General features: G+C 42.8%; 4 protein-coding genes and 1 long non-coding RNA gene across 9 annotated transcripts; 2 read left to right on the top strand and 3 right to left on the bottom strand.

The window, feature by feature from the left end:
- Nucleotides 1-20,501: 20,501 nt before the first annotated feature.
- SLBP (stem-loop binding protein) lies at nucleotides 20,502-28,268 on the bottom strand. Its single transcript, XM_032685457.1, has 8 exons — nucleotides 27,998-28,268; nucleotides 27,589-27,720; nucleotides 25,010-25,114; nucleotides 24,419-24,478; nucleotides 24,035-24,166; nucleotides 23,315-23,464; nucleotides 22,227-22,308; nucleotides 20,502-21,476 (listed from the first exon to the last, which is right to left on the bottom strand). Exons 1-8 carry the CDS (start codon nucleotides 28,039-28,041, stop codon nucleotides 21,360-21,362), a joined length of 822 nt encoding a protein of 273 aa, XP_032541348.1. The 5' UTR covers nucleotides 28,042-28,268; the 3' UTR covers nucleotides 20,502-21,359.
- A 3,035-nt stretch (nucleotides 28,269-31,303) lies between these two features.
- On the bottom strand, nucleotides 31,304-43,403 carry LOC116785629 (histone RNA hairpin-binding protein-like). Its single transcript, XM_032685458.1, has 12 exons — nucleotides 43,121-43,403; nucleotides 41,398-41,514; nucleotides 39,496-39,600; nucleotides 39,013-39,132; nucleotides 37,807-37,956; nucleotides 37,041-37,178; nucleotides 36,248-36,364; nucleotides 35,237-35,344; nucleotides 34,706-34,819; nucleotides 34,278-34,391; nucleotides 33,334-33,526; nucleotides 31,304-32,624 (listed from the first exon to the last, which is right to left on the bottom strand). The coding sequence occupies exons 1-10, from the start codon at nucleotides 43,171-43,173 to the stop codon at nucleotides 34,286-34,288; spliced, it is 1,128 nt and encodes a 375-aa protein (XP_032541349.1). The 5' UTR covers nucleotides 43,174-43,403; the 3' UTR covers nucleotides 31,304-32,624; nucleotides 33,334-33,526; nucleotides 34,278-34,285.
- Nucleotides 43,404-43,830: 427 nt separating this feature from the next.
- Nucleotides 43,831-54,873, bottom strand: TMEM129 (transmembrane protein 129). The gene is made up of 4 exons (XM_032685456.1): nucleotides 54,446-54,873; nucleotides 52,944-53,418; nucleotides 50,508-50,667; nucleotides 43,831-47,851 (listed from the first exon to the last, which is right to left on the bottom strand). The coding sequence occupies exons 1-4, from the start codon at nucleotides 54,648-54,650 to the stop codon at nucleotides 47,603-47,605; spliced, it is 1,089 nt and encodes a 362-aa protein (XP_032541347.1). The 5' UTR covers nucleotides 54,651-54,873; the 3' UTR covers nucleotides 43,831-47,602.
- Nucleotides 54,874-56,523: 1,650 nt separating this feature from the next.
- Nucleotides 56,524-76,029, top strand: TACC3 (transforming acidic coiled-coil containing protein 3). 5 transcript variants are annotated; one of them, XM_032686494.1, is made up of 16 exons: nucleotides 56,524-56,624; nucleotides 60,425-60,605; nucleotides 60,745-60,890; nucleotides 63,167-64,246; nucleotides 65,340-65,439; nucleotides 65,880-66,072; nucleotides 66,959-67,011; nucleotides 67,876-68,009; nucleotides 68,599-68,710; nucleotides 69,416-69,547; nucleotides 71,470-71,546; nucleotides 71,637-71,680; nucleotides 72,693-72,853; nucleotides 74,175-74,281; nucleotides 74,477-74,597; nucleotides 75,859-76,029. In XM_032686494.1, exons 2-16 carry the CDS (start codon nucleotides 60,426-60,428, stop codon nucleotides 75,922-75,924), a joined length of 2,706 nt encoding a protein of 901 aa, XP_032542385.1. In that variant the 5' UTR covers nucleotides 56,524-56,624; nucleotide 60,425; the 3' UTR covers nucleotides 75,925-76,029. The 5 variants fall into 5 exon arrangements, with proteins under 5 accessions (XP_032542385.1, XP_032542387.1, XP_032542386.1 ...); XM_032686496.1 differs by having other exon boundaries at nucleotides 65,883-66,072; XM_032686495.1 differs by lacking the exon at nucleotides 56,524-56,624 and adding an exon at nucleotides 56,630-56,736.
- Nucleotides 76,030-93,028: 16,999 nt separating this feature from the next.
- On the top strand, nucleotides 93,029-96,243 carry LOC116785418. Its single transcript, XR_004356531.1, has 3 exons — nucleotides 93,029-93,114; nucleotides 94,222-94,263; nucleotides 96,144-96,243. It is a non-coding gene; the product is annotated as an uncharacterized LOC116785418 (long non-coding RNA).
- The last annotated feature ends 47,245 nt before the right edge of the window (nucleotides 96,244-143,488 follow it).

Below are 143,488 nucleotides of genomic sequence, written 5' to 3' on the forward strand. Positions count from 1 at the left end.
AGATGGTAAAACAAACCCAGTCCCAAACACCCTCCCCTTGCCCACGTTGCCAAACCACCTCCTTTTCTACCACCCTGCCAAGAACTCAATTCTTCCACAATACCTACAGGGAGGGAGGTGGCAGCAGATTAAAAAGCCAGGTTCCTCCCTCGCCGAGGTTTCCCAGCACGTATTGCCGGCCCGGGGAATACGGGGGAAGGGCAGAGGAAAGGCTGGCTCTGCCCTTAGTAGGGCCAAGCAAGTTTTCTGGCTGTATAAAATATATTAAGTCCCAATCTCGCTGGAGCCAGCGTTGAAAGATTTCAGCAAGGCCAACACTTGACCTTTCTCAGACAATAGCCCCGGCCCTAATTGGCAACTGCTCATTGTGCGGTTTCAGCTGTGCTGAACAGGCGGGTTTCATGCTCGTTCCCCCGTGGGCTCAGGTCTGGGGCTGCGGGCGGGAAGCGGCGAAGGTTTGGTGATTCCTGATTGTTCTATAATGCCACCTGCTGACTCGAGGGCGACGGTAGCCAGTGTATCAAAAGTCCTTTCACGGAGCCCTGCTTTTAACTTTAGTGCTATTTATATTAATGGGATCATTCAATGCATTTCACTCATGTCCTGATTTAGAGTCCGAGGACAGCCCCGAGTTACAAATCCTGAGTGAGCACCGCAAGATATATTGGACGCTAACTATACTGGCTTATTGTGCTTCTGTTGGGTTGTGACCACGAAATATAATGAGGAGGTGATTGAAAAGGTCTTGAAACTCAAAATATTAACATGTCTGTTTATAACACACTATGCTTGTTCATGACTGATGCAAGCAGCAAACATCTGTGTGCCAGCACTACAATGCATCTTCACCGAGTGACCAAGATGATAAAAGGGGGGAGACATAAGTGGCTACTTTACTTCCAAGGGAGGCCGGGATCTTACTCCTGCTACAAGCATCCATAGCAATTCATGCAAAGATACATAAAGAGGCTCCCATCCAGAAGAGGCTCCCTATCACCTACTTTGCAAAGCCTGGGAAAGTGCAAACACAGATCTGGAGTGAACGCCACACCACTAATTTAATCTTTTTACAAATTGAAAAATCACGGCCCTTTTATCTGACAAAATCTGCACTTCCTGAACTCATCCCATTATGCTAGTTGGTCCTTGTTCTTCATCACTTCCCTGTCTTGACCAAAATCCTGTTTTCACCTCCCGTCTCTGGCTGAACCCTTTTGTTGAGGTATCACCTCCCTTGCAGGGTGTATGTGCTCCCAGCACACCTCAGCTACTCCTGCTGCTCTGCCTGCGCTCTGCTGGTTCACTCACATCCTTTCAGCTTCTCTTTCCCTTAGCTTTTGTTCCTGGCACCGATCTTATTTATCAGCTCCATAAACAACTGTTCATCCAGGCCTCTCTCTACCAGCACCTGCAGCAAATCTTTGTGTCTCGCTTACGAGCTCCAGGTTGATGTTCAGGGTACATTTTTCAGAGAGCTCCTGACACGGGCAGCTTGACGCTCTCCAGCGCAGCAGAGTCAGGCACTGCAACGCCTTTGCACCACTCTGCTCCTTCTGGCACCTTAATGAGGTCTAATTTTTTGTGCTGGCCTCCCACACACTTAATAAAAGACGCACATTCAAGCAGGCTTTGTGCCCAGAACGCAATTAAGCATCCAACTGTCCGATCTGTGTGGCCAAATCCTCGGCGTTCCCGGGGGTTCTCAGGTGCAGGTTCACACTGGTTCATCAGGTTTCCATAGGGGGGAGGAAATGTAATTTAGCTCTTTCAGTCTTAGTCATTGAAAATAAAAGGGGAGTAAGTGAAGCTTGTCTTTGGCTATAGGAATGGCAAACAAACCAGGCATGATTCTTTATCTTAAAAGTGAAATTTGCAAGTGAACAAGGCATTATAATTGATGCAGATTTAAAGATATGAGGTGAGGCTATTCCGTGTTGCAGTTTGAATGACAAACCTTATCTCGCTTTTCCCATCCCCTCCCTTTTTCTTCCCTTGCACAGCAAAACGCTCAGCAATAATTTCTTCAGGCCCAGTCCTCAGAACTGCCGTTCCCTACAACTCCAGCAGTTTTTTTGAACAGCTGGAGATATTTAGCAACCCTGAAAAAATCCTCCCATCGAACCTCTCTTTCATCACAATCTGACACCAGAAATGTCACAGTACCTGTGATGAGAGGTTTCATTATGTGCTCTGGGTCAGTCTGTGCCACTAACAAAAATATTATGTGTGATAAAAACAAGCCAAAGCCACAGCACAGAAAATAACTTGTGCATCAGCCCACATGAACATGTGGAGTGACACAGTCTGCCTGACTGATATAAAGACATATATATATACATTTTTATATATATATACTTATATATATATATATATATATCCTGGAGATAGATCAGGTGTGTTTAATTCCAGAACTGAATCAAACTCAAGCTCTGGACTATTAACTGTGCACTCTGCTAAACTGGAAATGCCTTTCATCATAGAGCTGTGGCCTCTGCCCATCAGTACCTTCCCAGGAAATGTCCATGGCAGTATGGACAGTTCAGAGCCAGCTCTGGCTCCACCCATGGTCCTCCAGCACTATCTCAGCAAACTTTGCATCCTCAGGGATGTCTGCCTCCTCCTCATGCTGTACACCAGAGCTCACCAAAAATACACACCTGCAGTTTCATGCTATGAAAAACCATCTTGATGGGATACAGCACAGCCCTGACATTGATTTGGGCACTTTGAACCTCAGACTACGATGTCTTAGGGCCCAGAGGAAACCACAGCACCATAGACCTACTTATGTAGCCAGGCTGTGCCAGAAATCAACATCTGCTCCATTCTATTTAGCAACATAGATGTCATCAAGGAAAGGAACATTTTCACCTCCTAGGACTTACCATAATTGCCCCTCAAATAAGGTCTTATCCTGTAAATTCTGTTACAAGTTCAACCCTGGCTCTGAAACACTGAAAAACACAGTGGAAGATTTGATCTCTTCTGTTTCTTAAGGCAGTGAGAACATGGGGGTTAGAAGGCAACAAGAAATGACTGATAGCAGAGAAACAGTCCAGGATGAATGGAAAAGTAAAGAAAAATTATTTTATAATGGTGGTACTAAATGACAGAGAGCCATTAGCATACTAATGTGTTGTGTAATTACTCTGTGAGGGAGGTTCTTCATCCATCTAGAGATGGATCCATCTAGAGATGGATTGTAACATTTATCTCTCTCACAGCAGCTTCCTTTGCAGTTAGTTGGGCATTGTGTTGATTTTATCCCTCAGATGTAACTAGGTAAGGACAGATAAAGTGTGCAAAGGAGTAAAAGCTGCAAAAACACTCAGACTTCAATCAAACCCAGAGACCACGGGGAGCTTTAGGTCCTCCCATTTGATTTGCATTTTCCAGCTCTTCCAGAGGAAAATGAGATGTCATCTGAGTGATGGAAATGCTGTCCACTGGAATATTTGACTGCAGAGAGAGGTGGATGAGCCTTTCATGGATCAGCTCAGGTTTCAAAGAGGTGCACAAAGAGGGAAAGAATACATTGAAGAACAAGTGTAAGCTATGCACACCTTGGAATTCTGAGCTCCAGGATTGTTTTTTTTTTTTGCCTGAACTAGGAATTGTTGAAATTGCTCTGGAAATGTTCTGTTGTATATAATAAAAGCACTACCTCAGTAATTGAGTGGGTCAGCCTTACTAGGTTACATACTTTAAGAGCAAGAAGAACCCAGGTCATGTTGGGATAACAAGATTTAAAACAGGGTATCTAAGAAAGGTGTTTATTTTTGGTCAGTGCATTCAGTGAAGAACAGTTCCTGTTGCACAAAAGCAGGAGAAGGTGAGAGTAAAAGGCAGTCAGACAATGAGGAAAGCATGTTTCTCATTTTTTAAAAAGATAGCAGCCTCTGCAAGGATGCCCAGGAGCAGCACCCAGCACCACACTGCTTCTCCAGCTTGCACTTTTCTAAATGACTGTCACTTTCTTCCTTGCTGTTGGAAGCCCATTCTGTCTCATTTTTCTACTCTCTTAAATATTCCTGCTGCCCTGCCCTTTCATTTTACCCAGAAATATCAACAGGTCTTTTCTTCACTCCTCTACATCCTTAATGCTGTCAAATAAACCAAATAAACCAACTGCAGCATCCTCACTGTCGGAAGATATGAAACACCAGGCTTGGGAGTATGAAGTGTTACAGGGCAATCACACCACAGAAACAAAAAAAATAATTAACAGACTGTGAAGATTTAAGTAATTCCTAAGTAAAAACTTAAATTTTTAAACTGTTTTGAACACTTTTGTACAGCTGTTTAGTATTAATTGTTAATCTGAGTGATAACATAATACAAAGGTAAATTTGCTTTAGTGGGCAGATCTCTTCTGAGCGAATGAGGAGGTTGTAGGTTTAATGAAGAGTCAGTTTTTAATTACATTTTCTATTTTATTTGTTATATATTAATTATGTTTTCAGTGCTTGAAATGAGAGTGAAAGAGAATGTGAGAAAAACTTGTTCTGGGTATTTACTCTGAAGAACCAAGTCTGAAAACACACTTTGAAATTACAGTTGCAGAAATTCTGCCCAGTCTTTTTCCTGCTAAGATTATTGATGCAAATTGAAGCAATACTGACATTTTCATTCCAGTTTGGAAATAAAGGGTGAATAACGAGTCCTATTAGAGACCAAAATTAGCCACCTACTATTTGCAGGGAACACTAGGTGGGATAGTTTTCAGAGAAAAGGGAAAGCACCAGCACAGGACAGCCTGCTGGCTTCTCTGGTTTAGAGCAACCTCAAGCCTTTGTATGTTGTAATCTTCCCAACCCAACTCCAGATGTTAAGGCTGGCGGGCTGGAGGGAGGAAAGGAAGACATGGAGAATAAAAATGCACCAGATATCCAAGATTAGAAGTTCTGAAGTCTCAGGCATTCATAAAAGATGGGAGCTTACCAGCTCTTCCACATATGGGATAGAGATTTCAAAGTGGAAAATAGCTGCTGTTGTCCTGTGCTGCCTCTCAGGCCATGGAAGTCATGCCACTGGCCCACCAGAGCTAGAGATGGTGAAAGACCCTCAACAGAGAACCCCAGATGATGGAGTTAGAGGTGACAGAGGACAATGTCATCATCTCATCCATGACTATCATTCCTGACCACAAGACTACAGTTGACCTGTGATAATGTTACACCAACATCCTTCACCTGGGGCTGACGTTAACCACCACTGATATGTAAAACCCGTGTGTGACTGTCACATGCACTTTCTCTGTACAACAAGAGTTCCTTGAATCCCTCCATATGACTGATTAGATTTTAGGTTTTCCCAAACATCTCCATAGCAAACGTGAGCCTTTGTCCAGCTGCAGTCCCATATCCCAGCTCATTTCACAGGCAGCTCCAGCTGCTACTGTCTGCTACCCTGGGATGCTGAAATCTTGCACAACACACTGCCCTTTGATGTGGCATTGGCACAAGGAGGATGCTCCCCTCCAGCAATGCACAGTGAAACCATACAGTGAAATGCTGAGTCCAGGCAGGGTCAGGATGGATTCCACGGCTCCTGTGCTGCCTCCTCTTCACTTTTCCCTTCCTGTAGGAATTATTGCTCATCAGCACAGATTAACAGTTGCACAAGCAAACCCATGGAACAAATGAATTCAAGGCTAAGGGGCAGCCTTAGTCAGTGGAGCTGTGCCACTGACTTTACATGGGATTGGGATTTAGCCCTGCAGCCTTTCCCTGTGTTTCCTCTTTACACCCATTCATGTGCTGCACATGGGTAGCTCTCTGGCAGCTTCTCCGACTTTTGGGATGAGGCACTCGCAGGTACAAGCTCCAAAAGTTGCACCCATAACCTTCTGGCATTCTTCTCCACCCACTCCCTGGCCCTGGCTTTCTGCTGAGAGTTATTCCAGCCATTTTATGATTCCTTTTAAAAGGTAGGAGAATAAAGACAAAAATAGATCTCAATCCATTCATATGGGTTTCTGTTGGGCTGTGAATAATTTAGAGGTCCTCTAACCTCACCTCTTGTTTATCTCGTAGCCTCAGGCCTCATCTACATGAAAGAGTTGCACCCATTCAACTGGATGTTAATTTAAACCAATTCATTAAACTAATACAAACCCCAGAGCGAGCAGAGGGATGGATGCTCCTGCACCATATTAAAACCAGGCTTCTACCGGTTTGCTTTAATCTGGTGAGAAACTAAAACAAAGTAAGGAGTGCCCGTGGACAGGTTTGCTCTGGTTTTACTGAACGCATGGAACGGAGTGATGCAAATCACGGCAGGGAGCTCTCCCTCGGCAGAGCTCTGCTGCTCCCGCCCTGCAGAGACCGAGTCACCACTTGAAACCAACACCTTCCACTCCGACCCGGTGCCTCTGGTGCAAGACCTCCCCATCCTGCAGAAGAGAAGCAATCTGTCTCCACCCTAACGCTTTAGAGGGGATTCTTCGGATAAACCCCTTCAGCAGACAGGCTCCAGCAGATCCAGACGCACAGCTGGAAGTGCCGCTGCTCCGCAGCTGCCGGGGAGCAGGCGGGGTGGGGGGGACACACATCCCGGGCTGCTCAGGGCACTGCCAAGGACGGGGAGGGGGCAGAGGCAGCGGATTTTGCAGGTTGGCTGGAAAGCCAGCCCACAGCCCTTCCTGGATGTGTCGTGACCTTCCACACCACAGGAAGGGAAAAGGAGTAGAAGCTTCTTGTCCCTCCTCCAGCAAAATTCACCGGAGTGGTTTGGTCTGTGCCCTCGATCCTGGCCCCGAGCTCAGACTTTCAGCAGAGATCTGGAACCACCAAAAAACATGGCCATGAGCCTTCAACACACAACCAGGGCTGTAAATCTCTCTCTTGCCCTGGGCTGTGTTCTGGAGGTCTCACCCCTCCTACCAACCCAGGGGCTCTGCTGCAAGTCTTTATTTCATGTGTCTTTTATTTCATGTCCCTGCAGGTGGTAATAAAGCCATAACAGTGTTTTCATACCACAGTAACAGGGGCTATATAAGAAGCCAGGCACAGTGAAGGTCACCTGAAAAAACTGCCATGTCAGTGGGAGCCAAAAAAAAAAAGAAAAGAACTGCAAGGAACACCACACCAAAGTCACACAGAAAGTCGCTATTCAATGAAAACAAATCAAAAAGGAGAGAGGGGAGAAATGGGACCAAAGCACTTTTGCTTCACAGCTCTGCCCTCTTTTCAGGGAATGGAAAGGACTACATCACCTTTTGTCAATGTTGAATGAGGATTATGGAAAACATGAAGCCAGACTCCTCTCACGTGTGCCTAGTGGGAGGATGAGAGGTGATAGATCCAAGCTGCATCAATGAAATTCCAATGGATATTAAGCAAAATTACTTCATGATAAGTCATTAAACGGGAGCCCAGAGAGATGGTGGCATCTCCATCCGCAGAGATAATCAAAACTAAACCAGACAAAACCCTGAGCAACTGATCTAATGTTAAAGCTAGCTGTCTTCTGAGTGGGGTGGAGGTTTGATCTGATGGTTTTAAGTCCCTGTTAACCTAAATCATTCAGTTTTATTCAAGTAAAATAAGGCAGGAATTTCTTCTCTGAAGCCAGCTTCCCATGTTGGTGGTGATAATATCAGTTGGCTTTCCCCTGTGTTGGTAAACACTGGGAGCTGGGATGTAGGTGGCTGCTGGATGGTTCTGTCACTCCAAAGCCACACCAGTAGCCCTACACCATGGTACCTACACCTCTAGCAGTAGCCACAGCTCCTAAATTTCCATCACTGCGAGAGCTCAAGGTAGGAAGAGAAAGAGTCACTGTTAATATGGGCAAACCCCTTAGGCTGTGTGGGGGCAGCATAAATATAACAAGATTCCCATTATTTAAGAGGAAGAAGAGTAAGACAGAGGAATGGTTTTGCAAAAGGTATATGGATTTTACCAATACTTGACTATTTGTTGATTTGTTTTCATTTATATATATATATATATATATAAAAGTAGGAAAAACATTGTGTTGTTTACATGAATTTTTCATCATATTGGAGGAATCCTGGTGTTTTCCTGCAAGATCTGTTTCTATATCGCTATGGTTCCTTTCATCCAAGGATCTTTTATCAATTATCATACTGAAGTTTTCGTGGATTCAAAGACATGGAAAATGAATTTCCAGAGGGAGGGCATGCCAAGGGCCACAAAACACAAAAGCATGATGTCTAACTCAGGAAGCCTTTAAGCCAGGGATAGCTGGGAGCTGGGATAGTGTACCAGAGAAATCTCAGCATGTACTGCTGTCCTTGTCTTCTGTTCTAGCACCCAGCAGAAGGGACACTGGCTACATAATGTCTTCATATTCTTAACCAGCTCCTTGCACCTCTTGTCCAAGTGATGGTGGTGTTCCCTTGTTTTCACTGATCTGGTCTCCTTGGGGATAGATTCCTGGGCTTTGTCCACACTGCAGCACCTTCCCCTCACACAGACTGAGGGTACAGCCTTTCCTTTCTCCCCACCCTTCCTCACACAGACCCTTCCCTGCGTTCATTCAGATCCCTTTGAGATGCAAACTCCTCTTCTATTCCCGGTGTGCTTTTCTGCCTGCTTAGCCAGGTGATTCCACATGTGCCAGAGTTGGCCCAAGGGAGAGGAAGGGAAAGCACAGCTGGAAGCAGAAGGAAGAAGAGCAATGTTTTCCCTCACCATGACCTGCTGTTCACTTTGCTTTTGCCATAACAGAACTTCTGCCCTCGGGCACAGCTCCACCAGACCTTAAGACCTTTGGTGCATCTCCAGTGCTTTCCCTCAGCCTCCTGCTCCTCCTTTTTTGCATAGGCTCTGGCTCTTTTTGTGACCTTCACTGAACTAAATCAACTGGCTGATGCACCAGTTATTTGGCTTACAAAGGGGTCTGACAACTACAAGAGATGGTACAAAATAAGTAGCAGGACTATGTGGTTGTCTGGAGGTCTCTTCCAGCTTTAAATGATGTTGAGCATTACCTAGACCTTGTTTCAGCTGTTGAACTTGACTCACCTCTTCCACAAAATAGATGTGGCTATAAATTATAGCCAGATTAGAAGGATCAGTGGAGATCATAAGAATGCAAGAGAAACTAACAGATGTGGAACTCTGCTGGGTTGTGACTTATGTAAAGAGTTTTCAAGTGGCTCTGGCCTTCAGCACAACAGAGTCCTCAGTGGTTGTGCAACGTGGACAGAAGAGGAGTCTGCTCTGCTGCACTTCTTTGACAATACAAGATGACTGTGAAGGATGAGGAGAAAATGCCCAGAGATCTCACAGAGCTCCCCAAAAGTCCACTGATAATTGCTGTGAGGTGCCCCACAGACATCCTCACATTGCCCCTAGATGTTCATGGGAGATGCTAAAGTCAATCAAATTACGATTGTAGATGCAAGAATTCAAATCCCACCACCCAGGTGGGTGCTGGTGAAGCCCTCTGTTCAGAAACAATATTCAGCAAGGCCAGCAGAAAAGCAGCCCACCACAATTAACACATTTAGAATGAGGAATCAGAGGCAGAAAACCTGGTGTAACACAACTTGAGTCACTTCTCTGTCACAGGTGGTGTTCGTGGCCTTCCCAAACACCTAATCTGGGAGCCATCTGAAGTCAGTGGGAGGTTTCCATTTACAAGTTATCTGTAAAGCACTGAGATACAAGTATCTTTCAGTCCTTGAAATCTGTAGAACTTGCCACCTGGTCAAATTTGTACAGATGCTGAAGTTAATTTCTAGTATGAGGTCTAGGCATAGCTGAGGGGAGAGGGTGCTTAGAGAAGGAATTTTCATGATATTATTTTAAAAAGTATAAAAGTGATCCTCCTTTTTTCCAGGGAAACTTCATGGTTTTTCATACTCCACCGGTCTGAAGACCAGTTTTTATTTTCTGATAAAGTGCTGCAGAAAGTTGACCAGAGGCTTTAAGAAACTTTACTGAAACAGGTAGTGTAGTTGTCACTGGACTTGTCTTTTGTTTGGTTAAAGAGATTAGAACTTGGGCAGTGGTAAGCTTTGCATGGCAAAGAGACTCTTTTCTTCAGATTACTGCACACAAGAAACCTGTCTGTATTTCATGTCTGCTCCATAAAATATACCCACCCTGATACAAGAGATCAAATCCTTGGACACAGAAGATGAAATTTATTTCGTTTGTATTTAAGATACGGTGCCACTATTGCATCCCCGCAGCTGTAAAATAAAGAAAATAAGTGAGAATTTTCTTCCAGTCACATGCTGACAGAAGAAACCAGAACCTGTATCTCATCTTGTTTGGACAGCATGGGAAAGATGAGATGGGGCAGCCAGAGCAGCTGCAAATAACTATGTCTGTTTCAAATTCAGAACAAATCATCTTCTTGCTGTAATTCCTGACAAATAATTTTCTTGTCCAAAAAATTTTTAGGTTGATCCCACAGGACTGCTGGGATAATCGTCCTGACACTGCAGATAACAGGATTGTGATCATAAATCTTAAGATTCAAGCACATTCACCATGGTTGAGTGACCACCAGAATTTTGAGAGAATGAGAATATTTTTCCCCTGAAAAGATGACGGCACGAAGGGCACATATGCAGAAAGTGAAGCCTCGGCATTACAGAACAATGCATCATTTTTATTTTCAATTTGCCATGCACTCCTTATCATTTCACCCACATTCTGCCCACTAATCAAGGGAAGAGGCTTGGCTGGTGCAACTGGTTCTGGATAGATCTATTTGTGGCTGTTGCCATTGGAGCAAAACTGCCTTTTATATAGAAGAATCTGTCACAGAACATAAGTCACTTATTCTGTGGATAATTATTTTTATCTACAGAGTGAAAGAACCTTTACTCCAGACTGGTTTTGTGGGGGGCTATTCCAGTCATGCACATGTGAGTGATGAAGGGAAACACAGTTCTTCTCGTTATTTGGCCCTGGTTGGTACAATTCTGCCTTTTCCCCGTGGAAGAAGAGAAATCAGTTATTTAAGCAATAGTGATATTACAGAACTATGAAGCTATTTTTTGCCTTTTGAATCTAGTTTGTCTTCTGCAAGCTAAATGAGAAAAAACGCAAAATAGCACCGAGTTGTTTATCAATATAAAACACTCAGCTGATGAGAGGCCCTAATCCACAGCCAAACCCTGATAAAGGTCCAGCTGACTCGTATTTAAGCCACCACCTCACTCCAGGGGTTTTAAACGTGAATGCACCCAAATCCTTAACAATACCTACAATTTGAGCCAATTCCACAGTTAACCACAGCCCTGCATATCCATGGTGATAAAAAAAAAATGCTCACCTCCCAAAATGTGAGGGATTTGACATTAATAAAGGCGTGCTGCTCCCTGCTAGGCAATGTAGGAACGGAGCAGACATGCCATATTATATCACTTGCAAACCAACAGCATCACAGGGCAAGTGCATTAACTGAGATGTTGCTGTGCAAAGGGGAAGGGGCTGCATGTCTGGATTTACTTTATTCCCCAAGGACCTCTCCAGCAACCAGTATCTTCTTCTTAAATTGTTGCCCCATGTCGCACATAATTCTCTTTTACTAGAAATGCCTGATAAGTCTTTTAATTTCTTGTAATTTGCAAAGTGCTCTCCCCTCCTCTGCTCTGCACTCCCACATCGATGTTCTCCTCAGGCCACACAGGACACCCTATTTAAAAGAACACAAACAGAGCTAAAAACCAGGAGAGGTTGAAGCAAATGACTGCCCAAAACAAGGCTATAAGCTGTGTTGCAGTCTCAGCCAACAGGGTCTAACAAGTCCCTTTGCTTCCATTTCCCCTGGACTGCAGGCAACCTGGTAAAGCAAACAGACCTCTACAAACAAAGCACCTTTGCTGCACAGGATGCCCAAGCTTTTCTGGGAAAAGTTGGTTAAGCCAAGGAGTTAACAGCTTTATTCCAATTGCAACAACAGCGATCTGGAAAACAGCGAAAGCTTTTTACCTTCCCTCTTTGCAATTGCAAAGCTCACCAACAGGACCCTCATACCCTTGCTGGATGGTTTATATATTCCATGTGCGTGGGAGTGAGTGCTCAGGGATTTGGGAAGGGAGGGGGAAAGGGGGAAGAGTCCAAACAAAAAATTTAAATGTAATTCCTTTGATGGTGCAGCTGTGAGAGGGCAACCGAGATGATTTTGCTGTGATATTTCAGAAGCTGCATAGTTTTCCTGTCCTTCATTGAACAGAAATAGCGTTTCCATGGGCAGCCCCTCCTCAAGTCATCTCTCCTGCCCGCAGAGCAGACCTCTGTTCTAAATTCCCACACAACACCAACCAATGCTTTGTTTTCTAAATTCCCACACAACACCAACCGATATTATGTTTTGCCCCCTTCTTGTGACTCCCTCTGTCTCGCACCTTCTCTCCCAAACATGGCATACAAGAGGCATTTCAGTGCAAATGAAACAGTATAAATGAAACAGTACAAATGAGCCCTATTTTCTTTGCAAGAAAACCCCAAACGAGAATGTAAGTTGGCAACTGGCCTCCTGGTTCATTCCCAATTCCCTTCTGTGCTTGGACACTACATGATGCTGTGCGTGCACCACTGAATCCTGGTCTCCACAGCACCAGGAGCACAGAGCAGGTACCCCAGCTGAGGGTGATCCAGCAGCACCAGGAGTTGTGGCAGTGCAGCTGGATAATGCAGCCGTGCTGCTTCCGATCCACACAGCTCCTCCAAGTGCAGGTCACTGTCCACTTGAACATGTCTACAGCACAAAGCAGGTGTGTCCCCACCTGCTCTATCAAACAGGATAAAACACCTGCCCTGTTAGACAGGAGTGATGGTGCTAAGAGACTTTACAGGGGATGTTTTCAGAACAAAACCCACTGCAAGGCTGTGCTCTGCCTGTGCCCCAGAGTTCCCTTCTGTGAACCTGCAGCCCCCAGAGCTCACAAACCATCCAACCCTTTCCCTCTAATCCTGGTTAAATCAGGAGCCAAGGTGACAAAGTGCTGCTGGTGTCACTGGACTGCAGATAAAGGACCACAGGCAAGGCAAGGAGTCAGTCAGTACCTGCAGTGCTACATTGTTTTATTGCAGCAATGGGGGGAGGCACGGGAGGGTTTGCAGTTCTCAGCTTTAGCCTCCACATTCAATAACACACATGAATTCAGTCCCTCTTCCAGAATAAATACAACAGTTGAGCCTTTCCCTGGAGGGCTAAACCATTCAGAAAGGCAAAGAAAGGACGAGAGGGTGCAGAAGTATCTCCTCAACTGCACACCTCTGACAAGCAGTGGCGTGACAGGCCTGACGCGATTACAGAGCACAATTTAGACACCCTCCCTCCCAAACCATTCATCCTCATCCTCCCAGCCCAGCACCTGGCTCCCTGGCTAAGCTCCCCCACCACCTCTGTTATTTGCATCGTTACTGTCACGTCTGTGAAGACAAGAAACTTGTGTCACAGTCTGGGCTGCATCTCGGAGCATCCAGAAAGGGGGAGGGACAGGGTTACCTAGGAGCTCCAGGATTTTCTCCGATAGACTTCGTTCATTTTCTCTGAAGCTTCTGTGTTTTTCTTTTTTTTCCCCTTTCGCCCCACTTCTCTCAATGGTCTGGTGCCCTCAGAGAGTCCAGGAGCAGACACCAGCTGGCCCTAGCAAAGGCCACATCCCCCACTCCCTGTGTTGTTCTCCCCAGCTCGCCTATATGGATCCCTTAATTGCATGCATGTCTTTCAGGCTATTCTCCATGCATGAGCTGTCAGCAAAACCTTGCTGGAAACACTGGAATTTCACATTTTTCATGGAGATTTTCCATATCAAATGGGCAGTTTCACATTTTCCATGAAATTCCTAATGACTACAAAAAAACCCACATACAGCCCCAGTGTTTGGAAGGGACTTGCTCAGCTTGCCTTCGGGCACCATTTGCCTGTTAAATGCATGTGTGTGAATTTACTTAGCATATCATTTCAGGGATGGGATTGGAATATTTTTTTTTTTTTTTGTTGGGGATGACAGGAGAGAAGCATGCATTCATCCATTCATTCATAAACTCAACTTGTGGCACGGCACGCCGGGGAAGGGATCTCTCGCATCATTTTTAAAACAGAGAGAGTGCAAAGCCCTGTCAACTGACAATATCCATCCAAGCTGTCATTGCCAATCACTTGAATGGACTGCAGCAGAGAGTATTTTCCACAATGAGATACCAATGGGGGTGACCATTAGGTCAGGAATCTTATTTTCTCAGCTCACCAACCCCTGCAAATAAATTCTCACCAAAAGGAGAGAAAAGCCTCATTGATTTGACAAGCGATCAGACACTGCAGTTGTCATTTTCCCAGCAGTTGCTAGCATATTTTTTTGCCTGGTGTGCAAGATATGAATTTTCTGACTTAACCTATCGAGCTCTTAAAGGGATCATCCCCTTTTCATCTGCATCCTCACGAAAAGCACAACTCGCAGCAGCAAGGCTCTGAAAGCAAAATACTGTTCTCAGCCTTAATATGTTATTAGTTGATTTACAACAAAGTTCACACAGGGGCTTTACTTTGTTGTTAATAGTTGACCTTCAAGAATGGGTTTCCTCCCCCCTCTCCCATCAATACCCATTTTAATTTGTAAAACACTTTTGGTGGTGTTTTCCCCCCCCATGAATGCATCACAGCCAAATCAAGAGAGGCTATAAAGGCAAGAAAAACAATGTTTGTCAATGAAAGAAGTCACAATTTTCAGATCTTTGTCCTTCGGCACATGAGTTTTCATAACTTTTTAAAATACTGCACTAATGTCAAAAAAAACCCCAAAATAACTTAATCTTGAATTCCAGCAAAAGGCCTAAATTCTACCTGTGGCTCTGGTCAAACAAATTGGTGCTGGCAGATAAAGTATATCTTACTCTGTGCTACCCAAACCCACTTGACCTCTTAGAATTAGAGCTTGAAAATTCATGCCAGATTTGCTGAGGAGTTTTTTTGAGGGAATACCTTAACATCATCCAGAAGATTTTATTTACTGGTGTAAAAACATAGACTTGGTGACATTTTTACAGGAAGGTTCTTTGGGAATATTTTCTGACCACAAGAGCCTGATTCCCAACTAAGCACAAGTCAGAGCCTGCAGGGAGGTTCCTCAGAGCGACAGCTTTGCTTTTTCTCATTAAAAAACAGAACTTCAGTGTACAGAAATTTTTTACAGCATGAGAAGCTTATCCCTGCCCAGTTCTAGACACTTTCTGAAGAGCTCACCACCTGTTTGAATACAACTGCTTCAGCCAGCCCAGACTGTGATTTGCAAAACCCGCAGTTCCATCCATCCAGCCTTTTACTTCCCAACAATAAAATAAAACTGCATTGTGTCTCAGTCTATGGAATTATTATTATTATGAGAAACAGTGGGATCCACTCATAGTGGAAGCACTTCTGTCAACATCTCTGAAGATTTTTTAAAATATTATATATCTACATAAATATTTTCAACTCAATAATTGATGTATCTATATTTACTACTGGGAGGAGAACATGGCCAAGTCAGAATGTTTCTTTATAAGTATTCTAAAGAATGCTCAGAATTCCATTAAAAATAGATCAAGAATTGGGTGAAGCCTCATCTCTGTGCTTTACACTACGTGCCATACTTGGTCTAGCACCAAGATTGTTCCTGGCAGCTTAGTTTCTCCAGTAAGAATAAAGGGAAGTTTTATGATCAGAAAAATAGTAAGTGGTTATTTTGTAAATTTACAGGTTTCTAGACTTAGTATCAAATGCTTCTAAGCATCACCAGACCATTCTTTGTTAGTCAGTGCTACATATTTCTTATCTTTGGAGCACATTGTTACAGAAATTCTAGCTGCATATCGAGGCATTGAGTCTGCTTCCAGATAAGCCTGGCTGGCTTTTCTTTTTTTTTCATTCAAGATAAGTGCTCTAGTGCAGGGGACCAACAAAATGTAATTTTATTCTTTATATATCTATTAATTTGCTATGTCCTTGTGTACAACATTCCATGAGCAGCCTCTAGATGAGACTAGCTCTCTCTATATTCCTTTTTCTGACTTTCTTTCCCCTGTGCACCACACATGGTCACCTCACCAACACACTCCTTTTATTTGCTGCTAGTTCCCCGCTTTGATTTGCACTTCCAACACTCCAACTACAATGTGTAATTTTAATTCAGACAGCAATGTTACTAGAGCATTGAGGGTTTAGTAGGTGTAGGACACAAACACATTTTAACACATGTCAAATAATATGGATTCAGTGTTCAGGAATATTGTGAAACTAGTTAGCTGGGGATAAAATCCTGAAATTAATTCTCCCTTGGAAATCTCAAATCCTCAGGAAAAAAAATAGTTTTTTCTCAAACAATTTAAAAACACATTTTCAGATATTTCCACTGTAGAGCGCTAAGGATTTTAAATACAGGCAGGCCCATGCTATCCTGTCAGGAGGACTTTTTCTTCCCCTGAAGTCCATTTTTCCTCTCTCTGCTGTTAAGTTACTATTATCTTCCATTCCTTGTAATAATGGGCTTAAGATCAAGTGAAACTGGAAATGGAAAGAACAGTGAAAGATGACAGACTTGAAGGGGCTTTATTGGGACTATGGCTTGCTCCTGAGGTCAGAATCAGTAAGTATAATTAGATTCCTGGCATTTACAACAAATGTAAAGCAACTCAGAGCTCCCTTTTGTGTGCCTGTAATTAAACATGCACTTTTACTGCCCTCTGCAGTGCTCCAAAGTACCTTTGATTCCAGCACATGAAAGTGGAATGAAAGAGCAGGCACAAATCTTCATCTCTATATTGCACTCATATTTCTGAAAACAAAGTATTTCTCAGCAGAAATGGAACAGCCTCTTTCTAAAGAAACACAAAAGGGAACGTTGTTTTTGTTAACAATTAGAGCCATCCCTGTACCTCCCAGGAACTTTCTCAATAGAAACTTGGGTAAGACAGAAAGGCCCCAATACAGACAAGCTGGGCCCCACTTTAACCCACAAATATAAGCTCCAACTTTTCCACTCAAAATGAAATTATTTCTCGAGCGTTCGAATCAGAACCTGTTGGATAAATTAGTTTTCTCTTGTGCTTAAGCACAATCCAAGAGGTAAGAGACAAGCTCAAAGAATGAATAGGACTGGTAATCCAAAAATACAGCGGGGGCCAGAAGTGGCAGATGTTACATCTTGGTTCCTTGTGTGTTTTGTGTTACCCAGATGCCACAAAATTAAATGCAACACAAGTAGAATAAGTTCTGCTCAGCAATACCACTTTCTCTCCTAAATAAAGTATATGTACCTAACTGAACATCCTAACTGAACTGTTTTTGTTGAAAATATAATGGATTTTGACACTTTCAAAAGTAACTTCAAACCCTTATCTATATAATATTTTGGCAAAATTTTTCCTAATTGTCAGGAAGCACTCAAACTTAATTTTGAACAGCTAGTAAATAATCTTCCCACATTTTGAGAAACCATGTAGAAGAAAACAACACTGAAGAGTAAGAACGTCCAGTAAGGTCAAAGTTCTTTCAAATGGGCTCTTGTACCAGCCCACTTTTGAAAAACAAGTGCCTCATCCCCCAGTTCTCCTCATCGATCCATACTCAGGCATCTGCAGTTGCTCTACATGTGCTTTGCCTCCACACCAGGGCTTTTATTTACGTTAGAAACACAACAAAGCAGATAATCCTGAAAATAACTCCAGTAAATATGTGCACAAACAAAAGGTTGTTTGAATGGTATTTTGGACTTAAAAACAGATTCACGGAACAAAGATGGTTTTAGCTTGTTTTTCTTGGAGGCTTAAGGGGTTGTACTGGCAAATCTCTCCCAAAATCTGTCCTGCCCCCTCTAATTTTTGAATTGTCTGTCCACATACTGAACAGAAAGGTACATATGTTCCTTGAAGCTTTATGTGACAACAGCTAAGTCATGAAGGAAGACCCAATTAATGTCCAAGTGAAGGAAAAGTTGGGACAGCTCAGCTCTTCAGTGTTCTGCCTTGCCACCCTATCCACACACACATACCAGCAGCCCACCCCAAAACAGATGGAGCTTTAAATTATCCATAGCCATGACTGCTGTCAGTTAGCCAGGCTTGGCATGAGGATGCTGAAAGAGGATAAGGCTTGGTGTGAAGGGAGTAAGAGAAACATAAACCAGAAGGCACAGGTCTATAAAAAGCAGGGTTGACAGGTTCTGCTGCCCACGGAACAACCTGTTCAGTTTTATTTTTAAAGGAATTTAACCTAATAAGGCTAAAGTTTGACAGCAGCACTTGCCCATTCTCCATCTGAAGCAAACTCCATTGCATTCATCTATGCACAGCTGAACATATGGATGTCACTTTTCCATGAGATCTGTCACCAGACATTGCCCTAAGTGCATGGGGTTAGCCCACATTTAACCACTAGAGGGCTTTATTCTATCACAAAAAACCAACAGTTTTTCAATTCAGTGTTCAGTACCTTTGGAAAAACATCCATGATTGTTCTCTTCAAATGCCAGCCATAAAAACTAGGTTCTCTAAGTAGCTGAGGCAAAGGGGAATAATTTGTAGGATTAAATACACTACTATAGATGGCCAGCTCCTTCAGGAAACATTAACAAATCTGAGACTGTTTCATAAAGAGCTACTGGACATGGACTGGTTACATTTCCAGGCTGGAAAATGCTCACACATACCTAGTTCCTGGAGGAGTGTGTGTGCTGAATAGCATGGACCTGAAGAGCTGAACAATTTCCCCACATTATACCAATAGCAGAATCTTTTAGTCAGACTCCTATATTTCCTCCTCCAATACAGATTCCAAAGAACAATCACAAAATCCTAAGGACTGTCACAGAGAACTCAAATGACTCAAAAAGACCAGGGGTTTTTTTGTTTGTTTTAATAGTATTTGTTCATGTATTTACCTTCTCACAAAGAACCATAACAGCAGTCTCAGATATCATTCCTAGATGATTTCTGGAATTAATATTTTTGCTGAAGCTATGGATAAGGTTTAGTAATAAAAATTGATTTTCAGAGACATGGAATCTTTCAGATTAGTAGAGTAATAAATTTTTGTACAATAAGCTCTGAAATGTGTGTCTCCTCTAGTTATTTCAGTGGATAATTATTGGTTCAATACAGAATCATAGAATGGTTTGTGTTGGAAGGGATCTTTAAAGATCATTTTGTTCTAACCCTCCCTGCCATGCACAGGGACACCTTCTACTAGACCAGGTTGCTCAAAACCCCATCCAACATGTCCTTGGACACTTCCAGGGATGGGGCAGCCACAGCTTCTCTGGGCAACCTGTGCCAGGGCCTCACACTAAAAAATTAACTTCCAATACCCAGTCTAAACCCCTCCTCTTTCAGTTTAAAACCGTTTCCCTTTGTCAAAGGTCCCTCTCCAGCTCTCTTGTAGCCCCTTTAGGTACTGGAAGGTGCTGTAAGGTCTCTCTGGAGCCTTCTCCAGGCTGAACACCTCCAGCTCTCCCAGCCTGTCTCCATAGGAGAGATGCTCCGGCCTTCTGAGTATCTTCATGCTCTAAATGGTCCATGTCCTCCCTGTGCTGGGGTTCCCAGAGCAGGATGGGGACTGAGACTCCAGGTGGGGTCTCACAAGAGCAGAGGGGCAGAATTCACTCCCTTGCCCTGCTGGCCATGCTGATTTTGGTGCAGCCCAGGACACAGTTGGCTGTTCATCCCCCAGCCTGGATTTGTGCTTGAGAGATTGCCCTGACCCACGTGCTTTCTTATTTCAAACCCAGGTTTAAGTAGCCTTAACCTTATGAAGGCTCTAAACAATCTCCTGAATATTCCACTGATCCAACCTCTTTAGGCAGCTATAATGGGGTAGAAAAACTTATTTTTTAAAAAAACAATTCTACTGGCTGTTCTGATACTCAGGTATAGACTGACACACCACCAGCCCCTGCCTCCCCTTAAAAATCTCAAAGAGTTTTTTCCTCTACTGTGTCATTTAAGTCTCCACTTAAAGGATGAGTTACAATTTACTCCAAGGTTATTTAAGGTTTCCCTATCAAGTCAAGCTACCAGATTTTACAAGTGCCTAACATATTAGACAGCTGTAAGCAGTATTACTAGCTAAGATACTCACTTGAGTTGAAGAGTTCAAGTGTCTCCACTGAGCCTGAGTGTTGTAACATCAACACCCAGAAACTTCATTTTAGAGATAAACCCAAGTGAGGTGACTGTAAAACAGGTCCTGTTAGTAAACAAGACTGAAGTGTCCACCCAGCTCTTCCAGCAGTTTTTCCTAGAGAACAGAATTTGGTAACCAGCTAATGGACATCTACTAAACTAAACTGCTTCTAAGGAGCCTGTAGAAGTTCAACAACAGGCCCGTTGTAACTCAGACTCAAATTCACTCTGGTGCCCTGCACAGAAAATAAACAGTTTTTAAGGTGCAGCTCAAAGTCAGAGGATGGTGCTAACACAGGTATACCCCAGCCTAGCATCAATATCTCAGATGCACAGCTTCCAGTCTTCTCCTGCATTTTGTTATCCACAGAACATTGCCAGTAGGAAATGAAGCTGAAGAGTCATAAGTAAAAGTAAAGGCAATTCCATTTATTTTCCAGCAACATCCCATGCAAAAGCAATAGAAACATTAACTGCTCTCAGCAGAAAATCTGTACAGTTGTTATCATTTACAACAGTTTTACATTTAAAACCAGCAAATTAGAAGAACCAAGAACTTTCCCTAGACTGTATTAACAAATGACTGATGACTATTTACAAATTTCAAATTCAGGCTACTGCTTAAAAAAAAAAAAAAAAAAAGCCATTATTGCATAGGCTTTAGCATATTGACCTCCAATTTCTGGAGAGAATTTAATTTCCAATTGTTTCTGAAATGTTTTTGCAAATAAAGGGTTTTTTTTAGGGTAGGTAGTTAATCTTACAGTAAAGTAACTGCAGTAGATGAGTTTACTAGTTACTAATCAGCTACGTGGTTCAGCTGCCACATGCATTACTTCAAGTCAGACTTTTGTAGAAGATGTAACAGCAAAGGAATATACAAAAACATCCCCCTACTTCGCTCCTTATCTGCAGGTGGTGGGCAACTGAAATTATGGACACAGTGGGGGAGGTGGTGGTGGGGAAACTGGTGAGATCTTGCTGTACTATTCATAGCTACTTGAGGATAGCACTGCCTTTGGCTAGTTTTTCTACTGAAGAGTTTTATAAAAAAAATCTGATATACATAAATTAAAAGTTAACAAGAAGTCACACAACTTAATCGCAATTTTACATAAGTCTGGTCTGGAGAATATGTAGACCAACCACAACTTTAAAAAGAGTCTTCAACTTTGCTTAAGCTTTCTTACTGTTAACAGGTTATGAATCAAGCTAACCTCTTAAATTTAAAGGAAACTTTCTCTAAAACAGTTTACATAAGACTATTTAACTCACAGTATCAAATTCTTTCAGTGGTTCACTCAAACACACTTCCAAGTCAAATTCACCTTCTGCTTGATAGTCAACATGTCTGACTTTTGTGGGAGTGCCAGAACAGGTATCCTGGAAGACCAAGGCAGTTAATAATTAGCAGTTAAGTACAGATTTAGTTAGGCAACAACCCAATTAATTTCTGTAATTCATTTAGACCATCCTATAACAGAGGCTTACAAGCACTTTAAAGGCCACACAAAACCCCAAGGCTAGTCTTAAGATTACAGAGATTTAAATGCAGGCTTCTGCCCATTCAACCACAATTGAAGATTTCTTGCAGGTGTTTTAAGGATCTATATATGCAAACATGAAAACATACAGATTTAATATTCATCAGAAAAAAAAAATCCAGTAAGAAAAGCATTCTTAGATCTTTACTGAAGGTTACTGCTCAGCTGTACCAAGTGCCCTGTGGATATAAAAGAAGCCTAATTTTGTGTGCCAAGAAAATCACACCCTATTTTAACATTAGGTATTGCAATCTAAAGCATTATTTCCACTCTATGTTACAATTCACAGCTGATTTGCTTTCAACAGATACAATTTTCTTTTGTAGGCTACGAAAAATTAGATATTTGTAATTTGACATGATTTAAAATTCTAACTCGAGATCTCAACCCAAGACTACAGAGAGATATTGGCTATAGCTGGAAAATATCCAAATTTAAAGATTACTCAGCTTTATAAACAGTTCCTAAAACACAGCAGATGATGGAATTTGTCAGATATTCAGGCTACTTGGGATAAAGTTCTAAGTAAGGAAACAATTATTAACAAATTGTTAACAAATATATTTATGCAAATGACAGATATGCTTACATCATTATCTTGACAGCTTGTTTGAGATTCAGAATTACTTCCAACAGATTCTGTCTCCATCTCACCAAGGTCGACAGGACAGCTGTAAAATCATTTAAAAGAATACAACACAAAACAAATTCATTTTTTAATGTTCAGTTGCACTTTGTGGTGCAGTTCTGAAAACAGTGAGCAAGGGAGAGCAAAGAGACCCACAGAGATCAGAGGGACAGTGGTGGCAAACTGGGGAAAGCAGGTGGAACAGCAGGTCAGCTCCACACAGCCAAAATGAATTAAAGTCTTGAGAGTAAATACTGCAACTTGTCAAAGACAAAAATGCTTCAATACAAGTGATACCAAGTGTTATGGAAGAGGGAAGAACTTTTTTCCCCCAGACAAGGTTTTCATCAATCTGTTTTGCAAAGAAGGTTTAATATCCACTGTACACAGACCTGGATCCCAGCATCCAAAGACAAGACTAGTATTTCCACACCAAAGCTTTGCTTTTAGATCCCCTTGCTCCACACTGGTTTTAAAATCAGCACTGTTAGGGAAAACAGCACTTTATTAACACAGAACTGCTTCCTGAGGAATTAAATTAAATCTGTGTCCCCTTCATTCCTTTATTACCACAGTTTTTATTTTGGATGTTCCCTGATCAGCTGTATTGCTTTCTACAGAGGAAAATAAGCGGTTGCAGTACTCTGCATCTTTTAGAGCTTCTGCAGTTTGGACTGTGAACACTTGTAGACATGCTTTGAATTTAATGGTACCTTGAGATGATTTCACAAGTTCTTTTCTCCTCCTCTCTGCTCAAGAAATAACATTTTATACCACTGTTCTTGAACTAGCAAGTGAGAAGAATGTGAGGCACGTTCTTGTACACTGTGTTGGTCCAAGCTCAATATTCAGGGGATCTGCCCTTGGTGAGAACTCTCCAGCACTGCTCCTACCACAGATCAATCTGCAAACTGCTCTGAAAGAATCAGCTCACCTCGACAGTGTGGTGTTTTCTTTTGTAGAGCACTGCAGAATGAACTGTTTATTTTTTAGACATGAGACTTGGCCTATTAGTTTCTATAAAAGCATCTTGAACACTCTGTACATACATTTCTTGCAGATCACATCCTCCTTCAGTCGGTGGATCCCAGGAATGCAGTGCAACTTTCCACAGTTTAATCTGCTGGTCCCAGGACCTGCGGCTGTACTTCTTGAATTTATTGGGAGTTCTGGGATGAACTCCTGGTACACGATGGCACCTATTCAGATATTAGAAGTGAAAAGTTAGTGGTTTTCACACAAACATATCATAGTTTTAAATGTTAAGTCTTACAGCCTGTATTATTTGAGAAGAGACTACTGGGCAACTCCAGCACTCAAGAAAAGGTTTGCCCACTCCATATGAACTTTGTAGTTTCTCTGATTTCAAGTCAAATGAAAAACAAAAAAAAAAAGGGGTTATCAATCACAGGTGTGGAAACCTCATTCCAGACCCAAGAGTGACTGAAGCCCATTTTGTCTTGTAGTTAACTCATGAGACAAATCGACTGCAAAAAGCAGTTTCATTTCCTCTTGTTGACAAGCACAACTAAAAGAACTTTCATTTCCATTTCTGCAGCATGAGGTATTTCTCACAGACTGCCTAGTTAAAAGAAAACCACACCTCATTTGAGTGTTAGTGTGACTTAGTTAAAAAATGTCTTAAAACTTTTTTTTTTTAGATCCTTACTATTTGAATGTGTGTTGGATACCAAGTTTAGTATATTAACATGCTTACAGAGAACAGGTATGACTTATAGTTCAGTTTTCCAGGGAGTCAGGCAGCTTACCTAGGAACTTCTTTGACGTATCTATCATATGCAATTGTGTTTTTTCCATAATTTATCTGTTTCTGCCTTCTCATTAAAACCACTTCGTCTGTCTCAAGTTCTACTGTCGCAGTGGACTCCTTTGAATCAGAACTGAAGGGAAAAAACATAGATTTGGGACTGCTAAAGAACAAGCCACACTCAAACAAACCCACTTGTAAAAGGCTACAAACAAACACCTTAAAACTTTTCAAACCAATGCTCTGGATGTTACTAAATCACAGTGTAGGAGGAGACTTAAAAATGAACTATTTTAAACTGAGTGTTTCAAGAAACAACATGGTGCACGTGAAAATTCAGAGTTGTTTTCAAAATTTCCTCAGCTGAGCTAGAAATTTAACCTACCTTCCTGAGGAGGACTTCCTTTCTCTTGAAAATTCATTTATCAGGAGTTTTCTTCTGTATCTGTAAGAGTTGAAATCAGGATTAAGAATATATGTAACACAAAGAGAATATTAAGGCTCAGCCTCACAGTTGATTTTACTTTTCAGCAAAGCAGCAGCACCCCAGACACTGTAAACACCTTTCCACTATGGAATGGATGTTTCAGTTTTCCCTAATTAAAAAAAAAAAAGAAAAAAAAAAGGCAACTGAGGACTTTCTTTTTCTATGTATTTCCCCTTTTCTTACAGCAATGATATGAAAAAAAACAGCCATTAGTGAGACAGTACTTAGATGTATTTCAATCCAGGAGATTCAGGAAAAGCTTCTTCCAAAAGGGAGATGCTTAGTGATACACATCCACTCTCCAGTGAGCATCCTATGACATTCCTGCAGGACTTAAGCCAAAGCTGACCTAAAAGCAGCAGCCAAGAGGCTAAGGTGGGCCTGATTTTACTACAGTGGTGAAGATAAAAATACAAGTCAGCACAGATTCTACAAGACAACTACCATTTCTCCTCTTTTCCCCACTTGATCCTAAACATCCAGGGGTACCTTGCTATTTCTTTGTTGACACTGGTCCTCATTTCCTCTTCTTCCACTGCAGTTCCCCAGTCTGAGCACCGGGAAAGGGGTCCAGGGCCTTCTGGTGTTGTAAAACTAGAATGAAAAGGAAAAAAAATAGAACCCCTATGTTAAAATTTTGTTTTATTGTATTTCCCACCCCCAGTATCTCCTCCAATCACAGCTTGATCCCTATTTAATGTGTTTATTTAGAGTACTCACAGTGGCTGTGAAAATCTTGTGCTGTTCTATTAAAATGTCATCACTGTAAAATTAAGCATCAGTTCAGAGTTCCACATTGAGGTTGGGTGGTTTGTGTTGGGTATTTTTTCTTAAAAAGTTTATGTAGGTATCTACAGAAACATAGCACTGTAGCATGTAATGCAGCTCACCCTTTCAATAACTTTCAGCTGGTGTCCTTCAGAAAACAGTACATGAAATACCAGCTTTACTCACTCACTTATTTTCACTCCACTAAATGACTTAAGAATTATTTATTCTTTCATGACTGCAGACCCATTAGCTATGTAAGAGACAGAAGTTAGAACACAGAATTAAGATGCAAATCTAATCAATTAAAATTACACCATAGCACCAGGAGTTTCTCCATGTGAAAATATGCCTCATAGAGAAAGCAAAGGCACAAAAAAGAGTCATATTTTAACCAGCAAACTGAGATTTGCTGTGACTTTGCAAACTGGTTGAACAACTTTATTGCAGCCCATTAGCATCACAAGCAGGTTCAGAGTCTTGCAGGGGCACAAGCTCAGATCCCTTCCCAGCCATCTGCAGCTGCCTACATTTAGACTATTCAGTGTTTTCCAGTTTCTGTCCTCCTGATGACCAATTTTCCTTAAGTACAAACTGAAAACTGTGTCCTACAGAGCAGGATCTTGAAATGCTCTGGAGACTTACCAGGATTCTGGGCAAACATGTCCCCTGAAATCAGGGAATTAGATCCATCTGCACTAAAACCAGTTCCAACTTCCTCCCTGCTCCCAAATTGTCTTGCACGACTTCAACTTTTAGTTAAATTCAAACTAAAAATTCTTTTAAAATGAAACCCAGTTAACAACTCAGCAAAATTAAAAATTTGGAGCAAACAATGCAGCTCCCTCTGCAAATATCTGTTCAACCTATATGGATTCTTAGCATTTTCTGATATTGATTTCTAGTTTTGCAGAGAGCACAGGCCATGTTCAATTATTGCTAGAGAACAAACAGCACAAACCCAGCAGTCCCAACACCTGAGCTTCTTCCTCAACACTGATGTACCTTTTCATACTTGTTTGATTCTGCACCTGTGCTGCAATTACAGAGAATTAGGGACAACTGGCAGGGCTCTACGGCTTTTTCTTATCATTAATTTGCTCTGGTGCCAGATATACTGAGCTCAGCCAGCTTACTCAAGACTCTCATCCCCATTTCACACCTGGTGAGAGGTTCTGTTGCTGTGCTAGGACTGCAAATGGTGCTCAAACACGGCCAGAGGAGCAGAAAAACAAGGCTACAGCTGGCCCCACCTGAGTCTGATGTATGACCCAGCCTCCATCCTGCTCCTCTTTGCTATTTAGAATTTTAATTTGGCAACGTTGAATTGGCATAAATGAAAAAAACTAGTAAAAAAAAAAAATTATCACAGGAAGAGAACAATTTCAGTCAGAGCTGAATCCAAACTGAAATGAAAAAAGGATGCCTGCTCCATTTAATACTGGAAGACACACAGAAACATTGCTTAGTTAGGTTGAAGTTGATGAAACTATCTGTAGTTTCATTCTTGTAGTCCTATTCAAACATGCCATCTGAAATCAATTTAAGTTACTTTGCATATTGTAAGTTGAGCTGTTGACCAACACCAACATCTTCCCTGCTCACTATCAGGAAAGGAAAATGGGTAGTTACAGGGCACAGCCCATGTCATTTTAGATTTGAAACCTGAATTAAATCCACTGGGGCTGTGGCCACAACTCCCATCTGCTGATCAAAGTCACTGAAGGGACTTGTGGTATGAATATCTCGGACTGTAAATGTGATACTTCAACTAAAATGAAGTACAGCTGTGCTGGGCAATGGTAAAGAAGGCAGAAGAGCAGCAGTGTGAACACATTGGGAGACCTCAGAAGTGGATCAACCCCCACATGTGCTGACACAACTTCTCAGTGCAGTCTGTACTGCCTCCAAAAACATGAAGGCAGATGACTTCTAAAAACTGAATTTTTGTCATCTTTTTTAATTTTACCACAGCGATTTGTACAGTTTATATTTACAGATAAACAACTGTCCCGTACAACTATTACTTTGTGATAAATGGCAATAAGCAACCAGGAAACAGGGCAGAAAATTATCAAGAATACAAATCAAGAGATAAGAACTAAATATTCACTCTTCAGAAGTGACTCCAAGGTAGGAGCACTGCCCGAGATCCTTTTCCCTCCTTTAAGACCAGCTATTTATGGCTGATGAGCGACTGATAAACAGGCAGGGCTTGGAAAACTCAGTAGAACAGCCAGTTCCCAGCTCCCGGCGAACAAAAAGAGCCGGGAGCCGCTCCCGTGGCCAGCACTGCTCACCTGTCCTGCCGGCTCTCCGCAGGACGGGGCTCGTTTTCCTCAAAACCCGAGGATTCGGGCTCGTTCTGCCTCCGCCGCCTCCCATCGGCGCCGCGTTTCCGCGCCTGGGCCCAGCGCGGGGGGTGCTGCGGGCTGGAAAAAAACACACGGAAAGACACAAGGTGAGCACAAACCAGGCGGGTTTTAGCGCATTAAAACCTCCTTCAGACATCGCAGGTATTTATTTACTCGTTTCACTCCCACAAACCCAACGAGGCGGCTCCACTCGCCCCCTCCGAGTGGGCTCCCCCCCGCCCCACCACCACCATACACACCGCAGGGACGGAGGGGAGTGAGGGCCGGAGAGCTGCGGGGGAGGGGAACGAGAGCTGGGCCGCCACCACCCCCCGCCTCATCCCGGCGACACTACCTGCTCTTCGTGCTGCCGTGAGGGCTCCGCTGGCGGAAGGACATGGCGAGGGGTGTCCTCGGCGGGGAGGGCCGGGTGGTGAGGGGGGAGAGGAGCGGGCGCTGAGGGAGAGCCGGGCGGTGAGGGGGGAGCGGAGCGGGCGCTGAGGGAGAGCCGGGCGGTGACGGGGGAGCGGAGCGGGCGCTGCGGGGACACAAGGACAGAAGCAGCGCCGCCGCCTTCCCGCTCGGCCCCTTCACATCTCCCGCCGGCGCTGAGCGACACCGCCCGCCCCGCCCCTCCGCGGGACGCCTCCAAGGGGACAGGTAAGGGAGGGGGGGAAGGGGAAAGCGCAACTCCCCGCCCCGCGCCTTTACACACTGATGCGCACACCACACCCCCCCTCCGGTAGTGTGGTGGTTCCGCCCGGCTCCGCCCCCGGGGCGTGTTGGCGGGAGAATCGGTTTTTGGCGCGCGCCTGAAACAACAGCCAAAAAAAAAAAAAAAAAATAAAAAAATAAAAAACCCCCACAAAACCTCAGCCGAAACAAAAGGAAAAAAACCCACAGATCTCCGCGATTTAAATATGAAGGATGGCCGGTCACCGACACAGCTCTTCGGTACCTCTTCAGGGTATTTCAAGGGACGGTTCAAACCCTACGGCAGACGGTTACATTCATGTTGTTTAAAAAGACATGCCGTTAAACAGTATTTCATATCAATAGTGAAGGAAGTTGGGTAATGCCACGAGGTTGCTATGCCTTGGTAAGCAGAGCTTTCAGGTGTTTTTAACAGCACTTGCATGCACAGTGAGATCCTGTTCATCCTGAGAATCCGGCAAACACTAACATTTTGCAACAGTAATTTATAAACCAACCCAGAGAACTCCTGCAACAGAATACACACAGCTTTAAACAAAAATACCTTTGCAGCCCCTGTGCCCTGAAGGCTGGTGGGACACTTCAGAAAGATGCAGCACACTGAGTTTTCTTCTTCTGGCCTTACAATCCCAGGATCATTAAGGCTTGAAAAGACCTTTAAGATCATCAAGTCAATCCATTAACCCAGCACTGCCAAGGCCACCAGCAAACCATGTCCCCAAGTGCCATATCTGGTAAAACAGATGTCAGAAGTAGCAAACACAAATTGTCTGAGTCTTTTGTGTGTGTGTTGTTTTTTTTTTAGTATCAGTTTAAAACACCAACTACTGAAGTGCAGCAATGCTTTTGGAGAGACTTTCTGAGCACAGCGACAGGGTGGTGTTTGGTTTTCATTTTTTAAAAATAAAGATGCACTTCAGCCTAGCGATGCACAAAGGATGGTGAGAGGAGGATTTGCATCTCCAGTGTGGAAATGAAGCAGAGTTTCACAAACTACAAATTTCTCATGTAACTAGTCACAGAAATGGAAGAGGCCTGGTACTGTGTCTGGTGTTTCCAGCCATCACGTACACAGCTACGTGCCTAGTGCTCCTGACTGAAATCAGTACTGTTTTGAGAGCAGTAAGCAAGAACTGTGTTTACTTTCCACTCGTTTTTCCCCTGAAGGTTGTACACAGGTTCTGTACTTTTCTCCTCAGAGCATCTCTGCTGTAGGATGTGTCCAAAACGCCTGGCTCTGGGTGGTAACAGTCGGGCTGGCTCCCACTAAGATCTGAAAATAGTACCATAAAGGGATTTACCTCGAAAATTCCTTTCCTGTTGCCTGGCCTTACTGTAATTGTACAAGCTCACATCTTTCTGAGTGGCATCTGCATGGACACCCACACTGCTGCAGTAAAGTCTGCTCTGCCAGCACCTCTCCGTTCCCACACACCACTGTGGAAAACAGAACTGTGTTCCTGAACCAAGGACATGCTTGAAGTACAGCACAGGTTCCAAATATGTAAAAACAAACTCCACTCCCTTCAGCCTGGCTCTGAGATAAGCTGACTGGAACAGCATGTTTACCTGAACACATCCAAGCCAGACAGGACAGCTCCAGCCTGGAAGCCACACAGTGCTTTTAGCATAACACTACATACAAATTAAATTCAGTTTATCCAGCAGAACTATCTGCTGTGACACAGCTCAGGGACTGCAGCTGCCTTGCATCTTTCTGTCCTTGTCAGCAATAAAAATCCTTCAGAAAAGCAGTTTCACACCACAGTGGGAAATTCAGGGAGGAGATATCCTCAACTGTGATCTCAAAGAAGGAGTTTTACAAACAAAAGGTACACAAGAGCCATGGCATTTCAGAACTGCCAGTGAAGGAAGGTTTCCACAGACACAGATAATGTATCATCTGTAAGGAGATCCTCACAATGGAATCATGCCAACACAAAATACTTGCCACTTCCAGGAAGAAATTTAAACCCGGCTGGTGAAGTTTGGGGTGTATTTTGGCTTAATTACAAACTGAGCACAGATTTAGGCAAAGGAGATTTAATTAAGTTGGGTAAAATTAAAGGCAGGGTATCAAATACAAACTGGGGGTGGAGTGCCAGACTCCTGCTTCACATACCTCAATTGTAGACTCTAAAATAGCCTTGGGTAGGTAAACATGGACAAGCTGCATTCCAGTTTTGGCTGCTCTGTCTGGACTGATGAGGTTACTGTTAATAATTAGAACACGTGGTGATCCTACATCCAGTGGCAGCACTGCACGAAATGATTTTAGCAGACCTCAAACCTCACCTGCTCAGCATTCCTTCATTTGTCCAAGCATACAGAACCTGGATTAGTAGACAGATCTACCCAAAATTTCACTGCCACAGGCAGGTTAGTTACTCTATTTCTAGTCTAGGTATCTTCAACCAAGAAATATAAGATCTTTTAAGGACTGCTGAAGTACAATTCTTATGGATATGTGTCCATAAATTCACTGCAGGCCCTGTCCATCTTAGGCAAAAGCTTAAGGGCTCTTAATACTCATTATACTCTTAATACTTAAGCAGAGTTTAAGTATTTAATGACAGCCTATTACTCTCACCTGGCAGTTCTATCTTCTCCAGGAAGACACTTTTCTCGTGGCACAGCAGGTGCTGGGGCTTCAGCTGCTCCCTCCCACTAGGTTACAACACCCTAAACACAAGTTCATGATAAGATGCCAAAATACAAACTGAGGGGTTGAACACAACCTGAGTTATAAACTGCATTCAAGAGTCTGATTTAATATCTGAAGACTCCTCCTTCCCCCTTTTAGCAAGGGCTAATAACCAAAGACACCACTCAAAATAAACAGAACACCCTAAAACAAATGAAAAAGGACTACTGAACCCACATATTCCTTTTATAATCAAACTCTGAAAACATAACAGCAAAAGCCAACTAACAATGATTTTTAAAGTTAAAGTCTTTAATTCTTCTGCATAAAGGCAAAAAGCCAAAAATGTAACACATTCCCTTATTTACAATCATCATAAATCACATGGAAGCATGCACATTGGAACAACAAGGTTCTAAATATTACTCCTTAAAAAAAGTGCTGTACAGATGTGTCCCTTGCATACACACACTCCCTGTGTGTATGCATACACACGGAGCTCCGTGGTGTGTGACTGAGCCACCCTTGTGCTGGGACAAATGCCTGAGCACGCCTGGAAATAACATTTTGGAACTGGGAGAAGTTTCTGGGGAAGCAGCTTACTTTCAAATCAGCAGCACAATGGGATTTTAGCCCTTGGGTACTGCCAGCCCCACAGCAAGACTGCGGCAAAAAAGCAAAACCAAACTCCTGCAGAGAGAGAACTCCCAGCTCTAGCAGACATTGGTATCCCAGGACATGCAACACAAAATGCCACAAGGACTATAAAGTTCCTGTAACTGGCACATAAATTTTGTATAAACCACTGTAGCCACAGCTCTCACTTCAATCTTCTGAGCACAGTGCCAGAAGAGTAAAACAAAGGAGAACCTATCCCAACACCATCACATCCCTCAGACTGGACAAGAGCAGCTCCACATCTGCAAATACTGCTTCTCACCCCCAGTTCTTGCAGGAACAGCAGGCACTGAACTCATCCTCTTACACTCATTAACAGGAGACTGGCTCTTTGGGTCAGGCTGCAAAATACATAAAAGCATAATCTGGGTATTTAAGCTGTGCTACTGTTCTAACAGTCGCTCAGCCCCTTCAAGAAAAGGATCTGATTCTGATAAACTATCTCCTTTTCCTTTCTCTTCTCTCACTTGGCTTAGGCAAATGCTATCTTAATACATCTCAGAGAACAATAAACAGGCCAAATGGATGATCACCCACTCCAAAAGTTCTGAACAGCTTGTCTTTAACAACTGGAGAAAGGTTGAAATTATCTACATTCTTCTGAAGCAGTTCTTCAGGCTGGATGTACAATTCTGGTCCAGTAAAGCAAAGGGACTCCTTGGTTTTAGGGCTGACATTCCTCAGTTTGACTGAGTATTGAACCAATTCCCTGGTGTAACATTTAGGAGCAAGATCTCCATGTGGAATGGCAGGATCCAGCACCTGAAGTAGCCTTTGCAATGTGATGCACATGTCACCTGCGAATGCAGGTACAGCAGAAACGTTCTCACAAAAGCTTTAAGGAACATCCATTGTCACTGTAGCACAGGCTTCATGAAATCTGAAGTTTTACACTTGAGGCACAGCTTGTAGAAAACAATCTATCCTTATAAAGATCTGGAGAAACCTAAACAAAAAAAAACATGTAACAGCATTTTATAAATATCTCATATACTGCTAAAGTATTTGTGAAAGAGAAGAGGAAACACCTGAGCCTACCATTCCCAACCCATCGCAAAATTTTCATCTAAATGTCATTATTAATTCATAGAATACATTTTTCTCTTAATTCTAATTAATGAATTACTGCCATATCTTAGGTGTCCTGCTGACTAAGGTTTTCACCTAGAAAGGAACCAGATACATTCATATTTATGGACATTTAACTGCGCTCCAAAACAGCCACATTTATTTTTCCTGTTTAAGACAGAAATGTTATTCTAACAAAAAGGCAGGTGGTGTGGAATTCCACCATGTAACCCACTGTCTGGTTTTCAAGCAAGATTAACCTTCCACAGATAAAGTTCCTGCCATTTGAGAGTTAGAGCTCATCACACCTAAAAGCCATGGTTAAAGGCTGTGTCGCTCTAAATACTGACCTTTGCATCCCAGGAAACCAATGTGCTGCTCCATAAAGAAGCTTTTTAATTCACTTTGTACATTTTACATCTAACACAGATATTTTTTCAATTAGAGTGATTACAAACCCCCTGAAAATATACAGTCCTTAACTGAGCCTTATTCACAACGCAGACCACTGCAAAACAGCTGAATATCAACTATCTAGAAACCAGAAAGGCTCTGAAGTGTGATGTGGAGAGAAATGCTTCTTTTACCTGAATAATTTCATCTTGTGTTGATTGCACGTTTGCTGACTGTAAATCTCTTCCTCTTGCAGTGCAGATCCTACATGACAGCACCAGTTTTCCAAGACTTGATCTGCTGATCTCAGACTACATCCCTATTCTTCAAGTCTTTTTCTGTCACAGGAGAAATTCCTTCTTCAATACTTCTATATACAAAGAGAGACTAGATATTTTCAAATATTGAATTAGCACTTTGGTAAAGTGAATGCATATGAAATCTTACTCATGCTCAAAGAGTTTAAATTAAAAATCAATAAAATCAAAAGAAAAATGCTATCAGCTTTTTTTAAAAGCTCTGCCTGCCTTTTCCTCCTATTGCTAGAATGCAAAATCTGACTGTAAAACTGATTTTGTGCCATATTCTTAATGAGTTTTATTGTGCAAAATATTCAAAGATCACTGTTTAACATTTAAATCTTAGTCCACGTTTCCAAGCCTGCACCAAACATAGATCAAAGACGATCTAATTACACAAAAAATTCCCTGCTAATAAAACCTGTTTGACCCAAGATTACTACCCATCCTATTAATGTACCACAGGAATCTACAGTCCAAGAGGAAGTTTTCACTAAAATTTACTGCTGCAAAACTCAAAGTTGTGATTTCATTACAAAAATATTAAGAGATGCTACAGAAAAGGTGCTACAGTAATAATTAAAAAACCTGGCACTTTTCATTTGAGTGATAAAACACATTTTCTGCCTGACAGATAAATATTTCAATTTAGCAAGTATAAATCGTTAAATCTTTTCATTTAGGTGCTGCATTGAATACAAGAAGATGGGATAAAATACTATTATAATAAAGGAATAAAATAAGATCTGCTTGAACTGAACAGTTTGATGGTGTAGAATGATACTGTGGATGGGCTACTAAAACAGAACAGGTTAAATAAGCAGCCAGCACAAACTCACCTTGGTATTTAAATTTTTTTCCTCATTATTGTATCTTCAGCATTTGGACTTCCCCATCCTCTGTCAGGGTATTCTGACTGATGTCCTTCCAAGAAATTGCTACAAAGTTTAAGCCTACAAATAAAAAAAAACCAACCAAAGACCAAGTGGCTTTATTATGGTAACCTTTTAAATCTTTTTACATTAAATAGGGCTACAACTTATGTATTCTAATACAGACTGTAACACGAGAACATAAGGACAGAATTTTACCACACAACAAATATTGGCCAACACATCCCTAAGAAGAACAGTAAAAAAAAAAAAAAAAATTAAAAATCTATCTTTATAATAAAGGCTTGGATCAAAATACAGCATTATTCAACAAAGCTTCTAAATTAATCTGCAAAACAACCCCCAAACCCTGATTGATAAGCTGTGTTTTATACCTCTCCAGCCTGCAGTCTGTGTCTCTGCAAGTTTTGCTGTCAGGCAGAAAGAAGTTGGATTTCTTCTGTTTCGGATTGTTCCACCCTGAAGAACAACTGGCTGGAACTGGGTCACTGCATAAAAACAAATAACTATTGTTGATGTCAGCTACAAAACAATCTCTAAGGAGACAGAGAAGAAGCTTCCAGCTCCCAGGCTGAGGAAGTGAGAGGTGAGTAACAACCACAGGGACCAACTCTGCCAACTGCCACTGCTTTTCATAAGACAAAGAGCATGAAAGGGGCTCATCTTTTGGCATTACTTAATGGCAGACAAAGCTGAAAGCAACAGATGGAGAGTCAGACTGGAAAAAGCCAAGTAAACTCAAAGAACAAAAATAACAACCAAACATATCACAGGTTGGAGGAAATGTAAGGAAGGAAAAAAAGTAGCATTAACCAATGAAGGAAAAGATTAAGAAGAAAAGCAAAGGGCACCTTCACAACATAAGCAATAAACAGAAATAATGTCATAATCTTTGTGGTATTTACCTTGTTATTTCTATACCTTGCTGTACTGTCATTACTTCATCATCTTCACCAAAGGCTTCCCACTCTGAGCATTTTGAAAAAGCCTCCTGATGTCCTGAGTCAGTAAGGCTGGAAATAAAATGAAAAGGTCTGAATCCATGCACCTCTGTAACACAGCTCCTCTTAATTTTTCTGAAGGGGGAATACGTAGAGAGAAAAAGCCAACCTGTATAAACATTTTTACTAAGGTTAGTGTGGAAAGTCTAGTAAACCCCTGAAAAACTTAAAATGATTGGTCAAGTTTTCTGGTGGTTCTGACAAAACTTTGTACAGTTAAACCGTGCTCTCCTCTACACAGGCTATTATTTCTTAGTTGTAGGAAGACTTCTTATGCAGCAGATAAGAAAGGAGAAAAAAGGAAATATGATACCAATAGCTACAGAAGTAGCTTAAATCTTGAACAACTTAGAGTAAAGGTGTTGGCCTGAAAAACTCTACCCTTGTATTATTCATTTTTTAACATTAACCTCCCTCTGTCCCAGTCCCAGGCTGGGTGACCCAATTCCTTGTTGTTCCAACCAGCATTTTCTTCCACACCATCTTTCACAAGGAAAAGGCTTAATCAAAATACACAAAGCTTCTTTTCACATCCCTTAGGGGGTACATTTAATACACACAGTACAGAGAAAATGTAACTTAGTAATAATTAAACAGGCAGCAAGTTTCAGTAGTCCAAGAGAAATTAGGCGCAACACATTAGAGTTGCCTAAATCTAGTGTTGCCTAAACCTCCCCTCTGTGCTGTGACTTGTGACACTGAAATTTTCTTCATCTTTGCAATGGACCTCTGTAAATATTTGCTATCATACAACACAGTTATTTTGGCTTGATTTCCCTTCCTCATTAAATTGCACACACACTTACATAAAATTAAAGCTATTAACAAATGGAGGGATAAATACCAGTCATATTCCAAAAGTCAGTTCATATAATCAATGAATTTCCATATTTGGAAATGAGAGTCATTTCATACCTTTCCAGTGTGTGGTACATCTGCACATAAGGGGCTTTGCTCTCTGAAACCACAGAGGACTCAGAATTATTTCTTTTTCTGCGTTTCCATACTGGAGAAGAATCGGATGAACAGGGACTACAAAAATAAGACACAGATTTTACACACATAGCATTTTTCATCTGTGCTGAAATGCTTATCAGAGTTCTGCTAAATAATGGCACATGCTACACAGGACGACTCTTTCTGAGGTATGATTCTTGAGGCACACAGAGCAACACACAAAAAATGGCTCAAATTTTGGTAACCATGCCATTGTATTATGGAATGTGAACACAACTGCAGAAGCAGTCTGGAAGCAGAACCATTTTGAGCTTCACTCACATTCCCCCCCAGGACAAGATATCTTAGTAAACAGGGAAGTGCATATGGTGCTTCACTGTCAGTCTCCCTGCTGTTCTGCAAACAGGCATAATACTATTAAGGATGGTGATTCCTGCTTCTGAAAAAGTTCCCCTACTTTCAGCACATGCCAATGGTGGTCAAAGAAACCTCAGTACCCCACTGTATAAACAGAGAAGCTGAAAAAACACTGGCTTTTTCTCCTGTTAGTCATGTAATTCTGCAGTGCTGGTAATTTGTCCACATTCAGAGCTCTGTACCACTGATGGATTACATTCAACATCAAAAGTGTCAAACTCCACAGTTGCATTTTAACTGCTCTTCCACAGAAAACATTTCCTACAAAAACCTGACAGCATCAACATGCACTGAATTATTTCCCCAAGTTAACCACAAAGGTTTCATCTCATACCTCTCAGGTGTGTAGTCAGTCTGCCTGCATTCGTCTTCACATTCATTTCTCTTCTGCTTTTCGTCAAACACAAAGGAGGCAGAAACATCCTGATCTTTGCAGAACCATTCCTGGGAACTGCCTGAGGGCTCTGTACTACTAAAAACAGGAGGGGGAAAAAAAAGGTTTAAAAAACAGCCCATCTGGCTTACTGCTCCAGGCAGACAGCAGTTAAGCTGTGGTAACAATTAACAGTTCATCCCATATGACATCCAAATGGTGTAAAAACTGCAACTTCCACCACAGGTCAAATTACAACAGAGTAAAACTATTTACACAGTGTGTAGTAACAGAGCCAACAGAATTCCATTCACTCTTTTCCTCCCTAATTTACTATTCTAAATTTTGTAAAGTATGAGCTGGCATCAAAGATGGAAAGGTTATCAAAGTCAAGGAACAGTAATTAAATTTTTGCTTATGCCTATCTCTTTCTAGAAAAATAATATGACCTTGTGCTCACCAGTGTAAATACACAGGGGAAGGGAATGTACTACTGCAGACAGACCAAATGCCTCCCTCTCCAGAACACCTGATTAAAGGTCAACTCAGACTAAGTAATGGGAATTTCTTGAAGACTAACAGAATTCAAAAGGAAAACAAGGCATTCAAGGAGACTCCCACTTCTGAGCCTGATCTCCTCTCTTGCTCCCAGTCAGGAATGCTCTAAAGGACATACAGAGCCCTCCTTAATTTCTTAATGCCTGGCTTAATTCACCCATGTACACACACTGGCTGCAGATCCCAGGTCTCTTCAGCAGGAGGATCCCAGGCATGCAGTGCTATCTTCCACAGCCTGATCTGCTGGTCCCAGGATCTACGGCTGTACTTCTTAAATTTGTTGGGAGTTCTAGGATGAACTCCTGGTATTCGCTGATTCCTGTAAATACATAGTAGCATTTATTATTTCAGACCATTATTTTCATTCTTAAAAAAAAAAAAATTCTCAGTCCATCAGATCCTACTGGCATCAGTGGTCTAATAAATAAAACATTCCTATTTTTAAATATCTAACTGAAACGTGTCTATTCTAAAACATTGTCAAAAATAGATCACAAAAACAAGAACTAACAATAACACACTGAGTCAGATTTGAGGTTCATCCAGTCCAGTACTCTGACAGCTGCTAAAAGCAGATTCCTATTGCTCATGGACAAGTATGAAACTGAAGAAGCATAACTCATACCCCTTCATTAGCAGCCTAACCTCCAGCTACTTCTACTCAGTTTTCCTGAATTGGGTGCAGTTTCTTTGTATTCAGTGTTGTACTGAGTCTGGCTGCAATGGAGGTAACTTCCTTCACAGCAATCCCTGTAGTGCTGTGTTTTGGATTTATGTCTAAAACAGTGCCAATAACACACTAATTTCTGTCTGTTGCTGACCAGTGCTTGCACTTCAAGGCCTTCTCTTCTCCCCACTCAGCCCTGCCCCATCCCACAGCCATTAAGCTGAGGGAGAACACCAAGCTGAGACAGGAAGCCACTGAGACAGAACCGACATTGGGGAGACACTGTAACAATGCTGTCACAAAGCAACCCAAGACTCTTTGAAGAAAAAGACATTACTGAAGATGTGACCATGCTACTGTGCTACAGTCCTCATCCAAAGATGACATTTCCTGGTACCAATTAACTTCACACTAGCCTAGCAACACTCCCCAGAATCACAGGGAGCTGATTAATACAGAATTTATTTGAAGTATACTTGCTTCTAACAACAGCAATCCACAAAGGGAACATTTAGCTTTAAATGTTCCCTATCTACGTTTGCTCATATGCAGAAAATACCTGACTTCTCTTTAAAACATCAATTGGTTTAAGTTTCCTTCACTTGCTGTTCACAGAATTTAAAGAGAATTAAAGCTCTGTGCTGATCTACGCACACATCAGGAACAAAAAAGAATTTATTTAGAAATCTGCAACACAGGGTAACTTACTTTGGAACTTCTTTAATGTATCTGTCATATGCAAGGGTATTCTTTCCAAAATTGATCTGTTTTTGTCTTCTCCTCAGAACCACTTCATCTGTTTCCCTTTCAGCTGGATTAGCAGAATCACTTGAAAACAAAAATTACAATTAGGTTGAAAGGAACCTTAAGAGCTTTATAAGAAGTTATATAAACAAAAACTCTAGAACTTCCTCTATTTTACTCTGATAGGCAGTAAGCACAACCCTTACCTCACTAGTTTACAGAAGAGAAAGTTGTGCTAACCAAACCTGAATCTGAAATGATTACAGAAGTAGCTTTTGAGATAAAACTTCTCAGTGCTACTCCCTCCTTTAGGCTTCCTTCAGGCTCAATATGAAAGAGCCTGGCTGTGTTTCAAATCTTCTTTAATGCATGTAAAGTAGTCAGGGATCATCAGATGGCTATTGCTAAAACCAACACATCAATACTTGGTAATTGTTCGATACTTACTTCGTCATTTTTTTATTTGATGTCCTCGTTGTTTTGCCTTCTTCAATTCTACCTTCCCAGCTGGGGCAGCTAGAAAGAGACCTAGAATGTTCTGGTGCTGTAGAGCTAGAAAATAAAGGAAATTCAGTATGAATGTCTGCTTCTCGTAACATATTTAATGAACAGCAACTTCAACAGTGGACAAAACCAGCTCCACAACCCTAAAACCACGGGCATGTCCCTACTCTATTTCAGTTCAAAGTCACCTTCAGCAGTGACGTAAGATTATCAGTTTTACTTTGCAAGGAAAGAAAATGGTCTTGAAGTGAATTTCCTGTCACAACACCTCACAATTTCTTAAAATACTTTCAGCTCAGCTCTCTCTACTACTTGAAGACCTTCTGGACATATCAATTCCATCAGATTGCCCAAGTCACGGAATTATTTGAGGTTAAAATTAGTCTAGTTGCTGCTTTCTATTGTCAGCTAAGGTCTTTGTAAAGGACCAGGGAGATGCTTAAGAAATAGAAAAACATCCATCATGTGAGCAGAACTAGTATTTTGTCCGATGACATCATATCCCAATGTCATAATTTCAAAATGCAAACTTTGCTGTGCAAAGCCAAAAAAGCAGCCAGGAAGCTCTTACTTAAATCATCAATTGTATCACTGATGTTCTCCAAGAGAAGGAACACCTACCAACTTCCTCATTAACTTAAAAAATTACAGCATTATACAGTTTCCATTTATGTAAGTGTGGAAAATTTCTCCTTTCAGTCTGTCCTCTTTTGCCAACATTGATGCCTCAAGATTTAACATAAGTAATATAGAAGTAGATTGAGCTTACAGTCTTACTTTCCATAAACAGTTTCACATCAACAGATGAAACTACCATCCATGCTGACAGTGTCATTTTAACACAGGAAGTAAAGATTTCACACTAAAAAGGAACATATCTACTCAGCAAACACAAAACGCTGCTGGCACATCCACTCAGACCCACACTCAAAACATACTGTTAGTATTTTTCATGACAGCATCAAAGACATAGAAAACACTCCTGAATACAAGGGCTTTCCTAAGCTCTTCAAAAAATTCATTTATTAATAAAGCAATATTAAACATGCCATCAAAAATTACAATCACGTTCATACAATGTAATATTCAGAGATGTATGAATTATGTAAAAAAAAAAAACAAACCAATATTTTCATGTACCCTCAGTAAAATATTTCCTCTCTTCTAACTCACATTCTGCTTGGTTTTCTGCAAATATCCAAGCACTCACCACTTTTCACCTTGGTGTCAGACATTAATGTACCAGTTTCAAACACTTCCTCCACATTAAGACACCACTGCCTCTGCCTTAGGTCTTTAGTCTGGAATATCCAAAAGCAAAGCAAAATTCTTCCTAGAATTACCTGCGTATAAACTTTTATCTCATCTCAAATTGTTCTTAGTACTGGGCTACAAAAAAAGGAAAGAAAAGAAAAGGTGTTTCCTAAAAACTGCAATACAGCTGAACATACCAAGTGCACTGTCAAGTGAAGAGACAAAGATGGTTTGCCCACATTTACATGCATAAATGCACAGGCAAAGAATGAGAGGAACAGCATATGGCTTGAATGGGAATTTTATACTAATATTGAAGACTTCAGCAATAAAGAGCTTAGACTACTGCCTCAGTATATACCATTTCTTCATTTCATGTGGAATACTTGCTAATATTATGGCTTGTATTTCAATCAGACAAAATGGATGGTTGTCTCTTGGCAGGATGCAGGTATTATTTCCTAACTCTAAGCTACTGTATTATTAGAAAACATTTAATCTAATCATGGCCAAGCTTTTCTTGAGTCCTAAAGAAGAATGCAAGAAAGTGAAGATTTAAAGACACCTTTAAAGAATACATTTATTCCTTACCTCTCCAGCCAGTGGTCTGAATGCTCACATTGATATTCCTCAAACACCAAAGAATCTGAATCATTCCAGCTTCTACATTCCTGTTCTTGGTGCCAGCAGTGTGGATGTTGCACAGAACTAGAAAACAAGAATTTTCATCTGAAATCAAGTCACTGGTAGTCACTGAACATTGCCTATACAAAACAAACATGGACAATCTGATTTGGCAAACAGGTATGTGATTTGCAAGAACCTACTCATTCAGGCAACACTAACTTAACAAAGCTGTTAGACAATGCAATTGCTGAGAAAAGGCCTTTGACTAATGCAATTAAGACATAAGAATTTTCAAATAAACCATTAATATTTAGATAACAAAAAATATATTCTATTTGCAAACAAAAAGGTGGGGGAAAAAAACCCTAATTGAGGGGTGTCCCCAGGACACCTGTGCCAAAGTTCAGACTGTCTTCTGTCAGCAATACATTATTTGACACTTACTGTCCCATTCAGTAGTAAACTAGTGGAAAAGGCAAACGCAGAAACATCACTTCAACACATGGAAACAAAATGGCTAAGCAGAAGTAGGTCAAATGTTCACGTGGAAACACTTCTACTCAGGAAATCTTTACCAGACACTGCAGAGCCCTCATAAGGAACAAGGAGCTGACTTTACTGCTTTGCAACACACCGGCGGGACAGCCAGAGCTTGCTTCAGGGTTAAGAGTTCTCTACATTTTCCTTCTCAGTTCTGGCGGCTTGGACCTCTTAAATGACAAGTTACTAAACAAAACACCCCCACAGCGTCTGCTGACACCAGACTTGGCTCCTGGGCCAAGGACCACGCCTGTAGATCCACCCCCACCACCTGCCTGGGAGAACCACCTGGTACTGCAGGCCCTGCACAGCAAACACACCGTACCTGTGTGCGTGTGAGGAACAGCCAACACAGGGCTCTTTGTGTGCCACGTCTCTGTGGCTTAAGTCAACAAGCGAGAGGGAAGGAAGGTTTTTGATATTTTAATCCTGCACTAACCACCGATGTTTTCCTTCCCTTCCTCCTCCACCCCGACTGGCTTTGGGAGTTTCCCACTCCCAGAGGGCTCAGAGTTACCACCAAGACATAGCACAGACAGCTCGCTCCGAATCGCGGATCCAGGCAGAAGGACACTGCCAACGCGCTCGGTTTTTGCAAAGGCAGTGGATGGATAAAACCCTTCTCTAACAGCCTTCAACAGCAATTACTCGATTTAAGGACTTGAAAGAAACAGCGGGGAAAAAATGCACCCCAGCTTACGTACAACAAGACAACACATGCCACTGTTTGAAAATGCAGGAGGAAATGCTAAGCGAAAATACTGACCTTTTACAAACACTGCAGTGCTCGCCTCGCACTGCCCGCCCACGCCAGCCTGAGGACAAGCCCAGTGCCCCCACCGGGCTGGGGCACCGAGCCCGAGCCCGCGCCCTGCCCGGGCTGCTGGTCCCTCACTCCCCACCGACAGGGACACCAAGGCAGCCTCTGCACGGGAGGCGAGGGCGCAGGAGAAAAGGGGATGTTTGGCAGAGGATCCCAACCCTCCAGCAGCTCCTCCCGGAGTCGCCCCAGAACAGGCGCCCTGGGACGGGCAGTACCACCCCCGCTCGCCCACACCCACAGCGGAGCCGCGGTAGCTCCAGAGGCGCCCCGAGGCAGCGATGCCTGCCCGCCCCGGGTCCCCCCGACCCCCGCGTCCGCTCCCACCTGCGCAGCCCGGCCGGATCCCCGCCGCCCGGGCGCCGCTGCCCGCCGGACATGGTTGAGGCGAGCGGCGGCTCCGCGGCCGAACATGGCTCCGGCTCCGCCGCCAGCGCAGGCGCGGCCCGGCCTCCTGGAACGCGGGGGCAGCGCAGGCGCCCTCCGTGTTGTGCCACTGCCGGGAGAGAGCCCAGCGTGGGGAGGGCAGAAATGTGCTGTTCCTGCCGGAAAGCCGATCGCGAGTTACAGGGGGAGGCGAAGGGTCCTGCAGCCCGCGCTCCTGTGAGGGGCAGGGAGCGGCTCCCTCACGGTGAGGGGGCCATGGCCCTCACAGCCTCTCCTGTGCCCTCACCCAGCGCGGGGGCGGCTGGAGCCCCCGACCCACTGGGCTCGCTAATCCAGGGAAAACCCCGGCTCCCACATCACAGCGTTACCTCACGCGTGAGTCGAGGGTTGGGTTTGGGTCAAGTTAGCTTTCTGCTAGATGTCGTGAGCTAAATCATCTCACCAAAGGTGGGCACCACAAGGTACGCTCCGGAGAAACGTGTCCCACATTTCACTCCATTAACGGAATCACAGAACAGTTTGGGTTGGAAAGGACCTTAAAAATCACATTGTTCCAACCCCCCTGCAGTGGGAATGGACACCTTCCACTAGGCCAGGCTGCTCAAAGCCCCATTCAATATAATTTTAAAATTAAAACCAGAAGTCTTACATAAAATCAATTGTATTTTTATTCAGTTCTTCAGAGAGTTTTAAGATTAACTGCATGTATTCATTAAACCTTTTCCTTAAAGGCTACCTAAATAATACTGTCCATTTTAAAAGAGGTAAGCTATCTAGGAAACCCAAACCCAAGAATCACAAATAAGAAACCCTGCAGTAAGTCTTTGGAAGAAAATGTCATGTAATGTATGTAAGAGCTTGAATATTTATATCTTACTCCTTAAACAGTTAAAAGTCAACAAATATTTCTTAAGAAATGGCACTCAGACCTTTATTCTTATTGAGGTTTATCCTGACTGGAATGGTATTTAGCTGCAGTCTAACAAGTAAAATCACAGAACGGTTTGGGTTGGAAAGGACCTTAAAGATCATGTAGTTCCAAACCCCTGACATGGGCAGGGACATCTTCCACTAGACCAGGTTGCTCAGAGCCCCATCCAACCTGCCTCTGAAGACTTCCAGGGATGGGGCAGCCACAGCTTCTCTGGGCAACCTGGTCCAGTTTTGATACAACAAAAATACTCATATTGAAGAGATCATGTAATAACCTGGTATTTTTGGGTTCAAGTTACACCAAGCCTCATGGTAAAAAAACCCACCTTCATTCACATAATTTATTCAAATTATATCCTGCTTGGAAAAAAAAAAAAGTCTTTTTTTGGGTTAGCAAACTATGTTAACCTAAAAAATCAACAGATAACATATTTTCTTAGTATTTTCTGGAATGCTCAAATTACAGAACTAACACAACTCTGTAAATAAATATAGCCACCTACTGAGCTGCAGCACAGAGTGAAATTTGGGCTATATATGTACACACGCATATGGCATATTTATACTGACAGTGTGAACCCACAGATACGTTGTCTTAGTTTAGTGACATCACATGTATATAATGTACTTCGGATTACTCACATCGCCCACCCACAAGTCAGTGATGTGGAAAAGCATACACACTGCTGAAAAATGCAACACTAAATCACTAGTAGTGATTTACACACAATAATAAAAGAAAATTATTTAGTAAATGTTTTAGCCCATCACATTACTTGGGTTTTGTTTGTTTGTTTTTTTTTTTTTTATAAAATGCTATAAAAAGACCAATTCTAAACTCTATCCTCATTTTTAAGAAATGTATCAAGATTGTGTGGGAGGCAGTGTTGTTTTCTCTGCTGCAAACAGAGAGGATCTTCTCCACAAATGGCCCTATATGTGCAGGTGGTTCTTTGGCTGATGACCTGAAGCTATGACAAAGACAAATGCCTATTTTTGTATTCCATTATTTTCTTGTTCAGTGGTTTATTCACATCTCATATGACTGTGCAGGGAGAAGTCACAGTTCCTCCTTCTACTGCCTCTAAGAAGGAAATGTCATATGGATTTCTAACAACTTGTTTCTCTTACACAGCCTTTAAGCTTACAAACTTTGGACGCATGCCAGACTACTTTGAGAATTTAAACTTGGGAAATAATAGTTGTTTTAAGGAATTTAAGCCAGGCACTATTATTAACATAAATCATAATTTTATTTTGATGATTATTACTAAGTTTCCTAAGAGGCACTTCTGTGGATAGAGCATTAAAAGATGCAAGGGTATCTTACATTTTTGATGGTTACTCCATCGTACTGTTATACTGGCAAAAGAGATAAGATGAATAAAACTAAAGTTCCACTGAAATGAAAACTTCCATTTAATTCAGGGTAGATTTCTGTATGGAACAGCTCCAGTTGTACAAGCAATTAGGAGTCTAAAGCTCTTATTACATGAGATACTATTGGCAACTGACATGTTTTTCTTCTATAAAACCATCTGCAGCTACATGTATCTACTATCTAAGTTTCTCAAGGCCTTTATGATTTTAACTTCACACATCTTTACAACAAATATTTTATTTCCAAACAGGCAAAGAGCTGTATGAACTGAATGACTGTCAGTGGCAAAACCACAGGTCCAAAATCCTACCCTCTCTTCTGCAACTATTTCAAGGATCACATCCCACGTGTCTGTGCCACATCCTGTAAACTTTCCAGAAGTAAATGTTGCAAAATGCTTATTTGTAAAGGCTGCTGTGTAGCAATAGGTGCATTGTCAGATGACACTACATGGCCCTATGAGAATGTTCCAAAGGTTAAAAAAGCCTGCAGAGACCATTTTAAACTTGCAAATAACTTTATCACAGAAGTAGTGGGAAATATTTTAAATTCAATCACTGATCAGCTCCTTGATTTTTTAATTAATTTTCATACTTGTCAACAAATCTGTCTGAAGCTCTGGAACTCAAGCCTATTCAGCTGAAGAGGGACATGCCACTCTTGGCAGAGACAAATCCATAGTAGCTGTCTCAGTGTCAAATTTTCACTCCATACAATGCAAAACAACGGGTAATGAAAAACAGATGAACCACCATTATTAATAGGTAGTTTAGATAATTGCATAGCAGATGTTGTACATATAGCAACTGAGATATGCTGAAACAATTAATGTCCTTAAACCCAGTTTGGACTTTCATAAGTGAGTATTATTTGAAAAACCCAAAGGTAAAAACAAACACTAACAGTATAACATAAATGTTAGTTTTTAAGCGATGCTGTCTAATCTGTTTTCAATTCCTTATCCCTCTCTAAACTGTGGATTACAGTCACATTCATAACCATTTCCTGCCTGGCTTAAAGCATAGCTTGGTGCAGTTCACCATCTGTAGCTCAGCTGAGACTCATGAAATGTTTCATGGTTGTGCTTCCAGTACTTGTACCATTTTTGCATCCTGCCACCTATTCCTGCTCAAAGCACTTGCCTGTCAGGGTAATCAAGAGGTTTTCATGGAATCACTGGCATGTCATCTCTGCTAATGATTTACTGGCAATATCCTTCTTATTATTCACGGGGGAGATATCCTGGCTTTTATTCACCTAGAACAAAGCATTAGAGTGTTCCTTTCTCTCTTTTATCCTTTTTCCCTCTGTTATTTTAATTCACAAATTAAAGCTCGGAAGTTTGCTGCACTCCCTTCAAATGTAATAAAAAATGTCCCATCATCTAAAGCACATCAAAACCCTAAGCAATGTAGCTCCTGGAAACCAACAGATTTCAGGATGCATAGCATTAGCAGTGTAGGTAAATGGGTTACATTTCTGAATCCTTCTGTTGTTTGAAATAAAGACATCCATCAAAATGTAAGCTAGAGGCAAATTGATGGAATAAAAAGTCCCTATGGGAGTTGGAAATCTTCAGGGATTAGATTTCTTAGCCTACTGAAACCCTTTGGACCAGCAGAAGGGCCACAACTGGTACACTTGTTCGGTGAACAATTGCAAAGATTACTGAGAACTTGACAAGTGGAGTAAAGAAAAACAAAGCATCAATGAAGTCTAACCAAAGTATTTTTCTCAGTTAGCCCTTTATTAAAGAACAAAACCCAAGTCAATTTTAAAAATGTAAAGAATTTAACCTACGTTAAAACTTGAAAAGAGAATAGTACTGCAAATATAGAAGGATAACCTTCCAAGACATAAGAAAGGAAAACATGGGTTAAAAAAAAAAAATCCAGGAATTGATATCAGGTGAGTAAATACCAAAGATACAGGTAAGAGTGGAAAGTAACTGAAAAGATTTGCATCTGTTTTCAACACTGTAGAAGAAACCTTTGGAGTTTGCACCCTTGTAGAACACGAAGTCTCAGAAATAAATCTAGGAGGCCTTTGACCAAACCCACTGTGAAATACATTCAAATTAAAAAAGTTAAAACGTACCCAAGTACTACTCATCGTATTAGGCAAACATCTAAAATGCAAAATTTGGCTCTGCAAGTCGGACAAGGCACTTGGCTCGACAGCCAGGTCTCTGGGTGCTGCTGATCCTGTCGGCTGGCAAACCACTTGCCCATGCAGGTGAGGCACCACATGGGGCGGCAGTAGCACTGCTGGCACTCCCCTTCGTTTGGCTCCTGGCAGTTCTTGATGAGCTTGATGTTAGCAATAGTCTGCATACACCCTATGCATGGCTCCAGCTCCTAAAGGAGGAGAAAAATGCTCACATTGTGAACTGCACAGAATGGTTTCTGTGATTGCTCGTCAAAGGCTTTTAGAAAATTATCTGTGGCAGAATAATCAAGGCAGAACTGTCCCACCAGAAGATGTCAAATGGTTTTATTACAACACTTTCAAATGAACGAGAGCAAAGTTTCTCTTTAAACAGAAAACCCCAGAACTGCTGCGTGAGACTAGTGATTAAACAAAAATGACTGAAAATAAACATTCTTTCTGTCTCCAAAGAGCTCCACCTATTTCCAGAGCACAGTAGCCACAGCAAGCTAAGCACACAGCCAGCTTTATCATTCACACAAGATATTTTTCAAAAAACATACCAATATAATGTAAGAAAAACAAAAAAGCAAACAGTTTTTACCACTTGCTACAGCAAATGGCTGTTCCTATCTTCCATCTTTATAGGTAAGATATATAAAAAGGGAAACTGGGGCTGTACTGAACACAAGGACACTCATCTTGAAGGACCAGAAACTTACTTAAGTTTTCTTGGATAATACTGTAATAATTAATATTTCCCCACAGGTAATTATGCCACATGAACCTGTGGTTGCATCTAGGGACATCATCTTGCTGTGAAGTGTTTTACAATTAATAAACAATAATTAGCATTTCCCCTGTGTCTTCCAGCTGTCCAAGAACTTGACAAAGTTCAAATGACAGCACAGTGAACAGGCACAGAGACCTGAATCCTGTTCATACTGCTACTGGTGTAACAAAAAGCAGCTCTGCTCTGTGGTCTCTAGTTCCCAACTCCAGTGTCTCTTCCCTGTCAGCTCAAGTGCCTGCTCAGCCACACTGGCAGCTTGGCTGTGGAGCAGATCCAGATGAACACAAACCAATTTGCTTTGCCTCTTTCCGCCCTGGTTTCACACAACCAGGTTCACCACAGACAAAGTCTTGTGTCAACATGGGGACCAGGAGTGTGCAGGAAGCAGGACTGCTTCTTTCAGAAGCTGCATCAGCTTTAACTTGTGAAATTAAGGCTTATCTTAGTTTTTAGGCAGGAAGATCTCTAGCATAGAAAGATTAACTAACTTTTTCAACTTACTCATGGAGATTCAGAACAGGAAAAAAATTCAGTGTTGTATTTTTTATGTCCTTATCATAATTTGTGATGACATTTATCACTCAATGTCAAATCAAAGACCAGTAGCTCAGCTGACACTTAAATGTGTCACAAATTAATTTATTTTAATTAAAATGAAAAATTATCAGGTTCTCTCTTCTCTTTATTTTGAACATCTCATTTCACTATAAGCTGGCACTGCAACCAGAACGTACAACAACATCATGTGCAGGCAAATCTGATCCAGTTTTATTTTAGCTAGTTCAAGGAACCATGGAGTGAACACATCATGACACTACCACAGATACCAACTACTCCCTGCATTAGCTGAAACATCAGACACAGACTCCCTGCAGGGTCACCAGAACTGGTTTAATTAGTTTCCTCTGGTACATGGGACAGTGGTATAGTCACACTTCTGATTGCTGCACAAGTGTAATAATGACCAGGTCTCTATGACTATAGCTGCAGGTAGGATTCTATGGTGTTATTTATAACCAAAGCAAGCCCCAATTAAGATTCATTAGTTTATTTCAGCAGAAGATCCAGCGAAACCTGGCTGTCTAGAAAAGCAAGCTGTAATGGAGCAAACTGCCTAAAGAACACCAACAGCAGCTGTGACTCCCCATAAACTTTCTGGAAGCGCAACGTCATCATTTCCAAATGTTTTCATGTAATATTTTTATGGGAATTATTACAGGGGACTTTATTTCACTGTGTTATTTCTCATGTCTCAAAACTGCTCACAATACAGTTCATCTCCTCGTAGAAGGAACGGAAGCAGCAGCCTGAACTGCATTTATGACATGTTTACTGAGATGGCAGGTGAGCCCTTGTGAGGGATGCACCCACCCCGACTGAGCAAACAGCACTTTGGCATCACCCACAAGGAGGCCTGACTGGAGTCAGTGTGGCTGTGCAGACTGGAAGGAATTGTGCTAGGCTGTATCTTCTCAGGAAGTTAAGGAATCTAGGCCATGTCTTATCAGGAGGTAACTAGATGACATTGTAAGTCCTACAGCTGCACACCCACACCAAGGGGCAGTTTGACCACCAGTCACTCACTCTAAGCAAGTTACTGGAGCCCCCCAAGCCCATTGAGCTCTCCTGCAGGGCAGCAGGCTGTCTCAGGCAGGCAGGACACCTCTCAAGGTTACCTCTCAAGGCTGAGAAACCCCTCACCCTCTAACTATTATCCATAGCAAGGTAAGTGACTGTTTTTATTAGATCTAAAGCATATTGTATACAATTATTAGAAGTAGCCAGTACCAGAGTGACTGCTGTTAAATACCATTTAATTACTGATTGATTACTGTTTAATTACCACGTGATTACTGCTTAATAACCCTCAATTAATAATTATAATTTAATCATCATTCAGAGTTTAATTCATATTTTTAATAAAACCATTTTGTTAACTTCACAACAATGAATTCTCTTAATAATTCACCTGAGACAGCCCTAAGTAAACATTTACCAATTACACAGTAATCACAAGCTCACCTACATTGAAAGTATAATTATTACAGTGTCACATGGATAGAAAGTCTCACCTGAGTGCTTGGAACGTGATATGGCTGGTTAATTTCCACCAGAGATGTAAAGGTTTCTAAAAATAAATCACTAAGGCTTTGATGGATCACAACATTAGCTGCATTGCTGATAGGAGCACGGAGCTTTTCTCGGAGCTCCCCATACTCTGTGGAGTTCAACCTGAAAAAGAAAAGATGGAACAAAACATTACCATGATTATCTGCTTCAATACCTTGACAGTACATTGCAGAGGTTGACATCAGAGAAGTGAATCCACAGAAAAGCTATTTAGGCTGGTTCATGAGTCAGAATAAATAAACAGTGAGCATTTTATTTTCTTTTGCTGTTTAGTGATTGGTTTTGACACAACTTAGCCAACAGAACACACCATCCTACTTCATATGCGAGCAGGATATGCTGGAGATCAGCTAAAACATCGCACAAAATAAAGGAAGGCTTTTGAAGGGATCAGCATGAACAAAAGCAATACAGGTATGTAAATCATGCATTAACTGTAAAGTACTGCATACACAATTTTTGCCCATCTTTTTAATGCCTATTTACTTAGATCACATAAAATTCTTGTTCCTAAACTCCTGAGGACAGAAATTAGTTATATCCTGTAGCACACATCACAAGGTGATATAGGACACATAAGTAGCAGAAGAATGTCAATCTATCAGGTTCTGTGATTTTATGATCCAATTTTAGACAAACCCAGAAATTTCACAAAGGTTACAAACTGCTGCTGATTTAAGGCCGTAACAAGATGCATTTCACACCAGCTGCTCCTGCTAAAGTAAATGTAAGTGATGCCCACAGACCTCAAGTGGCACTTGAGGCCTCGCACAGATCCTGCAGTGACACATCCCTGTTGTTACCTCTTTTTATTGTAACAGTTCAGAACTGTAGCAGCAGAACTCCCCAGCTCAGTGCTTCCACTCATTAAACAGCTTTCATGGAGCAGTCCCTGGAACTGTTGCCCTCATTCTTCCTACCACTGAATTCCCAGAGCACAGCACAATGCAATGCTGGCTCAGCTTTAGCTCCCGGTGGTCTCCATTGTTTTAACTACTAAAGGATATTTGACAGATTATTTATCTGTTTGTTAACAGACGCTACCCGTGCAAATAACAGAGACCTTTCTATCCAGAGGAAAAGTGGCCCACCTGCACAAAAACATTTTTCTTCCAGAAACATCACACTGTATCTGATTCTGGATATATACTACGATCCTATATGATTTTGCTACATTCTAGTGGGGATTTACTATTTCTGACATCTTATTAGAGGAGCTTTTAAACACTGTTCTTGATACTGTGCTGTTTAGCCACAAAATAAAGTGGGGGGGAGTTGGATTTTTTTTTCCCCCCTAAAAAGAATTGTCAAAGTCATGATTTCTCAGCTGGGGGTGTAGTTTTATCACTCTGGCACTGACGCACGTAGAGAAGAAAATCATTAATTGTTTAATACTCATTTGGTTACCACTCTCACAGGTCTATACAAGTCTCTTAGGACTGTTACTCTTACCTTAACTAATCTCTTGTTCTGAGCTCTGTTCACCTGGATCTCTAACACAATCACCTCTATGCCTTCCTCATGCTTGCTCTACAGCACACCTACAAGTCTGGTGATCTGTCTGCTTTTAATTACCTAGTAATTACCTAGTAAATAAATGCTGCTGACATACACATTTAAAGCAAAAAGACACTGGCATGCCTTTTCAAATATATAGTTTTAGGAGCCCTAACATGGCTTTTAGTTCTCCCCTCAATGACACAACAAAAACAAAGACCTTGGCACCTTTCTACTCAGTGTTAGATGTTTCTGCAGAACTTGTACTTTTGCCCAGCTACACGGACAGTCTGCTGAAAACACCCAGCACGGGCCCTTGCAAAACAAGCCCTAACAGTTCATGTGTGCTAAGATTTACTGCTGTGAGAACACATAAATCAGAAACAGACCAAAACTACTTCCTTGCTTTACAGTAGCTCAGTGAGAACTCTCCTGAGCAGTGACAGAATTACGAGTCTTAAGCAGAAGGAAAAAAACGAAGTCATGGGTGAACAACAGCTAGTTTTGGAGAAACAACTATTTCTCATCACCTAAAATTTGGAAGACCAAAGATTGTCCTTTTCATTCCTGTTCTCTATCTTTGACCTAAATTTCTCCAGTTACTTCTCCAACAAAATCCTCTCCCTAAGAATGGATCAAACAGGACAGTCTCTCTGTTTAACCACTGTGCATTCAACGCTGCAGGTGTGTGAATCTTTCTAAACAACCCTTCTTCATTTCACTGCAAGGCAGAACTGCACACACAGCATCTCTGAACACCAGGCAGGGAGCAGAAGGGAAGGGACAAGATCAGGGAGCCTTCAGGCCGGACACAGAAGCACTCCATCAGCACCATCAAATATTATATACGTAACAAAACAGGGTTAACACAGTTGTTTTACCGGATATCAAACGCCTTCACGTAGGGATTGATACTGGAAACTCGGATGGTGAGGAACTGCACAGGCACGTTTGAGTCTGGGGTAAGTTCATGCTGTCTGGAGTCTGTCACCGTCAAATGAATGTCCTGCTGCTGGGCAACGTGTAAACAGTAGGTGGTCACTTTAATCACCCATGTGTCTGTAACAATCACCCTTGCTCCTGGGGCTCCAGTGGCAAATTTGTCGATTCTCCTGAACTCTGTATTGATGGAGGAAGCTACTGCCCTCCATCCTGACTGTGGGAGAGCATGGACAGCGAGTGTTCGGGCTAACGGGTGATTATTCCAACCTTTCCGTGACCAGTAATATGCCAGGGCACTGGTGACTGCTGGAAGGAGAACTGCGAAGAAGAAGAAAGTTTTCCATTCCTTTGAAGCCAGGTAGAAAAAGCAAAGATGTTTTTCAGGTGCAGCAAAGCACATTCCAAGGTAATAACCTGCAAGGGAAAAAAAAACAACTTGCTTTCAGAATCCAGTCAAGTACACACATAAACACATACCCCTAAATCATATGGTATCTAACCAGTGAGCTCACCTCCAGGAGAGCTACTGTACTTCTGGATGACTTCAAATTCAAGCCCCTTGTCTTAATCTTAGGAAAATGCTTACGCATCCCTGATTTTTACTAGAATTGCATAGCTAAATGAAGCTGATTTGAATTTGCAGATTGTAAGATGCCAATTTTACCAGAATTATATAGGTAAAGGGAGGTGACTTGAATTTGTTGAATAAAAGTACCTGTGAGATAATACTTTTACCAATATTATATAGCTAAAGGAAGGCGATTTGAATTTGTTGGTTGAATGAAATTACCTGCGAGATGCCACTTTTACTAGAATGATACACCTGAACGAAGGTGATCTGAATTTGCTGAATAAAATTGCCTGCGAGGTGCCACTTTTGCCAGAATGATTTACCTGAAGGTGATCCGAATTTGCTGAATAAAATTACCTGTGAGGTGCCACTTTTGTCAGAATTATATACCCAAAGGAAGGCAATTTGAATTTGCTGGTTGAATAAAATTACCTACGAGATGCCACTTTTACCAGAATGATACACCTGAAGGAAGGTGATCCGAAATTGCTGAATAAAATTACCTGCGAGATAATACTTTTACCAGAATGATATATCTAAAGGAAGGTGATCTGAATTTGAATAAAATAACCTGCGAGATGCCACTTTTGCCTGAACCCTATACCTAAAGGAAGATGACTCGCATCTGTTGGCTGAATAAAACTACCTGTGAGACGCCAGAATGACACACCTTAAAGAAGATGCTTTGAATTTGCCGAACAGCACTACCTGCAAGGCGCCACTTAATTTTTAGCAGAACTATTATGGATAAAGGATTCCAAGCTGAACTCCCTGGTCGAGCGAAACGCAACTCCTGGGTGACTGCGTGTGCTCCGGGTGCAGCCAGCCGGCTGCCGAGCCCGGGGCGTGCAGGGGGAAGGAAGGACTCACCCAGGGGCAGCAGGGAGTGCGCCAGCAGCGTGCCGGTGCTGCGCCGCAGGTGGTACTGCACGAAGGCCGCGTCCTCGCTGCCCAGCCAGGCCGAGAGCAGGCTCTGCACCGTCAGCCCCGCCGAGCGCACCTCGTCGGGCGGGAACACGAAGCACACGGCGAACACCACGTAGGCCAGAGTGAAGGTCACCGCGGGGCTCTCCATGCTGCGCCCCTCCCGGGCACGGCGGGCCCCGGGAGATCCCGCCGCGCCCCCCGGTGCTCCAGGGGGGAGCGGTAATTCCCACCGCTCCGGCGGCACTTCCCGCCGCAGCCCCGGATGCCGGGGCGGGGACCGGCAGTGCGAGGGGAGGCGGGGACCGGCCCTCCATCGGCTCCCTCCCTTCCATCCATCCGTTCCCGCCCCTCCATCCTTCTGCGCCTGCCAGGCCGCGGGATCCGGACATCGGGAACCGGACATCGCCTTCATCCCGCGCCTGTCCGTTCTGGCCGGGACACGCAGCCCCTCCCCGTGGCTTCCAGGTTTTGTACGAGGTCATTCTCCACAGGCCTGGCGGAAGGAGCCGATTCCAGTTCCTTACAAAAGGGAAAGAGCTCTCTTGTTGAATGAGGGCAGCGTCCCTCCGAAGCAGGGAAATGGACTGTTTTGCTTAAGCGTCCGAAAAAACTTCCCTTTGTTTTTCTTTTTCTACTTCATGTCACATTTTCTAATATTTTTCTAACATTTTTTCTAATATTTTCTAATATTTTCCTAATATTTTCTAATATTTTCTAATATTTTCTTTTTAAAATATTTTTAATTTTTTAATATTTTTTAATATTTTCTACTATTTTTCTAATACTTTCTTTTCTAACATTTTCTAATGTTTTTCTAATGTTTTTCTAATATTTTCTCTTTTAAAATATTTTCTAATATTTTTCTAATATTTTCTACTATTTCAGGACAGGCACGTAAGATCTTAAAAGGCCTTAAAGGGAGACAGATTTTAAGATGTCTTTGTACACACGCCCCCCCCATAGTAAAAGGATCCCCTAACTGAGATCTCTGTTTACTACTGAAGCACAAATAATAACTAATAGCCACAAGATTTGCCGTTTCTCATGGAATGTAACAAACCCCTTGCATGAACCCTGTAATTATCATGAACTTCCATATTTGTCTCTTTTGGAGAAAGGGGAGATTGTGTAATTGGAAAGGCACAGCAGAGGAAGCATCATGTGACGTTGTACACTTCCACTGATTCCACTGATGGGGAACCACGTCCATAGGAAATGCCACCTGATGGGGAACCACGTCCATAGGAAATGCCACCCCCCCAGAACGTGATATCTTAACACCAGCAGGTGGTTGATGCGTTACAGTTGTGATGGAGATTGGGAATTCATAGCGGTTTAGTGACACTTGGAGATGGTTACATCAGTAAAATCACGCTTGGATTCTGGGCATCTTACTTCATTCTAAAAGGCGTCCTTGTTAGCAAGTTTATTGTTTTAGCAACCAGTCTGACGACTCAACAGTAAGGACTGTTTTATTTCGCCGAATGGGCCACGAAGCTCAACAATAAAAAGCAGGCTGCGAAGCAGCAAGTTTTCTTTCCGTGATTTTATGCAAGAGATTATCGAAAAGCAGAACCACAGAACCGGTTGGGAGGGGCCTTAAAGACCATCCAGTTCCAACCTCCCCCGCCATGGGCAGGGACACTTTGCACTAGATCAGGTGTGGCAGTGCATCCTCCCCGGGGCGGATCGCCCTCTAGGGTCTATCCATCCCCCCTCAGGTTTATCCCGCCTCAGGTTTATCCCGCCTCAGGTTTATCCCCCCTCAGGTTTATCCCCCCTCAAGTTTACCCCCCCTCAGGTTTACCCCCCATCAGGTTTACCCCCCGGCCCTGCAGTGCCCGCCCTGCCCCGCGCGGGGGCGCTCCGTGAGGGGCGCAACGGCCACGAGTCGAGCTGTCCCGGCTCCGCCCCTTCCCCCCTCCCCCCTTCCCGCGTGGCACTTGTTCTGATTGGCGGGCGCGTCCCGAGCGCCGCTCGCTCATTGGCGGGCCGGGGCTGCCGTTGCGGTTTGAAATCGCGCGGCGGGGGCGGAAGGGGCGCTGCCGGGCGGGGGGTGTTGCGGCCCGAGTGCGCGCGCCGCCGGAGCCCAGCGCCGGAGGGTCCCGGGAACCGCCGGCAGGTACGGGAGGAGGTGGCTCGGGGACTCCTTTGTGTGTTCGAGGGGCTGGGAGGGGGGACTCGGGGACCCCTCTGTGAGTTAGGGGGTCTAGGGGGGACTCCGGGACCCGCCTGTGAGTTTGCGGGGACTCAGGGACCCTTCTTTGAGTTTGGGGGGCTGAGGGAGACTCAGGGATTTCTCTGTGAGCTGGGGGGGACTCAGGGATCCTTCTGTGAGTTTGGGGTGTTGGCAGACCCCTCTGTGAGCTTGGGGGGCTGGGGGGTGTGTGTCGAGGACACCTCTGTGAGTCTGGATGCTGTGGGGGTGGGCTTAGGAACCCCTTTGTAAGTTTGAGGTGGGGGGACAGGCTCGGAGATCCCTCAGTGAGTGTGGAGTGGGACTGGGGAGCGGCTTGAGGATGCCTCTGTCTGCTTGGGGTGCTGGAGGGCTGGGGAGGGAAGCTTGGGGGGGTGTGGAGACCTGGGGAATCCTCTGAGCTTGAGATGGTTTGGGGCTGGCGTTGGGGGTCTGAAGGGAGCTTGGGGACCTCTTTGTGAGCTTGGGGTGGGGTGGGACTTGGGGGAAGCGCCTTGAGGACCCCTCTGTGAGCTTGGGGTGCTGTGGGGCTTGTGGGGGAGCTCAAGGATGACTTTGTGAGGTTGGGGGTCGTGCTCGGGGACCCCTCTGTGGGCTTGGGGTGGGGTGGGACTGGGGGCACCTCCGGTCGAGGGGTCTTAGGGGCGTTTCTGTGAGCTTCGGACTAAGATATTTGGGGGAATTTCTGTCAGTTTAGGGATGAAGCAGAGGCAGGAGCTTGGGGGTAACGGGAGGAGGGCGTCGCGGGTGGAGCTCGGGTGCCTCCCACTGTGAATTCGGGGACGAGGCGAGGACCTTGGGGAGCATCTCTCTGTGTTCTGAGGATGATGTGGGGCTGATCGGGGACTGGGGTGATTCAGGAGTAAAGGGGGGCTAGGGGAGGGTTGTGGGGGGGTTTTTGTTTGTTTGTTTGAGTTTCTTTTTTTTACTTAAAGCACGGCTCGGTGGGCAGGGATGGTGCTGCCCGGAGCACAGCCTTCCCCGGCCTTGCTGCTCCTCCCCTGCAGTCAGGGAGGGTGATAGAGTGAGTCGGTTAACGAGGAGAGTGTTTATTTGTTCTGAATATGTTTGCGCTAAACATGTGTGTGTATATATAACAGTCAGCTCTGTGTCAATTTGTATGGAAATATTCACAGCACGTACTAAGTTACTTTGCCATGACTGAGAGCTCTGCATCTCTGCTGCTGGAGGAGTTCAGAAGGATAATTGAGTAGAAAAATTCCATCCTTGCCCTGCTTGTTCAGTGGCTTTTTCAGGCATTGGAGACCATGTTGGTGTTTTGGATGTTTTACCCTGTATTCGTTAAATAACAGGTTCTTGCCGTGAAACCCCCACTTTACAAATTATAGGTACCTGATGTCACTGAATTTATGCTTATTCTCAAATACAGAATGACAGGTTACTGCTTGTGCCCTGATAAATATTTTTCTAAAGCTAGGAGCAGTTTTGTTTTTGTGAACTTTTAATAGAATCATGGAATTGTTTGCGTTAAAAGGGACCTTGAAGATCATCTAGTTCCAAACTCCCTGCCGGGGCAGGGACACCTTCCACCAGATCAGGTTGCTAAAGGCCCCATCCAACCTGGCCCTGAACTCTGTTTTGCTCTAGTGGGAAAACCTGCTGCCTTTCACAATGCTTGCCTTGGACACTGACCACTTTAAACAAAGATATGAATAAAGGCTCCCTTCCCCTTTTGCTTTATCATAGCTACTAGCTAATGAACTTGTGAAGTGCAATTTAGATCAAATGTTGAGTGCAAATTTTTTAAATAAATGCTGAATTGCTTTTAATGACTTAATCCTGGAAAGAAACCTAATTTTTAGATTTAATATCTAAAACTCTCAGTACATATGGTGTATGTATATAGTGTCAATTTATTGGGTATTTTAATGATCTGAATTTGGTTTAGCAATGGTGTACAAGTATCTCAATGAGAAAGCTGAAAAATTCTGCAAGTAAACCTCCCCTACTTATGGGGCTTTTAGAAGGTGCTGACAACTTTATCATGTCCTACGGTTGTTTCTAAAGTAATCACAGCAAAAAACTAGTTTGTAAAGATTCACTTGATCCGTTGTCTCGATTTTAATTTGGAATGAAAGAAAGCAATAAAGTTCACTTCAAGTTCTACAAGTGGTTAATGTAAAAGTACTTTATATACAGAATAACTTGAACTAAAGCATTAATATGATGAATAAAGAAGGAATGAAGAAATAGCTAATACAGGCATGCTTTGCATGCCATTGCTTCTGTAGCCATTGTTTGCATTCCACTGCTGATTAAAAGTTCTGTTGTCAGGCTTGCAGACAAAGTAGCTGAGTTCTGTGGAGAGTATGAAGCAAATTTTCCTGTAAGGATTAATGTAAGAGTGAGGAAATGTGTACAGAAGCCTAAATACAGAAATTTAAATACATAAGGGCAATGAGATTGAAAATGTGACTTAAGATTTTCAGTTGGAGTATTCTTGTTACCTCTTTATGCAAGTGAAAACAATCACTTTTAGTCTTCCTGAGCTGATTTTCTGGATTCATCTGGAAAAAGAAGATAAGGATTAGCTATTTGGTCAAATCAAGCATTTGAGATCACTTGGAATGGTTATCAGTTGCAGGAAGCCAACATCTTGTCTACTTGATGATACCAATTATCTTGTATAGGTGCTACAAGATAACACATCAGTTCTTATGAAATAAATTGCTTTGATGGCAGTCTTTCAGATAAGTACCTGCACTTCTCAGGTGTCATCCTTTGTGGACAGTGATTACACTCATCTTCCTTACCATGCCTTCTGTCTGTCTTTTTTTAAAAAGCAGCTGTAGTACCACTGAGGGTTAGTGTCAAACCTTTAAGAACAGCAGAGACTCTAATAAAAGGTAGACAAAGTTCAAGTACCTATAACTTGCCTGCCATGTTTTAAATGCTTTCTTTCTCTATTTCTAATTTTTCATCCTTAATCTTAGTTGCAGCAAAGACTTTAGTTTCAAGTCCTTCACACTGGTAAGATTAGATCAGCATATATGATCTACTGAAACTTGTGCCTGTCAAATATAAGAACAATATTTAAGAAATACCTTTTTAATGACATTTTTTTCCAGATTTGATAGCAATAATGTCTATGCTGCAAAGGATTTTTAAGTACTACGTGTTTTACAAAAGAAGCACGTGCTCAGAGTGTGCAGGAAAAAGCTAAATAATTTGATTCAGGACTCTGATCCTAAACACACCCTAACTAACAAAATTTGTTTTTGCTGTTTGTTGCTGTACAATGTAGTAATGAGACCATGTGAGTAAAATAGAGAAGTGATTGTCACGTGGCCCTTGCAGAAGTGGTACTTCTGCTTGGCTGGATCCCCTGTTACAGGAGACAGGGCTGTATGTCACTGCTGGCTTAAGGGCTTGGGAATGAGGAAATGTTGCAGATGACAGAGCTCCCTTTGAAGGATGGTGGCTTAATTAGTAAGGGTATAATGTGAACTGTGGAAGGCATACTATCAACAGTTAACCTCTCAGACCCCTACCAAAAGGGCTGTACAGTGCTGCATTTAGATACTTTGAGTCTTCTGAGATACACCTTTCCATACGAAGACTTTCCATGCTTCCAGAACTCCTTTGAAGCTGTTAGTGTTTGCTAGCTGGTGCCAGGCTGCCAGCTTCTTCCATTATCTGAAAGTGCATCTGGCTGACCACACCCTCTCATTCATGCTGTGGTGCTGTGTTTGTTGATGTCCTAGAATGAGTCTGCAGATTTTAAACGCAGAAAACGGAGAAAATGGAGGAAACGTTAAGGATGATCTAACAGCAGACGACTGTGGCTTTTTCTTGGCACCGCCGGAACCTACAGGGAGACCTTCCATTCTACGCCCGTCCCAGAAAGAAAACTTGCCACCAAAAAGTGTGGCAAAAGCAATGAAGGTAAACTTTTGCTTTTGCATTGCTTATATTCTTTCTCCTTCTGTAGTCTTTGCTACTGAGTGCATAAGCTATTTGGAGCTTGAAAAATATTGTGCTCATGTTTTTCCTTTTTCTTCCTCCCGCCCCCCCTTTCTTCAAGGTAACCTTTCAGACTCCTCAAAGAGATCCTCAGACTCGAAAAATCCTAAGTCCTACTATGACAGACAAACTTGAGACTGCTTTTACACTTGATGATTGCTGTGAAGACTCGGTGGATGATGTTTTTTGTGCGCTCTCTGATGCTGAGTGAGTAATGAATTCACTGCTGGTTGTATTAGCCACGTGGGATGTGCTCAAGCTAACTTTCCCTCATTACAGAACTGTATAGTTAAAATGTCATTCTGTGTTTTATGACAAGATGTAAACTACGTGAAAGGACCAAAATTAATGCTGACTGATGCATGAGCTTTTTCAAAGGTAACTGTCAGTACCTTTAAGAAAAGTTCATCTCAGTTGTAATGTTGAATACTGAACTCTAATTCCTCTATAACTGATTTCATAGAGATGACTTAAGGTATGGATAAATGCTTAAGAGAAAAGATACATTAGGTAGAGAATACAAAACCGTTTCTTGAAGTTTTCATGTGAGAATGCAACTATTCTGAAGCTAATTTTTAAAGCTCAGCCTTAAAATATTTTCTGTTGTATGTTAAGTACTGTTGTGTCTTAAGGAGAAAAATCTGAAGAGATAAATCTTCTGAAGGGTTAACTTGAATTGAATACTCAGTGAGTATTAAGATTAAAGAAACCCTAGCAACACAAAGTGAATATAACATCAATCACACAAGTTTATGTACCTTTATAGTCTAGCAGCTTGAGTCTCAAAGTGGCTCATGAAAGGTGTCTAGAGAGGAGCATAAAATCTACCATGTTTCAATTTGAGGGTATCATGACAATATTTAAGACACCTCAATGCATGTTTTTGTTACTGACTTTTTTTGCTTTAAACTTGTATAAACATGTGAGGCTTCTAATTTCCGGTGGCAAGCAAATAGACCCTTTTGTTTGTGAAGTACTTTCATTTGACCCCTATTTTTGTTGTTTGCAAGGGAGGGAAAGGAGAAGGGTGGGAACACTTAAATGTTCTTTAAATGTAAAAATTTGCTTCAACTGTTTGTTTCCATGTGTAGTCTAGTTTAGAAAAGTACTTCTGAGCTAACCACCACAATTAAATGATTTAGTCATTTATACCCCAAACTCATTGCTTGCACAAATAAACAAAGATTTAGTACTTATAAAGCTCAAGTGAGTTAAAAGGGTCAGCACTGAATTGGTTTTAGTTAGAGCATAATTATGTGTCAACGCATTGCTTGTACTGTCCTTTGTGATTTTAAAATGTGAGGATTTGTTTGTAGCAGATAATCTGCAGGGCTAGCTGTTGCTGAAGGGTGTCCCTTTTGACAAGTGATGGGCATTTCAGGTGTCTCGCTCTTGACTGGCATTTATTAGGTTAAACACTGAAGGAGAGTAGAGTGGGAGGGACCTGAGTAGTCGGAGCAGCCTGGGGCTGAGCTATTGCAGGGAAGAGGCACTCAAACCGGGTGAGAAGAACTTCAGCTCTTATCTCCCACCTTTGCTTTCCAGTTTATCAAAGTGGAGTTTTTAGTGAGTGGCTTTTAATCGTGTTCTGTTCTGCAGCAGATAAGGATGGCACACAGAAATAAGAACTTTACGAAGGGACAAAACAATGGGAGGAAATCCTGTTTCAGGAAGTAATGGATTAACTCTCTGTAGTCTGAGGCTAAACTTCAGAAGTTGTGTAGAGTTTGGGGAAATAAAGTGGAGAGCAATAACTTGTAGAATTCTTAGCAATAGTGAGTACACAAACTCTTTAACCTGTTTCTTTTGTTAGAGAGTCTTACTTTTCTTGCTGAAGAAGTATTTTCTTGTATATCACTGCTCTTCAGATCTACTGTTTTAGGGAGCTTGGAGTTTCTGAAGTCCAGGTTCTCTTTTAGTATGTAGGCCCTCGTAGATGAAATGCTGGTGCATACTTTTGGGAGGAAAATGCTTGCCGGAATGACCAGACAAAGGAATGACTAGAATGGGAAAACCTGAATCATGACTTGGTTTGGTCCCAGACTTGAGTCTGTCATGACTCAGAGATGAATCTGCATGAAGATGAACCAGGAGCTGTGCTTGCATTTGAGCTGCTTACTGTCAATAACTTCTCCTAAGCAATGTGCGTTTCTCTGTCCAGTAAAAGGGCAATGTCTGTATGCTCTGGTGAGCAGAGCAGTCTCCAGGAATGGCTGTCATAAGATAACAAAGTTGTGTAGAACAGGTAGCTTAAGAACACTGGATAACTTCTAGGATTGATCTCCCTGTAGTTCTTGTATACCTGAGCTTGTAACTTCTGACTGTTCAGATGGCAACTGAATTTTGCTGTCAACTGACTTATTGCAAAAAAAATCAAATTATTCTGAGTGTGCAAAGCTACTTGTGCAAATATCTTTCTAAAGATAACTTCAAGAGATGCCTGAAAAATAACTATGGTATGTGTGGTCTTTTTTTTAATGCAGCACATGTCAACAAAAGATTGAGCCTGAAGCAGACAATACACAAATGCCAGAGAAGGTCAGCGTGGCTTCTTACCCAGATGATGAGATGCCAGTGAAGAGCCGAGGATCCTACAGTATTGACTTTGATAACTTAGATGACATCAATCCTTTTCAGAGTTCAGCACAGTTGCCTTATTCTCCTGGAAATCGGCAGAAGTCTCCTGTAAAAGTAACTAGCAGCCCCAAGAAAACTTCTGAAAAAAGTAATGATTCTCTTCTGACAGAAGATACAGGTCTGTCTGCTTCAACCACAGTGAATACAGAGTTTTTAAGTGAAGAGAAGCCTTTATTCTCTGCAAAAAAACTGGCACTGAGTGAGCTGGAGTCTAATAAATCCACACTGTCCCCTAAGCAAGCTCTCAGTGACTCTGAGCAGGGTGTGAAGCCTGCTTCCACAGACCTGAGCCAAACTGATAATTCAGTGGGATTAGCAGAGGCACCTACACCTCCTGGACAGTTACCTGGCAGTTTAGGTCCCAGTAGTTCTGATGTAACTGGTTCTTTTAAAACTGGGGAATCAAAGCATCAGGATGTTTTGGTAGCAGAAAAAGCTTCCACAGAAGAATCAAAGCCTGATGAAGATCTGGCCATCTCCAAAGGGAAGCCTGCAGAAAAGCCTGATGTCCCCAAGGCTGGACCACTAAAACTGGAATTTGACTTTGATGATGCCACTGCTAAAAAACCACCTCCTAGGAAACTAGGTAAAAGACCTGGAATTAAGCCACCTTCCAAAAGAATTCCTGTTACCAAAACAAAACCAGAGAATATTGAAGTGCAAAATAAAAGTAATGTGGAAGATGAAATCCCTCTTCCTAAAGCATCTTATAAGTTTGACTGGGACAAACTTGATGATCCAAACTTCAATCCATTTGGAGGAGGCTCCAAAATTTCTACCTCGCCTCGTTCTAAGCCCAGCCCTCAGAAAGTTCACCTGCAAGAGGAGCAGGATAGTACCACTTCAAGAAGAGACCCTCTTCCAGTGGAACAGGATAACTGTTCAAGTACATTTGAAACTCCTGAAAAATCAGAACCCAAAAATCCGTAAGTAAATGTGTAGCTAAATGCAGAAGCACCTCAAACCCATGTGAGGAAAGGTAGGTAGTGTCTAGCTAGTTGATTCCTACTTTGACTTCTTCCCTCCAACATTGACTGAGTCTGTTGTTGTAATCTTTGACACAATTATGTTGCAACAGCAAAGATCTCACTGGGGAGACTATCCTAAGATGATAACTCTAGGGAAAAGTTGTTCTTAAATCTAGAAGAATGGGAGGGAACAGGCTTAGGTGGAAGGAGCATTGGGTCATATGGTTCTTTCCCCACTCCTCCAAGATAAGAGTAAAATGTGGAGAACCAGGTGACTGCTACTGTCTTTAAATCAAATGCCCAGGGAGCAGGCAGTTCTGTTTTCTGCTGGTCTGAGGTGCTGTTTCTGCCCTGTGTGTTCTTGGTATCTAAATGCTATCTCCAATAGAAAACCCTGTCTCTGAACCTGCATTTTTTTTTTGGCACCACAAACTTTTTATTTGGGAATGGAATATGTTATGTGTTGCCTTTCCTAGAAAATCTAGTTATTAAAGTCTCAGTGTTGCTATAGACAGTCAGAACTGGCACAAGTTGATCATTTGACAGAAATGTTTGCTCTCTTGCTCCCTGTGTGATGTGATCAGTTACTGTTTACCAAGGTGAGAAGTTTACTTACTGCTGACAGCACAAACTGAAGTACTGGATTTCCCTAGTGAAGTTCTGTGCTTTACACTAATACAGCACAGCATTGCTTTGGGAAGAGGAGCAGGCTCCTATAATTCTCTTCTTAATTAAACAAAAAGCCTATTTTTTAATTAAAAAATAGTAATGAGCCTAACAAATGGAAATGTGAGAACAGTGCTAAATGAATAGAAATAAGTGATACTGCTTTGACTTTCTGCTTCCTACATAACACTGCTTCTGATGGAGGGAGAGCTTTCTGTCACTTAAGTTGTCAGCAGGCAAGACAGTGAATTTACATCCCTGCCCTCTGAAAAGCTTCCTGGGCTGTGAAAACTCTCAAAGAAGGTAACTTTGTTCAGTGAATTTGGTAATATAGAATTCAGACCTGTGTGACTTAAATTGATTTTTCTTTTTTTTCTTTCTTTAGGGAAGTTGTTAAGCAGAGTGTGGTGGAAGACATGCCAAGAGCTCCAGAAGAGAAACCAGGAGTTCAAGCAGAAGCTGAATTTCCAGAAGAGAGAGACATGGTAAGGTATAACAAAGATAGCCAGTTCTTACCAGGTTGTTTCGTTGAAGAGTCGACTTAGTGACTTAATCTTGTGAAACCTATTTTTGATATTTTGTCTAAGAATTAGTGGGTTTATGCATCCTTAGCAACTCTAAAAGGAATATCAACTGTGTGGACTTGTCTTTTGAAGGTAACATCAGAGACAACCAAATTGGTACCTTGATATTTAGTATCTTTTTTGATCAGCAGTCACACATAAGGGTGTGGACTATAAAAAAAAAGTGACTCCTGTATAGTATGAACTCAGTGTAGGGAGTTTAATTTCTATGCCTGTGAACCCTTGTTTCATTATGTTGGCTACCCAGCTAATTTATGACAAAGCAATTTGATCATTATAATGATTTTCATTACATTTAAGTAATTATTTTAACAGTAAAAGATTGTGTTTTTTCTCATCAGAAGGAGCAAATGGATGCATCTAAACTGTCTTCAGCTCATAATGTCCACTCTCAAGATAATTTGGTTTCCTCTGACAGTGGAAAAAAGTCAGTATCTGCAGAAGTTAAACCTCTTTCCCACAGAACTGAAATAACAGCAGTTGAGGGGACACCTGATGCTGAACCTGAAGAATTCTTCAGACCATCGTCTGAGGGTAAGGGCATTTCTTTAAAACAGACTGAAAATATAATGTTACAATAACCTGTGTGTATATCTTTTTCTATCTCAGTTTTGGCATGAATTTTAGTTTTGTCTCTTATTCTACACTTCTGAAAGGACTGCAAAGCCTACAATAACTAGCAGTGCTGGGAAAAGTACCTAAGCCTAAGTTCACAAAGCTGGGTATTAGTGTTCAGCTGCCTGGAAGGATAAAATTTAGGCTGGTACAGAAACAATCTGTTTAGAGTTTCTGTGGCAGTTTTCTGTGCTGAAAAAAAACACTCCTTTAAAATAATTTTTGGTATTAAAGCCTTTGTAAACTGAGAGCAATGTAACTGTCTGGAGTTGTGAGTCTTGTAGATTACTGCAGTCTTAGCACTACTTGAATATTGGTTTCATAATACGGTGTGGACAGTCTTTCTGCACTGGCATGATTGTCTTGAAAGCTTCCTACACAGCTGTGACTTGACCACTTGGTGGGGTTATTCCTTGTAGAAGCATTGTGTGGAAGGATGAGGAAATTATTTCACTGCAGTGCAGTCTGTCATTGACCTTCAGAGTGGAGTGGAATCAGTATGTTGGGAAATGGCTGTCACTTCATTGTTCAAGTCTGAGCTGTGTGCCAGTTTTCATAGTGAGACTGACAGCTGTAGTCTTTCATGGGGCATTGTAAAAAACAGTAGAATATCTGAGTGTGCTTGTCACTTTAACCACAGAACAACAGAAGTTCTTCAGCTGTGTTAAATTCTGCATATACTTACAGAAGTGAAGAACTAGAACTCATGAGAATGAAAGCAGTATTTATACACATATCTGTTTATTTCTGTCTGTGGTAAGACCATATGAGACATCTTCATTGTATCTTTTCTGGGTTTTTCCAGTCCTAGGAACGGGCATAGAAATAGACTATCTGGAACAATTTGGGACTTCATCAGTAAGTATGACATTGAAATGTTTTGTTTGCTTCCCTGGCAGGGTGGGGAGGGAAAGCAAAGGTGAAACTGTGAAACTTTTAAATGTTTTTGTGAAATAACTTCACTTTGAATTGTCTGCAGAAATACAGGTTCTGTTCCAAAGGAATTGTGGTGACAAGGCTAGGCAGGAGGTGGTGGTGGAAAGGAAATGTATTTATAAGCAGTTGAACTGAAAATTAGAGATCTCTTGCTTTCAATTTGCAAAGGTGCTGTTTTTTCTTTAATAGCAGTGAAACCAGTGTGGATGATGTTTCACTTCTGGTGGTTGCAAGAAAAACATGATGCTTTGAGAGTGCAAGATCATTGTTTCAAAAATATTTTTAAACTCTTTTGCTTTATGGCCAGTTTCAGGAAATTTGTCTCTAAATTGGGCATGTCATGTTCTAATTGGTTCAGCTTCATTATTCTTTCTCCTGCTTGGGTCCAGAGTAAGAGCAGCCCTGAATGTACAGTGAATACACTGAATTGGAGTTGGTTTTGGTTGTGCTGTGTTTGTCCTTATTATTGTCTGTGAATGGCATACACTGTTTCTTCAGCTTACAATACTATCCTTCCCTTTCAGTGTCTTCTACTGGTTTTGAGTAGTTTATAAATGTTTGCCCTTTTGATTCTGTCTGTGAGCAGATTGAGTTCACTTGATATTACATAAGGACTTCAGCATGTGGGCACAGAGTTCTCTTATGTAATTTTTCTCTTGAGAACAATACTCTGGCCACTGAAGAACAGGCTCACCCACTCTCCAGAGGATTGTTTGTGTGTGGGTGGGATGTGTGTGTTATGCTCTGAAACAGCATATCTGCCAGTTTATGCCTCTTTCCCTTCAGTTCAAAGAGTCAGCCTTAAGAAAACAGTCACTGTATTTGAAGTTTGACCCTCTACTGAGAGACAGTCCAAGAAAACAGTACCAGAAATTGATTGAAACAAATGAGACTATTATCACAGCTCCACCTCAGCAGAGGTAGGTATTGACTTAGTCTAGGCTGTAGTACAGAAGATCAGAGTTGTTTAGATTGGAAAAGAACTTCCAGATCAAGTCCAACAGTTAATCCAGCATTCGTGAGTCTACCACTAAAATGTGTCCCCAAGTGCCACAGCTACATGTCTTTTAAATTTCTCCAGGGATAGTGACTCCATCACTTCCCTGGGCAGCCTGTTCCAATGCTTGATCACCCTTTCAGTGAAGAAATTTCACCTAATGTCCAATCTAAACCTTCCCTGGTGCAACTTGGGGCTGTTTCATCTAGTCTTGTCCCCTGAGCCTCCTTTCCTCCAGGCTGAACACCCCCAACTCCCTCAGCCTCTCCTCATCAGACTTGTGTTTCAGACCCTTTTCCAGCTCTGTGTCCTTCTCTGCACTTGCTCCAGACCTCAGTGTCTTGTAGTGAGGGGCCCAAAACTGAACACGGGATTTGAGGTGTGGCCTCCTCAGTGCCAGTACAGGGGAACAATCACGGCCCTGGTCCTACTGGGCACACTATTGCTGATACAGGAGCTTTACAAGGAAAGGCAGCACTTGAATTTAATGGTGTTTGTTTGTTTATTTTTAGTCCTGTTCCTGATTTAAGTAAATTGCTTGAGGAACCTGAAAAGCCTCTAGTGTGTCTTCAAAATGAAGAAAAACCAAAAGGACTAGATCTTCTGGGGACATTTACAACTTCTGTAAGGGTGCCTACAGTGCTATCAGGTTTCATGTTGGTATTTTGGGAAAGGGATAGCCTAGGTTCTCGAGACTTATGCAGATACTTTAAAGATCACAGAATGTGATAAATGTTTATTTAAACTCTTGTCTTAAACCAGGTTGGATACTCACATCAAAGTTGATATGGACTTTTTGATGGACTTCATTTTCTTAAGTATTAAAATTTTTTTGTGAAAACTGGTACCATTGCATGTGGTGTAGGAGAACTTGAGCTGTTTTTAAGAATGCTTTAGTAAGGCAATATTTTTTTTTTTTTATGCAAGTGAAGCCACAAAAGAGAAACTTACTTTTTAGTTGCACTTTGATTAAACTCAATGCTTTATAGTCTATGGTTTATAACTTGAACAGCCTTTTATGGACAGATCTGCACACTGCAGTTCATCCTGAAATGGTCTTTTTTTTGCTTGTGGAGAACAGTGTGGTGTCAATCTGCTTTGTAGCATCTTTTGATAGCTGTAATTGGTGGATAGCAGTTCTGGTTGCACCATGTAGATGTCTTTTAGAACCATGTAGTTACCTTTAAAGTGAGAAAGTTACCGGAGGTATTTTGTGTGTTAAAGTAGTCTGTGTTGACTTAGCATTAAATTATGTACATAGATCTAATCAATGGCATGACAGTAGGACTCTTGAAACTTTCCTTTTTTTTTTTTTTTTTCTCCTTACAGGACACAGGTCCCCTAATTCCAGACTCCCTGAGTGGTGATGTTCCTCCAGTCCCTTTTGCTGCTTCTACAGACACTGCTGTGGATGCTATTATAGATGTGCTGAAATACAGCCAAAAAGACATGGATGCAATGGTATGGTGGCCCTTGTAAAGCTGAACTTGGCATAGCTTGGAAATTCCTTTTATTTAGATTATCTGGGATAAGTCTCTACTTTGTAAGTCTTCTCATCATACTTGACATAGGCATCTCACTCTGAAAAGCTGTGCACTTGATGGGAGCTGTAGGAGTAGAACTCCTGAGAGCTAATACCTAATGAAATAGGTTAAACTTCACTTCTAATTAGGTTCTGCCTTAGAACTGGTCAGCACATGTTATCAGATGGGATGGTCAGGCTTAACATCAGTGATCTGAATATTTTCTGTTCAGTGCTGTGATCAAGTCTTTTTTTTTGTGGGACCTGAAGGCACAACAGTATGTCCAGCTAATAAAACGAAGGTGAGATCTGGAGCTCACTCTGAAGGAGAAAGACATTAATGGGGGAGGAAAATAAGAAGTTGATAGGATTTCAAGCATATTCTGGAACTACAGAAGTTGTCTTTAAACCCCCATTTGCTTACTGATGCAAGAAGATTTGTGTGCCCGCTCAAAAAATTTGAGTGCTTGATTCATTATGGCTTCTGGGTTATGTAACTTTACAAACACTAAATAATGTAAGAGGAGTATCTAAGCATAAATGCCCTCAAAGCTAATCATGTCACTTCAAAATTAACTTGAGCAAAAAATGGAGCATCAAAATTCCTGACTGCTGTACTGCAGGCAGCAGGGGACAGCTTTTAGTGCATTGATCTAAAATAAAGAATTTATATACGGTAGGAAGGGGGAAAGCTTGTAATATCTTAAAATTGCTGCTCTAATTTCTTGTTTGAAAGAACTGGTTTACACACACAAACATAATTATAGGTGTGACTGGATGGCTCCAGCTGTGTAACTTAAACAAGTAGAAAGGCTTGGAATTTACTATATTTACTTCAAAGGAAGATAAAATAAATTTTAAGATTTTTTTTTTTTTTTTGGTCTGAAACAAGTTGAGAGTAGGAGAAAAGGGAAAACCTATTTTCCTTCCAAGCAAATACAGCACTTAGGAAAGTGCTTTCTTGAGGTCTGCTGAACCATTTCTGAGCTTGCAAGTGAAAGTTTCTAGCATGTTTCCATCTTCACATGTTTTTGCTTTTGTAACGTTTGTTTCTACCATAACTATCACTACCCCTTCCTCTTTATTTTTTGTACATTCTATTTTCACTTGTGCCCTTCTTCCTGTCATCTGAAATATTGCAATAAATTTAAAATGAGTTTACTCCAAAATAAATACTAGAAAATGAGTGTACGACAGTGTACTGTGCAGTTTTGTGGCAAAATTAGCAGTTTTTGCATTTAGCAAAGAGTGCTTATGCTGCTTAATATTTTTACTGTGAGCTCTGCTTTAATTCAGCTGATGTGAAATGGGTATGATTATTCTTAAATGAGTTGAGGAATCTTTTAATCCTCCCTCTACCATGTTTCCAACTTTGGTGTTGAACATAAATTACTCCAAACAGCAACTTGATCTTGAATAGACTTCTGGGTTTTTTTTTTTCCTCTCATGTGTTAAGATTAGCAGGTTTGTGTAGTGCTTTTTTTTTTTTGTCTGCCTTGTAAAGAGGTGAGAAATATGTCTCTTGTTTGAGAGAATGTTCCTTGGCCAGTTTTGTTCTCTCAGAAATTTTAATGGTCTGCATGTACAGTGAGTAGCCAAGAGGTTGATCTTGCTTTTTGAAGACATATTAGGTATGAATACATGATGGTTGTCATGTATGCAAAATAATATGTATCAATCTAAAGCTTATTTGAGTCAAGTTTGTAATGAAACAATTTTGATTCTGTTAATCAATTGGAACTTATCTCTCTCCATATTGGGTTATAAGTATACCTAAGCTGCCCTTCAGACGGTTTTTAGTATCAAATATTTTTATCTCTTCCTGTGCAAGAAATGAAGGTTTACTTTTTCACCCTCACAGGTTCAAGAGAAAGAGATGGAGACTGAGAAATGGAAAAACAAGTATAATAAGCTTTATATGGAATACCAAGAAATGGAGTATGAACCTGTCTTGACTTTTATATCTACTTATTTACTCCAGATGCTTTTTCTAACATATGTTCAACATTTTTTTTTCATGGTTTTTAGAAAAATAGTTGCTGAGTTTGAACAGACAATAACACAAGTTATGGGTAAGTTCCTAATTTACACTTTGAATGCCTTGAGGGGCTGGGGCCTTCTTAGCCTAGGGTAACTGAGTGAGGTTAGTACTCGTTCACCTCTGATGACATTAATATTTCAAGTGCTTCCAGGGTTAGTGTAAGGTTTCCAACAAGATAGTTAGACTAACAATTTTATGCACATTCATACAGACATGACATCACTTGGTAGATAACAGTGAGTTCCTGAATCAGGCATGAACACATCTGACTTTTTCTTATTCTTCAGTGGAGTGTGAGTTGTTGCTTCATTAAAGCTGGCAGATCTGGTTGTCAGCACTTTGTGTTAACTGCTTATTATCTGACATCATTTAAGTGGCAAGATATAACTAGGAGTACTTGCTGGACAGACCCGGCCTTTGCTTCAGTCAAGTTTGTGGCTTCAAAACTAGGAAAGACATATAGTGAAACTCTCATTGTATAGGTGCATTTTCTTAATTCAAAGCTGAATAGACACATCTATGCCTTGCTTAAATTTAGTTCTTTAAGAAGACTGAATATTGTGCTAGCTTTTTTGTACTTCTTTAAGCCTGTGGGAAACATAGGTCAGGTCTGCTAAGGTTTGCTATGCTAGTTTGACTTGTTAACCCAGTCTGCTTCAGATCTTCCAGCTATTGTGTATGTTTAATGAAAACAAATATTTTTGAATTCTTTGCTTCTATCACAAGATTTGAGGCTCCTGTTATGGTAAAGTCGGGTGGAGTGTTTTGACTACACTGCAGGAGAGACAGTGCTTTAGGCCAGCACCTTGTCATTAGTGTTTAATGGCCTTAATTTCTGTGTGATGTAGTGTGTAGCAAATAGACAAGGACTGCTTTCTTGAAAGCACAGATATTGTGTCTTTCCAGGTGAGAGGCCATGTTGTTGAAACCCTTTTGTGCTTAAGAGCAAGAATTGAAGGCATGGGGGCTGCTATCTGTCTATTCTATGGAACTAGTTTTATGCTAATGCAATAACTGTAACGTGTTAACTCCACTTTCTCTAGAGGATTCTCAGAAGCAGAAGGAAGTCTCAAGGAAAGAAATGCAGAAGCTGATGGAGGAGAAGCAGCAAGCTTTATCAGATCTCAACTCTATGGAAAAGTCTTTCTCTGAACTCTTCAAACGACTTGAAAAGCAGAAAGAGGCACTAGAGGGTTACCACAGAGTAAGGATGCTCTAATGCAAATAATATCCTTCAAGATAAATGAGATTTAGTGGAGAGGAAATAGTGGAATTTCAGAAGCAGCCATTAATTAGCTGGTATAGGCACTACCTGGAAAACCAGGTGCTAAGTTGTTTCTTTAAAGATGATAAAAAATTACTAGCTTGTTGTATTTAGTGACTGACTTAAAGTATAATAATGACATCTGTTAGAAGCCAAAGTTTCTTCAAACAGAAGTGAGCTGGTTCTTGCTGCACACATGTCATTTTTGTTTATCATAGAGACACTCTCATGTAGCAACTACTGCACAGGAGTGGCTTGTTTCCCTTACATCATATTGAACAGATGTTGAAGAGGGTTTGCTATTACAAGTCAGATTGATAATAGTTTATTGGATGCTCTTTACTAAGTTGTGTTTTTTGTTAAAGCTAAAATCAGGCCTTCATTCTGCAGCTTCTTCAGAGGCTGGAGGAAGGAAGCTAATGAGGAACATAAGCTATGGCTTCTTACTGCATAAAAATGTATGAAAATCGATTCAGTTGACATTTAAAAAAAACGCCTTCAGATTTTTTCATTCAGTTATCCTTAAACTCAAGCTTAAAACTACCCTATCACAAGTTTCATGGTAGTCTAGGTTTGAGGAAACAGGCAGGGTGTCTGTGTTAAAATTTCAGTTTCTTCTTAGGCTTCCTTCATCTTGTGTCCCTTCCATTTCTACCCTAAATTCAGAAGCCCTTTCCTTAGCACAGAAACACACCTGGAAACAGAGTTGCTAAATTCAAGAGCTGCAATTAGTAGGGAGTCTTAGCGCTTGTTTCAAACAGTTCCAACTTTCTGTAATAGCTAATAAAATATCTTCACAGTGTGCCTAGCAATGTAACTTTCTTGCTGTTAATGTTTGTATTAATTTACACTGGGGTCCAAAGCCTGAATCTTTCCATGGGTTCTCTGAAGAAGTTGGATTTGTAGCTATTCTTTGGACAATTGCAGCTTAAGACAAAGATGATTTAAAAAAAAAGAAGGGAAAACAACAAAGGCAACCAGTGACTGTAGTTTTAGTGACCTTCACCTTTACTACAGTTTGCTACTAAATAAATGTATTGGGAGGGACACAGGGTGAATAAATCTTAGTTTGCAAAGTTCAGGTAGTTGAAAGGAGCCATTTTAGTCTGTGTAGGTCTGTGGGACTTTGCAGCTGTTCCTGCTACCCTGGTGAGCAAATAGTGCCACTCGGGTGTATTCAAACAGCCCCTTTGTCAGGTGAATGGACTCTTCATCTACTGGCACGTAAAAAGCTAACTAAGGTTCTTGATTTTTGGGACAGAATGAAGAACTTTTGAAAAAATGTGCTGAGGACTACTTGGCTAGAATTAAAAAAGAAGAGCAGCGGTATCAGGCACTAAAGGCACATGCAGAGGAAAAGCTGCAGCGGTAAGTACCGTGTCAAGAAGCCAAGTACTGGGAGTGAAGTATATACTTCTCACAGTTGCTGCAGAACGTGTTCCAATAATACCAGAACTTGTCTTACATATGTTTAATTTTGAGATTAGTCAAAAATACAAGCATCTAGTGTGATTTGCTGTGCTGACTGAAGGGGGCATTAACACCACCTTGCAACCGTTTCAGAGCAAACGAAGAAATTGCCCACATTCGAAACAAGGCTGATTCAGAGGCTGCGGCGCTACAAGCGACTCTGCGCAAGGAACAGATGAGGAACCAGTCTCTGGAGAGGAGCCTTGAACAAAAGGTTGGTCAAAATGCCATGGGTGAACCTCTTCAAGCTATTGCCTTAGACTAGGTCAAGAACTCCCCTGTACCAGTGCTAGAAGTAATTGTGCTAACTGTGCTGGTTTTGGTGGCTGCTGTCCTAGCAGGGTGAGGGAAATAGGCATTGAAAACAAAGACACAACTGTATTATGTCAGGACTTGTCTGTATGTGTAGATTTTTTTGGAGCATGAGGTTTGTTCCCATAGATGGATTGTAGAAGTGATCAGTCTGGGCTACTGTGTCAGGAGGTTACCTGAACTACTGAAAGAGGTGGTGATCTAACAAGTAAACATGAAACAGAGCAGAATTTGGGAATAAATCTTGAATAACACTTTGGTTCAGCTTGTTCATGAACATGGCTTGTAAGCTGTTAGCACTGATACAGATTGACTGTATACGACTGAAGTGTTCAGTACTGTTCAGGCCATTAATCCTTGTACTTTGTTTCATTTTGCATAGGTAAAGTCTTACAATGTTTTGTAAAGAGCCATCAGTTTCCTTTGTTGAAACCCTTCAAAGGAAGAAGCTTTTTGAGGGTTAAAAGTCACAGCTGGAAATGCATGCAGTTTTACTCTGTCATGGTTGTCTCTGCCAGCACTGAAGATTCAAAAATGGATAATGCTGACACACTCCTATTATGGAAAAATCCTGTATTTTTTTTGATCTTCAGGCTTATGGCTAAGGTTTGCATAGCTGAGGAAACAGTAGGCCTGTAACTGAAGAGATGAGACAAACCATTTAACACAGAACTGGTTTTGGTCTTGTCATAAATACAGTAATGCTTTATGTTAAGAATTCTTATTAAAAGGGTTTAACCATGTAAGGAGTTCTACAAACTGGAAATTGTCATTTGTCAGTGAAAGTATAAAAGCATTATTTGAAAGTGTCTTGTGAAGATTAAAATCTAAACTGTCATTGTCTTGCATTTCCATGTACCTAACAAAGACTTTGAGTCTGAAAAGTCTTGTTTCCCTGGGTCAGTTGTTCTCCATGTATTATGGGAAAGTCAGGAAGAAGTAGAAACAATTTAGTGGATTCTGGCTCATTTCCTGAGGCGTTCTCAAGGATACCATGTGCCCTTTGACGTAGTAGACTGTCCTTTACCTTAAATTTGCATAAGTCACTATCATGTAAATGCACTTTCTCTTCTATTTGCTGACAAACATCTCCTTGGTACTCAATACAAGGTGGTAGCATAGTTTGGACATACCTGAAACTCACTCTTTTCTTTCTTCCACAGACTAAAGAAAATGATGAACTAACGAAAATCTGTGATGACTTGATCTCGAAGATAGAAAAAAGTTGATATCTCTACTGTCTTGTAAATATGTTTTCTCTGACTTGCTGTCTTGTGTAGTTTACTCACTTTTTTATGTATGTGGGAAAAAATAAAATTTTTGATTCACACTTGTCTTGCATGTTATTGGCTGCATCTTTTGTGGAAACATCTGTAAACTTAAGTAACAATGTCTTGCATAACATTTTTACATGTAGCTCAAAGGAAAAATTTAATTGTCATACTTACAGTCTGTTCCCTCTGTAGTCCTGATCTGGCTTTGCTGTGGGGGCTCCCCATGGGCCCTGTGTCTCTATTCTGCACTTTCTGCTCTCACTTAAAGAACTCCAGAGTTACAAGACTCTAATAAAACTGGATGTGTCACAAGTGCTATAAAGTATTTACTGATGTAAAAAAAAAAAATTGCAACTTCAGTTTGATTTTGCGCTTTAAGAGGAGCTGGAGTGATTTGGTTTTGCAGACAAGCCAAGCAGAGGGCTGAATAGCAGGACTGCTACTCTCTGGGGTTTTTCCATGTCATTAGTCTGTCTGATGCTATTGATTTTAAAGTCCCCAGTCAAGAGCTCCCTGGTCCTGCCTGTAGAGGAAAGCCTTGAGAGCTGTAGGCTGCAGGTCACAGGTTGTGATGAAGTCAGCTCTGGGCAATAGCAGACATCTCAGATGAGGTGTTATTACCTAACAGACATTAACAGGATTGACTCATTGCAAGCTTACAGCTTTTTACTTCTAATATTACTTGGGAGGTTATTCCCTTACTTGCCTGGCTCAGAGATGCATCTTGCTCAGAAGGGCTGTTGCTGCTGAGTCTGCTCTTAACTGCAGTTGGAACCTTTCTCAAGCTCATGGTTAGGCCACACTTAGCACAGGTTGAGCATAGAGCCACAGAAGTTAGACCTGTGCTTTCCTTTCCTGGTGTTGGATCATTCCTGTGGTCTGATGAGCCCAACTGCCAGGTCTGGGGGCTTTATTAGGGATAAGCCTGCAATCCGAAATCTTTCCACAAGATGTAGCTGCTGCTCTTTGAAACGGGGACTTTACTCGGCTGGGTGGAGCTGGAGGCTGTCCCTCTCCTCTAGTCGTGCTTAATGCTAACGAAATAATTGTTTTCATGGTTTCCTCTTGGACAGGATGAAGAGCTGCACAGCAGTGAATGATAACAGATTTACTGTAAACAGTGACAATGCTATCTGGTGTTTTTGTGCTACACCACTGTATGCACCTTTAGGAAACTGCTGTATCAGGGAACACTGGGGTCTTCCTTACCTTCCTGAAGAGGATGAGTGAGCAGGTTTTGTATCTGTGAGTCCCTAAGGCTTAACTTCAAGGCATTGCCTATCCTTGAGCTTGGATAACTATTTTCCTCGCCAAAGGGTGTGGGACTGAAGGGGCCTCTGCATTTTAAACAACTCAGAAGGGATGGTTTCTTTTTCTTTGCAGGTTCAATATGTACCTCCGACCTAACACTCACACCACCTGTAAGATTTTAGTATTTTGTAATTCCTACCTGAAAAGTATTGTTTAAATATTACCTTCCTTATTTTAAAGAGCTGTTCTGGTTACTTTCTTATGCTGAACAGTCCTCTTCAGAAGAATTCAGCCTTACAGCATACAATGGAGGTACTCAAATGCACATTTAATGAACTTGTGTGAGCTGTTGTGTGGAAAATACATGTGTGTTTCAGTGGGATTAGTTAGTGTTTGCTTACTGAGAAAAGAATCAATCTGTCTGGGAATTTTTTGCCTTATTGTCATTTACTTACTGAGCCTCATCTGTTGTGAATTCGCCTCTCTGCAAGCAGGTACTACGAGGGAAAGGTGATACTGCTTGGTGCCTCTACTGTCTGAGTTTTATTTATTATTTATATGAAAAATTGCTCAGTGCTGTACAAACAGAGGATGACAGTTCTCACCCCAGACAGCCTGTTCTTGGTTCAAGCATATGGGAGGATGTATTTTATTTCAGAGTTGACTAAGGTGGATCAAAGGTGCTGAGCCTGTTTGCATGATCTAACATCGTTGGTGTGTTTATATAAAGGGCTTCCACAAATCTGTGCCTTTAACACTTTTTCATGGTGTTTCTGGTGTTTTCCAGGAACTCTTGAGGATACACATCTGACCTTGGACTGTACTACCATGCAGGCAAACTGTGCCCTATACTTGCACTGATGTTGGTCAATCTCTTTTGTGAGGGGATTTTTAATTCTCTTAGGCTTCCAGAGCAAACATAACTGTAGCCTGGCCTACGTGGTCCAAAGTCACCTTCTTTCCAGCCCTTTCCACTCCTGTTTCCAACTTTCAGCAGAACATTCATCATGTTCCAAGCATAGGCTTTAGACTCTGGCATAGTTAAAGCCTTTGGTTCAGAAGCTGTGGCATAAACCTTGCTGGAGTCAGGTAATATCTCCAGGTTGATCCTAGAGTCAGTGGGTTGTACTCTGACCAACTTTCCAGTCGTTTTATGCAGCTCTGACAGCACAGAATAAATGAAGAAATGTCCTAATTTGACATGAGGGGATTTCAACAGTCACCTCAGTGTGAAACTGGAACCAGGCAAAGGCTGAATCAAGCTCTCTGACTTCAACTGGACTTCCAAAGATACAACTTCACTTCTAAGGCTGCAAGTTATGCCTCCAAAGCAGGTATTTTTCCCTTCTCTGTTGTAAAAATTAAAATTGCACAGAAGAAACCAAGAGAAATAATTAACCATCTCCTACTTTTCCTCATTTGGAGGATGGATTTATTACCTAAATGAGAAAACAACAGAATGTTTTAAAGCAGAAAAGGGAAATGAATACTATTTTTCTGTTAAAAAACAAACTTAGAAAGCATTTAATTTCAGCATGCTGTCTTTGGCTGTATGAGGAGCTCTCTGTCTTTTCAGAAGTCACTAGATCATGACATGACTAATCTTTTTCTGTTTTTGAAAGATCTGTGTGGTTTGACTTTGAGAAATGGATTAGTCACAGCATCTACTTTCTTACAGATTTCTTTTCCTCTCCACCTCACCTAATGCAGACAAACTAAATCCTCTGTGGGAGTGAAGGGGAAGGAAATTCCCTGAGTTTTTTCCTATTTTTGATCACAGTGCCAGTAAAATTAATGGCAGTTTACATCAGCTATTTGCTTTTCAGTGCTTGCTGCCAGGTTTTTGCCAATATTGTCTTGCTGTTTGCAGACAGAACCTGCATCAGACCCTGATTTTTTTCTCTCTCCACCCTTTCCCAGTGGTGAAGTTCTGCTGTCCGTAAGAGGTTTGTGTTGTAACTTTATCCATCTCCATGGAGTCTCTCCTGGCTCTCAGTGTATGAGGACAGTCCCTTGGCCAGTGTCACCTGTCAGAGCACTACAGGAGCTGATGGAGCTGGGGACCATCTTGCCTGTGTTTGTGTGATAGGTCTCAGTGGCCCAGAAGCAGCTGTGGCTGTTTAATGGGGCTGACACATGTTGTGTGCTCACTGGTGTCATATGGCTTGTTTGGCTGGAGGAAAGAGCCACTGGGGACACAAATGTGGTGAATATTCCTCCCTCCATCTTTTTAAAGCACTTAGACTTGCAGCACCTCTAGGAGTTGAAAATCAAGACTATGAGTTGAAGATCTTCAAAACTATTAACTTCTGTATCTCCTTAGTCCCAAACTTGGTGTCCTTTGTATAGTGTTGGGGTTGACTTCAGACTCTTCTGGAGGAAATGGAACAGGATGGCACTGAACTGGCCAAGGGGTCATTTAAACTCTTTCCTTTCTCTCTGTTTTCCAAGCCTGCTGAGCAACATTGTGTCCTGGGGCCCAGTTAACTACTTTACTTTTTACTTTGTCATTTCTCATACCTTAAAAATAAGCTTGCTTTATATTGCCCAATTTAACTTCATTCTCAGCCATGTAATTTATTTTTTTTTTTTCCAAATCAAGGGCCTGTATCACTCCCTCCCAGCACAAGTGAATGTTTTTGCATGTCAAATTCAATGAACCCATTTCCTATTGTACAATTCTTCAAGCCAGTTCTCCATTATTTCTTCCGTGGAATGCACCAGCCAAAAAGAGAACAAAGCCAAGCAAAAGGTAATACTGGTTTTGGGGACCAAGCAGCACATATTACTCAGTGTGAATGGGCTGTGCTTCCTGGAGTGTGGGAGGGTGCCAGTCAAGCTCAGGTGGTGAGGAAATCCAAATGTTTCCCATGAACTTCATGTATGGGATTTGTTCCCAGTTTGATGGGCAGGTACCATTAAGGAAAAAGAAATAAAATAAAAGACCAAACAAAAGAAACCCTAACAAGCAACAAACCCAAACAAAACCAACAACAGTGACAACAACAACAAAAACCACAACCAAAAAAACCCCCACAAACCAGCAATGTCTGGTAGGCCCAGGAACTGAACGTTTTTGGGAAACTTAGTTTTGCAGTGTTTCATCACACAGAACGTTCCACCAGTTGTCTGTCTCTTGGCATTTAAAACACCATCCTCTGCCTTTCTTTCTATCAGCAAAGCCAACTACCTGTGTTTGGGAGGCAAGTGACAAGTGTTACCCTGACTTGCACCAAGGAGTTGTGTGAGAGCCTGTGCCTGACAGCTGGTAATTTTATTTATGATCGTGGCACCACAATTCACTGTTCCATTTGAAAGCATCATTGATATTACAAGGGAGAACTATGTTTGGGTTGGAAGAGAGGTAAATGTCAGTCTAAAAATAGATCCAGCCTATCTCCTAAACTGTACTCAACAAAGCTGAAAAGACAGGGATGCGACAACTGCTTTGTTTTCCCAATCCCAGCATCATCTGCTGCTGCCCAGCATGGCCCCCAGAGCCTAGATGCAGGAAGTCATCGGGTATAATCCATGATGCCAATTAATAATGTTGTTTATTGGATGTTGCAGTAAGGATGAGGTCTAGTTCATTGCAGGGTGTAATGATCTAGGTGATGGGAGCTGAATGTGATTGCAGGGATCTGAGTTCTGAGCAGTAACATGCTCTTGAAGAAGAGCCCTGCACCTCTTTCCACAGTGGTGGCTGGAGATTAGCAATGTCTGCAGCTTTTACACCACTCATTTGGAGGTTTTCAGTTCCAAAAACCATGTGTGTTGCTAATATTTTCCATCTGATGGGCAGCCTGGAGTGTGCGTTTCAAATTTTAGCTCCCCAGATCTCATGATAGGAAAGCTGTTCCAGTAGATGAACTAATTAACAATGAAGCATCACATCTGGTTGAAGAATCTCTGCTGCAGTTTCTATGGAGATTTCTGTAAATAAATAAAATCCTTTCCAAAACAGTGTCTTGATCAGCAGTAGTTTCCAAACAATAGAGCTATATCTGGGTCCCAAATCTGAAGTCTCCAGCTAGATCTGGTTTCACTGGGATATCAGGACTGGTGGACTTGCTATGGATTTAACTCTTCCATGTAGGTGATATACAAGAACTCCCTCTTTGAAATAGAAACTCAATTTAAATTGATTTGGTGTTTTTTGCATTACCTGTGACATGCAGTGTGGGACCTGTCTCTGTTCCTAGTGCAGTGGTACCTCTAACCCAGGCAGTGCATTTGGTAAACAACACACATTTATAATGAGAAAAATGTGATGTTTTTAAATAAAAATGGAAACAGTTCTCTGTAAAATGAGGGCTTTTAAGGAGGCTGTCAGTGGTGGCTGCTGTTAGGACAGAGTGAGGCAGAGGTACATTAGGGGCATCCTGGAGGACCAGCCTTTGCAGAGCCCACAGCAGGAGTGTCATTGCACACTATTTAGCTGGCACTGACAAATCCATTGCTCCAACCTGTGACATTTCAGTGCTTGGAGTGACTCAACACAAGCAGTGAGTGTCATTAACCCCATTCTGGAGCCTGAGGTCCTTGCAGTGACAATTGTGCAAAGTGCAGCCTGGAGACTGTTTGTCTGGCAGGGATCTGTAATTCATTCCCCCAAGCACTGCTCTCATGTTTTACCATAAAGCCCATCTGAGGAGCCCTGGCAAAGCACCTGGAAAATGACAGAGCTCAGAGGCTGAAGCAGGATGCTGGTGGTGACACCAGCTGCTGATGTGGAACAAGATGATTGAGAAATATGTGCAACTGATAAATAGCTGGACCAGGTGTGAATGTACCATGAAATAGCCTTGGTATGGACTGAGAATATTATGTCAATTCAGACCACACACACACACACACATGCAAATTAGGAAGTATCTGTGTATACTTGAGAATAAACACTGGTTGTGTTTGGCTGGCTCATGAGAGAGGAAGAGTCCCATCTGGAAAGAAATGAGTCCCTCAGTGCCCTTTAGATTTAGGAGTACCTAATCTTAATTTCCAGGATTAGATCTAATCTGCTCATCTATGCTCCATGGTCAGGAAAAGAACTGCAATTGGAAATGTTGGCAGCTTATTTGTTTTCTTCTGTTCACTTGTGTGTATGATGTATATAGATAGATATACATGTATGTAGACACACATCTACAAGTTTCACTCCTTGCTGTGTGATCAAAGCTACCTAGGGCATCAACAGCAGATGATATGTGCATCTGTCTGTTGGGAAGCACAGCTAAGGGTCGTTTTAATATCCATCTATTCCTTCTTACTCCAGCACTGACTGGGGAAGCTGTCGCTTGTTGTGGCAAGAGCTGGAGCTGTTGGTCCCTGGTGTCTTCATTGGGGGGGTCTCTGAGGATGAGTCTGGCTACAGAGAATTGACTATTCCCCCCTTGCACAAGAAGCTTAAATCACTCAAGAAAAGATTTTCAAAGCCCTATGTGAGAAATAGTTGTGTAACTTTTAGTGCTTTCAATTAGTCGGGGTCTACCTGTCTCCCAAGAACAGATGGCCAAGGTTTTTGACTCTACAAGCAATATCCTAAAATCTTTGTGTGTTGAAAACCACTAGCCTTGTGCTGTGAAGAGGAGAGTTGTTCACAGGCAAGCAATGATAAGTTTATCTCAGGGGTCCCATTACAAAACAGCAGTGGTCCTGTCAGGCCGCCTGGTCTCAGCTACCCATCCCCTGCACTACCAGGGTCGTGGAGTGCCCCTCACAGCCCCTCTGGGGCTCACCAGCTCAGAGAAATCCTTCTGTAGTGTCATGGTTTAACCCCACCTGGAAACTCAGGCCTGCACAGCTGCTCACTCACCTCCTCCTCAGTGGAATGGGGGAGAGAATCAAAAGAGTAAAAGTGAGAAAACTCATGGGCTGAGATAAAGACAGTTCAATGGGTTAAGCAAAAGCCTCACATACAAGCAAAGCAGAAGAAGGAATTCTTTCACCACTTCCCATGTGCAGGCAGGTGTTCAGCCATCCCCAGGACAGCAGGGCTCCATCACGGGTAATGGTGACTTGGGAAGACAAATGCCATCACTCCCCTTCCTCTTCCTCCTTTTTCCCCTCAGCTTTACATGCTGAGCATGATGCCACATGATATGGAGTATCCTTTGGGTCAGTTCAGGTCAGCTGTCCTGGCTGTGTCCCCTCCCAGCTCCTTGTGCATCCCCAGCTTCCTTGTTGGTGGGGTGGGGTGAGGAGCAGAAAAGGCCTTGACTCTGTGCAATCTCTGCTCAGTAATAACAAAAACATCTGGGTTATCAGCACTGGTTCCAGTACAAAACACAGCCTGATAGCAGATTCCATGAAAAAAACTAACTCTATCCCAACCAAAACTGAAACACACAGCGGAGCAGGAGTCCTGATCCACCAACAGGAAAGCACTTTGAATGGCTGCCAGGTGTTTTTCAGCTGATTTGCATGGATGGACAGGGAGCAAAGCAGGTTGATTGCTGTAGACAAGGAACTAGGCTGGCTGTACTGCCTGTCCAGGTGTGACACTCCTGTGCACTTACTTAATTACTTGCTTTGCTCACAGTAATATTCATTTAATCAGCATCGTAAAGAATATAATTTGTAGGAATATTATCCTCCTGGCTACCAACAAAGTAATTACTTCAGACTGCAACTTTCAATTGCATTTTGCTGTGATTTGTGGCTGTGAAATCCAGAAGATGTTAAAGAAATGGATAAAAGGGATTTTCAATTACATTCTTGCAAGTAAAACAAACTGCAGCTTGTATTTGATTAACAATCAGTAAAATAGAAAGGAAAGGGCTGTAACCCGGAGATTGCAGGAGAAATTAACTGGATGGGCCAATTTGAGTTCCAGGTATTCTGACGTGGCTCAGGCACAGCTGTGGGACCCTGGGTTAGCAGCAGGAGTGTCTCCAGGTCCATACAAGTGTGCTGAGGGGGATCTGAGCTGTGAATTCATGGTAGCCGATGGTGACAGATCCCAGAGCTCAGGGAATGCCACTGGCAGCATGCTGGCTCTTGGACACAGGGCAGAATGAGCCAGGCTGAGTTTCAACCTGTGGTTTGCAAAAGGTTGGGACTCCATGAGAGGTAAGTACATGCTGTTAGTGGGTTTGAATCCTCCAAATACTAGTTCACACCTGCTTTGGTGTGCTGGTGGAGGTCTGCAAATAAGAAAAGGTGAAACCAAAATTGCTTTTTCCTCCTCCCTTGGGACAATCAAGATGAGATGGATCAAACTACCAGAGAGCATTTCCACACCACCTGGAGCCAGGTGTGGGAAGGAGTCAGGGTTTAGAGACAGAGTTAGGAGGTAGAGTTAGCCTTGACTGTAAAAATGTGTGCTCTCAACTTGCTTTATTCCCACTGCAAAACTTAGGAGGACTGGGTTAGCACCAATATAAACCAACATGTTCTCAATAATAATGATAACTAGAACCAAGGTATGTTTCAGCATGACTCATACATGGGAAGCTGGAAATATCCTGGTGCTGTAAGGTCAGATCCTCAAAGGGGTTTAAACATGTTATTCTCGTGGATTTTGATGGGAATGAGACACCTACTTGTGATGAAGATCTGAGCCCTATTCCTCCTGTACGTACTGTGCTGAGATGGCAGAGCTGAGATGGCCCCCTGCCACCAAGCTGCACTCTGCTGCAATTCCTGTCTGCTGAAATAAGCTTTAATATAACTTATGATTCTAAAGATATCTTTAAAAATATATGGCTGAAGCAAGCTGGTGTCACTCCACTGAAATCAAATGTTTTCTCTGGCTGAGAGCTAACCTGCATCCCAGCCTTTCCCCAGCATGGAATGCACTTCTCTAGTGTGTCACAGAAAACAGCCTTTCCTTTCATTTTTATTTCCCTCATCACAGGTCTGGAAATGGACCAATAGACCACTTCCAACTCTCAGCTTGCTTTTTAGACCAGTGGAGAGATGATCTCTCATTTACAAAGAGAACTAGGGAGGTGATAGAGCAAATTCTCCTGGATTAAACCCACTGATGGGTCATCACAGGAGCAGAGAATGAACTGCAGGAAGGAATTGGGAACTTTTAAGGACTGCAGCTTTTAAAGGCTGGTAGATTGGGGCCATGTTAGAGGTCTGCAGAAAACACCCAGGATTTTTCACTCTAAATGGTTTTACCTGACTGAGGGTCTGACACATAAGCCACGAGCTCAATGGGATGAAGTCTTAATTCTTTCCTTCTGTCCTACTCCAAGTCACACCCATCCCGACAAAATCAACAGAGCCAACACCTCCTTGCACAGAAATAAGCAGAATTAAACCCCCTTTGTTAGAATAAGACAACAGCATCTTTATGAGGCACAGAACATGTGTTCTGGGGCATGTCCCTTGCAGAGACACTGCAGGTGCTGTGGTATCTTTGTCTCCAGGAGTGGAGGAAGCTGAATGGCAGCAGTGAGAATCTGGGTGCTGTGGTTTCCAGCCCGTGTCCCTGTGTCTGCCCAAAGCCCATGGTGTATCCATGGGCAAAGGCAGTTTGTGGCAGGAGGCTCCCAGCCCAGGCAGGCTGCTGTGTCTGCTGCCTGCAGGTAGCACAAGCCCTGGTGCAGCTGGACCTGCTGAGCCAGGGTGGAGTAAAGGTGGGGTAGGTGGTCTAGCAGAGAAGGCTAACATCTCAGCTCCTTCTTTCTGTTACAGGTGGGAATTCAGATGCTTCCCGAGACCAAGAAATTCTTGAAAATGAATTTTACTTTCACTTGGAATGTTCAAGCTTCTTGAATGAGTTCTAAGAGGCTCTCTCAGACACAAACTTGCTGAGTGAGAGGGAGAAGCAAAACAGCAATTTGATTTACTCCCTAATCTCCTTATTGAAGCCACTGGTAAGGAAACAAGAAGCTTTTTTTTTGAGCCCTCTTTTGCTGTCAGACTTTTCTGCTGGGTGAGAAGGTGTTTTTTGTCCTTATGCTTTATTGTGGCTTGGGACTGTGCACACCAGCAAGTGACTGCCTCTGCATAATAAATTGGAGGTGACCTGAAAAAAAATGGATAAGCTGCAGTTTTTTGGGAGTTCAATAAACATATGTTCCAAAACCTGTTTGTCTGTATAGAGACGGTTTTTTCCAATTGCCAAGGAACTGCATGTACACTTCTGCTTTTTCAAAAGCACATTGTGTGTGTCGTTGACAGGAGGCACTTTGGCTCCAAAATTCTGCCAAATAGCCTTGTCAAACTGAGACATTTTTCTCTCTTTCACCCTTCTCTTCTCTCTCTCTGTTCCTGCCCCCTCCTCTCCCTTTCCTTCTCCCTCTCTCCTGTCCTCTCTGCACCTCTCTCGTGTTTTGGAGGATATGGGGTGAGAGGCTGTGCTGTGCAAAGGGGTGAATTTCAGGCTGTGGATTCAGCAGTGCCTTTGTGTTTCCAATTTTTTAGCTGCTGGAGGAGCCAGTGCCGTGGCAGTGACCTTAACAAGGTGACAGGACCCTCAGTGTCACACATCAGTGATCACTACCTGCGAAAGGACATGAGAGGGTGTCAGCTCTGATGCAGAAATGCCAAAGGTGGGGAGATCAACACAGGCACCTAAAGGCAGGTGTTGTTGACAGGGGCTTTAATATGTAATTAGTATAAAATTCTAAATTAATACAATTAATTAAATAATTTAAATACAAAGTTACAAAGTTGTTTTGAGTTGTAATTAGAAGCTGCAAATGTTACTGAGAAAGGCAAGGAGCTAAAGTTGTTATTTTGGCTCAGGAAGTGTAAAATGAAAGGAAAAGGTAGATGGCATTTTTCCCTGGAATTTGTGCATCTGGTTGTAACATTCTGGTTCAGGAATGTCTATTAATATTAACTTACTCACTTGGGTGACTTTAGTAGGTGGAAACCAGAACTGATTTCAAAGGACTCTGAAGGAGGCACTTCATAAAGGAAACAAATAATTACACATTGTTTTTTATTTTGTTATGTTTTTACCTTATTTGTGTCCAAGAAACTTTAAATAGGCTTTCTTTGTTTGTCCACACTGGAGCAATATAACCAGGAAATTTGGCAGAGCCCCAGATCCTGGCAGCAGCTGCCAATAAAAGCTCGCTGAGCAAGTACAAAAAATAAAATCACACAGTATCATTTTTAACTTTGATTAAGTTGTGCTGAATTGCTCCGAGGGAGGTAATGGCAAGCTCCAAGGGGTTAGGACCAGCACGGGATGTGAAGGATGTTTATCTTTCAAGTGTTTGCTTTGTGCTGTGTATGTAGTTCCCACTGCTGGGGAAACACTTTGTCAAAAGCCCACTATTAAGAGCGCTTGGGGGAATAAACATTGAAACAATGGGAACAAATAAAAACCTTTATACCCTAATGTGCATAGCAAGCCACTGTCAAATATAAAAGCTGAATATGCTTTAAAATGCTCCATGCCATCCAACGATGCGGCTGGCTTAGATTTGCCAGCAAGTGGCTGAGCAATGCTGGGGACCATGGTCCTGGGGCTGGGGGACCGTGGTCCTGGGGCTGGGGGACCATGGTCCTGGGGCTGACGTGCCTTGAGGAGCAGATGGGTGAAGGGCACAGTCACACTCTTGCTTCAGGATGACCACAGCCAGTGCTACTGCTCCGCTGCAGTGAGATGCTGCTCAGCGTGGGGTGCTGGGGAAATCAGCACCTGCTGTTTTGGCCTTGTGTGCAGTGAAATTTGGGGGTCTCCGGGAGGTTTCCTGGAGGATGCGCCTCTGAGAAGGGGAGGAGGCAGCCAGCTGAGCAATGGGAACTGCCACAGCTCCTGAGGTGGTTGTCTGTGGGGACCTGAGGAACAGCACCTGGGACATTGGGCTACTTGTGTCAGCCAGGCTCGTGCCTCATGTTTGGCATGGTGAGGATTATCATGGGTCCATGTTCATGAAGCCAATGGATTGGATCCATTCATGAGGAAGTCCCCCAGCCTCACCTGAGGCCCTGGGGGCTGCTGACTGTGCACTGAGCTATCCTTACACCTTTTCCCACTCTGGTCTCTGGTTGCTCTGCGCTGTTTCAGTAGTTTAGGGCTGGTCTCTTGCTTAGGACACCCTTAGCCGATTCCTGACTGTCTCTGTGACAACTGTTTGGGAGTTATCACTGAGTATATGTTTAGAGATTTTATGTTCAGTGGATTTTAACTGGGGTTATGTTTCACAGTAGGACCACTTTGTGTTGGGCTGCAGATCACTCCTTGCACCAGGAGCTTCCTTGGGGGTGGTGATCTCCCTGCTGACAGCAAAGGAGTGATCCCATCCCCAGACATGGGCATCTTGTGCTGGAGAGACAGACTGGGGTGCCAGCAAGGTCCTGAGCAATCTGCTCCAGCTGACCCAGTTTGAACAAGGAGTTGGATGAAAGGGTCTCCAGAGGTGCCTTCCCACCACAGCTGCACTGTAACTCTGTGCTAAGCAGAGGTTAGGGACTATCCCTGGGGTGCCCATGGGTTAAAACAAAGCCTTACCCAAGCTTCAGGGGTCCAGTTGTGAGGAGATGGGGTCCCAGCTGCAGCATGGAGAAAAGGGACAGTGGGAAGGAGACTGCCTGGGGCAGAGCTCATCTGCATTAACTTGTCACTTATATAAAACTGTGTTATTGCAAATAGGAATGGTTGTACTTATCTCTCTGTTTCTGGACAGACTAATTGTGCCCTAGTTTTAAATCTTAGGCTACCCAAAATGGCCTGACTCTATTTTGTAGTCTTTTCTAGCTGTGGAGATGGAAAGCTCATTTTTCTTCCCTCTGCCTGTACCCATTTCCTTGATGCTTCATCCCTTGACCTCTCTTTTTGATGAAACTTAGAAAGCAGATCTCTGTACTTTTGTCACCATTGCTATATCCTGCTACAGCTCCTGCATTCATTTCCTGCTTTTTTTCTGTATTAGGAGCAATAGTTTTACTCTGTTGGTGCCTCATTTGGTTTCATGTTCAGGACAGAAAAGGAGGGAGCTCTGTGTGGTTGTACCAGGTTATTCAGGTTTGGGGTGGTTGTAGCTACAACTCAGGGCATGGACATATCAGATTCCTGCTTCTTTCTCTGAGGTCTTCTCTTGGAATCCCTGAGCTCCACCTATCCTTCCTGTTTGCAGAATCTCACCATCCATTTGGTGCCCAAGGCGGCTGGGGCAGTCGTTTGGTGACACTTTTGTACTTTTCCGGTAATGTCCCAGTTCTGACAGATCATCTTTCCTGGTTATCTCCAAAATCCCCTGCTTGCAGGGCTGGCTAGTGACTGTTTCAGGGTAAGACCCCCCTCACAGACCCCTTGCAGCAGGGTCACATCTCCATCCTTCTGCCCCTCGCTTATCTATGACATTGTCATATCAGGGAGAGAGCTGTTGCCACACTGATGGGCTCTGACTTCAGTCTCTCTGCACTGCAGTGAGGATACAGCTTTCAAGCCCTTGTGTGCAGTGCCCCCAGCTGCACACTGAGCTCTCTTCCTCTTTTCCTCCTCTTTAGATCTGTCGTGTTAATGTGTTGATGTGTGGAGTTGGTCCTTTTCTCTGTCAGGCCAACAGCAACACACCTAGTCAGGCAGTCCAGAGGACCAAACTCTATTGAGGTTATATTTTTGTGTCATTTATGGCATCTACTAAGCCACCAAAAAGCAGAGCCAGATCTCCACGTGTCGCAGATGATGGGTTCTCTCTGAAGGTGCAGAGCTATCTCTGATGCTGAGAGCCCACGCTGTGAATGCAGCTGGCAGATCTGCCCAAGGAGATTTGTTACGTGTCTGGGTGTCCAGAGAACGAGAGGATGCAGCCAGGAGAAGAAAAGGAGCACCCAGTGTCCAAACATGTGGAGTGAGAGTTGCCAGCAAGGTGATCAGTGGATGCACACCTCTGGGATACCTGTGATGCCTCTTGTCCATCGAACCTGATCAGGAGAGCAGAGGAGCTGGGGTGAATAGTTTATAGCTCAGCAGACTCCCATTGCTCCTGTGCTTCAGAAGCAGCTTCTTTAGAACCTTCACCTAGGGATTGTTTAGACAAGATGTGGCATGAGGGTCTGGCCAGCCTGATGTCCCTGTGGGCAGCCTGGCTGGAGATCTGGGAAGGAGACAGCAGACATGAAAAATGTATCATGAGGCTTTGAATGTGAAATTCTTCTCGTGTGAGAGCACCAAGGAGAGGCATTTACTCCCATTGGTTTTCTTTATGAAAACCCACAGGTTTTCTTTGGCTGCTTCTTTTAGCACGTTTGAAAACACAAGAAACCATTTCTTAGGGAGTAGCCAATGTTGGGCAATGGGCCCTCCAACTCCCAACATGTTTCCATTGACTTTCACATATTTTTGTCATATTGCTTTTGGCCTGTGATATAATTTAGGCACTTGCTTCTATACCTCTTTGGTACAGGCTTACACGGAACTGAAATCCCATAGTGCTTTACTGTGTAGGCTTGGGCCTGGCTAAATGTTTTTAAGATCTTAAGCTCTGCTGTGTCTTTTAGTATGCTGCATAGTGCCACTGGTTAAAGAAGTAAATTAATTGCAGTAAATTAAATGAGAACCTGTTTGTATTCCTCGTGTTTCCTCTTGCAGAAATGCCAGAAGTCACAGGAGAAGCTTCTCCAGCAAAGGCTGATGTGACTGATACTATTGTATGTTGATACTTCAAAATGGCCTCCATTTGTGCCAGAGGAGGTTTAGATTAGATAGTATGAATAATTTCTTCACTGGAAGGGTGGTCAAGCATTGAAATAGACTGCCCAGGGAAGTACTGGAGTCATTATCCCTGGGAGTGTTCAAAAAACGTGTGGATGTGGCACTTGCAGACATGGTTTAGTGGTGAACACAGCAGTGTTGGGTTAATGCTTAGACTTGATGATCTTAGAGGTCTTTTCCAATCAATAATTCTGTGACTCTGTTTTATGGTTCTGTTTCAGGAGTGGTGGAGAGGGTGTATACGTGTTCAAACAGCCTCATTCCTGTGCCTGTACCTGTAACGTGAAAATCTCAGTGTGAAAGACTGATGTTCATCACAGACATCATCCTCAGAGGGGACAGACATACAAGCACGTAGAAATTAAACTGACTTTCATTTAAAGATGTATAATATCCTGCAGTACAGTCACTGCCCTGGGCTGTTTATTTTGTTAAACCTAAGTAGCATGTGGTCAGATCTCTGGCTTTGAGGAATCCAAAACTGCCAACCCATCGATATTTCAAACTGCAATCTATGGAAAAAGTGCCCTCCTTGCATGCATGCATTTCCCATTGCTGCAACCAGCATCTGCCTTGCATGTCTTGATCCCTGTCTCACCCTCTCCCCAAAGAGACTGCTGGGCACACTGGTGGGATTCGTGCCAGCAGAGATTGTCCATTCGTTTAAACTCATATTGTGGTTCAGAAAATTTCCAGATACACCTAAAAACTCCCGGAGTCCAAAGAAATAATCAATTTGGTGTTCTCACTGTGCATTTTTTTTGAGTTTTTCTGCCCTACTCTGATATCTTGAAGCTTGTGCTGTTTGTCAGGAGCTGAGAATCTCACCTGTGTACTTGACTGCAGGGGTTGCAGCTTGAGAAACAGAGCCCTACATCAAGGGTACGTTAAACTAGGGAGAGCTGGAATCAGTGCATGGCTGTGAACTGAACATAAATATGCAAGACTGAAAAGCTGGTGCGTTTACCCACCTTGCCACTCCCTTTTATAGCAGTGGTCTTACCTTTTGCCTGGGCACTGGGAAGAAAAAGGCGTTTCCGGGGGGTAACTCAACCTGCTCAGCATCCTTTTTTAGGATGGGATGAATCATAACCCCAGGAGGCCTCAGGGGAAACTCAAAGCTGGTTTTTGCAATCCTGTGCTCCAAGGCAGGGCTGACTCTCATAATCATCTGAAATATCCCCACAAAGATTTCTTGGAGGAGCTGGTGATGGGAAATCCAGAGCCATCCCAGCACTCCTCGTATCCTCTGGCCTTTTCCTTCTTACGTCCTCATAGGGCTGCACACCATGTACCTGCACCAGTGTCACTGAGCGCCACTGTCCCAGGGTCTTTAGGAACTCTCTGGTCCCACCTGGATGTTTCAACCAGCCACAAGATTTCTGCCAAAAAAACAAAACCAGACTCTGCACATACCTGCATAACACACAAGTGAATAGCAAGTTTTCCTGTGCATGCATAGCTAAAGTATCAGAAAATATGTATTTCATATGCTGACATCTGTAGTGCTATAACTTCTCACCCTGACTCTCTACGGGGCAGAAGGCCTGCAGAGATGTGACTTAGCTGGTTCAAGTGCATCAGCCTGTTCATACCCCTGTGTTATTACAGCTCCTCCTTAAAGAAGAAGATTAGCACTCCATTTAACAGCTCTTTATATGACAACACACCATAAATTAAATTCAGTATAGAAGGAAGTATTTGCATGCCTGGGCTTAGTTTCCGAGACTTTCTGTTAGGAGTAGAGCAATATCCCGAATTAAGATGCTATTAGAGCTCTGGGGTTTGCCAGAGCCCCATAAAGAAATGAGAATAGGCTGTAATGGGGAAACTGGCCAACTGTCTTACTTGCCAGGCAAATGTTCTGGGATGGGTAAAGGTATGAAGTGTCTGGGACAAACACAGAAAGCTATGAAGAAGCTGCCACGTGTGGGTGGGGGAAGGAGGGATTTGGAGCAGCCTCTTGCCATTGGCATTCTGGAGAAACTGGAGAGAGTAGCTTTGGATGCTGCTCTTGTGCCAGTGAGATAAGCATCTGGCCTTGGGATTAAGACTTCAGGTAGTCAAAGGCTGAAGATGATAGAATGATAGAATCATAGAATGATAGAACCATAGAATGATAGAATGATAGAATCGTAGAATCAAAGAGTCATAGAATCATAGAATCAGCTGGGTTGGAAGGGACCTCTGAGATCATCAAGTCCAACCTTGACCCAAGAGACCTACAGAAAGTTTAATGGGAAGACAGTAGGAAAATAGGAAACAGTGTGAGTAATTAAAATTATTTGCAAGGTCTATCACAGTTTCTCTGTCACTGGAAATATCTCAAGCTCAAGGAATACTCAGCCAATGCAGACTCGGATATTATGCATTGACAGATGAGACTCAGGTGGCTTGACTGGTCTCTAGTGGGGTACACCCTCACCCTGGAGAATGGCAACTGTAGCCATGTATAAAATAAAGGGGAGGGAAAAGCTACTGTCTCGAGGTGTGTATCATGAGGTTTTGAATGCGAAATTCTTCTGATGTGAGAGCACCAAAGAGAGATATTTACTCCCGTTGGTTTTCTCTGACAAGAGAAGGCAAACTGGACACTTGGACTACACTAAATAACCAAAGGCTGGGAACAATTCAGACAAAGTAGTGGACTGAGTGAGAAGTGCTGGTGTGAGTTGTGGAACTCACTGCTGCAGATCACTGCAGGGCTGGAAGCTCATTCTGAGGTAACAAATGAGCAGACCTTGGAATGAGGTAGGGAAGATCCAGAATGTGGTTTCTCACCTCTCCTCTTGCTCTCAAGAGAGTTCTGCAAGGCACATTAACCTTCATAACTGTGCCTGTAGATCATTCCCTCCTGAGACAGGCTCCCGTGAGGGAGAGGTCTTTGGTACTGGTTTACTCATGCTGTTTTGAGTGGAGGCAGATGCAAGGCAAGGCTGTGGACCATGTATAACACTGTGGGTGTGAGGGAGTGTTTCAGTTCTTTTAGATTTTCTTCATTAAGCTACCTAAAAAGAAAAGAAAGAGCTAAAGGTGCTTAAACCCCATTGTGAAGCCCTTCTGGGCTGCAGGAACTGGAACAGGAAAACAGGTAACACCCTGACTCCTTTGCACAGTGGGGATTGGCAACAAAGCAGTCCATATATAATATACATAATATAAAAAACCACATATACAAAAATATATACGTATACTGGTGTGTAGGGCTTGTAGTAACAGACACTTCATAGGTATGCCCTCACTCAAGAATGTGGTCACTGTATACAGACATTGAAATGCCAATTGCTTATCACTGCAGTGCTGTTCAGCTCAGGAGAAATGGGAACAGAAGTGTATTTTTGCCTCTCATTAAAAAGAAACACTTTCAATTACAGGGCCCTATCCTGACCTCAATTACTTTGAGTGGCCTCTACACTGTAAGTGAGGTAGTTTGGTTATGCTGTGATACTGAGATGTGGATCTGTCCTGTTAGAGGCCTTTGTATTTTAAACTAGGAATCAAAACTATTGCAAGGATCGTTGATCTTTAAAATAATAGTTGCTCTCATTAACTGTTCCAAGTGTGGTTCAAACTGGGCTGTAGAATTCATAATTAAAAGGAATATGCATATTTTAGTCCATCCAAGATTCAGCTGCAATTAGTATTCCCATTAATATGCTGATTTATTCCCATACAGTCCCTGGTTACTCAGAGAGTGAGGCAGTGAACAAGATCAAAGGCACGTGGTCCTGGCACTTCAGCATCTCCTGGGAAATCTCTGTTCCCTCCTGACAGGAACTTTTGCAGCTGTGGCTCTGGGACCTGGTTGTTGCTACTCCTGGGCACTTGAAACTGTGGTGTCCTACTGTATATAGCTGCTTTCCTTGAAGTGTTTAAAGCAATTCCTCAGCAGTGGCAAAGAGTTTCACCCACACTACCTATTGGGAAAGCAGTTCCTGGGCCATGTTGCTTTGTTTTGCCCCAGCATCTTGTGGGAGGCCAAGGACACCCATGGGAACCTAGACAGTCTTTTTCCATCTAGGGTACCAGTATGGATATAGCCTCAAGGTGCAATCTGTTCTCCAGGAGCTTTGTCTAATGAGTGTTGGTGGGGTCTGGCTCAGCTGCTGCCTGTACAGCAGGTCCTGCTTTCTGTGGAGGAGAGAGAAGAAGAGGAGACAAGGGACAAATCCACCTGTCCCCTTGGGTTCGCTGGTCCATGTCTCCCGTAACAGTAAAGCAAGGTACAAATTTTTTGCAAAACCAGACAGGCTAGATTAGAACATTTTGTTCCATTTGTTTTTTGCACATCCAGCTCCTCCTCCCACATTTCTGTGTGTACCACGGTGCAGATGTGCACAGCTGCTGTGACCTCCTCACTGGGGGTGTGTAGCACCAGGGCTGTGCAAGACTGTCCTTTCCTGTACAAACCTCACTGTCTGGCTAACCCATTCTTGAGGATATGACATTTCCACATAATTTTGGGGAAAGCACACGCTATCCCACACTCATATCCAAGGTATCCAGTTGAGTCCTTTTAAGGCCATCTTGGAGAGTTTGAAGTGATGGGTCACAAGGCAGAGATTTCCCCTAGATCAGAAGAAATAGGGAATTAGTTTTTTTTTCACTTTTACTCTTTGTGAGCATGGGGCATGATCTGCTTGCCAGCATTATCTCAGAGCTTTGTCTTACAGATTCCTTCCTACTGTAGAGAGGTTTCTCCCACTCTCTTCCACTGGCACATTAGAGTGATTTCCCATGATTTTCTGCTGTGTGTTATAGGTTGGTCCTACAAGTGGCCCTTGGAAGCACAGCACAGCACCACTGTGTGTCAAGGTGCATGGAGGGTCTGGCCATGGGTCCTTCATCTGAACTGGGTGGATATTTTTAGGCCATTGAAGGCAGTGACCCTCTTCATCTGCCTTTGGAAAAGCAGCAGTGGCCCCGCTGTTGGCTGGGAAACTGTGAGCAGTGGCCACAGGCTGCAGTCCTGCATTTGTCACCAGCTGCTTTTATAACTCTGCCCAAGTTGTTTTCTGCATTTTACATCATGGAAACAGTATAAAAGGATCATACACCTCTGAAGAGCTTTTTTCTCCAAACACACACATTGCTACCTGAGAATGAGAACAGAGCTACAAAATCACACGCCTTTTTCCTGCTATCGTACAAAGCCTACCTTCCTGTTTTAGAACAATACACCAGCTGTATATGACTGTATATTAGCTTTTGTAGCCCCAGAGGTGCTGTTCAGTCTGCCACCTTCTCTTTTCTACCCTAACACTTGTGCGTTATTCTTGTCTCTTGTTTTTCACAGATGTCGATGGAAGGAGGAGGCGCGCTCCCGCAGGCAGAAGGGGACTGCACTTGTCGAAGGAAGCTGTAGATGGTGCTGTTGGCCCAGGAAAGCAAATCTGGGATCGATAATAAAAGCTCCAATAAAAGCAGTGCAAAACGAGCAAGTCAGAGGGACTGAGAAGACCAGGGCGGCTCAGAGCTGTGGGAGCACCTTGGTGGGTAAATCTCGAGCTCCGGTGCCAAATGCTGGTCAGTGAAAAACGGGATGCAGAGGGACTGCATCGGGTGATTGCGGACCACTGTGGGATTCACCGGGACAAGGCTGAACAAAGCTGCTTTGTCTGTCCTCTGCACACCCGTACCTGCCTACAGTGAAGCAGGATAGTGCTTTGCCCAGGCCAGTACTTCTTAGGCAAAGGCTGGAGGCTCTGGTAGGAGATGTGGCATGCCACAAGAGATTAGGAATAACTGAACTTCAGAGAAATATCTTCCTAATCCCCATTCACTGGTTTAAACCCTGAGGATTTTTATTTCTTCCAAACCTCTTATTTTTTGTTTGTTTAATACTGGCTCTTATGACTAGCTAATCTTGTCAGCCATAAGTGCAAGCAATTCTCTTTTAGATTCCTGCTAGATTTGTTGGGTATGGGAAGAAATCATAAGGTATTGAATTATCATGGCATAATGAATTACCATTTCTCCACTGAGCTGTGGCCACTGGCCATTTGTGGGCTTTTAGCCCTTTGCAGAGCAAATTTCAGCAGCAGTTTTAACCAAGATTTAGCCTGCAAGTGTAGGATCTCTCCAATAAACAGACTCTTTCAACATCATCCAGTGTGCTAAGACGCAAGCCATGATCTGCTTATTCCCAGAATCTTGGGAATGACCTGTAGCAGCGAGTTTCACAGGTCAGTTGGACGGTATTTAAAGTATTTCCTAATGTTGGTAACATGTCTGTGGCTGGCCAGGTGCCTCCAGCTTTCCTGTAACCTTCTAGCCCATGCAAAAAAGGGCCAAGATGACCACACAGAAGCTTACACTTGTCTGCTGTGAGCTGCCAGGAGGTTTTCTGTCCCAAAATCCATGCCTAGCAGTGCATACCCTCACCCCTTTCTGTGTGGAGATGCTTATGGAGCATCTTCCTGAGCCCTTCATCTGTCCTGTGTGCAGTGCTGATGTTTGTACCACTACAGCAACAGTTTGGGATGGTTCAGATCGGGTGTTTTGTGTCACATGGCTCAAGGAATGCTAGGTAATGCTGAAACTTCAGAGCTGAGTCTTTACTTAAGGGCTGGCAGCACTCCACAAGTCCTGAATAAACACCTTCATCAGATCCTTCAAGTAAATCAAGAAAGCCAGCCTGCCTCAACTCCATTTCAGGCTTGTAGAGACTTTTTCTTCTTTGCCTTCCCTCTCTTAGAGGAAGTTTATATCAGAATACTGCTGAAATCCAAGATCCCTCATCTGCCTCCCCCCACAAAAAACAGAGGCACAAAAGAGGCATTAAAGACACCGAACATGCAAATAATCGAATGTTTTCATATGTGGAAGAATGGCTGCTTTTAGTAACTCATCCTAGAACACAGCATTAGAGGTTTTGGAACGAGAGCCTCCCAACAGCATCAATAAAGGGAAAAGGTCCAAAAAGTAAGCTAAACAGTGCTGCTGCCTGAATATAGCCTTTCATTCAGCTGTCCCCACACCGTTTCAGGCTCATTTTGGAGTTTTTTTGATAAATGATGGAATTTGTATTTCTTGGCTCCCATTCAACAGTTTATATTTTCGTTCTATAATTTCCTTAAACATTTAATTTCCTACATTAGTTGACGGTCTCTTACATCTGCCGGAAAATTAGTTCTGGTGCTTCTGTGCCTGGGCTGGGAATTTATTTTTTTTATTTTCATTATCGAAGAGGAAGAGAGAGCAAACCCACCTGTGAGGAGATGCTCTTGTGCACTGACTTGCAGCTTTGTAGATTATATAGGAAGACACAAAAGATAAAGAGATATTTGAGTCAAAGGGCTCCACTTTTAAAGTTGTTGGAGAATGTTCTGTTCTGATCAGCTGTAATACTCTGGCCATCTTTAACAGATCTGAACGCAGAGCTGATGAATGCATTGGAAACAGTTTTCTTAAGAATACTACCTGTGGAAGTTGCTGCTGTAAGGTATTGGTGCCGCCTTTAACCATCAGACAGCATTTCTGTGAGGTCTCCCCAGTCCTTTACCTCTTCGTCCTTCCCAGCGCTGCCTCTGCAAACAAGGTGTTCCTTGTTCCAGGCTGACCTTTCCTATGGTTGTGGAGCCAGCACATATGAGAAAGTGGCAATCCTCAAAAACAATATGAGTACATATTTTTTCTAGTGTCATGTAGGTCTCCAGAGAAAGAATTCATTTAGCACTCAGCATCGAATAAGGCACTCAGCATCACTGGAGGAGAGGCTATGGTAAGGTCCAGGAGCAGAAGTAGGAAACAACTGTGTAGAAAACAAATTAGTTAGGGTGAGAGTGAAAAAGGTGAGAGGTAAAATTATGCTGGGAAAGTGTAAATATGGAACAGATCACAAGAGTGCTTTTACCTCATTTGTCAGCCAACATGGTACCCTTCTCTGCATGATTGGGTACCAAAGGGGACCACCACTTAAAGCTGGGGCCAGCAGTCAGCAGACAGGGTGGCTCAGACTGCAGTTGTCCCTGCCTGTAAGTGTGTTTGGACATTTTGTATTGGAGTTTGTGACAGCACTTTGCATCTGGAAATTCTTGTTCCTACATTCCCGAGGAATCACATACTTTGAGAAGCATTGTTTGACTCTCATGTCTTTGCTCACTCCCTGTGTCTCAAGCAAAACAAGAGGTTTTTTGACCCTAAAACCTAGAACCTGATAGTGCAAATACATTTTTTTTTGGTGCTACTGCAGGAGCGGAAAGTAGTGAATTCTATTGCCCTGTCACCAGCAAATTACTCCCCACATGGAGTGACTCCCCATCAATTCCCACCGGGCAGCTGTAGGATGGATTTGAAGATGCAAAAGAGCAGGATCTGTCCTAAGTTAGATAAGTTGTGTATTATTTAAAGGTCACTGAAAGGTTGAGAATTCGTGATTTCCTTGATGCTTGGCTGGAAAAAAAGGCACATGCTTCAGCCTTTTTCAGCACAGGGGACTGAGTGTTCTTGGCACTGCAACAAGGGAAAAGAGTTGAAGTCTTGGGCTGACATGGGATCAGGCATCTGAATGGCCGACAACACAGCAGTGAGACCAGTTGAACCTACCCCACCAACAAGTCAGGTGCCTTCTGGTCAGGTTACAGTATTTCTAGGATTTAGATGTGATCAAATGAAACTGCTCTTATGAACACTCTCGGTTCTTGTAGCAGCTTGGGCTTGCCACCATGGTATCCAAAGAAGTCTGATCTGGTTTGAACCAGTTTAGTAGTACGGGAGATAAAGGCCTCCTCTAAATTTTTATCAGCTGATATTTGCTCCAACAGACATCTTCCCCAGTCTTTAAATAAGTAAAATCTTCAACTGTTTGGACCTGAGAATGTGTCATAACTTGGTAGAAATGATCTGATGGAACACATAACAAACCCTCTTTGTTCATTAAGCCCATAAAAAGCATGATATATTTGTGCCCATGAAGACTGTGTATCAAAAACCTCCCTACACCCTGAAAATACTGGGAAGAGCAAGACTTGTCTCAAAGTAAATAAGATACTGCAAGAGGGCTGTGGGATTCAGCAAGGAACTGCATTTGCTGGCAACAACTTTTGCTGGGTGAAGATCTGCTTTTGGCACAAAACAATCCCTTTCTGCAACAGCTCTGTCCAAGGCATTGTTTCCAGCCCTTGTTGACGTGCATCCTCCCAGCCTGTGATGTAGTGACTTATGAGTTCTGGTGGAAATCAAGGCTTCTGGTACATCACAAGGTGAGTCCACTGTAAATGAATGGTTGTGACCCTAACTCAGCAGGAAGTGATTGCTCAGCCTGCCGGGAAACACACAGGAATGCAACACTTACTGATTTCTACCCCAGGGACAGCCCCCTGCCCCACCAGGAGTTCTGCAAGGGGTTGGGACCAGCCTTGGGCTTGAGCTGGCAGAGGAGCCCACCTTTGGCCCTGGCTGCCCATAAGACTTTGGCCCATGGAAAGACCTGCACGGGATCTGAGAGAAAGCAATGAGAATGCCAGCCTGTCCAAAACGTGGCTCATGCACAGTTCTAGGATTCAGATCATGTCCCTCTGTCCTTACTCCATCAAAACATCCACTGATGTCCACAGATTTTTTTGATCTGAACAAGGGCTTCATGGTCTATTCCTATTAATGGCTGGATTTCATCTCCTTCCTTTCTGTACAGTGTGCTGGTTGCCTCCTCCATTCCCTTCTTGTTCATCAGGCTGGGATATTAGAAGAGCTGTGTGTGGTCCTGGCTAGTTCCTGATCCATGCTTGCTCCAGGAGAAATTGAGGTTTCAATGAAAAAGTGTGTGTGTGGAGTGGGACTTATTTTTCTTGATACCAAAAATGTCTGGAAAAATGAAGTTAGGAAAGGAAATGCCTTCAAAAGCCACACATCACCTGAATTCCCAGAAAGGCAATGGTTGGAAAGCACAAAACAATATATGAGAAACTATCAAAAGTGGAAAATGTACAGTAGCAGTTCTTGGGCCAGTTTTAGTTTGAAAAATTAAAACTCACAATCGGTTCCACCATCCTGTTCTGACAGGTGATGTGAAACCTGATGCTGAGAGTGGCCAACACAAAAAAGGCATAAGGGACCTTGTACTGCTGGGAATTTTTGTTACAGCTGTGTTGAGAACAAGGTTTTTTCCCCTTTCCTCCAAAGATGACTTCCTTCCTAATGGCCCTACTTGATGCTCTGCTCCCTGACCTTTATCTCCTCTGGAAAACTCTTGGGGCAGGTCTGGGGCAAATGACCATAAAAGGCGGACAGAAGATTCAGTGTGAGAGCTTGATCTCTTGAGGATGGTGTTGGAGGGAATAGATGGACCTATCCACCCCCAGATCCAGGCCAAGGACATGCTAGTGTGAACAGGTGTCCCCAGCACTGGACACTACAACCCTTCTCTCCTGCCCATCTGCGTCATGGAGAAGACAACAGGGGTGCAGTTCTGCTGTGCAGTGGGAGGTGGGGATGTCTCTGGAGTGCTGACAGACCAATACACTCTTACAGCTGGCTGAAAATTGTCCATCTTTTATTCTAGAAAATAAACAAAGCCAGCAACACTGGAATGGAACAGTTGGGCTCAGCTGTGTCTGGCATTTATGCACGCTCAGCTCACACAGGATGGAGATCTGATGGCCCCTCCTCTCATGCAGCCCAAGGCATTGGCTGGACTGTGAATTCCGTGGTGAACTACTGCCTCCCTCCTTGTTGCATTTCTGTGTGGTGTTGTGGGACTTGGTGATGTATTTTGGGAGGGAAGTCCTGGGTGTTCTGAGCCTGATCTATAAAGGAGCCTGGTGCCGCGAGGCGCCCGCACAGCGGCCGCTCAGCAGCTCGGCCAGGTGCAAGTTCAAGTCTGAAACGCGTCAAAGTGACGTACAAAATACTGCTTCCCAGAACACTTCATTCTATGGAAATGCTTTGATATTTCAACATTTCATCCCCAGTCTCAACGGAAACAAATACTAAAATATTGGAAATTCCTGTGGGACGAAATTCCTGTGAAGTTCATTTCTGCACTTAGCAAAAGTAAATAAAAAAATGCCTTGTGGGTGGTTTTCTGTTTTTGCTCCCCTAATTAAAGTTTCCTGATTTTTCCACAGTGCCAGGGATGGTTTAAAGAGCTTACTCCCTTCAAGAGCCATTGCACTCAAATAGGCCTTGAGATTTCCCCATGGTGAGGAGGGAGATGCATATGGAAATCCAGATTATTAGTGAGCATAGTCCAAGGGTGGGGAACAAAACCTCCTCCTTGTGTGGCTATAGGCACCTCTTTGCAGAGTGCTGATTGTTGCTCTGGTTTGCTCACTGCTTTGAATCAATGTGATATTGTCAGGAAGAAACAAAGATACGCATTTTTAATTCATTTTCTTCCTGGAGTATATAAAATATGCTGCTTTGTTGGAAACCTTTGGGTTTTATTTTTAATAGGAGCGTGGGATGTCAGGAAACATTCAGATTTCAAGCCTTGCACAAGGCAGAATTCACATTCAGTGAGGTCTGAGGGGGAAGGCTGCCTTTGGCCAGTAAGGTGCTCGCCAGCCCTGGCACTCTTCTGTGGGCCTCTTCCTTCTCCTCCCTGATCCCCAGCTCCAGTGACGATGGCTGGTAGGTGTATTGCTACCTTGTTTGGCTAGAGTTTAACACCAGACTGGGGCTTTACAAGCAACTGGCATTTTTGGCAGGCTTACTCTATCTGCCTCTTGAGACTCCTAGTTTGAGGTCCAAACTTTAATTTTTGTTCTGCTTCAGTGTCAACAAATATTTGTAAGTTGTGATATGACCATTTTCTCCAGAATATACCTTTCCCATCAGCCAAGGACCATTAACCTCTCTGAAACTCAGCAGCAAGATCAGTACTCCTTTTACTCTGTACAGCAAATAGCAGAGTGTGTAACACAGGCATGTCATGGCCATGACTGGCAGTGTGTGACTATCTGACAGCTGAATCTTGGCTGCTTCTGGCTACATACACAAGATGCTCTGAGCTGCTGATTACATCTTTACTGAACAGCCACATGAGTGAGGAGGTTTCTGGCATTGCATTTCCATCTCTTGATATCCTGCTTAAACTTCTGCATCTTTGCCGTGTTTGGAGTTTGCAGGTTGTCCTATGAAGTCTGGGGGTGTCTGTTGTATCAAGGTGGATTGATGCCACATGGTTTCCCTGCTTTTGCCACTCTTCCAGCATTAGACCTGTTCAGTACCAGTGTTTCCCAACCCAGAGCCAAGGGAGCAGTTTAGGATGGTTGGCACTCAACTCACTCAACACTGGAGTACAAAGTATTCCCTAGCATTTCCAGCTCACTAGAAACCTGCTTATTCTGTTTGCCCTTTGAAAGGAAAATATTACATATAAGAACAAAGTCCCAAATTCATAATAGCTGCAAGGTATAAGCACAATATTTACAACAGGATTAGCATAGGGAGACACATAGGGACACGAACTTAAGGCTCTTTGTCTGTTTGGTGAGGCTGTGGCTCCACACCAGCACAGGTCCAGAGAGGTGACATTCACAAGTGACTTTGAATCCACCCCCACACAGAGATACTCTTGAAAATTGCTGTGTTTCCTGTGTATCTAATTTGGGATTAGTGTGTCAATATTGTGGTAATCTGAGCAAGTGATTTTGGGCGTAGTCCCTCTGCAGGATCTGGGGTGGCTCCAGAAGGCAGAGCTACCTGTGAGCCCTGCTCTGCAGACTGACAGGGGTCAGCCACTCCTCAGGTGTCTGTTGCTGCCGACAAACTGACCATTGCAAAGACAAGTTGTTTAGGGGAGAAGCTGGGAAAGTGATGTGTCCAAGTCCGGGAGACAAATCAGAGAGTCTTTTTTGGAGGGGCAACACCTTCTGCAAGCCAGAGCCTCTGCTGGTAGCACAGGAGTGCGTGGCTCATGGTGATGCCTACCATTCAGATCTCTAGATCTCAACAGCATCCTCCCTCCCCAGCAAACTGCAGTCTGTTTTCCTGAAGTGGTTGCAGCAGTGTCCCCTCAGGACAATCGTGTCAGCAGGCAACAAAGCTGTTCAGTTGCAGACAAGCCATTTGTCTTGTCTCTGCAGAAAAGCAAACCAACACAGTTTCTATGAATGCCATTGTGTGCTGGTTTGGGAAGTGCACATCACACAGGGCCAGTGCAAGTTTGACAACAACTGACATGAGGCCTCAGCTCTTTTATTAGCCAGGACAGCAAATTCAGTATAAAAGCCCCCCTCCCCATTGCCACTTCAGCTTCCTAGAATAGTCCTTCTTGTCTACACCTTGGATTAGTTTATACCTGCCTGTTTCAACTCCTTTCTCTTCTCAGGAGCAGTTAACTGTAGGAAATGTCGGGCAGCAAAAAATATTGAGTCGTGGGATTATTTCACTGCATGGCAAAATAACTTGAGGCACAGACATACCAAACTGTTAAGACTTTTTTCACCCTTGATCTCCATTAAAATGCATTGTGTGGTGTTATTTTAATACAACATGTGCTACAGTCCCACAGTAGCCATGCTGTCAATATTATGGTACGAAAGTGCCTTAATGCTGTAGTAAGCACAAAATAATTAAAACTTCTCCATAGAATAATTAAGCTACTCTGAAATTCTGTGTGCATGGGTAGATTTCACCCCCAGCTCAGGTGTGGTAGGGTCAGGAGGGCAGATCTGATCAATGACTGATCTTGTGTCTTCTGACAGCACCTTCACACACATCCTGAGCTCATTGCTGCCATGGTCCAGCCAGTGAGAAAAGTGGCTGTGCCAAATCCCTTTCAAGTCACTTCACTTTTTTTCCCATATTTTTTTATTCAGTACCCAAGAACTAGTTGCTCTTCTGTGCAAAATTCAGACCCTAATCTTGATTGACTTCTGGAGAGGTAATGCTAACTAATGGTTCAGAGGAGGGACACATTGCAGAGGAGATGATTAGAAATCACAAAGATACTGGAGATTTGTTTTCATGATTTTCTTGAGACTGCTGCAATTTGAATTTCACTGTGCTTGTCAGACACGAAAATAGTGAATAGTTTAAGCATCAGAACAACATACACATTACAAGAATAAGATGAATGGAGAGGTGGCTTTTTAGCTGGATGCAAGTGGTGAGATATTGGTATGCTGAGCATGAAAAACTCGCCAGCAAATTCAAAGAGTTCAGGGGTGGGGGACGACTGATATGGCCAACACAGCCTTGGGAACATACTTCAAAAGGTGAATGTGTGGGATGCTGCCAGGCACGGTGAGACAAAACAAGTAGTAGCAGCAGCTATTGCTGTCTGTGAGATTTTCCTAAGGGAACCAGGTGGTTGGGAGGTGAACGGTGAGTCCCCGAAGTCTTGCTCACATAAGCCTTTCCCAGGAGGATGGCCCCTCTGCTCCCCCCACTCTCACGGACACAGGGTGTGAGTGTCAAGGGTTGTGCTCAAATGCATGGCCCTGACAATGTGGTTTCCTCCCCTGTGTATGGACAAGCTTAGCTGAACAGTGTTTGGAGCTGTATAAACTCACTAAGATAAATAAGAGTGCAGAAAGCAAAGCTGACACTGATGGCTGCGAAAGAAAATTTTGAAAAAAAAAAAAAGGCATTTAATATATCTGTTCCTCCCTCCCTCAGGCACTGAGGAATTTTCTCCTTGCTTCATTAGCTTCCCTGATGTGCTCTGGTGCATGATTCAGAGAAGACCTGTCCCTCCATGTACACCTCACCCTACTCCAACCTGGTAGACTGAACAGTCCATGGGGTGAAGAAAACAACCCCAGGAGAGACTGTCTCACCTGGGGAAGTTGTTCCTACTGGGCTCTGCATCATTTCTTGTGTTAGATTTGGCTTTGAGAAGCCACCCACTGCCTTTTAAAGGTTGCACTGACTATCCACCAGCTGGAGACACTTCCCACCTTCACAGATCCCCCTGTGAGAAATCTCCATGTGAATGCACACCTGGAGCATGCCTGCCCCTGCAGTTAGCATGCATCCCTGTTTCTCCCTCACCTTCTCCTGCTGGTGGGCTTTAGGCCGTTGGGACTCATCCTGTAGGAGCTGGAGTGAAGCTGATATTTTTTCAGAGTGCGAGGAGCTGTGCAAATGCAGAACACGTAGGAGAATGAGCAGAGGTCAGCTGGCACTGAGCTGGGTGAATCAGTCACCATGCACGTTTTTCTTTGTGGTTTGTGTTTCTTTTTATCACAGAGAAGGTGGGTTTTGTTCCTGAAGCAGGGGGAGACTGTCTATAGTACTGCTGGTATTTGCTTAACTACCTTCCTGAGAGTGTAAATCTTCCCTCTTTCTTTCTCTCTATGGGGGTAAAACATTCAGCAAATCCCCTTTTTCAAAACAGGGATCAGGTATATCAGCAGGCACAAAATGAATTTCGCATTGAGCTTGGATCTCCTCCTCTGCAGGGGTCTCTGGGTCTGCTAAACTTTCACACTTGATAGCTGAAATCTGCTTGCGATTAAAGGAGAAAATGAAAAGCAGACGGCTGAGGTGAAAGGTGCAGATTGCTCTGTTTTACTGCCCTGGGAGTGAAGGGGGTTGGTATGCAGACCACTGTAGAGAAGCTCAAAAATTTCTTTCCTATTTCAGAGGCTGAAGGGAACATCACAGCTTCCAGACAGTGTTGATGAAGGGTCATGTTCATACTGTCCAGTCACAGGACGCAGCTTTACCATCATAGCAGCTTCTCAGCTGGGGCAGAAACGCTGGGTAATAAGCACTCCAAATTGCCTATCACCATTGGCCAGGCAGATAGAGAGGCAGCTGCTGGGACACTGTGAAATAAACCCCATCTGCATACTGTCCAAACTACTTTTGTGGGTGGGAGTTTCAAAGCAAGAATGAAACTGAGGAATCAATAAATTAGTGAGTGATGCCTGCCCAGAGTCCTGTCCCTTCTTCCAGAGGAGATACCTGAGACCCTGGTGGAAGGGTGTGACATCTTGCCGACATTAGCAGACCTGGTAGGAGTTGGAGGGAAAAATTGGCTGATGCAATTTATAAACTTGAGTCCAGGGTGATGGCAAGGGAGGAGTAAACACCAGAGAGATACTTTGGTACCTGATTAATCAACTGAAATGGCAACATTTGTAAACAGAGGTGGAGAGATGATTCTATCCTTACTTCTATCAACTTAGTCCTTTCCAAACCCTCCTGATTCACTTCTCCCAGCCTGGATGTGCACTGAAGTCAAGCTGGGACTCGTGCTGTGCCTGGGCTCAGTGAATGATGCTCCATGTTGCAGACTTCAACCCAAGAGCTGAGTGAGCCCACCCCACCTGACCAACGCAGCCTCAGACTTGCAGCCCTGGGGCCATTGTCCCCATTTCAAGTCTAATCACATTCCTGAAGGAGCTTCTCCTACTTGGAGGATGAAATATAGTAAGGGGAAAGTTGAGAGATTTGGATTGCACAACCAAAGCAAACCTTCTCCTTGACCCCTGTGCTGGGCTTCAATCACCAAAACAGATGAATAATGTTTTTACATGAGTTAGAAATCATTACTAACCCTCCTCGGACAGGCACTGATGAGCGCTCAAGCATCACAGCCACTGCTCTCGTCTCAGTCAAAATAGATGGGCTTGGTGGTGACATGGATGTCTCTCTCGTTCTCTTTTCATCTAGGGGGGATTTAAGAATGTTAAACCCCTGTGTTTTTACGAGCTCTCTGAAGTGCACAGCCTGAGAGATCCTGCTACAGGGATCAGACAGACACTCTGCTCGCACCAGTAGATGAAGTGGTGAGAAATTATTAAGAGGATTAGCTACTGGTCCAAAAGCATGTCTGCTGGGGCAGCCAAAATACCACTGGTTCATAACCTTCCTCTTGTGTTGTCTACAGTTTCATAATTTGGGGATTCAGAGTTCACAGAGGAGTTAAACCAGTGAAGCAGCAAAAAGGTAGATTTCTGTAAGAGACCTTTGAAAGAAGATAAAATAAGGAATATTATAAAAATGTCATTTGTTGTCATTATCCAAGGAGCATTATCCAAATCATAGAACAGACTAAGAAGGATCAGGCCAGAACTCTGCCAGGTAACTACAAGAGGCAAAACCGAACAGAGCAGGAGCCTCTCTTCCCCACCTCTTGCTTGAGCTCTGTTTCTGGAAGGCTAAGCCAATATCATCCCACATTTTCTGAGGCCCTGAAATATTTGCCGAATGGGTGTTCTGGCTGAGTTGGGAAAAGTCCCAGGCCTCACAGAGGAGTCTTCATCTCCTCTTCTGCCCACCTTTCCTCCCTCCTGTGAGCAATCCCTCGCTTCAAGTCCTGGGTTATATTTTCTCATGACTTTGCTCCATAGTCCAGCAATATTCCTCCGAAGCTATTTACTGCTGAGCCAGTCCATATTTCTTCTTCTCTTAGGCAATATAAAATCAAAGGTGCAATTAAGTTTCCACAGTGGTTCCTGTGAGAATAAAGAGAAGTAAGGCTTGCTCTGTTGCTTGACTGCTTGCTCGTAGCCTGAGATTCCAGGTCTGCATTCCCTTGAGGGCAAGTAGAGACATTTAGATCCCATGTTTAGCTTGACTTGTGGCTAACAAAAAAACCCAAAAAATCAGATCTAGGCTGGCTGACACTCCAGAATTCAGAACTATGAAGACCTCAAGTTTTGGTTTCTTAATTATACATTTCCTATATATGAAGTTAAGACAGGAAGCAATGAACATAAATTACAGGAGAAAAGCCATTTGGACGCTGGGAATAATAGAAAGGCAGTGAAGCACTGACAGCGTTAGCTGTGAGATCTGCCATGGAGATCTGTGGGAACAGATTTAGATCTTGTCTGCACAGAATCATAGAACACGTTGGGATAGTAGGGACCTTTAAAGGTCATCTGGTCCAATTCCCTTGCAATGAGCAGAGGCACCTTCAACTATGTCATATTGCTCAGAGCCCCGTCCAACCTGACCTTGAATATTTTCAGGGATGGGGCATCATCTACTTCTGAGGTGATCTGTTCTGGTGTTTCACCAGAAAATCATAAGAAACTAATACATAGATCTTCCACTGTACTCTTTCTTTGGAGTTCATTCATACCATGCATCACTTGTTCCCAAAAAACTTATTGAGTCTTGATTTTGTTTCACAGTGTTCAAGGAGATCTGCTGCCTTTGCACCCTTGCACAGTTTTCTTCATCAGCTCTTTGACAGCCTCTGGGTTTATTTTGTGGGTATAAATAAAGCTTATTCTGCAGTTCTTTTAAGCGTGCTAAATATAAGCGAGGAGAAAAAGCAACAGACACAGAAGCAACAGAGATTGGAAGGGAAATCCTCTCATTGAATTGTCAGGACTCCTGTGTGCTTTTATGCCAAAGCTCTTCTTGTCTGAGCTTATGGCCTGTACCCAGATCATGATGGGATGAGAAGGCACATTTTTCCTGTTTATCAGAATCAATGAATGTCTGCTGGATGGACAATATTTCTGAGTCTTAACCTGGCTGGTGCAAAGTTGTTTTTATGAGTCTGTGAGTAATTTGATGTCTATCAGAATTATTTGTGTTATTCTTATTAATTGTGACTACCCAAATGCCATTTTAACTGCTGAGATAACATATCTTTGATGAGATATTGACATCCATGGAAAACTGGAGGAGAAAAACTCCCTACTTTTAGGAAAAAACCCAGCAGGATTAATCCTGATCCTGCTGAAGCCCACTTACTATTGATTTAAAATAATCTGGCATAGATGTAGCCTTCCTTCAGTTCCATAGGACCTTCCTACAAACCTACATTTGTTCTACAAAGGGGTCTACAAACATTCATTAGTTAGTATTGAGTTATTGTAAATCCTTGAGGGTCCAGGGATAGACTTTGCAAGACAATAATTACTTAAAAATTCCCAAGTAATGGCATTTTGGATTTCCTCTTTATCCTGGAAAATAAACTGTTTAATTAAAAGGAAGAGTGGAATTAAAATGATAGAGATGAAAAGACTCTTCAGTAGGTCATGCAGAATGTAATTGGTTGCTTGGCTCAGCCTGGTTCAATGAACTGTCCTGCACTCAGTGGCTCAATTAGCTCTGAGTAGCTAGTGCAGCTTTGCAGCATTTCCTAGCTAGTGTAGTGGAAAGGTTTAAAACAGAAATATCCAGAAACAGTAGAGGCTTTCTGTTTTGCTCTTCCTACTCGTACTCAGGAAGAGGGTATAAGGAGAAGAAGACAAACTTACTCAGGAAGAGGGTATAAGGAGAAGAAGACAAACTTACATTAGCGTTTTGGTGTCTTTCTTGAAAGAAGCTTTTGGCTTCCTCTGACTTCAGAGGGGGGGGGACTTATGGATCCATCATCAGGAGCACAACTTTGGTGCTCCCCTCACATCCAGGGCCCTCTCATAAAATGTGGCAATTCTGTGTTTCTCTGAATTGTACCTGCATCAAAATGTGAGTGCAACTATGAAAAGCAAAACAAGAAATCCTTGAATATTTCTAGACACGTGCTGGTGTCTCTCTCACTGGACTGAAGATCTGGTGGGAGAGACAAGAAACCATGTCTGCATACAACAGAGTGTCCCAACCTGCAGTGCCTCAACAGCTTTCAAGGTCCAAAATCAAAGTCTCTACGTGCTGGGAGTTTGAGATGTGGTAGTGTAGGTGTCAAGAGGCAAGTTTGTAGGGCAAATTAAATTAGATTACTGTATCTAGACAGAAATATTTCAGCAGCTCATTGGACATACAGGTCCCTCTTCAGAGCAGATCTGAAGGGCTTAAATTTCCCCAAGATGTCAGGTCAGCTGCACAAGAAGGGTTGTGTGCCCTGCAAGCTGATGTTTAATCCAGTTTTACTAGTTGCTACCTGTTAGAAGTTTGCCCATGCCAGACTAACATGATCACCAGGGAGGTGCTTGTGCTCACAGCCCCTGTTGGATAGTGAGGAATTAAAGCAAGCAGAGGCCTTGATGAAAGATGTGGGACATAAAGAATAGCAGTATTCATTGCTTTGAGGGAACCTGGCAGGATGGGCAGTTCCCCTCGTATTTTGGCACTCCTACTTCTGATCTGGGGACCCTGAAGAACTGACGGGAAAAGAAAGAAGAGGAGAAGGAAAAAAAAACCAACCCCCTATTATTCAGACTTTTATAAACCTCCATCAAAGGGCTGGTTTGTGTTTTGGACATGTCTCAATGTAGGTTGTCATTAGTGACTGGCTAGCTATATCTGAATAGATGCAAGTGACAATCCAGAGCCTTTTCCCAGCCTTTTTTTTTTTTTTTTTCCACTCCGGTATGTAGGAAAAAAAAGGTTAATTGCAGTCTAAAATATATCTGCAGATGGTGTGTGCTCCTTGGCTCCAGTTGGGGCTCAAAGTGAAACACCACAAAATGCCTATTGTTACCAGCACTTTCTGCCCTGCCGTGGTAAGAAGCCCTGTTTACTCTCAGCACATTTGGATCCCAGTTCCTGTCCCTAATGTTTTCATGTGAACTTTTTGGATGGCACACCAAATTTCCTGAGGTTTGCCAGTTTCTGATTATAGGCTGGTTCTTGGGAACAAGAAACAGACCAATTGTCATCCTGCCCCAAGTGTGGGCTGCATCCCAGGACCCCTGAGGTCAGCAGATCAGCAGCAGTGGATGTTAGAGGGAGTATGAAACCACAACAACTCTGCTGAAGCCCTTGGAAGGTGAGTAAAGGTCATTGCCCTTCCACTTCCAGTAAGTCTGGAATTTGGATCTTGATCCACAGAGGCATTTATGTCCCTGACTCCCAGTGGTTTCCTAGCTATGGTACAAGTTAGGAGGTGAGTCCCTAAATAACTGGTGGCTGTGAGCCTAGTGTCTCAATGTGCTCAAATGTATTTAACATAACTTGTGTTATTGATGTATATGCTGGAGTCCTGAGTGAAATCTGGGCTCCTTGGAGCAGAGACAGAGACACACAGGCTGGGATTTAGGTGGCCAAGAGTTGAAGTTTACAGTGTGGGTGCCTATATCAGAGCTACAGGCAATGAAAACAGTACAGAAAATACAGCTTCTGTTGAGAGTGGGATATCATGAAACAGTCACCAAAAGCAGATCTCCTGAGAAAGTCTCTTTCTATTCTTGAACTGCAAGGGAAGCTGGACTTACATCTATGTTATGGGTATCTAAATTTAGGTAGGAGCTGTCCCAACCAGAATGGGAGTCAATTCCTTTTTCAAAGAGGTTGTCATGCTGTAGAGTCAAGGCAGCTTGGGCTGGGATGTGAAAAACAGAGGCAGTGAATTTTACTTAATGCCAGCTGGCAGAGCCAGGAGTTGGTACCAGCTGTGTTGATTCTCAGGTTTGTTATCAATTTCCCCACTGCTGATCCCAGTAGTGAATCTTTACTGATTCACACATGGACAGTCTAGTCTTCTTTAGGCTGAGGTTTTTAGGAATGGCACATGAAAGTCTTCAACCATTCGAAATCTTGGTCTGTCTGTATTTTTCTCCAGTCCTTTCCCCCTCTCTCTGGCTCAGTTCTTTTTTTTATGTGAAGTGCAAACTCTTCTCTCTTGCAGCCTTTGCCTAAAACTCTAGCAAGACACTTTATTTCTAACTTCCAACATCTTTGGAGCAGATTAACAAGTTTTAGCAACCTAATTCTCCAATGTTAGCAAATGGGAATATTTCACCTGAGCTCGATACATTTTTATACCAGTTGAGGCTGTAGCCTCTTATTTTCTGTGATGTACTTTGGAGGAAGATGGTAAAACATGAAAATGTTTGCTGAATTTTGGTTTATGCATTATAGGGGGCTTTTCACTAATTTCTGAGTTTGGGGTAAACCCTAAATGATCTGTTCAGAAGCTGTCAGAGCAGATGATGAGAGGGCATTTTCCCTTCAGCCTCTCTGTGTGCACTCAGTCAGTTCAGCCCAACAGACCTTGATCCCAGTCTGGGTCTGTGGCTATTCCTGCAGTTCACATGCTAGATAATTGCACATTTTCTTTTCTCACATCAAATGCTGGGTGTGTTTCCGTCCCTTAGATAAACTTTATAGTGTTTCTATTTCCCTTTCCCCCATGGTACTGATTATCCCAGAAATAGATAGGCACTGGAAGGCTATGTTCTGGATCTGAACTATTTCTGTGTTGCATCTGGCATTGTGACTGAATCTGTTTTTGGGAATGTGATAATTTTGCGTTTGCCCTTGTGCCAAATTTTCTGTCTTTAAGTCTTACGACTTTTTTTCCCTCCAGGCACTGGACTGATTTTTTTGTCATCTCAAGTGCTTCTTTTTTTGAATCGTTTTGTTCTCTTCTCATCTTTATCTTTCAACTTGTACATCTTCCTGACTCTCTCATTTATCACCTTCTGCTGGGTCGCTCACCCTGGTCTCACAACAGGGACTGACAGAGCTGAGCCTTCTGCAGTTATAACACAGCAGCAGTGGGACACCATGTTCTTAATGGAAAAAAAGAAGACAAAGGCTGTCTTTAAGCTTAACCCTGCCTGAAGAGAAGCTTAAACCCTGTGAGAGGTGCTCACCTGTTGATCACACAGAGATTTCAACGCCCTGCAGTTATTCTGGAAGGATGTGAAATTTCTGCAGGTTGACTGATACAGAAAACCTTGGTGTTCTTCTGGGAAGAGCAATTCTTCAGTGTTGGGTATTCTACCCAGATGAGTGTGAGATGTCTCTCCAAAGCTGTAGCCCAAGCTGTAGATGATTGCTGGCTTTGGTCTGCGTGAGAGCTGAGCCAGAAAGACCTTGTGTGTGGCATGCAGAGGGAGCAAGGGCATCAATAAATGTATGTTGCTTGTTAAAAGAAAACCAGACAAGGAAACTATATACATGAGGATACATGTAGATCTATTCATTATGCATAGTCTGTAACATGCCACATGGAAACAGGATGTATAAGTATGACACTGATCCTCACAGTCTCTTTAATAGGACAGCAGAGTCATCCAGCCCAAATGAGACCACTGGTGACACCAGTAAGGTTGGGATGAAGCGATGCTTAACTGGTTTCATGGGTTAGGCAGAAGCTGAAAGGGAGGGCTGAAAGGTTTCCTAGTGATGTTTGAACATATAGAAAATGTAAGAACCATAGCTCAAAAGGGGAGTGATCTGGGGGAAAAAAAAGATAGGAATTACCTAGATCAGGTCTTTGCACCTTTCTGTTCGTGCCTTTGGGGTTAACTAATGCCTATGGAGACGATGGCACAGATGTCTCACTCTTATTGTTTGTTTCAGAAAGACGTGTCTGTGGCTAGAATAGAGCTGGACAACAGAAGAGATATATCCAAAGTGAGTGTCAAGTGGCCAGAATGGACTGGAAATGGAGTGTTCACAAAGGGGCAACACAGCACAAGGTGACATCAGAGTCCTGGACTGCAGGGATTTACAGATTTCCCAGTACGTCACCAGAACACCATGCTGTCTGCTTTGCTCACCAGGATTCAGCCTAACAGTTCTGCAGTTTTCTTTTGTAATTGTTTTTCCCAGTTTGGCACTTCTCAGGGTTTCAAGCCAACTGGGCAAAACCATGATGTTCCAGGATGCAAAGTGATGTGACATGACACGTGCGAAGGGGAGCTGAGTCTCCTTGCTCTTCTCCAATTGCCACACAAAATAATGTCAGGGAGGAAAGAGCTCCTACTTGAGGCAGGGAGACTGACCTCCCTGAACAGCTAATACCACCGCAAATACATGACCTGCAGTCATTGGAATGGGCCAGGCTGCTCCAGATTTTCCTTTTGAGATGTTTTCCTCCTCTAGAACATAAATCAAAAATCTAAGATCACCCTTTGCCGTATTTCCAAATGATCTACTAGGGTTCAGGAAACTGGATTAAATGGTAAAGAGAGCTGAGCTATGCCTGCCTCTGCTTTGGCACCGTGAAGGACCTGGGGCCACAGCCTGCAAGTGTGTGATATGGGGCAGGGAATCCCTCGTGATTGTAGGGCAGTGACACTAATAGGGTTTAAGAATTAATGGATTGCTTCTTCAGAATTGTGGTCCAGGGATAACCTCTGGAGAATCTTGTCACCTGTAAGCTGATACTGACTTTTATGTATTCTTCCTATGGGAAGGTAACTTCAGTCTCCAAGGACACTGCAACATTGGAGGCTCCATCAATACAAATTTGGGGCTCTCCTGACAAGGGAGACAGGATCTTGTCCATGGTTTTGCAAAGCTCTTTCAGATCCTTGAGATTCAATTATTATTTCGACACTATTGTGAAATCTGGAGGGTCGTGACTGAAGAAATAATTGGCCGTATGGGGATGAGTTGTTTCAGTAGATGACAGAACTATCCAGCATTATAATCATAACATTTTAAAGACTAGATAAACAAGAGCTATGGGAAAGACGTAAACTCTTCTGTTTCAGGGCATAACTATTGTGGGTCAGGAAGCAATTCTCCATTTAGGCCATTTATTCTGTGACTGGTGGCTGCAACTGGAGCTGGACACCATCAGAATCAATAACCCATGGCCGAGGCACCTCTGATTGTTTGTTACTTCCATGTTTTCCAATGAATTCATTGGGATAAACAAGCTCTTGTTTTCCTCTTTCAAATTCGACCACCTCCCCACTTCTTGTATTCCCATACTTTGTATTCTTCTTGGCACTAATTGCATGCTTTCAGTCAGCATGGTTTAGCTTTCCAAGACCGTAAGCCATGACTTGGGGGCACAGTCACATTTACATCCCTCTGCAGATGGCCTGTTTCTAGCACTGTCAGTCCCTGGATTTTGTTTTCTGCTGTCTTTATCCTGAGGGACAGACACTGCTCAGTGGGTCTTTGTGATTCTAATCTTTTTCATGCAGTTTGAGGAGCAATGAACTTGAAAAACAAGATCCCTTTCTCCTGGGAGAGAAGGCACCTGAATTTAGGCCTGTCTACCACCCACTAAGGATGTGTGAGACAGTTTAGAGAGGGCTGAGAGCAGTGTGTTTGTGGTTGCTGTAATACCCTTTGTTGTTTCCATATAGCTCCCATTTCTGTAGGCACCATCTGTTTGTTGGGATTTTTTTTTTTTTTGCCCTGTCATTGCAGGCTTCAGGAAATGCCATCTTGCCAGGTGGCATCTCTATTTGCTACTGCCACAGCAGCTCTAGAAGCAGGTGCAGTCTGTGGGATAATGTAGCTTTGTGCCAGCCCATTACAAGCCATGGCCCATTCAGGGACTTGGATGGGGTTATTGCTTTAGCTCAGCTCCCTTCGAGACGTGGGCATTGCTTCTGAAGTGCCCCTGGCAGCTGACTTCTCACTTTGATTTATGCTAACCTTAGAGCTGCTGGTAATTACATGCATGTTCTTGTATTCAGGAAGTTTATGCAGTCGCCAGGGAGCAGGGACTTCTTCATGCAACACCGGGAGGATGAATTGTTCATTTTGATGGGCATCTCAGACACTTCGGGGTGTATGAAAAGGCCTGCCTGTGTGTTCCTTCTTGTGCTGGAGGAAGGGCTGGTGGAAGAAGAATTGACAATAACACTGCAACTCTACTCTCTAAGAGTTTCTGAACTAATTTGCTGGTGTTTTGTCAGCCAAAATAACGTGTGCAGAACAATGGGTTTGCATAGTGGGATTCTGTGGCTCATTAGCCAAGTTGGATGACTAGCTGGGATTTGTTGTCTTCTTGACATCCATTACAAATAGTGCAGGGGAAATAGTGGTCAGGACACTTTTTTTTTTTTTTTTTTTATGGCACTTCATCTACCTTCTTCAGCTGAAGACAAAAGGTCACATCAGAAAAATGGTCAAAAATTCTTTTCATACTGGTGGCTCCTCTGTGAGTGCTCTGAAGACATAATTTAGCTGGTGTCTTACATTTGTTCTGGTCTGGGCAGTGACCACTAACTTTTCTCTCTTAAGCTATCAGGAACTTCATATTTTAGACAACATTTCTTCATGTAGACTCTCATTGACATTTTTTCATTTTCATGCACTGCTGGAAAAGACAAGATGCAGTCAGGATTTTGCTGGTCTTAGCACAGGATGATGCTGTATTGTTATTCTTTGGGTAGCAATATCCTCTTTTCTGCTGCTGCTCCAAACAAATTTGTAAGGAAATATGAATAATGCACACCAAATTCAGGAATTAAATGGGAAGGAGTTTTGAATCCGAAAAATCGGTCCAAGAAACTGCTCAGAGACTTTTAATCTTTAAGCAGCAAGGTATTTGTTTATTCAACGTTGGGAGCAAGCCAGCTCGCGCTGGACAAACTTGCTCGAAGGCTTCACACAAAATCAGCATTTTTATACAATCTTCAGATGTGATTAAATGCATATTCAGGTAATTACAACATCTATCTATGCATGTTAATAATAGGCGGAGTATAGGTGGAGCTCAGGCGGGGCTTGGGGCGGTGCTTCTCTTGGCCCTCAATTTTGGTGGGTCTGGGGGCTTAAACTCATCTTCCTCAGCTTGACCTTCTTTCTCTTCCATTGTTCTTGACCCGCTCACTGAAGCTTGGAAAAGGCCCTGGCTCCAGGCCTATTTCTCCTATTCAAATGTCTACCCGATCCTGCTGTATTTCTAATTCATTGCTTCTAGGCCTATGACATGTTCTTGTACTATTCTCTGAAGCTTTGGTCCAGTAAGTAGAACAGAACAAGCACAGATCGTTTTGGATGTTGGTAGCTTGTTAGCAGGCCCAAAGTTCTTAGTTAACTCTTTTGGGCCTAACCTCCTGTTTCAGTTTCCTTTTGAATCACATACAGAATCTAGGAAGAGCTTTTTATCTGGTGAAACTCAAACATCAAGGAATCATAAACAGGAAGATCCTTGCTGTTTTTGACTCTGCTTTTACTTTTGCACATCCTTCTCACAAGTTGTAAAGTACAGTGTAAGTCCAGCACTGTGATGTAAGTGATCATAGCTCCAAATAACATCAGTTATTCCTAACAGTAAATAGCCTGCTAAAACTAGGAAACCTTGACACTGGAAGAGTGACCTTTCCCACCTTTCCATCACAATGAAGTGAAGCAGAAGTTGGTGTTGTCTTTCCACCTCATCCTCACTTGTATGGGCAGTCAGGGAGTCTTATACCTGCTTTGCTCCTGATGCAAATATAAAAAAATACCAAAGTGGGACCCCACCTTGAAGCAAAGCTGAGATCTTCTATGACATTCCCTCAGCCCATCCGCACTCTCTTAGCCTTATCTGCCACATCCAGTGTAGGATTTCCAATTTTCCCCAGAAACCATCTCTTCTGTCACTGGCAAGAACATCCTCCCAGTCCCTGTTGGATGCCAGCAAAGCTGTGAGCATGGGATCTATTACAGCCCTTCAGTATCTTTGTTAACAGCTGCCCTAAGTGCATTCACACCAGTACCTTCCTTCCCCACATTGTTCCACTGCACAACTGCTTGCTTTTGTGCAACTCATCATGCTAGTAGAGATAATTTGCTGGATATTTTTTCAAATTGCAGGGTGATTGTACCCAAGAGACGACACTGAGTCTAGAAATACTGTGTAAAGCACTATCTTTTTAGAAAATTTAAGGTGTTTTTTTGTTTTGTTTTGTTTTGTTTCTTCAAAATAAATCCCAGCTTAAAGGTACCTGTCAAGTCCTGTTCCTCTTTATGGACCTGATCTAAAGTTCCACAGAAGTGTTGAAATAATTGTCCTTGAGCCTGGAAGCTTTGGATTAGGTCCTTTATTAATTTTCAGTTCTCCTCACTATTTAGGTATATGTTAATACACAGATGTGCTGTTCAGTGGGCTGTGAGCAGGGTTGGAAATGCCATTAATAAAGGTCCAATAATGATTTTAATTTATGTGAAAAGAAGGATTATGTGATCATTTCCTCTGCCCATCTGTATTCATTTTTTTCAATCACTTGACTAATTGGAAACCAATTTTGAAAGAAGAGGGAAGATCTCCAATACAATAAAATTCCTGCAAGTTTTGTGAAACTTGATGGCTGAGCAGAGGACAGAGATGCATGTAAGTGTTCTGCACATGGGGAGAAGAGGTCCAACTTCATCCAGTCTGTCCATAGGCACATGGCCCAGGACAAACCATGGTGTATTTTGTTGCTTGTCCAGTGAGGCAGACCAGAAGGCATGGGAGGAACAAGGGGAATTGCAGGGGGTTGGGTTAGCAGCCAAAGGCTGCGTGTTGAGGTGAAACCACATTTCCTCAGTCTCACTGTTCATGGAACAGCTCCCTGAACGTGGGAAAAAGAATGTATTTTTCCCCTTGTCTTGTGCACTGAATCTCCTGAAATGTTTTGTCTGAAATTGGCTCCAAACATCTAGTGTGCAGCAGATATCCAGAGCATAACATTTCAACCTACACGGTTAAATCTGGCACAATGGGAAGTGATTGTGTAGGATCTGTCCAGGATCACTCAGGAGGACACTGAGAGCTGAAAGGGACAAGCTCTGCTACTTGTTTCAGCTAAGTCTGGCCACTTCTGCAGAATATCATTGAACTTCTGGCTATTATGGCCATCCTCCACTACAGACAGACAGGTCTGAGTTCAAGTAATAGATGCTGTTTCCCAAAACAGAAGTGTACCAAGGCTCTTCAGAAACCCAGATGTGCTGCCTGAGGCAGCAGGAGGCAAACCTGGGGTTAGGATATTGTTTTGGTTGAATTCTGTTTGTGTAAAAGCAAATGAGCCAGAAACACCAGAGAAGGGGAGAAGAGATAGTAGCAGAAAGCTCCAATCTGCCACAATCAGCCGTGCATGTAACCCCAGCTGACCACAAAGAGGATGTTCTGGGTATAGCGCTGACCAGAAGAAGAGACTAAGGAGAGAGAGTCTTCTTTCCTCTTTGATTTCCACTGTGACCAGAGGAAAATGAGAACATGAACTTTCTCTGCAGATAAACAGGAGTGCCCCAAAACCACACAACCTGATTACAGTCTTTCATAATGGAAACATTCCCCATGATCCTAATTATCAGCTCTTTACTGTGACCAAATAATATTGCTCTGCATTTACATATATACAAAATACATATCTATATGAAATATAGATAAATATATATAATATATATAAATAATATATATAAATAATATATATAATATAATATATATATTATAAATATATATATATATATATAAAATATATAAATACATACATATAAAAATACTAAAATAAAGCCACTTTGGACTAAGCATCACTTCACAGGTTTTTGAGAGAATTCTACTTAAATTTGAATTTTTTGCCTTTTGTTGTGTTGGGTGAGATACATGTGGACAAAAGTAGATGAATGGACCATAGATATTTCCATCTGAGCCAGACTCTGTGCCTGCCTTTTCTGTTTTTTTTTAATATATCCAGGGTATAATTCTACTTATCTTAAAATAGAGCTTTAAAGTAGGTCAGACAAGTGTCTCCTTAAAGATCATCTGTTGAAGAACATGAGGGTGGCCAGCTCTACCTTGTAGGTATCTGAAATTGGGTGAAATGAATTCCTCCCTGACTGCTCACCAGGTATGTGGTGTGTGGTGCCTGTGCTGGAGTGGGTGGTCTGATCTGTCAGGCCCTGAGCTGAATGACAGGGCTGTTTGCAAGTGGTTTCCACGAGCTGTCTGTGTAGTTTTCTTCACAGCCAAATTTTAGCTTTTTATGCCTTAGTTGTCAGTGGGACACTCCAGCCCTTGACCATATGCTTGTCTTTCTGCAGGAGGTGTATGTGATGTGTCTCACTTCTGCATTTTAGCAATCCAGCCACTGACACTGGGCACTGCTTTGCTCTCTGTGGGATGACTGGTTGCCACAGGGTTTGAGGTGTTGTCCCTTAACCCAGCTCTAGCAGGCTTGCAAAGGAAGGGGGGTGGTGTGCTGAAAGCACCCCACTGCGTGGCAGGAGATCTGAGCTCGACTCTTCACTCCACCACAAAAAAATATCACTGTTGATCTTGGGCACGTTTCTTACACTACTTGCTCCACCACAGTTTCCCCCTCTGTAAAAATGTGAAAGATTTTTACCTACCTGGCTGAAAACTGAGGACCTCGTAACTGGAACTCGAGGAACCTAGAGGGAAAATCTGGCCTGGATTTGCTCATGACAAAGCATCTACTAACATATTTTCAGCCAGTGCCTGGCAGAGCAGAAATGTTCAGATTTCTGTTTAAATAAGCTCTTTCATCAGATGAAAGAACATACCAGGAACTGGTCAGCAATAAGCTCTGTGGAGTGGCCTCTGGAAGGGAGCGCAGACCAGGGAGTTAATAGCTTCCAGGTAATGAGACGCTGCAGAGCTGCAATGAGATGAAGTTGGTAACAGAGGACTGACCCAGGGAGCTCCTGACTCCTGAGTAATCCCAGTTACCAGGTGCTGGTCACCCCTGCAGTGGGAGGACAAGGGGAACAAGGCCGTCGCTCTTCTCTCCACTGGCAAATATTGAACAATAACCAGCCGTGAAGCTTTTGACTTTAACTGGCATGAATTAAAGGCTTTGGTCAGGTTGGCCTCAGAATTGTTTAGGATGAAATTGATTCCTTCTAGCCTTTGAGAGGGTCCAATTTAAGCTGTTTAGCTGAGCAGTGTGGAAAATACAGCAGTTTAGCTATTATGTGGTCAAACTGAAGAGCAGACGCCATTTACCGATATTGCTGGATCCATAACCTCACATCCTCTCGGAAACACTGTACTTATTACACTTTCTATGGCTGTTGTTGTGGCCACCAGCGATGAAAATCCAGCCTGTTTTATCCATCTGTTTCTTGGCTTCCATGTTGCTTCTATGTCTTATACATCCCTCGGTACATTTGCTGCAGGGCAACACGTTTTCATCACAGTGTTTCCCCTGCAGGCAGAAATGTCTGTGCTTTGAGACAGGAGGGCAGGAAATGCTTTTGGTAGGTGTCAATGGCCTTATAGTTTGTAAAGAAAAATGTGACCACAAAAGCTGTTATGAAAATAAAAAACATTTTTGAGAGACTGATTGCTTGCTCTTTTAACCCTAAAGCTTTTTAGCCTGGCTACAACAGCATCTTGTTTTACTGCAGATGTACAGAGATCATATTAACATATTTTAATAACCTGTTTTCTACATTGGACAGTCCCTTTGCCCATCCTACCTTAGAGATGGTTTCTTCCAGCAGCATTGAAAATGACTGATTTGTGAAGCCAGAACAGTCTGAAACCAGAGACCCATTTTTTTTTTTCTCACACACATTTTACATCAATTCTCAGCTGCCATGAAATGATAGAGAGTACAGATTTACGAACTTTATATTGGCTGAGAATCTGACCTAAATTTTGGACAATGGATTATATAGACAAAGGAAAATGTTAATTTGGGCTGTTTTATGGAAGGAAAAGAACATTTTTCTCTTTACAGCTTCCCTTGGGAGCTGTGGAGGTACATGGAGGAGCAATGGGAAAATGAGAAAGGAAAATTCAGGGCAACTGCTAGTAAAGTGAGGTGGTAATCTTTCCCCATGAGGACATGATGATGATTTCTCAGCAAGATGTAGAAGGAAAAGAAGAGATGGAAACAGTGAAGCAAGAGAAAAGGCATCTCAGTTCAATGGGAACTTGGGTATAAAACAAAGAAGCACAGGAGAAAACAAAAAAAACCCCACAGGTCCTTTTCCAGAAGTAGATAACCCAAGTGATAGGATTCTGAGGCTGCCAGCACTAATTGCTGCCTCAAAGGCATAAAACCCCTTGCTCTGAGCAGCTGCTCTGAACAGGGTGAGGACTTCTCCTACCTTACCAAAATGAGCATGTGTGTTCCTTGGTAAGGAATTTAATACCAGGACTGGACAGAGCAGAGGAAGAGGCATAGTCCTATCCCAGCAGGCAGTGAGTGATCTTAGAGACAGGTTCCATTCCTGTTTTCCCCATTTTGCTGCAGAGTGGTTAAATGGTGTTCATCCAAACACTTCTATTCTGAAAAACTGGGCTTGCAAGTTTTCCTGCCTGTCCTTGTGCTGACAGTTGGAAGTGCCCATTGTGTGTAACGTCTCCTTACTCCCACTTCTGTCCCAGCTCTTAGGAAGTGCAAAACCATGCGAAGGAACAAAAATAAAACCCTTTGTAGCAAGATACATCAGGTAAAGCCAGTCTGAGAGTCTACAGGAAGATCCACTTTCTGCTCTTTATTGTTGACGTTGAAGCCAGACCCTGTTCCTGCTATGGATGTTGCCAGTACAGAGCCCATGACTATTTCCTCTGGAGTAGAGTAGGCCCCTGGCCCCTGGGTGGCACAAGGGGAGATTGCCTTCTCCATGCCTTCTGCCCCTACTAGTGGAGATGAGCTTTCCTCCATACCCCAATACACTGGCCCAAAAGTTACAAGTGCCACTGGAGTCACGATGCAGTGACAGCACCACCCTCCCCTGCACTACTCATGAAGAGTCTCACCTCTGTAGCTGGTCTGAAATCTTCCAACCAGCCCTTCTTTCCTTGTGCTTCTTTACATCTTCCTCTTCTTTAGGTCGGTAAAAGCTGGTTTGCTCAAGCTATGCTTCTTATTAGCAGAGTTCTTGTGCTCCAGGATGGATCATCACATCTTTTTCTTCCTGTGAGTGAAACAAATTTAGGAAGTTTTGTTTTCATTCAGTTGTAGAACAAACCCATATATGTGTGTGTGTGTGTATATATATATATATATATATATATATATATATATATATGTAAAACAACCTCACAAAAGATGGGCTTGTTGACAGATATAATCACAGCAGAGTCCCCATGGCAGGACCCAAGCCAGTTTCTATCCCATTAGTGTTAGCATGTCTATTATGAAAGATGGGATTCAAGACTAACCGTGACAAGACACGCAAATGAGTGTAGAATTTGCAAAACAGTGCCTGAATTTCCTGAAAACAAATGTGAGCTTTTCTATTTAGACTGCTGGAGAATCTGGGAAAAAAAAAGTTTGACAGCTAATTAATAAGGATGGAGTTAAAATTAGCAATCTCTCCTGCAAGAGAAACATTATAATCATCGTGGAACCTGTTCAAGCACTCCTATCACTCATGCCTGTCTCTATTTCGTACAGGGTTGGGAGACATGAGCTTAATCTCTGACTGTGCCAAAACAGGTCTCCACTAGAGAATGATCCTGCTACTCTTCCCAGGGATTTGAATAAGCTGGGTGTGCCCGTACCAGAGCTGTCTCCACCCTGGCAAAGGGAACTTGTCTCTCCCAGTCACCAATAACACTTTTTCCAAGAATGACGGTTTGGTGCCATGGGGAATTGTCTCCTTGTTCCCAGAAATGATGACTTGTGTGAACAGCAGTCACTCACCCACAGCCAGGGACATGCTGTACCTAAAGCTGTTTATGTGTCGGCTCTGCTAGAAGAGGTTTAACTTTATGAAATGGTTTATTTCATGTAATTTAGGTGATGTTTAAAACAATCAAGTTTCCATCTTGGTTGAGACTTTTGATCTCAGTGGAGCATCATGACAATGGCAACGTTCTCAGAGGGACAAAGCTGCCAACGAACTGTGGCCACACTGGTTGGGCAAATGCCAAGGAAGAGCTGACAGGGATGATGTGCCATAGCAAAAGAGCAGGGACAGCCTAAAAATGTGTATTTGTTTGGAAAAAAAAAATCTATGGGGGCGAAAAATGGGTCTTATTGATAAAACATTGGCCTGAGACAAAGAGCTGGGTTAAATACCACTGCTGGCACAGACTTTGGGTGTGCGTCCAAGAATAAGTCATGAGACCTTCTGCCCTGGTTCTCAGCCCATAAAATGGAGATGTGGCAGAGGATAATAATAGCCCCTTTCCTTTATCCTGGCTTTGTATGTGTTAAACCAGCAATCTTGGGGGAAGGGGCAGCATCAAACACAATGGAGGCTTGTTCCTTTTCAGGCCTGCGAGCACTACTGTGCAACAGACACAGGTTGTGCTATCTGAAGGCCTCTTTCAAGGTTGTTTCGTTGAGACCAGTATTTAATTCTAGGCTTTAGAAACAGAAAATGAAAAAGCCCAACTGTTTCAAAGGTCAAATTGTCCACCTGTCCCGGGCAGGCTGGTTTTGTAGTGTGCACTGTACAGCCGTGACTACTTTGCCTGCAGCCTGAGATGTGAGTCCAATGGCAATCTGCAGAGCAAAGCAATAGCTTGATTGGCAAATGTCTAAAAGTTTGAGCTCAGTAAAATATAACCTTTCTTCCAGGACAGCATTTCATTTTAAGGCTAGGCCATTTTTGTCCAGGACTTGCTTTCATTAGAAATGCTCTCCCAGTTGGGAAGATAACTTATACCTCATTGTAATGAAAATGATTTCTGATTCTCAATTTTGTATTTCATTTTGATTTTGTGTATTGTTTTTTTGGGTGGGAGCACTAGGGTAGAGACAAAAAATGAGTTCACTCTTTCCCCCTGCCATGCTTTTTTCAGCAGGAAAAACATTTATTTGTTTTAGTCCTCAAATGGAAGCAGCTCAAACAGTAAGAAAGGGTGTTGTCTTTACATTTTGAAATGGTTAAGTTTCCCAAGGGTTTTTTTTAAATTTTTCCCCCTTTTCTTAAAAAAAGTCACATTTTTGACATAAAGAAACTTTTTAAAAAATGTTTTTATGTGGTTGTTCCAGTACATCTTTTTTTTTTTCTTTTCTGCATTTGTTGGTCATAGAGAGTAAGAGCAGCTCTAAACTACCTCTGTGGCTGTACCAGTTTTTGGAAAAAAGCATGAAACTGCAAAATAGTTCACTAAAACTTATTTTAGAAATACTGATAATAGGCAAGTTATATGTTACTGACGAGGGCTACAGGCTGTTCACAATCTAAAGGTAACCTTTCTGAAAACTAGTAAGAGGATAATAAAGAAAATTGTATGGAAGAGAAAAAAAACTTAAAAAATTTTGAGAAAACTCCAGAAAAACTTATTTTCTGTTACCCAAGATCAATGTACAAAGTCTAAAAAAGTACTGCATATGGCTGATAAATTTTAATGTTATTTTGTTTCCATGTTGAAATATTATGGAGTTGTGCTACGCAGAATTCCTGAGGCTGAAGGAAAACTCAGGTACTCCAAACAAATACCATTTGAAGTGAATGTTTTTTGGCAAGGTGTTTCACAGTATGTATTGAAAAATTCCACCCAAGATATTTTGATACCTTGTTTTAGGAAAAGAAAATGCTGAGGATTCAAAGTAAAATAGGACTGCGGGGGAAAGAAAATTAATCTGTTTTCTTGGAACTTCTCTCAGAATGTTACAAATCCTGTAGAAATTTATGGGTAGCCAGGAGCATCAACTGAAACCCTCACCATTCACCAGCCTGTTACTGAAAATGAACATTAGAGAATGTTTCCATTTCATAGAATATGTATGATGATTTTATGATCTAGAAAGGTGAAGTTCAGACTAGTTCTTTAGGAATGCTGCTCTCCAAACTTCCCCAAAAATCCTCAACATCCGGCAGCACTTCGTGTTTTGAAATATCTGCTCATTAATCACCACCTTACAGTATTAACTAATCCTTGCAACACCTTTGTCAGATGGAAAAAGTTAAGGCAAAACAAAGTTAAATTCCAAATCATGAAGGGATTCCTAGATGGCTATCAAGATAACAACCTAGAAATAGTAGCCATTTCTAAACAATAGGGGAAGCTGGAATTGTAAAGATACTGAGACATGTGCCACTGGAACCAGGAGATGATGAGGAGATGTTTCTACTTCTGTTACAATCAGCATTTTGAGCCTTTTCTCTTTTCTGAGAGATTTATATGCTTGTGGCAGATATTACAGAGCTAGAGGAAATACTGAAGCCCGTTCAACACTTGGAATGAGCACACTGAATGTTGTCACACATTATCTGGGATTAAAGTTGAGTACTTCTAGCCAGACCCTTCCACTGCTGAAAGTTAATTGGTGAAACCTGATTTTATAGGCTGGCAAAATGCCCATATACCTCAGTTGGAGGTCAGGAGTACTGTACCACTGACTAGCTAGGCAGAGGCAGGATGGGAGAATTTCAAGGCTGCTTTCATCTCTCATTTTGGATGTCAAATTCTGATTGGCCTTTAGAGGTTGGGAAAAAAAGCTGAGAAAAAGCACATTATTCCTTCCAGTTCCCTCATTCAGAGGAGTTTGTAGAAAGAGCTGTAAAAACCCTGGAATATCAAAAGGACTGGCATGGCCAGGAGAATCCCCTCCCCTCCTCCAGACTTTGGCTAAATGCAACCATGGGCTGTACATAGTCACGTCCACATGCTTGTAGGACGTTTTAAATTTTATTTTAAAAAGAAACTCAAATTAGTTCAAATTAATTGTTCCCAGAGGTGCCTATTTTGCTCCACTGGCTGGGATAGACTAAAGGCTAACCTGAGTTTAATGGGATGAAACCCAGCCCAGCTGCTCAGTCAGGTTCTGCTTCAGGGGCTTGTTCCTCTGTGAGTTATTGACCCTCAATCAGCTCTGATGGTCCAGCCTTGGGCTGACTTGGCCTGAATCAGCAGCAGAAGCAGAAATCACTGATGCTCCAAGGTTTATTTCCCAGCTGTAGACAACTTCCTTCACACCTTGTCTGCATATAGGAGCGACAGGTTATAAGGCTCCTCTCTGGGGTCTTGTGAGACTACCGGATGTTTGGGGCTGTCATCAGCATTGTGCCATCCCATGCCTGCAGGGGTGGCATCAAACCTGATGGGGATGCAGCTGCAGCAGAGGCACTTCTTGACCAGGCACCAGGTCCACACAAACCCTCTCATTTCTGTGTCACACTGGGACCAGGGGAAGGCCTTGAAAAATGAAGTTGCCAGCATGAAAGCAGCAGGGAAAGGCTTCTGAGGACCTTTCTGGAAAGCTGAAAACAGGAAATATTTAATCAAGCTCTGGGAAAAAAAAAAAAAAAGAAAGAAGAAGAAGTCAGTCTCCTTCTGAGCAGCCAGGATGTTTGTGAAATCCCTGCTCCTTTTATTATGATGCTGAGTTTCAGCTGGCTGTTTTATTAAAGACAGCTGGGACACATTACTTGCGCATTAACACTGAGCCAGCTTTCATTTTAAAACTTACCCGTTGCTGGGAGCTTTCCTTAATGCGTTCCTGCTGCTGCCAGCTCCATAATCCACACCAGCAGCCGCAGGGGAAGATCACCTCGCTTTACCATACTTCTTATTTCCGGAGAAAGGCCTAATAAAAATCAGCCTGGCTGATCAGGAGCAAGACAGTCCCTCTCCTTGCTGTGTCTCCGAGGTGGAGCAAAACCTGCCGGAGCGAGAGGTCGGCAGTGCGTCCGCCAAGAGGGCATCTACTCGTGGAGCAAAACCCTTAACACTCGTATGCAACTCTCTCTTTATTGCTTTCCAGGGACATATTAGAGCTTTTTGCAATGTAAACTGTGTTTCAGTACGTCACAAATCACTGAGTGATGGCTCCAGTGTAGATGGGGTGGAGGTTGGTGAGTTCTGTTGTGAGAGTGGTGGGGAAGCTGACACGCTACAGTGGGTATGAAGGTTGCTCTGTGCAGCGTGGCAAGAGAGGCTGCTCTGTGTCCTCCAGTGCATGTCTCTTAAGCACAGAGGACCAAAATTTTCTTCTCAGGGATCTAAGATGTTACGAAGTGCCTCACCCCATAATTGCCCCGGATAAACAAACACTCGTGCAGACAGAGGGAGGGAGCGTGTCTCTTGTGCCCCCGGCCCTGTAGTTTGGGACATCAGAAACCATCTGGGCCCTGCCTGCCATCCTGGTCCTGAGCATGGCTCTAAATGCTCTCTTCAAATGTAAATGTAAAATGATGATGTGAATTCAGGTCACAATTTTGGGAAGGAGTCAAAGGGGTGATGGTCCCTTGCCCATGCCCCTTATTAACTTGGTCTCAGAACAAGACTTGTGCCATCACACAGTATGTTGGGGGGGTGTGCATGTGTGTGCTTTAGGCAGGTGTGTTCCTAACTAGTTGTGAATTCGCAAGCCAACATCAACTAAACCTAAACAGAAAGGCAGAAATCCCAAATCTATTGAGTTCTTACAATTGTAAATAAACCTTTGGTTGGAGAACAGAGGTTCTGTTAATGTCCTTATTGATAGGATGCTTTGGGACCCCAGGCTTCATTAGACGCTTGAGAATCCACACAAGGACACTCTATGAAGTGGTTTAAGTTCAGAGGACAGTTCCATTCCTGTTTATGCCTTATAAGTGCTCACTCTTCTCCCATGTCCAGGAAGAACCCTTTGTCTTTTAGATGAGACTTGCCTAAGGAACAAACCACCCTAAGGATGTGTTTCTTCCTAACATATCTTAGCTGATACTTTTTTGACACCTTTTCATTTCTCAGCATAGCTGGATGCTTCCTCATGCAGTAAAAATACCAGAATCCTTTTTTCCCCCAAATCTGCTTGTGCCTTAACTTGTAAAATCACAGAACAACGGGCTCCTTAGATTACTAACACCCATATATAAAAAGAAGGGGTTTCTTCCTGTAAAGGTCTTAATTTTCTTTTGTCTTATTCTCATGCATTTGCATGCATTTCTTCTAGAGAGGATAGGTGTCTGTACCATTCATTATTTTGTGCCATATTCCCTTATGCTTTGCCTCTGCACAAGAGTTTAAGTTTAAGTTTAGTGCAGCATGCCTGGAAAAGCCAGAGGTACTTATCAGAGCCCTCTACAAATTATGCTTGGAAGAGAAATCACTGAACTACTGCAAAATGTTTATTAGGTTCATTAAATACTAGGGCTAATAGCATAGAGCTATAAGCCAAAATGGGGCTGAAACAAATACAGAGATTCAGAAGGAGATGTGTGTGTGTGTATGTAGCTGTCTAATGTTTCCAAAAGCTTTTCTTCCCAGGTCAAAAAGCATAGATTGGAAATCCTCGTGAACAATTTTGGTTTCACTGGATTGACAGCTGTCAAAAGGAAACTAGCTCCGTGGAAAATTCCTGACGGTCTCCAAAGACTTGGGCACGAAGCAAGATGAACAAGGAAGGGGGTATGCTCATGGTCCTCCCAGGGAGGCACTAAGGATGTACACCTTCCCTCTCAGAGGCCGTTAGGGAGTTGACCTGAGCTTCAATGAAATGTCTCATCAGCTCTGGGAAATGCACAGAGGTGAAGGAGCTGCTCTGCAGTGTTTCTTTTTGAGGTAAAATTTCCCTTTGCTTTGGGCCCTCCTCAGGCAAAGGGGTAGGTCCTGCTATGAACATGAGCCTTCATAGAGAAGGGTCTCTTTTGCAATGCTCCTTCAATTCCACTGCCTTGAACCACCTTGTCATGCTTAGCTCCTCCACAATGCCATAATACTCATCGGAATAAATGTGAACATGCTATTTTATATCACGTCCCCTGTGTTAGCTGGGAATTAGTTATCAGAGTTAGGTATAGGAGGGAGTTCTGCAGTTCATTCATTGCAGTTTGCTTTAATGAATTCAAGAACCATTGGGTCAGGCCCTGGGCTTGAGTAAATCTACATAACTGCACTAGACCAGGTGATGATCTGCCCCATTATTTTTCTTACAGTGCTGCAATTTGCCTGGGACACTTGGTTTAGCATTTACATCCTGAGCCCTGCAAAAAGTGCCAGGGGAAATTTATAACCACGAGTTAATTAACCATGAATCAGTTAATATTTGGGCATGTGAAGTGCTATATACATGTAAGGGATTAAACTGTCAGAGGGAACTTTGGTTTTAAATCTCCTAGGAAAGTTGTCACTTCTGGCAGCCTGCTGGTCTCCAAGTTAACACTGTGCAGGAGCATTGATTCAGGAACTAGGTTCCTCTCGCTATTTTTTACATTTTCTGGGGTTTACCCTATGGAATTCCCATCTAAATAATACTCTCCCTATTGTCTTGGGAAAGTATCCAAGAAACCAGATTACTCTTTCGTTAGGGGGGCAACTGATTCACTGAATGAGTTACATACTCCTGTACTGTGTGGATCTCAGTGTGTCCTGTTGGCTCTGGAAGACAGACAGACACCTGTAAGGTGTACACAGACCCTGTTGTCTGCAGAGATGTTGGCAGGAACCAAGAGATGAGCTCTGCACAGCAGCAGGGATTCAGTAGTGAATTTAAGGACCCATCTGCTTTTGCTCCTCTTCCTGGCCAATTCTGCTGGAGGATTTATACTTTAATCAATCCCACATTTCCTTTTTATCCTGAGCAGTGCTGTAAGGAGTTAGCACTGTGACCATCAGGCATTGCCTCTGACCCTGCTGACATGCTTTGCTCCAGCCCAGAGGATGCTGCGTGGATACAGGCAGAGGTGAGCACCTGCATATTAAAGCCATTTCCTTGCACCACCTTGCTGCTTGGATCTTGTGCTTCCACCTGAGCTTTAAAACAGCTGCTGAACCTACTGGGCAACTGGGTGGATTGAGAGGGACAGAGATGTTAGTTTTATCTCCAGCTGGTAAACCTTACTTTTATTTGGGCAGCACTAGCTACTAGGATACTATTGCCTTGTTATATCTTATCATCAGGGCAAGGAAACCTAAGACTAGGGAAAAAATAGTTTTTTTTTAAAATCCTGCCCCTGGTAATGGAGGCTGGCCCAAAGGTGCTGTTTGAAGAGCTCTGAGTGTGGTCACTGAGCAGGAGAAGGAGAGACATACCAGAACCAGAGCAGGTTGCTAATCAATCACAGAATCGTGGAATGGTTTGGGTAAGCAGGAACCTAAAGATCTTCTAGTTACAGCCCCCTGCCATGGGCAGGGACATCCTCCACTAGACCAGGATGCTCATAGCCCCTGTCCTTGAGTACTTTCTGGGATGGAGCATCCACATCTCTGGGTAATGCGTGCAGAAAACTTCGTCAGTCATATGTCTGCACTCCTTTGATGTCAGTTTGACTCAAGAGAAAGCCTGCCCTGTGAAATCCACTGAAGCAGTCACTGCTGCTACGAGGCTTTTCAGCTCCTTGCTGAGACAGGGTCAGGCCTGCTGGCCCAGAGGCTGCAGGCGACCTGCTGGGGCCAGGAAGGGATTAGGAGCTGTGGACAGCAGCGCTGATGGCTGTGCACCACGGTGGACCTGGAGGGGATGACGTTACCTTGCTGTGGCCAGGAGCACACTCACATGGCAGGACCTCAGCAATCAGCCATCCACAGTGCTTTGGCAGGCTCTGCTGTGCTTTAGGGCGTTGATGTGGCTGCTCCGAGCTCCCTGAGGTGGCAACTACTGAGTTTCACAGAGCTTCAAAGAGCCAGGTTTGATATAACAAACTCATTTTTTTCTGCCTACTTGAACCTCATGAATGTCTCGTGTCTGCAGCAGCTGCTGACAAGTAGTGACAGTTTGCATGAAGAAAATGAGCATGAAAGGAGCATTAATAAAGCTCTGCTAGACCCATTTAAAGCAGGCACTTTCCCAGAGCTAAGAGCTAAGTCACTGGAGTTGTGTAACCAAAGGAAGGGATGGAGCTGAACTTTCCTTTCTATGATAACCCTCTCTAAAATACTTGGAGAAATAATGTATTCATAATGATGTGCCATTATTTACAGACTCTTGCTATCAGTTTTCTCTGCCCCACAGGTCAAGTTGAGAAGCCTTATAACATTTTATAGGCAGAGAAGCAAAATAATATTAGGAATTTTCTTGCTAGGGGATGATTTTTCAGCTATGCATGGGTAAACAAATGCCTCGGGTAATGTCATGACACCCACCATGTCCATTCACTAGTACAACTATAACCATATCCCCTGTGTTACTCAGTCTTTTTGGGCCCAATCTAGGTGGCTTTACTACATAGGATAACAATTTATGTTTACTTCCAGGCTAAAGAGAGTAGATTCACCTTCCATTCTCCTCTAAGTAACTATATGAATTATTAACATTACACAGACTGCTTGAGAACAAGAAAATATTACTTATAACCTGGCAATTTTAACAGAAACTGCAGAATTTTGGCTGTAAGAGGCTAATTTCTCAGTATCTGAACTGTTTGAAAGCTTGGGCAAAACAAACAAAAAAAAAAACCAGCTTGTAAAACATAAGGCCAGATGTTGCTCTCTTACTCTGCATGACTAGCACTGCTCCCAGGTCAAGATGCTGCTCCAAGAGCAGTGGTGGAAGGGCCCAGTTCTGGACATGGCAGTTGTGAAATAAACACAGAAGTGACAGCTTCCTGCATCTTCTTCAGTCATTCTCCAGTGTGTGTCTGCAAATCCAGATAGAAAGCCTTGTGGGGAGAACAGGCTGCCATTTACTTTATTCCTCAAAATATTTACTCTGCTCTAACACCTACCAGACCATCTCATCCTGTACTAGGCAGAAATGTACATACTGAGCTCTTGACATGACCACAGTGTGGAAGTTCTCATGCAAGCAGAAGAACAGTGCACAGTAAAGGAAATGGATATCCACTTGCTTTTCCACCAAAACAAAAGAGTTATTAATTATTCTGCAGATTTCCCTCAACATTAGTTTCCTATTTCATGTAATAGGTGAAGAATGTCAGTGCTTTGTGGACTTCAGGCCTTGTTTTTTGTCCCTGATTCCAAGTCCCTCACAGAGCAGGCACCTGTAAGATCTGTGTGATTGGATATAATTCAGGATGTTTACTTCTTGTTCCAGCACATGGTTTCTAAAATTACATCTGCCTGTATTTTAAATCTCTCAACTGCCAAGGACCTGGAATTTCACACAACCAGGAGTTGGTTTGGCATTCCCTTGCCCAACACCCATCAGGACCAGCCTTACTGGCGGAAAGAAAGTTGCACCAACAGGAGATTTGGATCAGATAAGCCCAAGGCAATTTCCCTGAAAAAAGAAAAACAACAAAGCAAACAACAAAAAGTAAACTCTATAGACTGTGCTCTGGGATGAGCATAACACTTGATTGGCAGAGGTCGTTGTCTACAGAAGGGTTTAGTTGGTGCCTTCATTAATGTGACTCATGGAATTGCAGAGAATATAGAGCCACGAGGCACAAGCGGGTCATTAACATGATCCCACTGCATTTTTCTTAAACCCATTAGGCTGCAGTGTTGTGGAGGCCTATTTTTTTTCTTTGATTTGTGGATTCATTTCACAGGGAGTGATTTTGCAGGAGCACCTTTCTGAATTAGCTCAGCATAACCCAAAATCAGACTATGGTCTCCTGAAGGAACACTTTAATTTCTATTACAGTCTGTCCCTTCATGCTCAGTCTGTTGGCAGCTCAGAGCATGCACATGTACATTTCTTATGAGATCTCTGAAGACCACAGGGAAAAGGTCCTGAGAGATGCTGAAAATACGAGTGCTATATGGAAACTATCACTCACCCAGGTGCAGAGCTCTTGAGAAGTCTGAGCCTCTGAGGAGCTGAAAAACCCTATTTCCTGTGTGGGTGGAAAAGGTTTTGCAAAGGTTTTCAAGTGGGAACAGAAGTGCTTAAAACATAGACTAGAAATAGGTACAGTTTGCCTGTCATTCCCTTGGCTCCAGGTTTTACACGGGTGTTCATATAAAAGCCAGTCAAAATGCATCTTCCACAATGAAAACAAAAGAGGGCAATTAAAAAAGCCCCCAAAAAACCCAGCTGTGGAAACTACCTACACAGAAATTTGCTTTATTGTTGCACAAGTGCCTAGCTATGCCAAACAAAGTTTAGCCCCTGCTATGCTGGGCGTTGCAGACAGAGACAGTGACAGCCAAAACTCAGTACAAGGAACATGCAACCTTAACAGTCAGAACACCATACCACACACTGTTAGACTCATGTTCTCACATGGAAATTGTGGTCTAAAAAGATTAAGCAACTCAAAACCAAAAAAACATGCTAAAATCAGGAATTAAATGCCACTGGTCCAATGAGAGTGTGCAGTGACCCAGGCACATCACAGTGACCAACAGCTCCTGTAGATTTGTCTCCAAATAAAAACACAAACCTTCCCACTTCCCTGTACTGTGATAACTCCTCCATGAATCCACAGGGAGGGTGGTTGGGTGGGTTGACTGGTTAGCTGGTTTTTGCAATCAGGAGCTGCTCCAGCTTCTCCCTATGCACACACCTGCCTTCATACAGCTTTTCTGAGTGCAGCTCATCTTATATCTTCACTTAGATGCACTTGGCTTGATAGCAAGAGCAGCTCCTCTCTTTGCTGCTAGCATCATCTTGCTCACTGCCTCCAGAGCAGCAACATCTGTTTTCTCTATGGATATGAATGACTTTACATTACCCCAGTGCGAAGGATGAAAAGACAGAATGGGAGAGATATGTGGCCTGGAAAAGCATTAATGGAGTCTGAATGGACTTTTTACTCACTGAATAATCCACCCAGCAGACTGGCAGTTTTTCCCCAGTTTGCTGTTGTGTGCTTATGAACCCTTGTACACCCCAGTTTATTGTCAAAATTTATAGATCCTGCTGTACCCCCATATTGTCCCTATTTCTCCCTCAGGCTTCCCCTTTGAAAGCTGCTTATCTCTTCTTCTCCCGTCTTCCCATGCCTCTGTTACTGATAAGCTGTAGCTATCACAGAGCAGAGAGAGCTACAATTAGTCAACCCTCTCTGATACTCGAAAGTTCCACCCATTCTTCCCCTGTCCCCCTACCACATCTTTCCCTAAGCTGTCAATCTCTTGCACCTCCCTGGCTTAGCGTCCACCCCTCAAACCGTGGTTTTTTAAACCCTTGTTTCCCTTGAATAAACGGGCATTGCATCACGAGACCTCAACTGTGTCCGAACCCTAATTGCAGTGCTCGGTCCAAATTTCCCCTATCCCTGCGGACCGAGGCACCCAAGGACTGCTAAATACCTCTAATTGCCAGTACAATAACCTCAGAGTGAGGGACGTGAGCTGGGTAATTCCAGTCTGTGGATGCAACACACTGAGCAAGCACAGAGTGGCTCCTGGTGAAAAAAAGGTTGTTATTTGCTGAAAGAGGTGATCCTCTCATGTTGGGAGCCTGTGTCTTAGTGATCTGAGGAAGAGCATATAAAAATGGAACCCCTGGTTTGCTTCTCAAAATTATTTCCTTCCTGTCAGTGATTTGTAGCTTAACTACTAAATACCTCTTGTATTTGATAGCTCTGTGTTGCTTCCTCTCCCATGAATTTCCCTAGTGGCTTCTTCAAACCAAGGTAAATATCTATCGAGGAGCCCCACAGTTAAACAAAGAAACCTCTTCTTGCGTTAGAACCTGATATTTTTGTGTGGTGATTAATTTTTCTTTTATCAGGAGGGCACTTACTTATTCTGGACCCTCCATATACCACTCTTGAGCTCAGAAGCTTCCAGAACTTGTCTCTTGTAACTCAGTTTCTGCAGAGACCAGCAGCTGATGAAGTCAGCTGTCCCACTTCTCAGAACTGCAGGAGGTCAGAATTAGTACTGTAATTTTTTTTGTTTTTCCACTAAAATTATTTTTTAATGATTAACAGAGCTAATACTCAATTAAATGTTAAAAAATGTAGATAAGCCACTGTGTTATAACTCTCTTAATCCTTCAGTATCCTTTCACTGCCTCTTCCAGCCTCCCGAGGGTCTTGACCTGCATTTTGAGAAATTACTTTACTGCACAGCAGTTGAGACAGTAGGCAGTATCCTAAAATCACCTTTTATATGACTGAAACTTTTATTTATGATCAGTTTGTGGTTTGAAATGGAACTGTACATCTCTTCAGCAGCTCTTTCACAGCTCATAGAGCAGCGTATCAACATCAGCGGGCTGAAGTTTACCACGTCTTATGAGATCAGTGAGTTTTAGACTTGCTTCAAGTGTTGCCATCTCACTGAAATGTTGATGTTTCTGTGTTGGAAAGAGCCAGGAAAAGCTCAGTTACATGTTTTCCTTGTCTTTGATCTTGATCTAATACTTATCCTGGTTTTAGAGATTTGGAAACAGGTACAGAGACTTGGGCTGCATCAGAGGACAAATCCTGGGCAGAAACCAGGTTGAGTTCTTCTTTATGCTGTAAAACCAAGCTTGGACCTTACTGAAGGTTAAGAAACAGTTTGCAAATTGTTAACCAAGGAGTGTTGATTAATATTTCATTTCACAGAGGAACTGGAAAGAAGGTTGTTTCTACGCGTAATTTAACAAGGAGGTGAAGGCGAAAGGAAACTGCACACCACCCATCTTGGACCCTAAAAGCCTGAAATACTCAGAAAAGCAGAGGAATCTTGCAGTATCACAGGCCATGTTAGGATTTCTATTATACCTCATAGCCTGGCATGACATACCTAATACACAGCAGAAAAAATTATACTCAGGTAATCGAGCTTTGAAGCAGAACAAACAGCAAGTACAGCATTGGATGCTTTGAAGAGTAAAACACTCACACCAAGGAATGCCAATGAAAACACGCTCCTTCCGCAGGTCTGTTCACTGCTATTGCTTCATCATAGGCTGTGAATAAATAATAAACAGTAGAAAGCTACATGGGATTAAACTTTGGTAATGACAGATATCGCAGATAGGATGTACAGGCTTGAATTCTTCCTTAGCCACATAAAACAGGAGTAATTAGAACTGCTTGGACAATCTCCAACAGTGTTCTCGCTGAGAAATACAAACCTGTTACAATGCAAATACCTAATGAAGTCACACAGGTATTTTTAAAAATCCTGTGCTAGAGAAAGGACCGAGTTCTCAAATTTTCAAAATGAACCTCAATTAAACACATGATTTTTGCTGTAGATAAATGATGTTTTGGTTTGGATTTTTAAAGTTACTTACTTGCAAATGAAAAAAACCCCAACCAACTGACACTGTAATCAATCTTAAATGCTATTTCTTCCATCAAAGAAGATTTCTTTACTGAGTGGTGGAAAGGGAGGGAGTATTTTAATGTGGCATGAAGACAGATGTCAGCCTCTCAAAAAAGATTAATCTCTACTGTCACTGGTACTCAGGCCAGGGAGCAATCTCTGGCTCCAGAGAAATTCAGTGCAGACTGTTTTGCATCTGTAACATTCAAGGAAACCTCTGGAGCAAAATGTCTGGGTCCACACTGTGTGTCCAGGCACAGAAATCTTTGACAAGTCCTGTGAGGAGTGGTGTCTCTGCCTGTACATGGTGCACTGTCTGTTTTCAATCTCCTTGAAGGCAGCAGGGGTAAGTCTCCACCTACCCTGCAGTATTGTATGTGACCAGTGGCCCTCCATGACCAACTGCTTCAGTTCAAGACTCACAGAAAACATTAATTCTCTGTTTAGGTGGCAGATCTTGTTGCGTGGGGGATGTGCCCTGCAAGATTTCTGACTGCATCATCCCTGCTCTGATTTGAGCCCATCGCTTAGGAGCTGTTTTACAGGTACATTTCACAGTCTGAAAACACAAAGGTCTTGTTCAGAGTACTGATGGCCTCTCCAACTTATTTTCCCGATAATCAAAAGAGTCTGGAAAAGACAACGAGATGCTGAGCTCGTCTGTTATGAGAAAGGGATCTCAGTCTGTAAACATCACTGCCATTTTACCTAGTGCTCTGTTGCGTGCAAGGTGGCACACAGCCAATAGCCATGAAAAGAGAGGGCCTGCATGATTTTTGTGTTCTGCAGGCAAGCAAAAATATTGAGATTTCATTCAACTGGCTTGACTGAAATTTTCAATTTGTTTTTAAAAGAGATTGTGACAAAGCACTTGCCCTGGCTTACTCGTGGTGTTGTGGTTTAGGCTCTAAAATATCTTTAGAATTGTCTAAATGTAGCTACAGAGTGAGAATGATTTAATTTAAGTTAATTAGTTTAAAGTGAGAATCATTTCATTTAACTTGATTTGTTTGAAGACAAGGCTCTTTTCATAGTCCATCTAAAGTTAGGCAGCTCCAAAGGATAAATCACCCCATCTGTTGCAAAGCATTGAAAGCAAAACTGTATAAAGGTTTCCTTTGAAAGCATCAAAATAAAGTATTTCTGTGTTTAACCCAGATTTTTAATAGCTTTGTGAATGCAGCACACTGAAAAACATTCCCATATTATCTGGTTGATTGGAATCAGGACTTTCAGTTTAAGATGTTCCAATGGAAACCCCTTCCTAGGCAGCAGCTGAGAGCTGTTTCCAGCAGCTGAAAAGTCAGGCCATGTGGACACTGAAACTGCAGGAGCAGTGTGGATGTGCACACGTGTGAATGCAACCCTGCATGCTGCTGGATGGGATATTCTCCTGTGATTACACGTGTGTGTGTAGCAGCACTGCCCACCGGGGCACTCAGAGCCCGTGAACCGTGTCTCCCTGTGCCATGGGATGAGCGCAGGAAATGGGTCATGTGAAAAAATAGGGCTGTGAAAAACTTAACTTTGTGCTTGTGCTCATCCTTTGAGCCCCGAAGAGTTCCATTCAGGTCATGTCTGCAAGCTTTGATCTGCAAGACTGGGGGCCAGAGACGTGAGCCTTTAGTGAAAGCCGAACTCCTCGCTTAAATCGGCGGATGTTTGGGAAGAGTGCCAGTTGTGACAAAACATAATGAAATGATGAGAATTGGCAACACTACAGTGTAGTGTGCTGCTTATTCCTGACAGCAATCCTGAAAGTTATTTGTACATGGAAAGTACACACAAAACCCATAATTAGACCATATGGCTGAGCAGTCCCTCTGGTGTTGCTCAGCCAAGCTGTAGAACTTCTCTCTTGCAGCAATGAGTGGAAGGGTCAGATCCAACCTGGAGGATTTCCACTTTTTATATTTTTTTTTTTGTGGAATTATCTTTTACATCACTATAGAAACCTCTCATTATTGGCTTTCTGGGGGAAAAAAAATGTCTGTATCTTTGATCTCAACCACAGCCCACATGGTCTATAACACTCGGAAGGCTGGGCTACCAGCACTCAGTATCTCAGAACAGAGCAGCCATTCTTCATATATATGTATTTTTAACATCCTTGTCTTGGGCAGGGTACAAGACACCAATGACTCAAATACAACTTGGTGCAGAGGAAAATGTTGTCTATCCATATATATTTGCTTAACAGACTCTGAATAAAAATATAAACCATTCAAGGAGCTAAATGGAGTGGAAAGCTCATGTGTGAAGGGAAGGTCTGGGAGTCACCCCCCATGACATGCACTGTGTTACTGCTTAGAGAAAGGCAAGAGCTGTAAATAGAAATAATGACAGCTGTTTGTTTCAGCTAAAATGTGGGCCATTTCCAGTTCTTTCTGCCCTGGATGCAACTGGGAGAAGCATCTCTGAAGTCAGCGGAGACAAGACAGAGATGAAGAGGAGAACTGACTCTGAATTTCAGATCTGTTTTGTAGATCACTGAAAACAGATAACACTCCAGCCTTTGTTAACCTGGGGTAAAAAAAAATAAAAATAGAAAAGCCATGTTGTTTGCCAAAAAACATTGAATTTTGTGCATATTCTCTTTTCATGGCCATCGTGATTGTGTCAACATCAGCATCCAGCCCTAGGAAATCTTTATAAATGTCTTAATATTTCAAGGCCTGATCAATAAATTATTTTGTTCACCGAGCAGTTCAGGAAGGGAAGGGGACACAAAATGTGATTCTAAAGGCTACAAAGGGTGCAGTCCCTGTTGAATGGATGATGGTGTCCCTAAGTTACTTGGTAAATGTTTAGCACAGCTGGTATTGATTCACAGCTGTTGATGCCCTTTTCAATGCCTGAATCATGGAATGACCTTTATTTACCCATCTTTTATTTCCAGACCTTTCTTTATTCTTCATTTGCCCAGTCTTCTCACCATTATGTACAACAAAAGTGATTCATTTTCAGACAAAGTCTGTGGGTGTGACAGCTGATTCAAATATTTCAGGTTTCCAAATATTGATAATGGTTATCACTGGAATTTTGAATTTCCTTCCAGGAAACCCCAGGAAACTGTGCATTTTTTTCACTGAATTCCTCTTCATTTTTACCGAGCCATGTACAGGATGTGGTTAGGGTAGAAGACTGAGACATGTTAGTACCATTTCAATTGAAATCTTTGATATCAGTCTACAAAAGGCATGCAGATGGGGTTTAACACTTCTGCAAAAGCAAAGCTTCAAATTTATTTTATTTATTTATATGTCTATAGCGTAGATCAAATCTAAAATGTTCTACATCAGCCACCTCATACCTTGAACCCTCTGGAAAATACAGAGACAGTTTCAGCTCAGAAGTTGTGGTGGAAATGTCTTTTTGACATATTTCATTCCTTTCAGCATTTTGCGGAATAGGCCATTGATTTGTAAGCAGTGAGCAAACGCGGTTTGTCTCCTAAGGCTGCCTGAGCATCAGAAAAATGAGCATCAGAGACACCAGAAGGCCCCAGTGTTTATTAGTGTGGCTGGTGTCTTGATTTCTTTTGATACCTCATATGTTTTTATGGTGATGGGTGGGGAGAGCGCCTCTCCTGCCTTGTGGGAAGTTCATCCAGAGAGAGGGAAAATGAGGAAAGCTCAATCACTCAGCCCTGTGCAAGCCACAACTCTTACACGGTGCCAAAACAGCCCTCGCTCAGCTCATGAGTGGTAGAAGCGGTGCAGGGTTTATCAAATTATGGCTGGGTACAGCTCTTCAAAGGCACCCCTGTGGCACGTCACAGCAACACCATGATCAGTCATGATTTATGAATATCTTACAGCTTCTCTGCCAGATGTGCCTGCCTGTTGTTTTCTGCAGGAGCTGGAAGCCATCCATCCCGAAGCCGTCCCACGCAGAGGGAGTGTGCAGAAGAGACAAGCTCTTGGAAAGGGAAACCAGGAGTTTTGCAAATGGCAGAGCCCCTGGGCACTTTATTGAGCTGCATCTGGTCTTTACAAGCTGTAGGTTTCGCTGAGGCGTAGACGGATGTTTAGAGAGACCGTTGTGGCTGCGATGTGCAGGGGCTTGCAGGTGGTAGTAAAATTTTGGAGAGCTGACAGCAAGTGATGTTCTAGTTCAAAATCTCAGAGAAATAACTGTGATTGTTATGGGGATATAAAACGCTCAAGATCTGTTGAAGCTGATGGAAAGGTCCGCATTCACATCTTGGAGACAGAAATAAAATGGGAATCTGTGATTCCTGGTAACATTTGTTGGCTGCAAGGATCCACACATGTAATTAGTCCTGCATTCATTTGAAATGCTGGTGGAGGAATCCAGTCCACCTGCCTAAGGCATGTTGGGGAATAATCCTCCTACGCTGGGTGAAAGTGTCTCTACATACTCTCTTGGCTGGGCAGACCCTCACATCATATTCTTCCTAAGTACCTTCCTCTCCCTCCCCATAGGAGATGCACAGTCACTTGTTTTAGGAAGGCTGGTTCATTTGGCTCCTAAAATGTACAGCTGCTAAGGTAAGGAGAATTTATTTCCCCCAGATTCACCCCATTCCTCCAGGACGAGACCTACTTGGATTCCTATGACTTCAGCTCAGTTTTATCAGCTGAGCATGGAAGTGACTCTGCTGAAGCCCACCTCAGAGCAGTGCTGTAGGGGTTAGGAATCAGAGGAAGCAAAGTCACAGTGAAAAAGTCATCAGCAATCTGACTCTGAAAGGAGGTTTACAGACATGACTTTCTAGCTTTCTGGATATTTTGTTTCTGTGAATTCATAATGGTTTGATGAAAAGGTGATATAAACAGAAGAAAAATGTAAATGGGAGTGTCCTCTGGAAAAGGCATAGCCTGAGGAGGAGGTACAGCAGGTGGGGACATGCTTTTCTTATGGGTATTTAACACTCTTCAATGGAAGTCAGCAGAATCAAGGAGAACCTTCCCTTCATATTCCCAGGCTGTGAACTTAAGAGATACTGTCATCACAGATCACACCCTTGTTAAGGTTAATGCCCTTTCCAGGCACAAAGCCCAAGAAGTGCAGAGTCCCCAGTCTCTGGGGGAGGCAATGGAGGTCTGACAGCACGTGCTTTTGTGGTGTTTAAGAAGGCTCAGTCTAAAGGCACTAAATAACTGGTTTTAGACAACACTAAAAGTGTTTGGAGGCAGCCCAATTCCCATCAGTGGTTGGCTGTTGATCCCTTTCTAAATATAACTTCTTGGACAGTTAGGCCACAGAGGAGTCTCACCTGGGACTTCCCACCACTGTGTGCCTGGCCTTCCTTTATATGTGGACAAGAGATTTGGCAAGAAAATGATAGCTGTAAACTTCCAGGAATACCAAGTTTTATCCATTTCACACTCAAATCACTTTAGATCCAGATGGTGGCTAAATGATCTTCCTCTAGAAATTTATCATCATCAAATTGGAAGGTGACAAAATCCACAAGACCATACAAATTTATCACTCCTAAACTGTGAAGAATTTGCAGAATCTGCAAGGAGGATTCTGCTGACTTAGATCCCTTTCACTGGCAAAATCGAGCTCACCTAGCAAGGATATATATCATTTATTATCTTTAAAATATTTTAGATACAGTCCAATTGATGGGTTCAAGAGCTTTTGGTGAGGTTAACTTTACTGTCCTCTGTTCTCATGACTATTCAACCCTGGATTTTTCTTCTGGGGACTTGTAGCACTACTTAAATGCTGGTAAAAGCAGTGGAAATTACCACCTTTGAGTATTTGAGGTCCAAATTCTGATGTGTACTGAGTGCACACGGAAATCATGGGAAATTTTGGGCACCAAACTGATTCTTTGCAGTTCCTAGGCCTTGGCTCCACGGAAATAAATGTGGTATCCCCAAATAACATACCCTGCCCAACCTCTGTCTGCCCTAAGGAGTGGGATGGCCCATTGACAATGTTATATTGTGCCCTCCCATCACAAGAGCATGGGGCTCGGTAGGAATGTTAGCTAGGGACTGTGGGAACAAGGATTTGGGGACTCAGGTTAGGCCTCTGGTGTAAAATGCAGAGAATTCAGAAAATGAGAAATATTTGTGGAAAATCTGAGCTGTGAAATCCTTAGCTCTAGCTAGGTTTCTTGGCATCAGGTGTGATGTGCACAGAGACCAGTCCCAGCCGTCCTTTCTTCCTGAGCCCAAGGCTTAGAAACAGGGTGGTGGACGTCAAAGACTTAA

Source organism: Chiroxiphia lanceolata, chromosome 4 (assembly GCF_009829145.1).
Source record: "Chiroxiphia lanceolata isolate bChiLan1 chromosome 4, bChiLan1.pri, whole genome shotgun sequence".
In the NCBI taxonomy this organism is placed as follows: Eukaryota; Metazoa; Chordata; class Aves; order Passeriformes; family Pipridae; genus Chiroxiphia; species Chiroxiphia lanceolata.

Coding starts and splice junctions, on each gene's coding strand:
- TACC3 (XM_032686494.1), top strand. CDS start 60,426: ATGAGTCTGCAGATTTTAAACGCAGAAAACGGAGAAAATGGAGGAAAC. Junction 66,073..66,958: donor CTTCAGACCATCGTCTGAGG/GTAAGGGCATTT, acceptor GGGTTTTTCCAG/TCCTAGGAACGGGCATAGAA. Junction 72,854..74,174: donor CACTAGAGGGTTACCACAGA/GTAAGGATGCTC, acceptor TTTTTGGGACAG/AATGAAGAACTTTTGAAAAA.
- LOC116785629 (XM_032685458.1), bottom strand. CDS start 43,173: ATGTCCGGCGGGCAGCGGCGCCCGGGCGGCGGGGATCCGGCCGGGCTG. Junction 39,133..39,495: donor TCAAATAAAAAAATGACGAA/GTAAGTATCGAA, acceptor TTTGTTTTCAAG/TGATTCTGCTAATCCAGCTG. Junction 34,392..34,705: donor ACAGACTGCAGGCTGGAGAG/GTATAAAACACA, acceptor TTTTATTTGTAG/GCTTAAACTTTGTAGCAATT.
- SLBP (XM_032685457.1), bottom strand. CDS start 28,041: ATGTCCTTCCGCCAGCGGAGCCCTCACGGCAGCACGAAGAGCAG. Junction 24,479..25,009: donor GTCAACAAAGAAATAGCAAG/GTACCCCTGGAT, acceptor CAACTCTTACAG/ATACAGAAGAAAACTCCTGA. Junction 24,167..24,418: donor AGGAAGTCCTCCTCAGGAAG/GTAGGTTAAATT, acceptor TTTTCCCTTCAG/TTCTGATTCAAAGGAGTCCA.
- TMEM129 (XM_032685456.1), bottom strand. CDS start 54,650: ATGGAGAGCCCCGCGGTGACCTTCACTCTGGCCTACGTGGTGTTCGCC. Junction 50,668..52,943: donor GTGAAGGCGTTTGATATCCG/GTAAAACAACTG, acceptor TTTCTTTTTCAG/GTTGAACTCCACAGAGTATG. Junction 47,852..50,507: donor ATCACGTTCCAAGCACTCAG/GTGAGACTTTCT, acceptor CTCCTCCTTTAG/GAGCTGGAGCCATGCATAGG.